This window comes from Podarcis melisellensis, assembly GCF_964234715.1.
Source record: "Podarcis melisellensis genome assembly, chromosome: 15".
Taxonomy (NCBI): Eukaryota; Metazoa; Chordata; class Lepidosauria; order Squamata; family Lacertidae; genus Podarcis; species Podarcis melisellensis.
In genome coordinates, this window is record NC_138532.1 from 44,727,865 (window position 1) to 44,866,017 (window position 138,153).

The window sequence follows — 138,153 nt, forward strand, 5'->3', positions numbered from 1 at the left end:
AGATGTCAAAGAGGGGAAAAACTACCAGACTTTAAGAAGACATCTGAAGGCAGCCCTGTTTAGGGAAGCTTTTAATGTTTGATGCATTACTGTATTTTAATATTTTGTTGGAAGCCGCCCAGAGTGGCTGGGGAAACCCAGCCAGATGGGCAGGGTATAAATAATAAATTTATTACTGTTGTTGTTGGATGCAGCCCTTGCTTGGCATGCAGAAGGTGTCTGGTTCAATCCTTGGCCTCCCTACTGGAAAAAGCACCAGTTGCGGGTGATTTGGGGGTGGGGACCCCAACCTTTCATTGGCAGTGTGGTGTGGTGGTTAGAGTGTCAGCCATGACCTAGCAGAGAGCAGGATTCAAATCCCCACCAGTCAAGCCTTGAAGCTCTCACCGAGTGTCCTTGGGCCTCTCAGCCTATCCTACCTGGCAGGGTTGTGCTGTGGGAATTAGATGAGTATTAGGCCCTGGGAGAGACCAGGGTCCCTCTCCCCCCACTCGGCCGCCAGCTCACCGGGCGTGTCCTTGGGCCAGGCACTGCCTCTGAACGTGGCCTACCTCACAGGGCTGTTGTGAAGTTTAAATGAAGGGGAGAATCAGGCATACCAAGGCAGATTAGAAAAGCCACAAATAGGTTGGACAAGCAGCCAGCACCTTTGGACTATAACTCCCATCAGCCGCACATGGGAGATGTAGTCCCGATGCGCTCCCATGTGCGGCTGAGAGGACACGACACTCCCGTCCACCCAAATGATCTTCACACTTGGAGACAGACCGATCCTTGCAAAAGACACACACACACATTTATTTAAATACACACATGCGGCCGGATCAGGCCGGCAAAGAGCCCCTTTCTCCGTCCTATTCTCCCCAGCCCTCGGCCGGCTTCATCTGAGGAGGTCGAGAATTAAGCGCACTTCTGAGATGTGGGAAGCTTCAGCGGGAAGCGAAGACATCACCTGGAGGTTGGAGGAAAAAGAGGCATTGGGGAACGGAGGGGGCTGGCAGTGGCTTCCTCGCCTTTTGAGATGGGGAGGGGGTCTTTCCCAGCCCAAGCCGCAGATCAAGAGGACTAGCCCCTTAGGTCTAAGAAAGGGTGCTGCTTGTGGAAACCATTCTGTCTCCCACCAGGGGTGGACCAGCCTCATGCCACAAACCACCCTAGCAGAGCCCTTTTTAAGCTCGAAGCCTCAATACGCTTCAGCCTTTTTATTCAGTTTCTGCTGTGGTGGCAGTGCATGCGCGGTGCAGGATAAATACAGTGGTGCCTCGGGTTAAGTACTTAATTCGTTCTGGAGGTCCGTTCTTAACCTGAAACGGTTCTTAACCTGAAGCACCACTTTAGCTAATGGGGCCTCCTGCTGCAGCCGGAGCACGATTTCTGTTCTCATCCTGAAGCAAAGTTCTTAATCCGAGGTAATATTTCAGAGTTAGCGGAGTCTGTAGCCTGAAGCGTATGTAACCTGAAGCATCTGTAACCCAAGGTACCACTGTATTACACAGGTCAGTTGAGCAGCGGGTCGTGTTTCCCTCCTGCGCTGGAGGAGGGCTAGGAAGTTATGACTTTTATGGAAAGAAAATCCTAAAGAGCTACTTTTGGGGGAAAGGAAGGGCCAGAGACGGAGAAAATCTTTCATCTGCACCCTCTTGCATGGGTAGGCAAACTAAGGCCCGGGGACCAGATCCGGCCCAATCGCCTTCTAAATCTGGCCCGCGTACGGTCCAGGAATCAGTGTGTGTTTACATGAGTAGAATGTGTGCTTTTATTTAAAATGCATCTCTGGGTTATTTGTGGGGCATAGGAATTCGTTTATTCCCCCCCCCCAAAGAAATATATATAGTCTGGCCCCCCACAAGGTCTGAGGGACAGTGGACCGGCCCCCTGCTGAAAAAGTTTGCTGGCCCCTGCTCTAATGCAACCAAATTGGGGGTGGGTGTAGATATCTGTGGCCCTCCAGATTTTCCTGGACTACAAGTCCCATCATCCTCCCTGGCCAAGATGGAGTACGGAGTCCCTTGGCTTTTTAAAAAAGGGGGGAGGGGAGAAATCCCGAGGGAGGTGGGCAAAGGAAATCGAAGGTGCCCCAGACCCTCGGGGGATCGGGTCTTGCTTCTCAAGACCCCCGAGATCTGACCTTCCAAGCTCCCCAGATACGGTCTCACATCCCAAGACACCCCCCATTAACTGGGTCTCACCTCCTTTATCTTTGCCTCTGTCCTCTTGAGTGCCTTCACCTCCCGTTGAGCGTGGAGAAGATGCTCCTCCAGATGCCTCACCTGGAAGCCAGGAGCAGAAAGAACGAGTTAGGGGGTGAAAAGAGCGAGGAGTTAGGGGGCTGATCCATGCAAGGGCGGCCATTTCCCAGCCCTCCCCGGAGGGCTCCTTTTCTGCATCCCTCACCCCAGGTCCTCACCCGGCCTTGGTATCTCATCACGAGGTCCATGTTCTCGCTGTCCTTGCCAGCCAGAAGTTCCCTCAGCCTGGCAACCTAAGGAGACAAGTGGGATCCGTCTTGAACCACAAGGTGGTGGTTTGGGGTCACCGTGGGATTGGGGGAGGGAGGAAGAGTTGAAACCCTTTACTGTTTCTGCGGGATCTGTTCCAAGAGACCCCACAAAAGACCCAAATGATTTAATTTTTTTCTCAGTGCAAATAAAACCACCTGAAAATTCACTGAGTGCAAATAAATCTTTGGCCACGCAGGGATAGCCTGAGGGCCGCAGTCCACGCAGGGATAACCTTGAGGATGGATCCTGACCCCAGTGACGCCACCCAGCCCCATACCTGCCGCTGCAGACACATCTTCTCCTGGACCCAATCCGCACTGGACGGCTTCTGCTCCCTGATCTCTTCCCACAGGGCTGACCTCTCCATCTCGCAGCTGCGGAGGTCAGATTTCAGCTGATCCAACTCCAGTTTTAGGATCTGGGGAAGGGAGAGAGAGATGGGGGGGGGGCGTTTAGCAGCCACTCGGGGTTCAGCAACCCACCCCTTTGCAGGAGGCCGGAGGGTGAAGGCAGCACAGAACATCATGGCTGCTGCCCATGTTCCCACTTAAACCAGCCCCTTATTTCAGGCAATGAGGACTAGAATCTTTATGTTTCAGAGAAGCGTCTGCAGCTAAGTGGCAGAGCACCTGCTTGGCATGCAGAAGGCGCCAGGTTCAATTCCCCGGTGGCCTGGGGGAGACCTTCTTCCTGAAACCCCAGAGAGCGCTTGCTGCCCCCCAGGGCAGGCGGTATTGCAGTCTATGGACCATGCACATATCAAGGCAGCTTTTCCTGTGAGCTCCAGGACGTTCTCCTTCCCGAGGCACACAGATCTCTGAGAATGCCAGGGGGTAGGCAGCCCTTGGACCTACCCGGATGTCCGCACTCTGGTCATCCAGCTGCTGAAGCTTCCTGTCCTGCTGCCGGATAACTTCCTGAAGCTCCTTTTCATCCTGTGTGTGAGAGAGAGAGCATAAGAGGGAGCGTAAGAGGAGAGAGAGCGTAAGAGGGCAGGGAGGGAGAAAGGCTTGACAGTGGTTTCGCCAAAGCCTGGCTAAGTTTCTAGTCCCTTGGACCCTGGGGGTGGGAAACAGGGCGGCAGATGCTGCCCAGGGAGAGGAAAGAGTTCGGACAACCCGTCCCACCTTCCGTGCTCCAAGCGTTCCTTATTTTCTTTCTTTTCTTCGACAAATATTTTTACATTGCAAATTTAAATTCACGCATTAAACACCAACATCATCATTTAGGATTTCCCTGAATCCTTCAACTCTCCTCTGCCTTTCCATGGTTACCATGATCATTCTTTTTTTCAATTGCTTCCCTTAATTTTCTCTGTTTTTTAAAATAAAAAATAATAATCCATTTTTACCCTAGTTTTTCGTACATTACAAGCATTACTCAAATCCTGCCAAAGTTTTGGTTGTTTTCAGTGTTCTCTTAAATGCATTGTAAATTTTCCCCATTCCTTCTTAAAGTTCTTCTCTTCTTGGTTTCTGATTAAAATAAAAGGTAAAGGTAAAGGGACCCCTGACCATTAGGTCCAGTCGTGGCCGACTCTGGGGTTGCGGCGCTCATCTCGCTCTATAGGCCGAGGGACCCGGCGTTTGTCGACAGACAGCTTCCGGGTCATGTCGCCAGCATGACTGAGCCGCTTCTGGCGAAACAGAACAGCACACGGAAACGCTGTTTACCTTCCCGCCAGAGCGGTACCTATTTATCTACTTGCACTTTGACGTGCTTTCAAACTGCTAGGTGGGCAGGAGCAGGGACCGAGAAACGGGAGCTCACCCCGTCATGGGGATTCGAACCGCCAACCTTCTAATTAGCAAGCCCTAGGCTCAGTGGTTTAACCCACAGTGCCACCCGCATCCCTTCTGATTATAATATGTGCTCCTTATTTTCAGGTTATGTCCCTTATCCTGGAATCTATTTTGTGAAGGAGTCAAACAAGAAGAAAGGGGATTCCTTTCTAAAGCTTAGGAAGAACTTTCTGACAGTAAGAGCTGTTTGACGGTCAGTCCCTGGGAAGGTGGTGGAATTTCCTGTCTTGTAAAGAGAGCTTGGGTGGCCACCTGCCAAAGATTCTGCAGCTGTGATTCCTGCATTGAAGGGGGCTGGACTGGATAACATTTGGGGGTCCCTTCCAACTCTACAATCTTCTTTTTTTTTATTCCACAGCACATAGAAAATGGGAGATATGTAGCCACTCCAGCAACATATCACTATTTCCTCACATCCAGAAACGCAAGAAGGGCTTTTGCTCTTGCTAGAAGCTCAGCCTTGCCCTCACCGGTTCTGGAAGGCTCCTATAGAAGAGTCCCGTACACACAGAGACTTTGCGCCTGCCCATTAGGGGAAACAGGAAGCCCCGAACATATATATTTTTAGATGTCCTTTTTACGCTGAGATTCGTAGAGACACCATTGATCCTTTGCTGAAGAGGCTCGCCGATCTTTCAGACAAGTCTAAACTTAATTCTCTCCTCTTAGGCAAAGATCACAAGATGACCTGGCTGGTAGCCAGATTCTGCATCCAGATTTGTAGGCACAGATCACCCTCTAGAATAAATTAGCTTACCATGGAAATGCTGAAGTCGCCCTTTGGGGCGCCTCAGGGTCAATTTTTTATGGTAGGCCAAATTTCAGCTGTACGGGTGTATGCATATATCTCAGTTTTAACTCATGAGCTATTGCTGCAATCTGCTCTGATTGTATATTTTATCTTTATGAACACTGTTTTTATTGTATTATGTTATGTTATGTTATGTGAGCTGGTCTTTGACTGTAATAAATTATCTACCTATCTATTCCACAGCGGCTTCAGAGACATGCAGGCTGATTGAGATGGAGGCTGGCTCCCTGGTTGCTGCAATGCCCTAGAAGCGGATCCCCGGCCGATCCGTGACCCAGATCCTCCGAGCCCTGCGGCTCCATCCTGACCCAGACCCCCCTCCTCCTGGCAACCTCACCTGCTTCCTGTCGCGGAGAGCCTTGCTCAGCTGGGCGATGCTGGCGTCGCGGGAATCAACCTCAGCCTCCAGCTCCCTCCCCAGGCCCTGGAGCCGCAAACTGCAGGGGGGGGGGAGAGAAGGGAGAGAGGGCCCTAAATTCAACTCTGCATTACCCAGTCAGGGGGAATAATCTCAATTGATCCCGCATGGCAAGGGGTTGGACTAGATGACCCCGGGGTGCCTTTCAACTCAACAGTTCTACGATTCTAGGACTGTCCATCTTGAAAATGTATCTCATAATCTAACAGCATCTAAACAGCAGAGCGAAAAGGACCTTTTAATAATATATACAACGCATGGTTTTATTTCTTGTACAAATATTGCGGCAGGTCACCCAGCACCTTCCGTATACGCAAAAGCCTGGCCCATTTAAGACTAGGCAAAATGTTTCTTCTCAATAGTGATGGAATGCACAGGTGGGGAATGCTCATTTTTTTGTGAGTCTCATATTACCTGTAAAGGGAACCTTTTCACAGATTAATATATTATTATCCTGTTGGAGCTGCGCTGTGTCTTTTCTCCTCCCAGGCTGTGACGCTTAATGGTCTGCTTTTTTTATTCTTTTTCACTTGGTGGAACGCTCTGTCCCAAGAGACCAGGGCCCTGCGGGACTTGACATCTTTCCGCAGGGCCTGCAAGACAGAGCTGTTCCACCAGGCCTTTGGTTTGGACTCAGTCTGACCCTTATGTTTCCCTCCCCTTATGGTCTTGATCTATGGGCTACATTTAAAATGAGGCTGCATTTTAAATTGCATTTTAACCTGTATTTTAAATTGGGGTTTTTTCTTCTTCTTTTCTTCCTATTATGTTTTTACTGTCATTTTACTGGTGTTAGCCGGGGAGGGTGGGGTATAAATAAAATGTATTATTATTATTATTATTAGGCAAGGAAGAAGCTAAGGGCACATTTCCAAAACACTTGTAGAGAGGGCAAAGCAAGGGGCGTGGTTCGGGGAGAGTCCCAGGGGCCAGGCGGAGAGGTCTGGGGGGCCACATTCAGCCCACAGAGCCTGAGGTCCCCCTCCCCAATGCTTCAAGTGGGAATCCTGACTGCACCTTGAAAATATTCAAAGAATCGCTTTGACCTCTCTATGAGAGAAAGAGATTGGGGCCTGCATGGATTGTGGCCCCCGGAAGAGAAGGCAGCTGGAAACAAGTTCCTGCTCCTCTGCTGTACCCATTTCCCTTTATTTAAACCGGATGTGCTGTTTCTTTTTAAAAATAAAATAACTTGATTTGTTAATGAAAAAGGTAAAAGAATAAAAAAATCGGACCATTAGGTGTCACAGCCTAGGAGGAGAAAAGACACAGCGCAGCTTCAACAGGATAATACTGTAATATATTAATCCATGTAAAGGTTCCCTTTACAGGTAATATAAGACTCACAAAAAAGTAAGCATTCCCCACCTGTGCATTCCATCACCATTGAGAAGTTGGAAGGGTCCTGTAGCCCAAGCTCCGTCAATGCAGGAACCTCAGGTAGAGCATCTTCATCTCTGGGTTTCCCCAGTGCAAAGCAAGCCCCCAGACCCACTTACATTTCCGCCTGCAGGGTTTCCCTCTCCTCCTGGGCGGCCCTCTGCTGCTGCGAAGCCAGGAGGCGGAGCTGTTCTGAAACGGACAGCAAGTCTTGGACGTGGGTGGAGAGTTGATCCTGGAGCTCTGCGGACGGGACAGACCGTGAGACGGCTTCGTTTTGTTCATTTATTGCTTTCCTGTCACACCTTTTCCCTCCCAGGAATTCAAGGGGGGGACATGGCTTTCCTTCCCCTCCCCACCTACCGTATTTTTTGCCCCATAGGGCGCACCGGCCCATAGGACGCACCTAGGTTTTTTTTTGGGGGGGGAAATAAAGGCGCAGGGCTGGGGCGGGGGAAGCCCAAGCTGGACCTCAGTGGACCCAGAACAGGCTGCTATCCGCAAGCCATGGGAGAGCTGCGCAAAGTCGCGCAGCTCTCCCACGGCTTGTGGATAGCTTCCTGAACCTGGAGAGCGAGAGGGGTCGGTGCGCACTGACCCCTCTCTCTCTCCAGGCTTCAGCGAAAGCCTGCATTCGCCCCATAGGACGCATACACATTTCCCCTTCATTTTTGGAGGCGGAAAAGTGCGTCCTATAGGGGAAAAATATGGTAATCCCCAACAACAACCCTGCAAGGTAGGCGTGGCTGAGAGACGCAGGGGCTGCCCACCCCCAGGGCACACCCAGTGGGGAGCTTTGTGGCCAAACAGGGAATTCGAACCTTGGTCCCCTCTCAGGTCCGAATCCTAGTTACCTGCCGGCTTGGGTGGACCTTCATGAACGGCTTTCATGAAAGCAGTGCTCTCGCTCCAAATCCCGGGAGTTTCCACGTCTGAAAAACAGGAGGCACAAAATTTGGGGGGCGGTGTGAAAACCTGCAATGCCCCGTTGAGTCAGAATTAAGAGGGAGGCTGCAATTGAGTGGCCTGGCTTGGACTACTGCAACGCACTCTACGTGGGGCTACCTTTGAAGGCAACCCGGAAAGTGCAACTAATCCAGAATGTGGCAGCTAGACTGGTGACTGGGAGTGGCCGCCGAGACCACATAACACCGGTCTTGAAATACTGGATCCCAGTACATTTCCAAGCACAGTTCAAAGTACTGGTGCTGACCTTTAAAGCCCTAAACGGCCTCAGTCCAGAATACCTGAAGGAGTGTCTCCACCCCCATCGTTTTGCCCGGACACTGAGGTCCAGCGCCGAGGGCCTTCTCGGTGGTGGCACCCGCCCTGTGGAACGCCCTCCCATCAGATGTCAAAGAGAACAACTACCAGACGTTTAGAAGACATCTGAAGGCAGCCCTGTTTAGGGAAGCTTTTAATGTTTAATAGGTTATTGTATTTTAGTGTTCTGTTGGAAGCCACCCAGAGTGGCTGGGGAAACCCAGCCAGATGGGCAGGGTATTATTATTATTATTATTACCCCTTTCCCCCATGAGGGCTGGCAACATGACAAGTGGGGGGGGGGCTTTCCGCTCCGGGTTTGTGTTTCGGGCCCCTTCCCCCCCCCGAGATAGTGAACAGAAACCCCCACCTCTCTCCGCCACTGCCTGCAAGATGCTGTCCACGAAGGAGGTCCCAAAGCGGTGGGGGGTGAGTCGCCTGGGGGTGCAGGGCCGCCTCCTGGGGGCTGTGTCGACCACCTGCAAAAGAGCAGAGCATTGGGAGTGCTGCCATGATACGACTCTGAAGGGGTTCTTCCGCGGCAATTCCTGCATTGCAGCGGGTTGGGCTGGATGACCTTTGGGGGTCCCTTGCCAACTCTACCATTCTGTGATTACAAGACCCTTTCCCAGCAGGGGAGAGAGATGGCAGGGACCCCACTGCACACAGCTGCCTCACCTCTCCCTGCAGCACCCGTTCGAGGAAACTGGCAATTTCCAGGAGCTGCGTCTGAGCGCCATCCATCTCCTGCAAGGAGCAGGCGCAGGCCTCCATGCTGGATCGGGTCCTCTCCATTTCCGCCTTTGCGCTCGCCAGCTCCTCGCCGACAGCCTCTCGCTCCTGCCTTTTGGGGTGGGGTGGGGGACAGGAGAAAGTCAGGACGATGCTGTTCCCTACGCCACAAAAGAAGGGAGACCCCCACCCCACCCCAGACACTCTTTTGTGTGGGGTCTCAGAGAGGAACAGGCACTTACTGAAGGGCGCTGTGGGCACCCTTGAGGTCCTCCAGCTGGGCGCTGCGCTCCCACAGAGTCACGAGGGTGGCCTTCAGCTCCAACTCCGTCTCTGAGAGCTGGCGGCGGGCAATTTGGTTTTCCAGATCTATAAACTGTTAACATTTCAGCAGTTTGGTTAGGTTGGCTTATTTGCATTATTTTACACCGATTTGTATTATTTTACACCAACATTTTTAAAAATCCGTTTGTTGATGATGTTATTTCTGATTGTTTCCGAGATAGAATAGTTATACTATTCTGAGTCACCTTATACTGCAAAAAACACCCCTGTTTAGAGAAGTCTACCCAGGCGCCTAAAAGGTTGAGATACTTTCAGTCTGTTTTAGCATTTTACCTTCTGTACCTTCTGTCAATCTCACTTGATTTTGCTGAATTTTGTAAACTACTTTGAGGGGTTTCTCCCCCCCTCCATCAAACGGTGTAAGATTTTACAAACTAGATAAAATGTTCTGAAGAAAGATGCGATTTCAAGAGGGATACAGGAAGCTGGTTTATGCAGAGTCAGACCATTGGGGCCAACTCTCTGGTGGGAAGATTCAAGGGCCATCAAAGAAACATTCATCCGTGTTCTTATGCAGCTGCATTTTCCACTTTCCTGATGCCCCACAATCGTATCACAAAGTAGTTGTGTTCGGGGTAAGCTGTTCTTTCTTTTTGATTTCCAATGTCAGAGTGGCTGGGGACACCCAGCCAGGTGGGTGGGGTATAAATAAAATAATAATAATAATAATAATAATAATAATAATATCTTATCAATAAAAAAATTCAGCGTGGCAAATTTTTATTCTGAAAGTGTGGCCTGGAGAAAGAAGTTTTCAAACCACTGGCCTACACTGAGAGGCAGGCAGCCTCCTCTTCCAGCCCTACAAAGAGTTGGTATTCAAAGCAGGTCCTCCTCTGCTGAGAAGAAAGATACCAGTCCTCATGAAAGGCTACTTTCAGCAGGAAGCTGCCTTACCCCCAGGAGATGCCCTTAATATTAATAATAATAATAATTTTTTATTTATATCCCGCCCTCCCCAGCCAAAGCCGGGCTCAGAGCGGCTAACAACAGTAAAAATAACAGTTTACATAAAATCACAATCATTTAATTGAAAACAGCTCTGTCTCGCAGGCCCTGCGGAAAAATGTCAAGTCCCGCAGGGCCCTAGTCTCTTGTGACAGAGCGTTCCACCAGTTCGGGCCCAGAGCTGAAAAGGCCCTGGCCCTGGTTGAGGCCAGCCTAACCTCCCTGTGGTCCAGGACCTCCAAGATGTTTTTATTTGAAGACCGTAAGGTCCTCTGTGGGACGTACCAGGAGAGGTGGTCCTGTAGGTACGAGGGTCCTAGGCTGTATAGAACTTTAAAGGTTAAAAGGTAAAGGTAAAAGGACCCCTGACCATTAGGTCCAGTCGCAGACGGCTCTGGGGTTGCGGCGTCCATCTCGCTTTATTGGCCGAGGGAGCCTGGGTACAGCTTCTGGGTCATGCGGCCAGCATGAGCAAGCCACTTCTGGCAAACCAGAGCAGCGCACGGAAATGCTGTTTACCTTCCCGCTGGAGCGGTACCTATTTATCTACTTGCACTTTTGATGTGCTTTCGAACTGCTAGGTGGGCAGGAGAGGGACCGAACAACGGGAGCTCACCCCGGTGCGGGGATTCGAACTGCCGACCTTCTGATCGGTAAGCCCTAGGCTCTGTGTTTAACCTGCAGCAGCACCCGCGTCCATTAAAGGTTAAAACCAGCACCTTAAACCTGACCCTGTACTCCACCGGGAGCCGGTGCAGCTGGTATAGCACCGGATGAATGTGATCTCGCAGCGAAGACCCCATAAGGAGTCTCGCCACGGCATTCTGCACCCGCTGGAGTTTATGGATCAGCTTCAAGGGCAGCCCCACGTAGAGTGAGTTACAATAGTCCAGTCTGGGAAGATCTGGAATCAGCGTGATGAACTGTTTCAAAAGGACTGGAGCAAATTTATATTCTATATGAAAGAAAATGGTAAACAGTTGAAAACGTTTGTAGGTTTGAGTTCAAATGTTTGGTAATGTGAAAACAAGGAGAAGAAGAAGAAGAAGAGTTTGGATTTGATATCCCGCCTTTCACTCCCCTTCAGGAGTCTCAAAGCGGCTAACATTCTCCTTTCCCTTCCTCCCCCACAACAAACACTCTGTGAGGTGAGTGGGGCTGAGAGACTTCAGAGAAGTGTGACTAGCCCAAGGTCACCCAGCAGCTGCATGTGGAGGAGCGGAGACGCGAACCCGGTTCCCCAGATTACAAGACTACCGCTCTTAACCACTACACCATACTGGTGAATGTTAAAAGACAGATATAGGGTAAAAAAGTGGTAACAGAAATGTGAAGAATTTGGTAAAGTTGTGTGGAAGTCAGTTAGAGGGAGGGAAGGAGGTCGATGCTTTATGTAATGTCTTCAGTTATGGGTTTATGATATGAAAATGTAATGAAACATAGAAAACTTAATAAAAATCATGTTAGAAAAAAATACAATAATCAAGTCTGGAGGTGACCGTTGCGTGGATCAGTGGCTAGGTCAGGGGAGCAAACCTGGGGCATTCTGCACGCTGAGCAGGCACCCTGCCGCCAAGCTGCGGCTCTCGCACCCGGGCCCCCGCTCCCCTTCCCCACCCGCCCCAGACCTGCGCCCCTCGCTGCTCCAGGAGCCGCCCCTCTCCGTACCTCCCGGCACTCGGCCGTCTCGCGAGCTTCCCGCTGGGCTTCGTCGCGCTCCTGCTCTGCCCTCACCTTCTCCACGGACAGCCTGCGTCACACGGAACAGGGTTAGCGGTAGCCTGGGAACTGTCACTTGCTGAGGGTGCTGAGCGCCACTAGGAGGCTCCCACCTCCCAGAGCTACAATCTCCAGAGAGGCTTAACCATTGGTCCCTCTCTGGAGACCGTAGCTCTGGAAGGGGGGCGCTCAGCACCTTTAAACTAGTTCCCAGGATTCAGGGGCGACAGCATGACTGCGTAAAGTGAAGTCATAGTGCTTCAGGCGTCTGGTGTGAATGTGGCTCTGGGGGGTCAGGGTGCTGGACCAGCAGTGGGGAGACCCGGGTTCAAATCTGCACCCCACTATTACATTCGCTGACATTTCAGCATCTTCAAGCTTGAGCTCGGCTAAATAATAATAATAATAACTTATTATTTATACCCCGCCCATCTGACGAAGGCCATGCCAGAACTATATACAGTGGTGCCCCGCAAGACGAACGCCTCGCGAGACGGAAAACCCGCTAGGCGAAAGGGTTTTCCGTTTTGGAGGCACTTCGCAAAACGAATTTCCCTATGGGCTTCCTTCGCAAGACGAAAGCCCATGGGGAAATCTCCGGGACAGCAGGGAAGCGCAGCGCGTCTTCCCCACTGTCCTCGGACCTCCTCCGAAGGCTGGCGGTGGGGCGGAGAGACTGCTCCGAAGGCTGGCGGCGGCGGGAGGTCTCTCCGCCCCGCTGCCAGCCTTCGGAAGGATGCTGTCCTGAAGACTTGCGGTGGGAGGAGGGTTTTCCTTCCCACCGCCAACATTCAGAATGCTGTTCTGAATGTTGGCGGTGGGGAGGAAAAACCCTCCTCCCACTGCAAGCCCCGGGAACAGAGAAGCACAATGCGCCTTCCCCTCTGTTCCCGTACCTGTCCTGAAGGCTTGCGGTGGGGAGAAAAGCCCTTCTCCGCACCGCCAGCCTGGCAAGCGGTTTTCATAGGAACGCATTAATTGATTTTCAATGCATTCCTATGGGAAACCGTGCTTCGCAAGACGAAAAACTTGCAAGAAGAAAAAACTTGCGAAACGAATTAATTTCGTCTTGCGAGGCACCACTGTATTGGATATATCTTTTTAAAAATTTCTATTCACTAAATTTATACATTGCCTGTGGTGGTCACATGGGATTACTATGGGGAATTATGAAAATATGCAGCAAGCCATTGTGTCCGCAATGAAAGCATTGCGCTGACTGGGCTTGAGTCATTGACAATAATTCCTGATCAAATCCCACAAGCCTCTGCGTCTCTGCCCCATTTTCTCTACTGCCCATTTCTCTACACCCGACCATTACGCATCAGCATTCTAAAACACAGACCAGTTGCTTCAACAGGCATCCTGCGCCATAAGATAGTAGGTAACTTTGATGTAGTTTGTTAATCTTAGGGCCAAGTTTCACATGGAAGTGATAAAGATGCCTTTCCTTCCTTTCCTGTTTACTGCCTGTTTATGACCTCCGGGGTTTGCTAAATGCATTCCTCCTGGATTCCTGTATATTTTACCTGGACACGTATGCATGCTCAAAGTAGTCTTTGAAGTTAAAAGGATTTCTCTGACCTAACATTGTCCCCACATGGGTTTTTTTGAAATGCTCAGAGGAAATATGATTGGTTCTTACGAACACTGTGTTAAAAGTTCTTTTGTGAATAAAACGACCTGGGCCGAGGGGGTTTAGAGTTTTCGCACTTCCTCCCAGAGTCTTGCCTCGTGTTTTGTTTTAATCAGGGTCCAGTCCTTTCCTTCAGAACGCAACAATTGCCCTTAATCCAAAGTTCACAGGGCAGTTAACAACACTGAATAATCATTATATTATTGCCATTGTTTTAATACTTATACCCCACCCTTTTACAAAACTGGGACTGCAGGCAGCTCACTGATAAAGGTTGCAAACATTAAAACCCGTATCATAGGACTTTAAGCAGTCCTGGCTCCCCACAAAGAATTCTGGGAGTTGTAGGTTTGCTAAGGGTGGCGAGAGTTGTTAGGAGACCCCTTTATCCCCCTCCCAGAACTACAATTCCCAGAGCAGCTTAATAATCAAACATTCTTTCTCAGGGAACTTTTGGAGTTTCACACCATGCCTTTAAAGTACTGTACTGTGATACCACTTTAACCAGTCATTGACTTCCCCCGGAGGATTCTGGGAAGTGTAGTCTGTTCAGGGCACTGACAGTCATAGGGCGCTCTCCCTATTCCTCTCCCAGAACTACATTTCCCAGAGTTCCCTGGGAAGGAGCCTCGATTCTGAGCATCAAGACTCACCGCGCTGCTTCCTCTTCCAGCTTCAGGATCATCTCCTGCTTCTCTGACAGCTGACGGGAGAGGATCTCCTTCTCCTCCTGCAGCCGATCACGCTGGCTCTCGGCTGCGGTCCCCTTCTGCCTCGCAGCCTCCAGCTCTGCGGAAAGAGCGCGGGGTCAAGACTGGGTTAGAAACTCAGATACAGGGAAGTTTTTAATATGTGACATTTTAATGTATTTTTAATCTTTGTTGGAAGCCACCCAGAGTGGCTGGGGAAACCCAGTCAGATGGGCAGGGTACAGTTAATAAATTATTATTATTATTACAGTGGTACCTCTGGATGAGAACGGGATCCGTTCCAGAGCCCCGTTTTCATCCAGAAGCGAACACAACCCGTGTCTGCGCAAAACGCGATTTGCCACTTCTGCGCATGGCGGCAAAACTCGAAAGTAACATGCTCTGTTACTTCTGGGTCACTGCAGCGCGCAGCCCGAAAATACTTATCCCAAAGCTACTTCAACTCGAGGTATGACTGTATTATTATTATTATTATTATTATTATTATACAGTGGTACCTCGGTTTTCGAACAACTCAGTACCCAAACGCTGCAAACCCGGAAGTAGGTGTTCTGGTTTTTGAACTTTGCCCCAGAAGCCGAATGTGCTCCTGAGCTTCCGTTTTTACTGTTGCGCAGCTAATTTGAGTTCCCAGCATCGTAATGAAAGCCTTCCATTTCTGATTGCAGTGTTCCGAGGTGATATTTGGTGCTTTTCTTTTTTGCTATTTTTGGCGTTTTTGTGTGGCTTTTTCAGTTTTGTGACTGTGGCTTGTTTTTCGTTTTATGATTGACGGACCAATTGTGTGACTGCGGAAATGGGTAAGCAAGTCCTGTTAGATAGTAAAATTCATGTTAAATTGCCGTTTTAGGAGTTTTTTAAAGTCTGGAACGGATTAATCTGTTTTGCATTACTCTCTATAGAAAACACACCTTGGTTTTGGAACGCTTTGGTTTTGGAATAGACTTCTGGAATGGATTAAGTTTGAGAACCAAGGTACCACTGTATATAATAAGCTCATTGCCAAATGGCGCCTTAAGCCTAGGTTGCGGTTGCCACAACGGACTGTCAAGGCGCCTTTTTTTTTTGCCAGTGAAAAGTATTATTATTCATTTCATTTCTATACCCCTTTATTTATTTATTTTTACATATCAAAGCAGTTTAAAGCAATCCAGAAGAAAATAAATTCAAGCTTCAGGGAAAATATTTCAGATCCTTCTCTAAGGGACATTCTGCTCTCCCCAAATTTATTTACCTACTTCATTTATAGAGCTGCCCCATAGCAGAAGTATTCTAGGAAGGCAGGATGGCGTAGTGGTTAGAGTGTTGGACAAGATCAGGGTTCAAATCCCCACAGCCGCAGCCTCCTAACCTACCTCACAGGGTCGTTGGAGGGATTAACCGAGGAGGGGGGTGAACCAAGAATTCATTGGAGAAAGAGGCTAGAAATTCAGTGAAGAAGCTCTTCTGCTTGCCTGCTTAAGAAAGCTGGAGGGCCCAGCCCTCCCCTGGGGGATGCCGTCGGGAATTGAACCCAGGGCCTTCTGCATGCAAAGAAAGTGCTCTGCCACTCAACTATAGCCCAGAGTCCAGCCACTGGGTCCACCTGGCTCAGTACTGCCTACACGGACCGGCAGCCATGTCTCGGCCAACTTCAGAGTCACAAATATTTCCGTTCCTCTTTCCTTGGCTTTGGAGAATTTTTCAGGTGTTTTATGCAACATATGGAAATTTAAAATTTAAAACTTTTCTTTTACCCCACGGCTAAAGGATCTTGAAAGTTTTAGGACAAAACCAGAGGAAGATTAACGAGTCTCCAAAAGTCCTGGACTCAAAAGACGATGCTTCCCACCCATCCCAGGCGAGAGCTACATGGTCGATTCACCTGTCTGCAGGTGAATCTTGGCTGCAGTCAGCTCATTTCCCCGTCCCAAGGCTTCGACCAGCTCCTGTGTTGCGTTCTCCAGCTTCCTACACACCTGCAGGCAGCAAAGGGTTAAGAAGGGTTAAGTCTGAAATAAATAAATTAATCTCATATATATATATATATATATATATATATATATATATATATATATATATGAGATTAATTTATAAACATTATAAATAATGTTCATAAACACGTACATAAATATATAAACCACATGTCTGAAGAAGCACAGGAAAGCAGTCCTGGAGCCATTTTGGCTCCCAGACTGACCAAATGTTTTCTCTGCGAGGTCAAAGGAAAATGGAAAAGCCTCCCCATTGTCTCTTCATTCTTAAGGGTATATCTGTATATGAATAGGGTAAGCCTGTGACCTGGCTCAGGAACTAAATATTTATCATTACAAAAGACTGGCCAGGCTCCCCAGGGTATCCAACCAAGTGACCATTAACAGGTAACCTGCCAGACAGAAGATAAACAATGACAGGAGGTAAACAATGTACTCAGATTTCTCTTGAGCTACACCCCTTTCTGTGATGTATGTACAGTGGTGCCTCGCAAGACGAAATTAATTCGTTCCGCAAGTCTCTTCGTCTTGCGAGTTTTTCGTCTTGCGATGCACGGTTTTCCATAGGAATGCATTGAAAATCAATTAATGCGTTCCTATGGAAACCGCCTTCCCCCGACCTCTTCTGGCGGGGGAGGCTTTCTCGCCCCGCTGCCCGGCATCGGGACAAGCCCCGAAGCCGGGCGGCGGGGGGAGACATTCCTGCCCCGCCGCCTGGCTTCGGGACATCGTTCCGATGCCGGGCGGCGGGGGGAGGCTTTCCCGCCCCGCCGCCCGGCTTCAGGACATCGTTCCGATGCCAGGCGGCGGGGGGAGGCTTTCTCGCCCCGCTGCCCGGCATCGGGACGATGCCCCGAAGCCGGGCGGCGGGGGGAGGCGTTCCTGCCCCGCCGCCCGGCATCGGGACGATGCCCCGAAGCCGGGCGGCGGGGGGAGACATTCCTGCCCCGCCGCCTGGCTTCGGGACATCGTTCCGATGCCGGGCGGCGGGGGGAGGCTTTCCCGCCCCGCCGCCCGGCTTCGGGACATCGTTCCGATGCCAGGCGGCGGGGGGAGGCTTTCTCGCCCCGCTGCCCGGCATCGGGACGATGCCCCGAAGCCGGGCGGCGGGGGGAGGCTTTCCCGCCCCGCCGCCGGGCATCGGGGCATCCTTCCGAAGCCCGGCGGCGGGAGGAGGTGTCCCCGCCCCGCCGCCAGGCTTCGGAGGAGGTCCGAGGACAGCGGGGAAGACGCGCTGCGCTTCCCCACTGTCCCGGAGATTTCCCTATGGGCTTTCGTCTTGCGAAGCAAGCCCATAGGGAAATTCGTCTTGCGAAGCGCCTCCAAAACGGAAAACCCTTTCGTCTAGCGGGTTTTTCGTCTTGCGAGGCGTTCGTCTTGCGGGGCACCACTGTATGATGTTTCTGGGGGTGGTCTTGGACTCCAAGGCGGGCAATTAAAAAGGACTATATAAGGGCAGGCACACTTTTGTTCTGGGTCTTCCTCCTTTCCTGCGGGTGAGGGGAGCACCCTGTTGCAACAGATCAATAAAGATCAGGCTTCCTAGCTGCTTTGCTTCTCAATATTTTCTGGTTGGCCTCTGTTATTTTCTCTGACAGATGGAGAACCTACAAAGGACTCTATAAGGGCTCTTGTGTCCCCCATAAGGGAATAAGGGCAGATTTTCGTTTATTGCAACAGCAACAAGGCAGAACATGTTCGCAAACACCAACATAGAAATATTGTCAGAAGGACTGGTCTTATCTCAAACAGCCGTTGGGGTTGAGGGGAGAACAGCCCCAAAACCTCATACCACTCGCCCCGGAATGGAGCTATAGTGGGGAAAACGGCACAATGAGTTATTATGGAGATATGGTGGAACCTCCCAGTTCAGAGGCAGTCTACCCTAGAACACCGGGAACCAGGGAAATGGAGGGAGAGAGCAAGAGTCTTTGGTGCAAAGGGAGAATCAGGACTGGATTTAGACACCCCCCCTCCTCCCTGGTTCAGTGCCACCCCCAAGAGAAGACTTGCCTCGTGGTGCTGGGCGACCTCCTGCTGGGCTGCCCTCACCCTCTGGACCATCTGCCCCATTGTGACTTGGAATCGGCCCGCCAGGGTCCTCATGGCCTCATACTGGGGAGAGAGAGAGAGAGATTTAGTCCCCCCGTTGGACAAGTCTGGCAAAGGCCTCGGTCCTGTATACCTGAAGGAGCGTATCCACCCCCATCGTTCTGCCCGGACACTGAGGTCCAGCTCCGAGGGCCTTCTGGCGGTTCCCTCATTGCGAGAAGTGAGGTTACAGGGAACGAGACAGAGGGCCTTCTCGGTGGTGGCGCCCACCCTGTGGAACACCCTTCCTACAGATGTTAAGGAAATAAGCAGCTATCCTATCTTTAAAAGACATCTGAAGGCAGCCCTGTTTGGGGAAGTTTTAAATATTTAATGCTGTATTGTTTTTAACACTCGATTGGGAGCCACCCAGAGTGGCTGAGGAAACTCAGTCAGATGGGCAGGGTATAAATAATAAATTATTATTATTAATTATTATTATTATTATTATTATTATTATTATTATTGGAGCTGGGGAGGCGAGGAGTGAATCAGGACTCACGTCGCGACGCATCTTCGCCCAGTTGCTCTGCAAGGCTGTCGCTAGGCAGGCCTCTTCTGCCAGGTGTTTGGCGTACCCGCCCGAGAGATCAGACTGCAGAAATGAAAAACGGAAAAAATGTGCGGATGAAAGAGAGGAGCTTCCTTCAGGGGCTCGCGGCAGAGCCGGAAAGGGGTCCGAAAAGGGCAGCTGGAAGGAGCGGCACGGAGAAAGGGGCTTTTGCGTTTCAAGGAGAGTAGAAGACAACACGATTGAAGTTTATTACAATTCAGTGGCAAGAGAAATGGTTGAAATATGCAGAACTGGCTAAATTGCCATACAAACTGAGAGATCAGGACATCTGTGACTTTAAAGAAGAATGGGAACTTTTCACATATTACTTAAAAAGACAACAAAACGAAATGGACTTCTTGGCAGGTTTTGAATAAGCATCCACAAATTTATTGATTGTTAACATAGTAGATAGATAATATAAAGATTCAGACAATTTTACAGTATGCAGAGAACAATATGAGTTGAGAAATCAGAGAGAGGAGCTGAGGGAAGTCTTGGGGTTTTGATGGGGAAATTGGGGGGGGGGGGAATGATGAATATGAGATGTTTTGATATTTTGTTATGTTGAAATTGTTAGGTTTTTTTAAATAAAAAAAGTAGTTTATTACAATTATGCACAGCATGGAAAGAGAGGACGAGGGAAAGTTTTTGTCCCTCTTTCGTAACCCTGGGAGTCACGGGCATCCAGTGAGGCTGAACACTGGACAGATTTTAAAAAGTTCTTCATCACACAGCGGAGCGTTAAACTAGGGAACTCCTTGCCACAAGAGGCAGGGATGGATGCTCTTTTTGAGCTGTGTCCTATACGTCCGTCCCTGTCAAAACCAGCAGAAGGCCGCACGTTCAAACATGCAGACTCCGCAAAAGGCGCAGCACCTTAAACATTAAAACCAGCTTGCAGGCGATTGGAAAGATCTGAGACCCTGGATCCCAGACGTTGGGGCCAGGCCCCCAGTGCCTCCTTCCCCGCTCACCTGGAGTGCGTTGGCCTCCGCCAGCAGGGTGCGGAGATGCCGCCAGGACCCGCAGTCCTTCTCCAGCTGCCCGATGCGTTGGGTGGCGTGATTCCGGAACAACTCCAGAACGTGATCTGCCTGCAAGGAGCGAACGGAGGCGGAAGAGAGATCACACAGAGAGCTTTTCAGTCAGAGGATTCGCACACCCAACCCGTCCCCCTCCGCATACTGACCTCGATGCACTGATGGTCTGAACTATAATCAGGGAATTATAGTGCCCCATGTTTCCCCCACAAACAGAACAGAAAAGCTGGCAGGGGTCACCCGCCCACCTGCATCTTCCTCTGTGCTCAAGAGACCTGTGACATCAAAAAGCTTGCCTCTTTTCTTTTTTTTAACCTACCCTGAGCTAAACTGTCTTTATAGAAAAGAGTAACACCTCTTTAAAAAAAAACAAGGTATTTTGCTTCTCTTACAGGCATAGGCAAACTCAGCCCTCCACATGTTTTGGGACTACAACTCCCATCATCCCTAGCTAGCGAGACCAGTGGACAAGGATGATGGGAGTTGTAGTCCCAAAACATGTGGAGGGCTGAGTTTGCCTATGCCTGGTCTATTACTCTGCAAGCCTATGTTCCTGTTTCAGTTTGACAGTGGAAGGGACTCTCCTCACCTGGGGGCTTTTAAGCAGAATTTGGATGGCCATCTGTCATGGCCATATTGAGATTTCTGCATTGCAGGGGGCTGGACAAGAAGACCTTCAGGCATCCCGGCCACCTCTGCAATTCTAGGATCACCATACCTGCCTTGCCCCACCTTGTAGTCTCTGCTTTTCAATTTGTATTGTATTATTTTATATACTGTGGGCTTGCCATTGTTTTATTGATTGTAGTTTAGAAATTATTTATTGTAACTGTTGAGTGGATTTCTGTTTAACTTTTATATGTTATTATTATTTAATACTATTCTAATGATTGTCGAATGTTACTTTTTTGATGTAGGTTGCCTATTTTAAAGTTTTATTATCACATTTTTTGTATTGCATTAGATTGTCATAAGTTGTACATTTTTCGTTTCTTCAGCTTGTAAACCGCCTTGAGTATTGTGAGATAGAAAGGCAGCATAGAAATTAAAAAATTTAATTAAAAAAATGATGATGATACCCACCCAAGTATTTTTCCCCAGAAAGAACCTGCTAATGGGGTAACTTGAAGGAGTTTTTAATGGTTTGGATTTTCACTTATGCAAACATTGCTGTTGTTATTTTAACCTACAACTCTGTACAGTGGGACCTCGGGTTAAGTACTTAATTCGTTCTGGAGGTCTGTTCTTAACCTGAAACTGTTCTTAACCTGAAGCACCACTTTAGCTAATGGGGCCTCCTGCTGCTGCTGCGCCGCCGGAGCATGATTTCTGTTCTCATCCTGAAGCAAAGTTCTTAACCCGAGGTACTATTTCTGGGTTAGGGGACTCTGTAACCTGAAGTGCATGTAACCCGAGGCACCACTGTATTGCTTCATTACCCGGTTTTCTGGTGCCTACATGTTCTTGTATAATAAAATAAACAAACGAAGGTTGGACAGGCCCCCTGTCAGGGACCACCCAGCCGAGACTCCTGCATTGTAAGGGGTCAGAATAGATGACCCCTGGGGTTCTCGTTCCAACTCTATGGTTCTGCGATTCTACGCACCGCCTCCTTGTCTCTCAGGGTCTTCTTCCTTTCGTCCTCAATCCGGCTCCACCTCTCCCGGATGCGAGAGATCAGGTTGCCCAACTGCTTTTGCTGCAAGAGAGAGAGAGAAATAATAATAAATAACAACAACAATAATAAATTTTTATTTATACCCCGCCCTTCCTGGTTCAAAAACTGGGCTCAGGGCGGCTAACAACAAATTTAAAGCACTTAATTGTAAAAGCAGCATAAAATACAGTATAAAAACATAACAATAAAATTTGAAGGTCAGGGACCATCCTGCCGGGGTGTGGGAGGGAGAAACAGACTCTGTGCCCCCCTCCTCCCCACCCAGCCCATCGCTTGGGCCTCACCTGCTGGCTAAGGGAGCGACGGTCGTCCTGAAGGCGTTGGAAGGAGGCTTCGGCCGTCTCTCGGAGAAACGTGGAATCCAAAAGGCATCCTCTCTGCAGGCAGAACGGGAGCCAGATCAACACACACGGCACCAAAGGCTCTTTATAAGCTATCTCAGCTTACAAGGAACAGCGTGGTGCAGTGGTTAGAGCATTGGACTGGAACCCGGGAGAGAGCAGGGTTCGAATCCCTCACACTGCTTCTGGCGGTTCCCTCGCTGCAAAAAGCCAAGTTACAGGGAACCAGGCAGGGGCCTTCTCGGTAGTGGCACCAGTCTTGTGGAACGCCCTCCCACCAGATGTCAAACAACAACTACCAAACCTTTAGAAAACATCTGAAGGCAGCCCTGTTTAGGGAAGCTTTTAATGCTTAAAAGACTATTGTATTTTATTATTCTGTTGGAAGCCGCCCAGAGTGGCTGGGGAAACCCAGCCAGATGGGCGGGGTATAAATAATAAATTATTGTTATTATTACTATTATTATTATTACTACTCGGCCTTGCAGCTCTCCCTGGGTGTCCTTGGGCCAGTCCTCCTTGCCTCTTCCCGGCCTCAACTACCTCACAGGGTCATTGTGGGGATAAAATGAGCAGGGCGAGGAGAACCACGCCTGCCCCCTTGAGGAAAAGGTGGGATTTAAATGCAACATATTAAATAAATCAGCAGTCAAACCCCTGGAGCGGAAGAGACGCACGGCAGAAGCCCAGGTGGCCGCTGTAACCCTCTGGACACCACCGGACTCTGTCTCCACTCACCCTCCCCTCACACCTATTTGCATGCACAGCAACCAACCAACCAACCCACCATCTCGTCTTGGGCTGTGGCCAGCCTCTCAACCAGAGCACGCTGGTTCTTCAGAGTCTTTTGAAGGGGGTCGTATCTCTTCCAGAGGGCCTCGTACATCTCGCGGTACAGCTGCACCTCCTGGGAAATGCAACAATTATTACTAATAATAGCAGCAGCAGCAGCACACAAACTGCTTCCAAGAGACATAGAAACATAGAATCATAGAGCTGGCAGGGACCCCCAAAGGTCATCCAGACCAACCCCCTGCTGCCACGCAGGAACCACAACTAACACATCCCCGACAGATGGCCACCCAACCTCTACTTAAAAACCTCCCAGGAAGGAGAGCCCACCACCTTCAGAGGGAGACTGTTCCACTGTCGAACGGCGCTTACTGCCAGAAAGTTCTTCCTGATGTCTAGTTTTTTAAGCAAGGCAGTAGATGGCCAGTTGTCAAGAGATTCTTCAGCTGCAATTCCTGCATTGCAGCGGGGTCAGACTAGATGTCTCTGGGTGTCCCTCCCAAGCATACTATTCTATGTGCAGTGGAACCTCGGCAGCCGAACAGAATCCATTCCAGAAGACCATTTGACTTCCGAAACGTTCGACAGCCGAGGCTCGATGGACAGCCCCGCAAATTCCATTGAGAAAATGGAGAAGCTGTTTGACTTCCGAGGCGCATTCGAGAAACAGTTTCTATCAAAATGCGATTTCAGTTTTAAACACAGTGTAGGTAGTCTCTATGTGTACAGTATATTGTATTCAATTATGGGGTATCAGAGTTTTTAGGGGCTAACCAGGCTGGGATAGTTGGGATAGCAGGCTTGTTGGGTTGTCAATGTCTGATGTAGATTTTTCAGTTGTTGTTCTGTATGGGACAATGACAATAAAGATGATCGTATCGTATCGAAAGTGGAAGCAATTACAGTGGTACCTTGGGTTACATACGCTTCAGGTTACAGACTCCGCTAACCCAGAAATAGTGCTTCAGGTTAAGAACTTTGCTACAGGATGAGAACAGAAATCGTACTCTGGCGGCGCGGCAGCAGCGGGAAGCCCCATTAGCTAATGTGGTGCTTCAGGATAAGAACAGCTTCAGGTTAAGAACGGACCTCCGGAATGAATTAAGTACTTAACCTGAGGTACCACTGTACTTCTGGGCTTTTGGCGTTCAAAAACCAAAACGTTCGGCTTCTGAGACGCTCAAAAACCACAGTTTGGCTGTACGGTACAAATTTTAGGAATTCTAAAAGAGAGTGCAGCTCTTCAGACCTCAAAGTCCACTCTCCCAGCATGGATTTCCCTTTCCCTCGCTCGCCAGATCCCCCAAACACAGGCGCTACACACAAATAATTCACAAACACCGCGTCCCCGGCAGAGAGACAAAGCCGGGGTCAGCCCCTGCTGTCCATGTGCAGCCGTGCAAGGCTTAATGCCCACTGGCACGCTGCAGGAATCCGCTGCTGAGAGAGAACGTGGCTTGGCCACGTGAGGAACCCAGTGGTGCGAGGATGGCCAGGCCAGCCAGCTGGTTTCAGCCCTGAATGGCTGGACCATCTTTGTGCAATGCTGGAAGCAGCGTGGTGCAGTGGTTAGAGTGCTGGACTAGGACCTGAGAGAGACCAGGGTTCAAATCCTCCCACTCGGCCACAAAGCTATATTAAAATAAAGAAAATTCTCAGGGATGATTCACACCCTGGCTGGCACTTTCTTGATCTCCTGCCCTCGGGCAGAAGATATAGAAGCCTGATTAGTCGCACCAACAGGGTGAAGAACAGCTTCTATCCACGGGCTGTTAGGCTGCTGAATGAAAAGATGAAAACAACAGGGCAACTGACTTTCAGGTTTGGTGGGTGTGCGTCAGAAAACGAGGAGAATTAAGACTAAGAGAGCTGAGTGGGGGGTGCTCGTGTAATCTCACTGTATGCAAGTTGTACAAGTGACAATGCAAGTTGTACAAGTGACAGCAAAGTCTTTCAATTTATAAATAATTATTTATTATTTATAAATATATTATTTATATCCCGCCCATCTGGCTGGGTTTCCCCAGCCACTCTGGGCGGCTCACAGTATATATAAAAACATAATCAAACATCAAACATTAAAAAACAGAATCTTATACAGATGATAGATAAACCACTAAATTAAGGTTACCAGACGTCCCCATTTCCTGGGGACAGTCCCTGGATTTACAAACCAGTCCCCATAACAAAATCCATTGAAGTTGAAAAGTGTCCTTGGATTCATTGAAAAAAATCTGGCAAGTTTACAATAAATCAACAGAAAATAATAAATAAATAAATAAATAATACTCAAACTAGTCTCTGCCTCTCAACCTAATCTACCTTGCAGGGTTGTTGTGGTGATTACATGGAGGGGGACCACGTACCCCCCCTTGCGCTCCTTGGAGAAAAAAGGTGGACTATAAATCTGCTCTGCACTGACCCAGCAGAAGCCTCCCTCATTTCAGTTAATAATAATAATAATAATTTATTTATACCCCGCCCTCCCCAGCCAAGACCAGTTGTGTGGCCTCCCTTGCCGGGTGCTGGCGAGATCTCACAAAACGTGTGCAGATATCCGTGGCTGGATGAGGCCTCCTCCTTCTCTACCTGGGTCTCTTCTCTGCCAGTGTTAGACACTGGGACAGAAAAACTAGGAGCAAATGGCTCCTGGAACCTGGATTGTGGGTGCCAAAACAGAACGTCTAGTCGCCATTTTGGGGGGGGGGAGGGAGTCAGCAACATTTTTTATTTATCATTTTGATAAGCATGAGTTAATATGCAATTCACGTAAGTGACACATTGTTAATATCACATTTCTAGCAGAAATTGTTAATACAGTGGTACCTTGGGATGTGAACGGGATCCGTTCTGGAGCCCCGTTTGCATCCTGAATAAAACGCAAGATGCGACAGCGCGTCTGCGCAGGTCGCGTTTTGCTGCTTCTGCGCATGCGCGTGATGTCATTTTGAGCATCTGTGCATGCACGAGCGGCGAAACCTGGAAGTAACGTACTCTGTTACTTCCGGGTTGCCGCGGAGCGCAACCCGAAGCTCAACCTGAAGCACATTCAACCCGAGGTATGACTGTACATGTTTAATTTGGTGTTGGCAATAAAAATATTGGTACATACTTTTCAAAACACTCTACTCTTTCTTGATTCAGGTGGGTAGGCGTCTTGGTCTGATGCAGTCAAAGTATATTAAAAAATTGTCCAGTAGCACCTGAGAGACCAACTAAGTTTGTTCTTGGTATAAGCTTTCGTGTGCACACTGGGCAATTTTTTAATTTTTTATCTACTCTTTCTTGTTAAATTCCTTGGCCTATTGTCTGTCCTTAACTTCGAGGCTTCAAAGCACCTACATTTCAGGAATCCTGGAGTGTCAGCCAGGCGCAAAAAATGGAGGCACTCGCAAATGGAGAATCTTTAGGCACCAAATGCGTCTGGTGCCCTGCTAATTTCGAACCCTGTTCCCTGCTTACCTGGCTGGGCTCAGAGATGGGGGTCTGGGTGGCCGCGTCCCTCTGATCCGCTGGTCCCACGTAGGCAGGCAACCTCTGGGAATTCAGGCAGTCCCGGATCTCCCGGGAAAGGGCTTCCACAACAATCTGGGAGCTGGCCAGGTGCTCCTCTAGCTCTTCCCGAGACAGGCTGCGCAGCTGGTCCTGAGACAAGCTAGGAGGAAACAGCAAAGAGGCCACCTGTGGTTTGCTGCATTGCAGGGGGCTGGACTAGAGGACCCTCAAGGGCCCTTCCAACTCTAGGATTTGGAGTCCCTGCTTTGCATGCAGGTCCTGGGTTCAAATCCCGACATTGCCAGGGCTAGCTGGGGGAACAGTCCAAGTTGGGGTGGCTTGGGGGGAATAAAAACCACAACAGCCTCATGTGTGCTGGAGAAGAGGTGCAGCCAGGTGGCTGAACACCTGCTTGGCATGCAGAATGGCCCCGGGTTTGGTCCTCCCGCTTGGAAGGTGTCTGAGATCCTGGGGAGCTGCTGCCAGTCAGAGGAGGCCATGCTGAGCTCGGCGGACTAACACAGCCTGGCATTTATGGCAGCTTCCAACATATGCCACATAATCCCCCTTCCGCATTTATACAGACCTGACAGTTTAGTGCAGCAGCACCTCCCTGCCTACTGATATTAAGCAGGTGACTTCACCGTACTGTTCAATGCCTCTTAAGGCATTTGTGGTAAGACAAGCCTGGCTAAACACTGAGAAAAGTCAAGGTGAACTTTAACCTGTTTTAGGATTTTTTTAGTTTTGCTGATTTCCCCCAATAATTTTATTGTTTCATCTTTTCGTAAACTGCTTTGAGGGTGGTAGTTGTTGTTTTTATATTCAAGCAGTGGGGAAAAAAAAATATTTCATACATTTTTTAAAGACTTCTGTCTTTACCCTGTCCTGCTTTTAAGAAAAAAATACATGTGTCCCTATCTCTGCCCTCAGAGGCAGAAGTGACGACTCTGTGGACCTCTTCCATCCCCTTTGAGGCCCAATCCCAATCCCAGGGCAGCTATTTATCAGCTCCATCTGGAACGCAGGCTGAGACCCTCCCTGCCTGCAGACTGTCTCGCCAGAGTGGTACATGCTCTGGTTATCTCCCGCTTGGACTACTGCAATGCGCTCTACGTGGGGCTACCTTTGAAGGTGAATCGGAAACTACAACTAATCCAGAATGCAGCAGCTAGACTGGTGACTGGGAGCGGCTGCTGAGACCATATATCACCGGTCTTGAAAGACCTACATTGGCTCCCAGTACATTTCCGAGCACAATTCAAAGTGTTGGTGCTGACCTTTAAAGCCCTAAATGGCCTTGGCCCAGTAGACCAAGCGTCTCCACCTCCATCGTTCTGCCCAGACACTGAGGTCCAGCTCCGAGGGCCTTCTGGCGGTTCCCTCACTGTGAGAGGCCAAGTTACAGGGAACCAGGCAGAGGGCCTTCTCGGTAGTGGCGCCCACCCTGTGGAATGCCCTCCTAGCAGATGTCAAAGAGAAAAATAACGAACAAAATTTTAGAAGACATCTGAAGGCAGCCCTTTTTAGGGAAGCTTTTAACGTTTAATAGGTTATTGCATTTTAGTGTTTTGTTGAAAGCTGCCGAGAGTGGATGGGGAAATCCAGCCAGATGGGTGGGGTATAAATAATAATAAATAATAATAATAATAATTAATAATAATAATAATTAGTGCCTAGCCTCTCTCTTTGCAAAGAGGAGGGGCTGAGGGGTCCCCTTCACAGGTGCTCTTTCTGCCCCCCCCCCAAGCCAGACCTTCGAGACCTGGACGCAGCGGCTGGATGGAGCAGACAGACACCAACGGAGGGTCTCAGTCCCCAGAGAAGGCCTGGGTCTTAGGCGCTCTACTTACTGCCACAGCAGGGAGTCTGTTTCTGCTGTGCTGTCCTTGGTCAAAGTCCTCTCCTCCAGGGAGGTGTTGACACCCGTCTCCAGGAGGCTCAGAGGCGACATCCAGGTTGCCGCCGAAACCAGAGAAACAGCCGCCTTCCTCTGCTGCCACAGGACAGAAGCCGTCTTCATCGGGGATGTGCTGAGTCCTGACGCCAGGATGTTCAGAGGGAGGATCTGGGAAGCTGCAGGCGACACAAAGGCCGAAACGATGCCATTATCCCTCTCTTGTTCCTGGTCCTCCGAGGATACATTTGGTCCGGCCTCCAGGAGCCTCAAAGGAGAGACTGAAGTGAGTCCGTTGTCCTCCTCCTGTTCTTGGACAGAAGCCTTGTCCTGCAAAGATGCATTTGGTCCAGCCTCCGGGGGACTCAGCTGGGGGACTGAAATAAGACCATTGTCCTTCTCAGGATGCAGGGTGGAACCCTTGTCCTCTGAGCATGCATTTGGGCCGGCCTCTAGGAGCCTCGAGGGCAACATCCAAGTCATTTCAGGAACCACAGAGACTGAAGTGAGTCCGTTGTCCTTCTCCTGTTCATGGACAGAAGTCTTGTCCTCTGAGCATGCATTTGGTCTGACCTCCAGGAGACTCAAGCGAGAGACTGAAGTGAGGCTGTTGTCCTTCTGCTGTTGCTGGACAGAAGCCTTGTCCTGCAAAGATGCATTTGGTCCAGCCTCTGGGAGCCTCAACTGGGGGACTGAAATAAGACCATTGTCCTTCTCAGGATGCAGGTCAGAACCCTCATCCTGTGAGAATGCATTTGGGCCGGCCTCCAGGAGCCTCGAGGGGGATGTCCAGGTCACTTCAGGAACCACAGAAACTGAAGTGAAGCTGTTGTCCTTTTCCTCTTGCTGGACAGAAGCCTTGTTCTGCAAAGATGCATTTGGTCCAGCCTCCAGGAGACTCAGTTGGGGGACTGAAATAAGACCACTGTCCTTCTCGGGATGCAGGATGGAACCCTTGTCCTCTGAGCATGCATTTGGGCCGGCCTCTAGGAGCCAAGAGGGGGACGTCCAAGTCATTTCAGGAACCACAGAAACTGGAGTGAGGCTGTTGTCCTCCTCCTGTTCTTGTGCAGAAGCTTTGTCCTGCAAAGATGCATTTGGTCTGACCTCCAGGAGACTCAAGGGAGAGACTGAAATGAGGCCGTTGTTCTTTTCCTCTTGCTGGACAGAAGCCTTGTCCTGCAAAGATGCATTTGGTCCAGCCTCCGGGAGCCTCAACTGGGGGACTGAAATAAGACCATTGTCCTTCTCAGGATGCAGGTCAGAACCCTCATCCTCTGAGCGTGCATTTGGGCCGGCCTCTAGGAGCCTCAAGGGCGACGTCCAAGTCATTTCAGGAACCACAGAGATTGAAGTGATGCCATTGTCCTTCTCCTGTTTGTGGACAGAAATCTTGCCCTCTGAGCATGCATTTGGGCCGGCCTCCGGGAGCCTCAAGGGGGACGTCCAGGTCACTTCAGGCATCACAGAAACTGAAGTGAGTCCATTGTCTTTCTCTTTTTCCTGGACAGAAGCCTTATCCTCCCAGGATGCATTTGGACTGGCCTCCAGGAGACTCAAGGGAGAGACTGAAATGAAGCCATTGTCCTTTTCCTCTTGCTGTACAGAAGCCTTGTCCTGCAAAGATGCATTTGGTCCAGCCTCCGGGAGCCTCAACTGGGGGACTGAAATAAGACCATTGTCCTTCTCAGGATGCAGGTCAGAACCCTCATCCTCTGAGCATGCATTTGGGCCGGCCTCCGGAAGCCTCAAGGGGGACGTCCGGGTCACTTCAGGCATCACAGAAACTGAAATTAGTCCATTGTCTTTCTCCTTTTCCTGGACAGAAGCCTTATCCTCCCAGGATGCATTTGGTCCAGCCTCTAGGAGACTCAGTTGGGGATGCAGGTCAGAACCCTTGTCCTGCAAAGATGCATTTGGTCTGGCATCCAGGAGCCTTGAGGGGGACGCCCAAGTCATTTCAGGAACCACAGAGACTGAAGTGATGCCATTGTCCTTCTCCTGTTCGTGGACAGAAGTCTTGTCCTCTGAGCATGCATTTGGTCTGACCTCCAGGACACTCAATGGGGAGACTGGAGTGAGGCCATTGTCCTTCTCCTCTTGCTGGATGGAAGCCTTGTCCTCCGAGGATGCATTTGGGTCGGCCTCTAGGAGGCTCTGAGGGAACCTCCCAGTTGCTGTGGAGCCTGGGGCGACGCTCTTCCCATCTTGCAAGGCAGGGAAGGGGAGACTTTCTCTTTTGGGGGTTTCCAAAGCCAGGTTTGGCTCGGCCATCTCCTGTGGGTGGCTGTCTCGGAGTGAGTCGCCAGGCAGCCGTTCCTGGCTGGGCTGCAGAAGCAAAAACAACAACACAGGCTCATAGGATGTTGCAGAAAAGTGAGAGCTGGGTTCAAATCCTGACTCAGCCAGGATGTTCACAGCAGAGGGGAAACGGAGGCAACTGCTCTCTCTCAGCCTTGCCTACCACACAGGGTTGTGTGAAGCTGAAATAGTTTGCGGGGGGGGGGGGGTCGAAATGCAATAAAAATAAATAAAACAGGTCCTTTTCGGTTGGGGCACCACCACAATGCCATTCCAGAAGGAGGTGATAAAATGCTAAACTTCTTGGACTGATTTTTATGATTCTGTGTCTCACTATTGAGAAAACAGTCCTCAGAGAGCAGCCTTGATTTCACTCGTTTTTAGTGACTTTATTTCGTTAGGGCTGCCATTTTCCCAGACACTACTGGGATTTCAAAGGTGGAATTGACGTCCAGGGGTTTTCCTTTCAAAAAGCTCAATAATATTGGGGTCTTCCTTAAAAAACAACTTTTGTGGTGTCATGGTTTTTACTTTTTGAAACATGGCAACCCTAATTCCGTTTATTCATTACATTTGCATTGCGTCTTTTCCTTCCAGGAGCTCAAGGTGGCGTCCCTGGTTCTCCCCCTCCTCATTTAATCCCCACAACAACCCTGCAATGCAGGTTAGGCTGAGAGGCAGCCACTGGCCCAAGGCCACACCCAGTGAACACCCTGGTCTCCCCTATGCTCAAGCCCCTACCCCCCCCCCACTGGTCCTCTTGGTTAGCTGCCTTGGCCAGGAGGGCTTGTAAAGTCGATTTGTTTCAACTTACTATTACAGTATGTCTGTGCTGTGGGGGAGCTTCTGGGAAGGCTGATTTAGAGGAAGCCAAGAGGACATGCCTATGGCTGGATGACCTTTGGGAGTCCTTTTCAACTCTACGACTTCTTCCGAGGTGCCCTCCATCCATAGCTGTCAACTTTTCCCTTTTCTTGTGAGGTATCCTATTCAGAATAAGGGAATTTTCCCTTTAAAAAATTGAAAAGTTGACAGCTATGCCTCCATCCATTACTAGCCGCTTGGCTGCTCAATATTCTCTGGTTGGCCTCTGTTATTTTCTCCTACAGATAGAAAACCTACATAAGGACCCCTTACTGGCTCTTGGATAAGGATAAAGGAGCAGTTGTTTCTTATAACACCAGGAAACCCAGTAACTTGTAAATATCCGTACTGTATCCCTCGATGGGTGTACAGTGGTGGGAAAGGGAGGTTGGGGCAAACCTGGCGAGTCGGTTTCCGCCAGAAAATCCCACCCTGTTTGTGACACATGTATGATGATGGACGCATGATGCTTCACCAAAGGTGTTTATGGGGAAAAGGGGAAAGTTATATAAAAGTAAGAGAATCCTTTTGTTCGGGGCTTCTTCCTGCTTCTTCTATGGGGTGGGTGGAAGTCCTGTTGCTGAAGTCTTGGAAGTGATTCTTTTAATAATAATAAATAATATATTTTATTTATACCCCACCCTCCCCGACCAGAGCCGGACTCAGGGCGGCTAACACCAATAAAACCACAGTAAAAACATAAATGGGGGCGGGGGGGGGGAAACCAATTTAAAATACAGGTTAAAATGCAGCTTCATTTTAAAAGTAGCCAATAGATCAAGAACAGAAGGGTCAGTCTGAGTCCAAACCAAAGGCCAGGCGGAATAGCTCTGTCTTGCAGGCCCTGCGGAAAGATGTCAAGTCCTGCAGGCGGGGGACGGAGCAGGGGAGGAGAGTGCGGCGCAGTGGTTAGAGTCCTGGACGGGACCTGGGTTCAAATCCCCACCCGGCCCCCCACGAAGCTCCCTCGGAGCCGCCCCCTCTCCCCGCCCCCCACCCAAGGAAGTTGAAGGTCTGGCCTCAAGCCCCCTTCCCGGGCGCTGGCGTAGCTGGAGGAAGGCGGGGGGGCGCAACCCCCCCAATAAAACCCGGGACTCACCGGCTCCATGGCGCCCCGAGGTCCGGCCAAGAGCGCGCCCCGCGGGGGAAACCCAGCGCCCTCGCTTTTTTTGAATGAAACCGCCGAGTGACGCCACCGGAGGAGGCGGGGCCAATGAGGGGAGAGTGAGTGGGAGGGGCCCGACTCCGACCCCGCCCTCGAAGGCGAGCCTTTCCGCGCGCAGGAGCTGCTGCAAAACGTTTCAAGCTCCGCTGCTGCCGGCGGAAGATATTCTGCAGGGCGCGATTCCCAGCCAAGCCGATTCGGCTCTTGCTCAAATGCAAAGCGATTTGCATGAAAGATTAATAGTACTTTCATTTTCGGACTGTATAGAAAACAGACAGAACAATTCCCTCCCTGGGGAATGCCCTCCCACTAGATGTCAAATAGAAAAACAACTACCAAACTTTCAGAAGACATCTGAAGGCAGCCCTGTATCTGGAAGTTATTGATGTTTGACCAGGGGTAGGCAAAGATCCGGCCCAATCGCCTTCTAAAGCCGGCTCCTGGACGGTCCAGGAATCAGTGTGTTTTTACATGAGATAAATGTGTCCTTTTATTTAAAATCCTTTGCTGGGTTACTTGTGGGGCATAAGAATTCATTCATTCCCTCCAAAATATAGTCCAGCCCCCCACAAGGTCTGAGGGACGGTGGACCAGCCCCCTGCTGAAAACGTTTGCTGACCCATGTGTTTGACTTTTATGTTTTTACATGTGTTGGAAGTCACCCAGAGTGGCTGGGGAAACCCAGCCAAGAGGTGCGGGGTATAATCAATCAATTAATGGGTGGGGTATAACCAATTAATATAGGGTTACTGTATTTCAGAAAGTGAAAATCCAGACAGAAAAGGTGTTGAGCTTTTCTAGGCAAAGGTGTTTTTCTTTCTTTTTTGATGTGTGTGTGTGTGAAGAAAAGCTGTTCAGCTTTTCTGTCAAAAAAACTGTGTGTGGGGGGGCTTTTTTGGGTTCCCAGACATCCAAACATTAATAGGATTCCAGCCCAGACAAAGTTCCTGGAAATTCCGGACGTGCGCCAACCCTAATTGTGCATCAGCTGCTCTGGGTGCCTTTTTTTTGGGGGGGGGTACAAACACTCCAAATACGTGAATGTGCTTTTTCTTGCTTGTGTTTTTCCCCTTTGGGCTCCTTTGGGAGGTAAGGGGCCGAGCAGCAACTCTGGAGAGATTGGTGGGGTGGAATAAAAAGGACACAGCCTTCCCGGAATTGAGATTTATTCCCCTCCGTTGCTAACCTTCCAGCCCCAGGTGTGCCGCAATGCAGCCTGCACAAAAGACGAGAACTCGCCATCCAACCGCAGAGACCCATAAAAGACAGATTTATTGCTTGTTTAAGAAAAAGCACAGAGACGGGGCGGAGGAGGCGAGGAGAGGAAGGAGGGTGAAGGAGAAGGTTCCGGTTCTTCTTGAACAGAGGGGAACTAGGCCACAATCCATTCTCACAGGGGGAAAGGGGTTGGCACATCTGAAGAGGAAGGGGCAGCAAGCCCATCACAGCCCGTCTGCCTCTTGCATAGCGAAGGAATATCTCTCTCTACGGTTATTAGTCTGTCCTGTTAGATTAGCTGAGCTCAGGGTCAGGGTTGGTGGGGAAAAGAGGCAAGCTTCCGGATTCCACAGGACTCTTGCACACACAGGAAGTTGCAGGCAGCCAGCTGACAAGCCATCTTTGCCATTCTGTGCAATGCTGGCCTTACATGGGAAGGAAAATTCGCTGCGCTTGTCATCCCCGATCTCTGGGTGGCAGACTTGCATAGTGGGAGAACTCAGTAGCCAGGGGGGTGGCAGGCAAAGTAGGGGTCCAGCCTCCCTGCCGGAGAGGGGCCGGCGCTTTTTCGGCCGGGCTTCCTGAGATCGCTGGCGGCTTCGTTCGCCCAAAGAGCTGCCTTGAAGAAGCATTTCCTGAGAAGGTCTCACAGTGATTCCCGGGGGTCTCCCGAGGGCGGATTTGGGCCTCCTGAGAAGAACTGCTGCCCCCCAGGAGGACGGGGGCCACTCAGCCCGGCCACGGCTGGCTCGAGGGCGCCACGAGGTCGCAGTCGAAATCTGAAAAGGCGGCCGAGTCCAGGGGGGTTTCCCGGGGGCTCCGCAGGCCCAGCACAACATCCACTGGCCGCTTCCGAAGCATCTCTGCGTCGAAGGTCATCCCGCGGAAAAAGAGGTGGCCGCGGAAGTGGTGGAGGTAGCGCAGGCGCCGCTGGGGGTCCTGGCACAGGAGCTGAACGGAGAGAGCAGGCGGCGGTCAGAGGAGACGGCAGAAGCTGCCTGGCACAAACGGTTTGCCCACCAAATCCAGAACCGCCCTGGATCCTGTGCCCCTTCTCTATGTGTCCCCTCCCCAAAAGGTTGGGAGAGTGGCAAGGGCCTTCTCGGTGGTGGCTCCCTGTCTGTGGGCTGCTCCCTCCCAAGAGAGGCTCAACTTGTACCATCATCATCCTGAGGAAATGGGCAAAAACATTCCTCTTTACCCAAGCCTTTGGCCATTAGAAAGTCTATGGCCTGTTAAAGGTGGTGGGGGACAGATATTATGATTAATATACGGCCGAGGACCCTCATACCTACGGGACCACCTCTCCTGGTATGTCCCACAGGGGACCTTACGGTCTTCCAACCAAAACATCTTGGAGGTCCCAGACCACAGGGAGGTTAGGCTGGCCTCAACCAGAGCCAGGGCTTTTTCAGCCATGGCCTCGATCTGGTGGAACGCTCTGTCCCAAGAGACTAGGGCCCTGCGGGACTTGACATCTTTCCGCAGGGCCTGCAAGACAGAGCTGTTCCACCAGGCCTTTGGCCAGGGCACAGCCTGACCCCCTCCTTTGGCAATCCTCGTAGAACTCTAGCCCAATGGCTGCCATTAATTTGATTTTGACTTGATTTTAGAATGAATTGATTTTAGAATGCTGTGTTACTTTTATTGTTGTTAGCTGCTCTGAGCCTGGCTTTGGCTGGGGAGGGCGGGATATAAATAAAAATTTATTATTAATAATAATAATGTTTACACTGGCCAGCAGCAACTTTCTGGGACAGGGAACCAGCCCTTCCTGGGAAGAACAGGACTGAGCCTCAAGGCCTTCTGCATCCAGAGCAGGGCTCTACCACCGAGCAGAAGAGAAGGGTGGCTGCTAGCCCTGGTGGCTGTGTTCTGCCCACTGCTGTCAGTCACTGGGAATCTGATGGGCTTCCCTTGGGGGGCGTCTGGCTGGCCACTGTGAGAGCAGGAGGCTGGACTAGGTGGGGCCTACACTGCCCGATCTCCCAGCCAGGCTCTGCTTATGGAGCCTCCAGCTGCAGAGGCAGTCTATCTCACTTCCCATGTTCTTAGGGGCACATGGCCACTGTGAGAACAGGATGCTGGAACAGACACGGCCCCTTTTTTGTCTGATCCAGACGATGGGCTCTGTTTATATTCTTGTGCCCAGAGTTTGGCCTCTGTTTATATTCTTGTGCCCAGAGTTTGGCCTCATTTAGGGGCAGTACTTCAATATGAGTAGGAAAACATTTTTAATAGAAAAAAGCACTGCTTATGCCCATAAGATCCTAGTCCTTATGATCTCAAATGAAGGACTGGTTTTAAAAAGTGCCTTGCACCGATTCGGGTCCGCCCAGCTCAGTATCATCTGCACCAATCGGCTGTGGGCTGATGGGAATTGTGGCCCAAAACAACTGGGTTGGCGAAGGCCGGCTCAGATACACGTTAAAGGTTTCTGAAGTGGGACTTGCAGAATCTAGCCCAACCCCCTGAAATGCAGGAATTAGACCGGAGTCAGTAAGTGACTGAACCCTTTGACCATGTGCAACACTTGCACCGTCAAGTTTATGGTCTGTGCAATATCACATTTTAGATTTGCCCAAAATTTTAAGTATTAAGAAAAAACCGCAGCTCACCTCGCTGAGGAGAAGGCGGAGGCCCAGGCTGAGGGTGCCTGGGATGGCGTAGCTGCAGCGTTTGACGCTCTCCAGCATGCTGACGTGGTCTTTCTCAGGGGCCACCGGGAACTGAAAAGAACGTGAGAGAGCTGGATTCCTCCCTGCCTCCTCGCACATTCATGCAGGAACACAGAGTTGCCCTAGGATCCCTGCCCAGCAATTACTCTCTCATGTGAGTCACCCTCCTTTGCTACCCACAAAGATAATTTCACTGCTAGAACACAGCTGATCCATGGAACTCACTGCTGCAGGAGGCTGTGAGGGCCACAGAGTCGACTGGAGGAGGAGGACGGGAGGAATTCCTGGAGGAGATGGCTTCTAGCAAAAACGCTTCTCAATCCCAGTTGCCGGAAACCGCAGGCGGGGAGAATGCTTTTCTGCTCGGATCCTGCTCGCAAGCTTCCCATTGGGGCATGTTTTGGCCCCTGTGAGAACAAGGATGCTGGGCTAGGTAGGATCCAGCAACGGGCTGCTCTGAGAGAACCTCCATGTCCAGAAGCAGTCTATTGAGATTCCTAGTCTCTCAGGGGCATTTGGGCCCTGCAAGAACGGGACGCTGGCCTGATTCCACCTCAGGCTCGCCTTATACGATAATCTTTATTGTCCTTGTCCCATACAGAACAATGAAATTGAAAAATCTACATAAAACATTCAAAACCCAACAAGCCTGCCATCCCAGCCTCTAGAAATGCTGTGACCTCTGCTGTGCTCTCTTCATCAGGTCTTTGCTTCTTAATGGAACCTCCATCTCCGGAGGTAGTCTACCTTCACAGGAGACAGAGAACTGGGGAACATGCAATGGGGTCTTTCTCACCAAGCTGCTTCACAGTCTTACCTTGCCAGTGGCTAAGCCATACAGCAGCACCCCCATGGACCACCAATCTGCCGCATGGGCGTACGGCCCGCCACTCAAGACCTCCGGGGCTGCAAAGAAAGAAGAGGCGAGGAGATATTGAGCCTTGCAAATACGGCCCCCATCCCAGTTAGCCACTGTCCCCTTTGCCTCCTTAACTGCCCGTACCCATGTACTGGAGGGTCCCACAAATGGTGTAGGCCCTTTCGCCCCAGGGCAGGTGACGGGAGAGGCCAAAGTCAGTCAGCTTCAGGTGGCCTGCAGTGGGAGAGAGAAAAAATAAATAAATTAGGGCATTAGAGCCTGGAGAGAGATGCACACAAATTGAAAATGATTTTTATTTGATTTTATAAGCATAGAGTTAGAACAATAAAAAGGTCAAGGATGCCTGACAGTTAAGTCCAATCGCGAACGGCTCTGGGGTTGCATCGTGCATCTCGATTTACTGGCCAAGGGAGCTGACGTTTGTCCGCAGTTTTTCCGGGTCATGTGGCCAGCATGACTAAGCCGCTTCTGGCAAAACCAGAGCAGCGCACGGAAACGCCGTTTACCTTCCTGCCACAGTTGTACCTATTTATCTACGTGCACTGGCATGCTTTCGAACTGCTAGGTTGGCAGGAGCTGGGACCAAGCAACGGGAGCTCACCCCGGCGTCCGCCGACCTTCCGATCCGCAAGCCCAAGAGGCTCAGGGGTTTAGACTGCAGCGCCACCAAGTAAATATTTGGAGATTTCTCTCAATCTCCAGACTTTCCACCATCTCCTCCATGGGTCTTACTGTGAACCATTTCAACTGCATATTGTTTCATAATCCATATTTTGCATGTGTCCATATTGTCCATAGTGATTGTTACATTCCAAGTGTTATTAAAACCCTGCTAATGCTTTCATCTTACAGTGGTCTCCCAAATAAATTATCAATTTTCCCCATTCTTTCTTAAAGTTTTTGTCTTCTTGGTTCCTGAGCTTTCCTTTACTTCCATCATCACGGTGTCATGCACCAGAAGTTCCCAGGGGGTGCAGAGATATCAAAAGTAGGGGGTCTGTGGCTTGACTTTTGAAAAACAGGAGCTCTGCAGCACCCCACTAATTAGGAACCTCTGGCATACACGGTTATTCCCCTACAGCAACCCTGTGAGGTAGGCCAGGCTAAGAGACACCCAGACATGGCTGAGTTGGGATTTAAACCCTGATCTCCCAAGTCTAAGTCCCACACTCTAACCACTGAGCCACTCAAGAGGCTCATGGGAGGGTCTGCGGATTTTGGGGGGTTTGAAGACAGGATATTATTGAGCACCCACCGCACTAGACATGCATGTTGACTTTTAATTGCATTTTCACTACTTCTTTTATTTCTCACATTGTCCTTTATGGCGTTAACCGTTTTAAATTATACAGGGTGCACTAAATTAGAACAACAAAAAAGAGAAGCAATCAAAATGAAATTTACAGACCAAACAACATCTAGTACCCTGCATTACAATGGTTGCAATAGGCAGGGAAGTCGTTTGAGTGGTTGCATCGCGGGCATTCATTTGTGTCTGGCACAGAATTTGGGGTGCCTATTATTATTATTATTATTATTATTATTATTATTATTATTATCATTATCATTATCATTATCATTATCATCATCATCATCCGCCTTTGCTTCCTGCCCCTCCCCCCCCACTGGAACTCAGGGCATCTTCCACAAATAAAAAACATGTGAAAGATAACCACTAAAAAGCATTTAAGTTCTGGTAGAATTAAAGCAACATAAAAAGGCAAATTTATTAAGGTAAGAATAATATGTTGTTTCTCCGCAGGACATTGAGGAACTCCCTCCCCTGCCAGCCTGAGCGGGACGCACCTTGTTCATCCAGAAGGATATTTTCCATCTGTAAAGAGAAGAGAGCAGCCCAGTGAGGGTGTGAAGGTGCCCTCCCCTCTGGCGCCACTCGAATTCGGACCAAGGATTCACCAAGTGCAAGAGGCAGAGATCTCTGGGAAAGGTCCAGGCTGAAGTTATGCCAGGAGTTCGGGCTGGTGGGCCAAATCCCCTGGGAAGGGCCAATCCCAGGGTTGGGGGTTGGAGTGGGGGTGGGAGGCCCTTGCCCATAGCGAAAAGGCCCCCCCTAAAGGCATCTCTCAGCAGGGCTGGGAGAGAGACCCCTGGAGAACGACTGCTGCCAGTCAGTGGAGACAATACTGGGCTAGATCATGGAGCCAGGATCTGACTGGGGATAAGGCAGCTTCCCATTTCCCTGCCCCACAATGAAAGTCCCACTTTTTTGGGGAGGGGAGGAGGTGTCTCTTGTACCTTGACATCGCGGTGGACGATGCCCAGATTGTGGAGGTAACCTGGGAGAAAGAAGAGAAGGAAGCGTCATTCCAATTTTATTTTCCATCCATGGTAAAAAATATTATTATTATTAAGGGCTGTGATTGCTCCAAAGTATGTGAAGAACTCTCTAGGGCTTGCCCCATTGGCGTGGGGCAAAGAGGTCAGTGGTGGCCTGGGTGAAGTTTCTCCTGTTCCACGCCCCACCCCAATCTCCCAGAGGAGAGACGAAAGATTTCCTTGGAATGGGGGACAGTGGAGATAATGGGGCTTCGAGCCCCCATGGTCTTATTTGTGCGTACAGTGGTACCTTGGTTCTCAAACGCCTTGGTTCCCAAACACCAAAAACCCAGAAGTAAGTGTTCCGGTTTTGGAATGTTTTTTGGAATTCGTCTGATGCAGCTGTTGGCTATTTTTTCCAGGGCACCTGCACCAATCAGAAGCCGCGCCTTGGTTTTTGAACATTTTGGAAGTCAAACGGACTTCCGAATGGATTAAGTTTGGTGCTTTTTTTTTTGCTATTTATTTTGTGTTTTTATTTTTGAGGCTTTTTTGGTTCATTTGTTTTTGTGACTGTATGGAACCCTGTTCAGCTACTGCTCATCATCCAAACAATGGCTATCATCAGGTATGAAAAATGTTTAATTTTAATTTTTATTGTGTACAATACTGTCTTATTTATTTTATAGTACTGTACAGTACATTGATTATTGGGACACGGGTGGCGCTGTGGGTTAAACCACAGAGCCTAGGACTTGCCGATCAGAAGGTTGGCGGTTTGAATCCCCAAGACGGGGTGAGCTCCCGTCACTCGGTCCCTGCTCCTGCCAACCTAGCAATTCGAAAGCACATCATAAGTGCAAATAGATAAATAGGTACCACTCCGGCGGGAAGGTAAACGGCATTTCCGTGCGCTGCTCTGGTTCGCCAGAGGCAGTTTAGTCATGCTGGCTACATGCTGTACGCCGGCTCCCTTGGCCAGTAAAGTGAGATGAGTGCCGCAACCCCAGAGTCGGCCACAACTGGACCTAATGGTCAGGGGTCCCTTTACCTTTACCTTTTACATTGATTATTGCTTTCATTTTATGGATCAATGGTTTCGTTAGATAGTAAAATTCATGTTAACCTGCTGTTTTGGGGTTGTTTTTAAAAGCCTGGAATGGATTAATCCATTTTGCATGACTTTCAATGGGCAACTGCGCCTTGGTTTTGGAACGCTTTGCTTTTGGAACGGACTTCCGGAATGGATAAAGTTTGAGAACCAAGGGACCACTGTATATGCAACCTGAGCAAGAGGCTCACAGCAGGAGCACCCCAAGAAGATATTGCTTCTCCATCGGTCGCTGGTTTGGATCCAGCACAGAGCAAGCAGATCTCTTTGTCTCCTGCTGCCAATTGAGCTTACACACTCCAAAAAAACATAGGCTCAGAGGAAGGGCCCACCCATTAGCCCGGGGGAACCCCCTCACTTAGTGGGGGCTCTTGCAATCTGGATCGTCCTTTCGGGCGCTGATGAGGGCACTCAAGAGGCCAGCTCCAGCCATTGCCTTACAAAGAGACTTGTCCGGCCAGCAATGGAGTCATCTGCTAAGAGTTCAACCCTCACTCTGGACACAACCCCCCAAATTAGAAGGGACTCAGGGCATCATCTAGACTGACCTCCGTCCCCGTCCCCAAACCCACAGCACTTCCTTACCAAGCACCAGGACCAGCTCCGTAGCAAAGAGGCGGATTACGGCTTCGGCAAAACGCCCCACCGACTTCCAAAGGGTGTACAAATCCCCAGTACTGCAATATGTGCACACTGGTGGGCAGGGAGAGATAAGAGGGGGTGGGGAAAAGAGGGGGGGTGTTACTTATAGAGTCTGAACAGAGCCTCCTGACCCCACTTTGCGCCTTTTGTACATGCAGTGCATGTCCTTTTCCTCCGGCGCATATGCCCCGTATATCAAAAGCACATTTAAAGCACGCACCCCCTTCCAAAATATCCTGGGGACTTAACCAACCACAGTTCCCAGGATGGTTTGGGGAAAGCCATGCACTTTAAATGTGGCTTCCTCCAAAAGCAGCCCAGGAACTATCGTTTGTTCAGGGAATCGTAGCACCGCGAGGGGTAAACTAAAGTTCCCAGGATACTTTGGAGCGAGGGAAGAGGTGCTGGGTGCTGTGCACAAAGCCTTGAAAGCAGCCACCTGCTGCCCAGGGGTAAAGGCAGAAGGAAATTCAGGGTCCAGGTGGGGTTCAAGGAGGGACAGAGGAGAGGGGGACCCGAGGCCAGCAAGAGAGACAGAGAGAGCCAGTGGTGGTGCACTTCACAGGGTTGTTGTGTATGGCATTATTTTACCGTATTTACTCAAATGTAATGTGCACTTTTTTGCCAAATTATGCTGTGAAAATTAGGGTGCACATTAACATTCCCCAGCAGATCGGTTTTTTTGCTTCGAGGTTTTGAAAACCAAGGTGCGCATTAATTTAATGGTGCATTAGATTCACATAAATATGGTATTCCTTATATAAATATTGAGGCACGTGGTCATTCAGTGCCATCAGTATATACAAATGTCTGGCTCATTTAAGGGTACCCAAAACCATTTTTTCGCAATAACAACGGGACTTACAGGTGGAGAATACTTTTGTTTTTACAAAGATACCAGGTAGCTCAACTATTTTAGTATTACTAAAATAGAAAGATCCCCTTTGCAAACAACACCATGTAAAAGTATTAACTTGGGCAAACAGTCCCTTTGTAGATCATATTATTTGAAATAGCAATGCCTTTAACTGCAAATAATATTAAGGGAATCTTTGCATGAGTCAATACTTTATTATCCCTGTATCTTTGCACTTTTGCTCTCCCAGGCTGTGACACTTAACGGTCTGGGTTTTTTAGTCTTTCCCCTTTTTTTGCACTCTCTTTTTTGTGTTAACAAATGAATTATTTTTTTTTAACGGTGTGTTGGCAAGAAGCGGGGAAGGAGAGAGAGGAGAAGCCATTGATCCCTGCACAGGCCGTGAGAGCCAGCCGATTCCTATGGCAGGGGAGAAGCAGAACGAGCTCCGGGAAGAGTAAACAAGGAGTCACATGTGTGGGCAAAGGCTCAGTGGCACATGGCTGGACACGCACGAGGGTGGGGGGCACAGGGTGGGGAGAGAAGGACAGGGGGGGCAGATCTCTACTCTAGCCGAGCCCCGCAGGGCAGATGGTCACTCACTAATAAAGAGATGGCGGCGGCCTTGCCAGCTGTCTCCCAGGCAATGCACAAAAGGGTGCCTGACCTGCTTCTGGAGAACAAGAGAAAAGGGGAGCGGTGAGTGAAGGAGGGAGCCCAGCAGGGGAGGGCTTTTTGGGGGCGGGTGGCAGAAGGGCCTCTTGGATTTGGAAGACATATCAACCTCTTTGCGGAGGAAAGGGGTAAATGGTGCAGCTGGAGATCGCAAACGACCGAACTCTATTCAGGACAAATAAACATCATTCCATCGTCACAACAATATACACACACAAATTTGGTGGAAATAAGTGCCCTCTTGAAAGGTTCGGCCTTTCGTCTCTATTCAAAATGCCACCCAAAGGCCCATCTATCGTTCAGTAAAAATGAAATACAGTGGTACCTCGGGTTACATACGCTTCAGGTTAACAGACTCTGCTAACCCAGAAACAGTACCTTGCTTCAGGATGAAAACAGAAATTGTGCGGCGGCAAGAGGCCCCATTAACTAAAGTGATACCTCAGGTTAAGAACAAACCTCTAGAAAGAATTAAGTACATAACCAGAGGTACCACTGTACATGCATATAGATAACAGATACACACACACACACACACACACACACACACACACACACAGAGATTTGGTCTTCGGAGTGTGGTCTTGGAATGTTCTCTCTGGATTTTGATTCAAAATGATGCTCAGTGGTGCATCTCTCCACCATCAGAATATATATATTATAGCATCCAACATTTCTCTGATGAAAACAGAGATGTCCTATTGCATAATAATTATAACAATATTATTTCTACCCCAGCCGCTCTGGGTGGCTTCCAACATATAAGAAACATAATAGATCATTAAACATTTTAAAAAAACTTCCCTATACAGGGCTGCCCTCAGATGTTTTCTAAAGGTTGGGGGTCATGTAACTCCCTATCCTCCAATATTTCTCTGATGAAAATAGGAAAAGTGGGACATTCCGGGATCAAATCAGAAACTGGGACATCTTCTGTAAATCCAGGGCTGTCCCTGGAAAATAGGGACACTTGGAAGGCCTGATATATATATATATATAGTCACAAACACATAAATTTGGTGAAAATCAGAGCAGTCTGGAAAGGCTCAGTCTTCCAACTTGATTCAAAACGGCGTCCAATGGTACCTGAACATTAAACACCCAACATTTAACACAGCTAAATTCGCAGCGAAGGCTGGTCAACTTAGACAAGGTCACGTGGACTCCCTTGCAATTTAAGATTCTGGGATTTTTAATGTATGTTTTATTTACTGTTTCATGTTTTTATTTATAATTCTTATGCATACACTGTGTTTGTATGTAACTGTTTAGTGGCCACCTGTGTTTGGCTGTCTCATTAATAAAAATGAACTTGGTGCTCATTTGTTCTCTTTTTCCATATCAGGAGAAATGAATGTTTGGTGTACAGTGTATTGGTTTGGGCTGAATATTGCTATATGCCGACTAATGGTTTTACTGGTGATTTGTTTATTGCATTGTTTGGTTTATACTGCATTTGTGATGGCCCGTTATGTTATTGTTTGCAAGCAGCATAGAAATACAATAAATTGAATAAATGAACAAAGCCTTGAATCTCAAGTCCTGCAGGGCATCCCCAGGAGTTCAGGAAACACCCCCCCTCCAAAAAAAACCCCTGTCCCCATGAGACTAGATATTGCTCCCACAGAGCTCAGGACACACCTGAATGCTGACCTCCTCCTTGCACTGCCTGAGGGTGTCTCGGCGGAGAACTTCCACTTTGGGGAGCACCTGAAAGGAAACGAGACTTTGAGGAAGAAAGAGAGGCAGAGGGCTGGGGGTCTTGGGGGTCAGGCAGGGCACTCACCTTGACCGCAAAGACCTTCTCTTGCCCGCAGTCTAAGACCTTCAAGACTGTCCCAAAGGACCCCTTGGCCACAAAGCCCAGGATCTGCAAGGATGAAGAGGGACAGGGGTTCAGTGGCAGAGCACCAACCGTGCATGCAGATCCCAGGTTCCAGCCCCAGTAGCTCCAGCTTCTCTGCCTGTAGCCCTGGAAGCCATTGCTGCCAGTCAGTGCAGACAATACTGATCTGACCTCGTAATAAGGTGCTTTCCTATGTTCCTAAATAAAATAATAATAATAATAATAATAATAATAATAATAATAATAATAATGTTGTTAGAGGCTCTGAGCCCGGCTTCGGCTGGGGAGGGCAGGATATAAAAAATTCTTCTTCTTCTTCTTCTTCTTCTTCTTCTTCTTCTTCTTCTTCTTCTTCTTCTTCTTCTTCTTCTTCTTCTTCTTCTTCATATCTATACCCCACCCATCTGGCTGGGTTTCCCCAGCCTCTCTGGGCGGCTTCCAACGGAATATTAAAAACACAATGAAACATCAAACATTAAAAACTTCCCTAAACAGGGCTGCCTTCATACGTCTTCTAAAAGTCAAATAGTTGTTTATTTCCTTGACATCTGATGGGTGTTCCACAGGGCAGGCGCAACCACTGAGAAGGCCCTCTGTCTGGTTCCCTGTAACTTGGCTTCTTGCAAGGAGGGAACCGCCAGAAAGCCTTTGGAGCTGGACCTCAGTGTCTGGACAGAACGATGAAGGCGGAGACGCTCCTCCAGGTATAAATGGGTCTTGGGGGAGCTAGATGGGTCAATCGTCTGCCTAAAGCAGTTTCCACCATTCCTATTTAAACCAGACGTCCATTCAGAACCTTGAGGACTAGAAATTTGCTGTGTTTTTAAGGGAAGGGCCACTGCTCAGAGGTAGAGCAAGTCCTTTTCAGGCAGAAGGACTCCGGCTCTTTTGACAACAGCGTCTCAGGGCGGTCTGGGGCAAAGCCTCCATCCATGAGACCCTGGAGAATGGCTGCCAGTCAGACTGACAGCGCTGGGCTGGGTGGGCCAATGGGTAGAGCCAGGCTATGGCAGCCTCCGATGCTCCAAGGGGGAAGGCGCCACCTCTGCTGTCCCCGGTGTGGGTGCCAGTGAGAGGCAGGGTGGTGAAGTGGTTAGAATGCTGGACCAGGGCCTGGGAGAGACCAGGGTTCGAATCCTCCCACTCGGCCATGAAGCTCACTCATGTGAGCCAGTTGCTGCCTCTCAGCCTCGCCTACCTCGCAGGGTTGTGGTGGGGATTAAATGAGGAGTAGGGAGGGGACCACATACAGCACCTTGAGCATCTTCGAGGGGAAAAGGTGGGGTAAAAATGCAAAATAATAATTTCCCCCAAATCTGCTTCCTGAGACTCGCTTTAATTCCCCCCACTTGGGAGGGCACTGACCTTCAGCTGGCGCTGCCCCATTGGAGGCTGGACTGGGAATTCAGGCAAGAAGAGGGAGATGCACTGTGGCAGGGTCCTCTCAGCCCCCTCCTTCGCCAGCTGGGGCAGCTTCTCCACCACAGACCCCGACTCTCGCTTCAGGGGGTTCCTGCCCGCAAAGGCTCTCTCCAGGCCCAGAAGTGTGCTGCCAAAGCTGGAGAGAAGGTTCTTCCAGCCCCGTGCCCAGGAGGCGTCAGACAGGAAACTGGCACCACGACCCTGCGGAGGAGGACAGGCATGGGTGAGGCCCCAAGGAAAGCAGGAGCAGACAAAAGGGACAGGTTTCAGTAACAGCAATAGCGGGGAACTTATTGGAGCGGAATGTCAGAAGATTCATGGCAAGTAAAAGAAAGCCCTTCTCCACACAGTGCCTAGTTTTTGTTTTTTTTAAGATAGTAAGAAATGTATTTTGGCTATACACATTGTTTTATTTATTTTGAAGTCATAATGATACTTGGTAATTTGGGAGAATTTGCATTTATTAGAAAATAAAGAAATTATTTACATGGTGGAACAGAACCATTTGAGCACTTTTTGTGGAATGAAAACTTAATGATAACGCAGCAAGATGAACTGTTCAATCCACATATTTTCCAAGAATATCTCCATCTCTAAATATGAAATAGTCCTTCTTATCCAGTACAACTTTTGTTCCACCACACTCCGGGAGCAGAATCTTCTCACCAACTTTTACACTAACTGGAAGAGTGTCTCCCTCCTTGCTCTCAGAGCCTCTTCCGGCTGCCACAACAGTGGCTTGTAACACTTTTCCTTGTGATTTTTCTGGAATCATAATGCCTCCTTTAGTTACTGTCTCAGCTGCACACCTTTCCACCAATACACAGTCAAAGAGGGGAAGAATTTTTTTAATGCCTGTCCTGCCATGGCATGCTCTTTACAAGGGCTCCTGCTCCCGCTGCGAGGACTCCTTGCACCCCTGACCAACCCACAGAGCTAGCACACGCCCACACAGTGCCTTGTTAAACTCTGGAACTCCCCGCTGCAGGAGGCAGTGATGGCCACCAACTTGGATGGCTTTAAAAGAGGATTGGACAAATTCATGGAGGAGACGGCTATCAGTGAGAACAGGATGCTGGATTAGATGGGCCCTTTTTGGCCTGATCCAGCAGTCCCTTCTTATATTAAAAGCTGGGAATCCTGCACAGCAAGGGGTTGGACTAGATGGCCCTTGGGGTCCCTTCCACCTCCAGAGCTCTAGGAGTCTATGACAAAAACAACAACCCAAACAGCACAGATCATTCTGAGGGTTTCTTGGAGCCCCTCTGAGGTTTCTGTGTGCAATATGTAAAAAATAAAAATAAAAAAGATCAGCATTAAAGTATGAGCTTTATAGAAGGAATGCTTTTAAGGTACACCTAGGACAGGGGTAGGACACCTGCTATGCTTGCAGAAGGCCCCAGATTCAATCCTGGAAGGACGGGGAGAGACCCCCACCCCCTGGAACTGCAGAAGGTTGCTGCCAGTCAGTGTAGGTAATATTGGGCAGGATGGAGCAAAGGTCCTTGTGTTCCCTAAGCAGGCACCAAACGACTCTTCCGAAAAAACAGAAGTGGCCAGGTGCAAAGGCAATAACCACAATTTCTTTGAAGGGAAGGTGGGATATAAATGTACTGAACTGATTAATTAACACCAAGTGGGGCAGAGGGGCCTCCCAGCAATGTGGGGAAGAGTGTCTGAGACTACCCTGCCCCATAATCCCCATTTGCTGCTTCTAAGACAAAGAAGATATTCACAGGCAGGGAGGACTCCACCGGAGAAGGCAGCTCATAAAATACCTTGGGTTCCATTTCCCTTGAATGTGGTAACCAGTTTAAAAAACAAATCAAAACCTCTCAAGCAAACTGGAGTCCATTGCAGTTTGACTACGAATGGAGTCTCAAGGTCCCATTTTTGCGAGGGGGCTGCAGCTGTTTGTGCCAGCAGCTGTTTCCAAAACAGTCTTCCAAGGCAGCCCCACAGAGAATGAACTGCAGCAGTCCAGCCTGGGCAAACTGTGGCCAAGCCTGCCTTCTTCCAGAAGTGTTGCAGCTGGAGCAAAAGCTGAAACTACACACAAAATCCCTCTAAAAGGAGATAGATCCAGTTTAGGCCCCAAACTGGTAGAATTTTATTTAGATTTGGGGAGGGGAAGAACACCACCGCAACACCACCCTTAGAGCAGCAGCTCCCCAATTGAGTGGTAGCAAACACCTGGGGGGGGCGGTGACTTTATCTAGGGGGCGCTAAGAGGCAAGGGGGTGGCAGGCGGGCACTGGAGGTGCAAATAACTATCAGACTTTCAAAAGCTGGTCTCACTGGATCAAGTTCATCCATCTAATACATTTGGATTTTGAATAAATCTGCAGGAGCAGCAGACTGTTGCTGTTTGGCTGAACAAAAGCATTGTTCAGAATAGTGGGTTGCACGATGCTTTTTATAGGGTAGGGGGCACCCGGGTAAATTTATTGTGTGTCTCCCCCCACCCCACTTGGGGACCACTGCAGTAGTGCTACAAAGCCAGAGGCTGGTGGGTTCCAAATATTTCTTTTGGGGGGGATCCCTGTCTTGAGGAAGATGAAGGAATACAGAGCATCCTCTGGCTGTGCCCACGGCAGAATGAGGCGGTATTGTCCTGAGATAGCGGAGGGGCCTAGATCACATTTCAGGCAGCAAATAATAGGTGGGAGGGAAGGAGAAATGGGGCGGGGGGCTACAAGGGGTTGCCTCCCCCGTCCCGAACCCTCTGCGCCCCACGAGGCGCCGATCCCCCACTGGCAGGCTCCTTTATTACTGGGCAAGTTTGCTTTTCCCGAAGCTCCTGTCGCTGCCTCTCTCTGCCTGGCCTACCTTGCAGGGCTGTCGTGGGGATGGGGCGAGGAGGGGGAGCCGCGTCCTTGGAGAAAGAGGACAGATCCGGATGCCAGCGAGGCATCAGGGCGCTCTGTCCATGCAGCTCCCCTCGCAGGGCTGTCGGGAGGAGCAAACTCAGGGGCGTAGCTGTCAACCTTCCCTTTTTTTGCGGGAAATCCCCTTATTCCAGCTCCGTTTCCCGCTGCTATCCCGGATTGTTAGATATCCCGTAGACTGTCCCCGGGACAGGTGAGGCTGCCGATCCCTTATTTTCAAATCTGAAAGTTGACAGCTATGCTCAGGGGAGAGGCCCAGGACAATGGAAGGAGGGGCGGGGCGAGGCGCTCTGCACATGCCCAGAGGCAGGAGCCTTACCTTGAGCATCCCGGCGGGCGGCGCCTGCTCCGGCGCCCGGTCCTCCTCGGGACTGGAGCTGCTGCTCCCCGCGCCTCCCATGGCCCCGCTGGCGCCTTCGGCCCTTCAGCCCGCCCGCCCCATGGCCAGCCCCATCGCCCGCTCCGCGCTAAGCCGCCTTACGTAAGCAGCGCCGCTAAGCCGGATCGCGCAGAGAGACTCTCTGGCCCCGCCCATGCAAATCTCAGGACCGCGGGCCCCGCCCACTCGCGCAAAGCCGCGCCCCGTAGGCAAATACAAGGACCGCCCTCCTTAGGATAAAAAAACGCAGCCCCGCCCCTCATGCAAAACAGGTCCGCCCCAACCGTCCTATCATTATTCAAGCCACGCCCCTCATGCAAAACAAAGCCGCTCCAGCTGCCTTATTATTATAAAAGCCACACCCCTTATGCAAAACGCAAGACCCGCACTTCTCAGGATGCAAATTGCAGCCCCGCCCCCGCCACCCAAGCCCCGCCCCTCGAGCAGAACAGATTCTCCTCCCCACTTTATTATTATGCAAGCCACGCATGATAACATTCACCCCTATGTGTCTTTCCGGTTGCCCACTCTCAATTCCTTATCCCCCGCCCAGTATATATTTTATTCCGCCCCCCTCCCAGTACTATCTTTCTTATGCAGGCCACGCCCTTTATGCAAAATAGAGCCCCGCCTGAGATTCTTATTATGCACGTCGATGGGGTGGGCCCTTGACACGCTTTATGCTCCACCCAAACTGCCCCAGGGAAGGGATCTGATTGGTCCCAGTACGCCGAGCCCCACCCCCTCCTGCATAATGCATCAAGCACACCTGGGACTTCTCCCTCCCAGAAACTGGTACCCAGAGCATCTTTCTTCGATAGCAACTTGCCGTGGCATCTGTGTGGCAGGAAGGGGCAGTGTGCCCACTGGCAGATGAGCCCCTGTATTACCATGCATTTTTTGAGACTTACACCAGACACAGAGCCCTCCTTAATTTGTTTTTCCAGTGCCGCAAAAGAGGCCCTGGTATGAGACTCTTCATCTTTCTTAAGAGGGTCCCAGGTGGGAAGAGATATAGGTGGGGTGCAAGCCCAGAGTGGGCAGGAGTGGCTCAGGGTGCACCTTTTCTGCAGACCACATACTCCTTGCGTCTGAAGAGGGGGGCTGATTGGCCATGGGGGACTGGTCAGTTTTGCTCCTGGGTTCAGTCCCCAGAAAGGGATGGGCTTGTCCAGACAATACTGAGCTGGATGAATCAGCACTCAAACTTGGCCTGCTGGTTTGATGGCACCAGGTGATAGTTTTCTGGGGTGGGTGAGAGCCTGACACTCATCCACACCTTCCTGCAAGGAAACCACAGACGAGACACAGGTGTCTCTTTGGACTCTTGTGGGTGCAAATTGTATCAGGGTGCTCAGCTTCCCCAAAGGAAAAAAAGCACTCCTGAAATTTACCTACTATGTGCCCACTCAACTCTTTTTATCGGCAAAATTGGCTACAGGGGTCACATAATACCTATTCTGCGTTTGTAAGAACCTGGTCTTCTGGCATGGCAGCACCTTGACTTTGGAACTCCCTGCCTCTTGACATGAGGCAGGCACCTTCACTGTACTTTTTTTTGGCACCTGCTAAAAACACTTTTGGGGGACACAGGTGGCGCTGTGGGTTAAAGCCTCAGCACCTAGGACTTGCTGATCGAAAGGTCGGCGGTTCGAATCCCTGCTGCGGGGTGCGCTCCCGCTGCTCGGTCCCAGCGCCTGCCAACCTAGCAGTTCGAAAGCACCTCCGGGTGCAAGTAGATAAATAGGGACCGCTTACCAGCGGGAAGGTAAACGGCGTTTCCGTGTGCAGCTCTGGCTCGCCAGAGCAGCGATGTCACACTGGCCACGTGACCCGGAAGTGTCTTCGGACAGCGCTGGCCCCTGGCCTCTTAAGTGAGATGGGCGCACAACCCCGGAGTCTGTCAAGACTGGCCCGTACGGGCAGGGGTACCTTTACCCTTTACCTTAAAAACACTTTTATTTTCTTTTGTGCACCACTTTGAGGTTTTGTGTTTGTTTTTTTTAATATTCCAGTGGTGTATAATCTTAATGAAATAATGTACCAGAGCAAGTCAGAACCGTAGAGTTGGAGGGAACCCACAGGGCCATCTCGTCCAACCCCCCGCAATGCAAAGGGTGCTTCCATGGCTGTGGGTGGGTGATTCTTAAGATCAAGCTTTGCTCAGCAGAGAGGAACTTGCACGCATTTGGCTCTGGGTGCTGCCTGCCTGTCCGCCTCTGCTTTTAACATTCTGTGTTCCGATGATCCTTCGATGGATGCTTGTCTTCCCAAAAATGCTGCTGTGAGCAGGAGTGAAAGATTTTAAGAGGAGCTTTCCATATGAGTGCAACCCACTGGGCCTGAACCCAAATTAATTCCTCATCTTAGTTTCTGCCAGGCCTTTCTACTGAGTCCCCTGGAAGTCGCCCAAGGTTACCTGCTTTGTTGGCCTCATTCCACACCCTCCTCAAGTGTTTCTGCCTGCCTGGAATTTGTCCTTAAACTCCGGTAATGACTCCTGCCTGCCTGGGATGGAGGACAGATACTGTGTTTGTTTGTGTGCAAAGACTAGCCTGCTGTCTAAAGGTAAAACTTGCATTTGTTGCCTCACTGTCTCTGGCCTGTGACCCCGCCTACCACTAGGTTGCTGCCAGTCTGGCCCCAGAAAAGATTGCTCAGAAAAGATTATGGCCCTTAGGTTCGATAATAGGTTCCCCAGGACTAAGTTCAACTCTGATTAAGTTCAGTTCAGGTCCGCTGGATTTAACAGGCCAAAGTGAGCCATTGCTGTGAATTTCAATAGGTCTCCTCTCTGTAAGAGTTAAAACTGCATCCCATTCAAGCTGTGAGAGGGGGCAGATAGAGGCCAGTTTTGAAAAGATTCCCTGTGGCAAATGCCAGTGATATTTTAAGGGCCGCAGAGAGTAGGAGTGTAGAGCCCGCCTCATCTGGGATAAATGGTTTTGGTGAAAGCCCAAATTCGAGCCCTGCCAGCCGGAACAATTTGAGAGTAGAGTTGGAAGAGACCCTAAGGTTCATCTAGTCCAACGCCCTGCAATGCTCAGACGCAGCAGGGCCCTGCAAAAGGAAGGGGGCGCAGTGCAGCTGAGGAAGGGCCCCGATTCCCCTGCTGGCTGCCCAGAGAGAGTAAAGACACACACACACCCAGCTCCAAATGATAAACTCTCTTATTTAAACTCTGTTCCCCTCCCGTTTCCCAACAAACAATGCATAGAGCAGCAGGCGGACAGCAGGGCGCCCCCCACCCAGCAACCACGCCAAGGCCAGCGCAGACAGCCCCGGTCATCGTCCCATGGCGCCAGGCCCCCAGCTCCCGCGGGGTGACACTCCGGCCACAAGGCATCCGGCGGGGCTGGGTCCCTGGCTGTGGCCGGACTCTCTGGGCGCCTGCACATCCCATGTGCCGCAGGAAATTTGGTCCCTGGTGGCGGAGACGTCCTCCCTGCCACCTCCTCTCTTCTCCCCGGCCAGCGGGGCAGCGAAGCAGAGGCCTCACTTGCGCCTGCTGAAAATGGACTTCTTCCCGGGGACCTTTTCTCCGACGCTCAGGCCAATGAGGAGCCGGGCCTTCTCGTCCTCCTCCTGCTGCTGAACGTGGCCCTCCAGCTTGCCCTCCTGCTTGCCCCGGGAATCGTTGCCACCCGTGGCCGGCTTGAGCCGGAGCTTCTCCTTGATGACCTGCAAAAAAAGGGCACGAGAGGGAAAGGGGGTGCTTGTCTGCTCTGCTCCTTAAAAGAGGGCGTGGGGTGAACTTTCGGGTCTGTCCCCCATGCTGCTGCCGGCTGGCCAAGTTTGATTCCTGATTATTGCATTGGGTTGGACTAAATGACCCTTGGGGTCCCTCCCCGCCCTACAATCCTGGGATCCTTTAGCTGCACTTCCTGCATTGCAGGAGGTCAGGCTACATGACTCTTGGGGTTCCTTCCAAGTCTACAATCCGATGATTCTAGGCGGGTGGGACAGTGCGCCTGCCAATCACCTGGCATAATGGTGTCGGGGGGTGTGGCAGGTGGGTTGTCCAGCCCACCTGCTGACGCTTTGAGACTGCTGATAAAATATAGCTGAAGGGCTCTTTGGATGCTTTTATGGAGCCTCCACCTCCAGAGACAGTCTATCTGGGTTCCTAGGTTCTATGGGGTGTTTGGCCACTGTGAGGACATGATGCTGGACTAGATCAGCCTGATCCAGCAACCAGGCTGTTCTTATGCTCTTATAAACCCTAAGAGAGCTACTGCCGGACAGTGTAGGCAATACTGGTGGCTAGAGGGACTCAGCAGACGGCCGAGTCCTCTGTTCCTTGAAGGCCACCGAAGGCTACTAGCTGCGATGGCTGTATGCCACCCTCAGAGGACCCTGTTGTAAGGCTCCTTCCTAAGCCCTGGCAATCTTTCGAGCAGAGGCCTGGCAGGCAGAGGGTGAACCAGAAACTCCCCCCTTGCAGTCTTTGGCCCATCCCATGCCCCTTCCCCACACACCTCGCCAGTACCCACTCTTACCTGGGCCACCAAGGCCTTGCGGCTGTCCCGCTTCACCGCCATGGCAAAGTCCAGCCACGTCCAGGTGTTGTTGTGGTATTCCAGGCAGGGCAGCACCAGGTTGAGTTCACCCCAGTCCACACTGTTCTTCTCCCCCTGGAGAAGAAGGTGGAGAAGAAGCAGGTCAGGCCATGTCCCAGGGGGATAGGGGGATAGGGACACCCTTCTCCTCCTCCCCGCCATGCTCCCCGCATCCTAGCCCCAGGAAACGGGAGCGCCCACATATCTGAAGGTGCTGGATGGGGTTAAGGCAGCAGCAGACGCAAGCAGGATCCAACAAGAAGTTGTGTGGGCATCGCCCAGGATGCCACAGCATCCCATTTGGGGACAGAGAGAAGGGAGTTCTTCACCCATGGCTAACTTATGGAACTCTCTGCCACATGATGTGATAGTGACCACGGCGGTAAGGAAAAGCCATGCTGCATTCATGGTCCATCCCCAAACCCCAAACCCAGGACGACTGGCTGACCTTGTAGCTCACGCAGAGCGGCACTTGTGGGATCTTGATGTAGATGAACGAGTTATTCATCGCTGCCCTTTCCTTCATCTTGTCAATGTCGTCTACTGGGTACTAGAACCACAGAATCATGGAACTGAAGGGTTGGAATCACAGATAGACTCCCAGGCAGGCGGCCACCCAACCTCTGCTTAAAAACCGCCAAGGAAAGAGAGTCCACCACCTTTATTTTTTAATTTATTAAACTTGTATACTGCCCTTCATCCGTAGATCTCATAAAAATAAGAGAATAAAGCACAGAATACATAATAAAACCAAGAAAAAACCATACAAAACAATACCTTCCCCACAACATGTTTAAAAGGGTATTGGATGTAATCAGCCAAATCGGCCTGGCTGAAGAGGAACATTTTTGCCTGGCGCCTAAAGGTGTGTAATGAAGGTGCAAAGTGAGCCTCTCTGGGGAGAGCAGTCTACCTTCCAAAGGAGTCCATTCCGCTATAGGGAGGGAGGAAGGAGCCTGTGTTGGGAGAAAGCACCAAGGGGCCCCATCCTGCCAGCCAGGTGGGCGGCATATGCATATACGTAACATAACATAATGACCCTCCTCCACACCCAGCTCAACAATTATTATTATTTTTAATAATAAAATTCACTGTGCATGGCTGTCAGGTTGCAACCAGCACACTGGGGCAACGCCAACGCCCCCTGCCCCCACACCCCACAAGAGGGGCAAGTTACCTCTGGCGTTTTGCGGAAGGAGCGCCTGACCCCTGACGTCCGGTTGAGGCCCTGAGCCATGCCCTTCCCCGTCCCCAGGGAATCTTCGGAGACCATGAGCTGTCGGGGCTTCACCACTGGCATGCCTGCACAGGGCAGAAAGAGGTGCAGGGGTGGGGTTCTGCTCCCAGCAGCTCCCCACAGCACACTCACACATAAAGCCCCATCCCTCCCCAGTGAAGGCGGAGTAGAGGGAGAACAGGGAATCGCTCAGGGGTGTGGCAGGCAGCCTCCTCTGTGGGGACAAGAGCTGGTCACAAATTTATTTCTGCCCGGCGCAGTGTTTGGGCAAGTGCCAGGTCATGGCAAAAGCGCACTGATGGGGTGAAACCAGATGGGTAACAGCAGCAAGAATATTATTGGCCCAAAAATGGAAGCAAGAAGAGTTACTGACGATTGAAGAATGGAGGATGAAGTTAATGGACTATGCAGAATTAGATAAACTAACAGGAAGGATTTGAAACCGGCGAGACCAGAAATTCATGGAAGACTGGAGTAAATTTACGGACTATTTGAAAAGTATTTGTGAAGAACAGACGACGTTTGTAGGGTTGCAAGAAGTTTTGTGAGGAGTATTATTAGAAGTATTGTAAAAATGGACAAGGGGGAGGATGATTTGTTAAGAGATGTAAAGGAAATATAAAGTTAAGAAATGCATAAGAAGTGGTTAAAACGGTGGATCATCAGAAGGGCTGATGGAAGTCTAAAAAGATTGTATAAGTGATAAGTTTTGTGGTACATTTTATAATTTATATGTTTAAATTCATAAAATATATTATATATAAAAAAGCGCACTGATGGGAGGCCAGCGGAGGCCAGGAGGAGCTCACCTGTCGTCACCAGCTTGGACTTGTCCTCTTCGTCGCCCACCTCTTCCTCCTCCACGTTGCGTCCCGGGAAGAAGAAGCCCATCATGCGGTGGAAAAACTGGTGCGTCAGCTGGATGGTGAGGGGCACCACGTTCACCTGGCCGGGGCGGGAGGGGCGGTGAGGATCCCCAACATGTGGAGCCTTGCCACCCTCTCCCTCCCACCCCATTCTCCCTCACATGATTCCATAGACTGCCTGGACACAGAAGAATGGTGGGGGGAACCAGCAGGAGAAGAAGGCCAGGAGATCTGGGGTGGGACAACGATGAGTGGTCAGAGGGAGAAGAGGGGGCAGACTGGGAAGAGGAGGTGTGAGAAGCTGAAGAGGTGACAGGGTTTGGTGAGCAGGAAGAGGCTGGAGCAGAGAGCAGTGCAGAATCAGAGACTGGAGAGGAAGGGGGCCAGGAGACAGGAGGCAGGCAGGGGAGGAAGCCCTCTTGCTGCAACCAGCTCCCTTCCCCTCTGTTCTCCCAGAACCAGACGAGGGATGAAAAGGGAGGAGCAAAGAGAGACAAGACAGCAGAGCCTTAGGCTGCTGGGGAAGGAACTGGGAAAGGAGACGTAAAGATCAGTGGAAGGCAGGGACCTTCAGTCCTTGGGGCAAGACCTATAGGGAAGTGATCCTTGGAGATTTTTAAGCAGAGGTTGAATGACCATCTGTCCTGGATACTTTAGCTGAAATTCCTGTATGGCAGGTTGGACTGGATGACCCTCAGGGGCCCTTCCAACTCTGCAATTCTATGATCTCTAGACCTGCACTGGTTTCTTTGACTAAAGAGTTAACTTCAATGACACCGGTGAAGCTAACCGACTTCAGCTCCTGCCATATGCATCCCATCACCTCTCTCTCTCCCATGCGCGCGCACTGCCATCTCACCTCGAAATGCTCTTTGATAGAGATGCCACCCACTGGCGGCCGGACTTTGCTGAAAATCCTCAGGGCCAGCTGGCGGCCGGACTGGCAGGTGCTCTGAGGGCGGAGGACCACCTGCAGGCAGGAGCAGACAGGGCAAGGTGGCCATGGTCAGAAATGTTACACCCCACCCACTCAAAGGAAGAGGCTCCATCATAGGGCTTGGCAGGCTGAGGAGCAGTGGGGAAAACACTCTGCGTATGCCCAGAGCATTCATTGGCAGAGCCCACGCAATGGCCCCAAGCCTCTCCACCTTCCAGGCTGGGCAGTGGGGAGTCCAAGGGGCAGGGAGGGGACTGCTGGCTCTGCCACTGACCTTGTAGACGGCGTTGGGGAGGAGGTTGTTCATGGTGACCCATCCCAGCTCCAGGAGGTGTTCGGCCGTGTCGTCTGACTTATTCACCTGAGAGAGGGAGAGAGAGAAAGGGAGGAGGCAGCACGGTGAACCCTGACTATGGCAGCATCTGCTGTGACCCCCACTCTCCTCCTTGGATTTTTACATTGCAGGGCGTTGGATAGATAATAATAATAACAATAATTCATTATTTATACCCGGCCCATCTGGCTGGGTTTCCCCAGCTACTCTGGGCGGCTTCCAACAGAATATTAAAATACAATAGTCTATTAAACATTAAAAGCGTCCCTAAAGAGGGCTGCCTTCCAATGAAGCTGCCATCCGACGAAGAGGTGGCTTTCAGGGCAGAAGTTAAACAGACACTACAAGCTCAGTTTAATTCATTAATAAAATATTTCTCATTCTCCTGGTCTCATAGCTGCAAAGATGACCCCTGGGGATCCCCTCCCCACTCTTCCACCCCACCTTGCTGTACAGGAAGCGCTGCAGCTCCAGCTCAGCAATGCCCAGCTGCCCGTCCTCCTCGGTTAGGCGCCACCGGGCCTGGGCAAAGTAGAACTCTGTCCGGCGGGCCACCCCCACGTCCTCCGGCTGCTTCCGCAGCTCCATCTTGTTGGCCCGCTGCAGCTGGAAGTCCTTGAAGCACCTGGAGGGAGGGAGGGCAAGGTGAGGAGATGGGGGGAGGAATAGGGGCACAGGGAGAGACTTGGGGGCAAGGAGGGCCCGCAGCTGTGCAAGTAGCACCTCCATTTTCCCTTTCTTTAACTATGTTAATGACCAAAACCAAGACCTCCTTATGCCAAGAGCTTAGTCTTCTCATTGGAAAGGTTGCGTTAAGTTATGTTTGAACGTTGAATGTGTAGGATTATGTCTGAAGTCCATGGAAAGAACAGACACCATTCAATGAACTGCTAGGTAAGTGTTTAATGGTTCTGCCATTGGTATTGGTTTAAAAAATTTATGTTCTGTACTGCCCTGAGATCCAGGGTTATAGGGAGATATACAAATTTAATAAATGAAGAAATAAATAAAATAAAAGCCAAAAAGTATTTGTTTTTTTCCTAAAAACAACAACAACATGGGGCTCCCAGGTTTCGAGGCAGTCTACCTGCTCAGGATAACCGCTGTGACTGGGCGCCTCCAGAGGGAGCTTGCCCCTCCTACCTGATGAGGATATTTAGCTCTTCGCTTTCCTGCTGCAGTTCAGCTTTCTCCCGGCTCAGCTGCTCCTGCAGCTTCTGGTTGTGGTCCAGGAGAGACTCGTTCCGGCCGTCGTCCTGCAGCGACTGGAGGAAGGAAGGAAGGAAGCAAGCCGTCACGGTGCGCATGGGGACGTGGGATCTTGGGGCTCCCGCCGACCTGCTGCCCCCACTGCCTGCCCATCCCGCCTTGGAGAGGCACGCACGGCAGGACGGCCTAGCATATGGAGGGTTGAGGGGAGCGAGAGTCACCTTCATGACTGAGTACATCTGCTTCTCCAGGTGGCGGATCTGGGCCACGTGCTGGCGGACGGCCTCCTGCAAATGCAGGATGCTGCTGCGCTGCTCCTCGGGGTTGCTGGAGATCTCCAGCTGGAAGCGGACGCGCTGCTTTTTCTCGCTGTGCTCCTGCGAAAATTGAAATACCTCAAGACCTGGGCAGGGGCAACATGGAAAGTACAGGGGTCTCGATCCAGCGGGGTGGGTGAATGATGAGAAGGACCCTGCTTTGCCTGAGACCCTGGAAAACTATGGTTTCTTGTCCTTGGCTTACAAGACTACAGCTTGCTGAACCCAAAAGCTTAGTTTAGGTTAGCTGTGGTTTGTTCAGCTACCCCACCTGAGATGCAAAACAAGCCAGGGTTTTATTTAGGGGGGGGAGTTGCTTGGCTGTGGGGTGGCTTGCAGGGTAATCAGACAAAGCATGGTTAGAATAAACTGTGGTTCAATGGTAAGTGCAAACTATGGGCATCAAATGGAGATGGATGCTGGACGATTCAGGACAGATAAAAGGAAATACTTGTTCACGCAGTGCATGAACTTTGGAACTCTCTGCCACAGGAGGCAGTGATGGCCACCAGATTGGAAGGCCTTAAAAGAGTAGACAAATTCCTGGAAGAGGAAGCAGCTATCAGTGGCTACTAGCTGCCATGGCTATCCTCTGCCTCCACTGTCAGAGGCAGGTGCGCTTCTGAATACATTTGCTGGAAACCCCAGGGTGGGAAATGGCTCTTGTGCTCGAATCCTCCTTGTGAGTTTCCCTTGGGGGCATCTGATCAGCCTCTGTGAGAGGAGGCGGCTGGATTTTTGGAACCTCCCGCTCCAGAGGAAGTCTACCTAGATTCCTAGGGGTATCTGGGCTCTGGGAGGACAGGAGGCTGGCCTAGATGGGGCCCCATGGCCTGATCCAGCAGCCTTTTCTTACATTTTTACAGACAAACCACAGTTTAGCACTCTGGAGAAACACAGGCAATGTAACCATTACATACCCCAGCCTGCTAGGATTTCTGATGCTAACAACAACAAAAAGCTAGTCCCCAATATGTCATCCCACCTTGCGCTTGGGCTCCACGTGGAGCAGGAGGTTGTTGACAATGTCGAGGATCATGGCGTACTGTGCCGGGTTGGTGGAAATCTCCAGGTCGTGGTGGATGAGAGTGAAGGTGTCCGCGGCCCCTGGAAGGTGGGTGGGGGGTAAAAGAAGAGGGCAGAAAGATGCCCCCAAAGTCCTTCATTCAGAACCATGAGGACTGGAGCCTTGCTTTGTTTAATAATAATAATAATAATAATAATAATAATAATAATAATAATAATAATAATAATATATTATTATTTATACCCCGCCCATCTGGCTGGGCTTCCCCAACCACTCTGGGTGGCTTCCAACAAATTATTAAAATACAGTAATGCATCAAACATTAAAAGCTTCCTTAAACAGGGCTGCCTTCAGATGTCTTCTAAAAGTCTGGTAGTTGTTTTTTTCTTTGACATCTGGTGGGAGGGTGTTCCACAGGGCGGGTGCCACCACCGAGAAGGCCCTCTCCCTGGTTCCCTGTAACTTGGCTTCTCGCAGTGAGGGAACCGCCAGAAGGCCCTTGGTGCTTGACCTCAGTGTCTGGGTAGAATGATGGGGGTGGAGATGCTCCTTCAGATATACCGGACTGAGGCCATTTAGGGCTTTAAAGGTCAGCACCAACACTACCAGCCACCCCCTGCCAGTCCCTCTGCTTCTCCTGGCTCCTCCCCACACACCTTCCTGCTTCTTGAGGAGGTCCTCCTTTTCAGGGTGGGCCGGAGGCTCGGGCGGCTTGATCTCGGTGGCCAGCTCAGGGTTGATGTCATGGCTGTAGCTGATGTAGTACATGCGGCAGCTGCACCGTGAGATGATGCGCTGGACCTGCTGGGTGGGCTGCACCTCGTGCGGCTGGTTCCAGTCTGGTTGGGGGGGTGGGCGGAGGCAAAGAGTCGCAGGTCAGATATGGTACAAAAAGTGAATAAGGAGTGGGCTATCTTTAAGGAATACATCAAAATTTATGTGGGAAAAGTAGAATTTCCGACAGATATTGAGTGAATCCAGAAAATGATTAGAGTGAAAGGAGAGTAAAGAAGAAGAAGAGATTAAAGAAATAATGAAATGCATTTAAGCTAGTTGGAAAAATAAAGTAGCGTAACAAGAACAGCTGGAAGTCAAGTCACTTGGTGGGTGTCCGTGTGGGGTAGGTGTGTAGGTATGTTGATATGTACAGTATAGATAGGTATTATATAGAGTAATGTAAGTATGCTTTATGTTATAAAAATAAGGTAGTGTGCTATGTATGTGTATTGTGTAATTGGATAAATGTATACGTATGGGGGGGGACCCAAAGAGTCGCAGGTCAGATTCCCAGGCGGCTGAGAGAACATCACCCCCCACCCGCCCGCCCTTCCCAAACCCCTGCCACCCTCCCTGCTGAAGGAGGTGGGCACTCAGCTCTCTGGCCTGGCCTGCCTCCTCTTCTCTTGGCGCACTGACCTGTGGTGGTGCTGACCATGCCGCCCACCGCCTGCCCGCTCTCCATCAGCTCCTGCACGGAGTCCAGGCTTCGCTGGCGGTGCTCCTCAATGTTCTTGACCTGGGGGTGAGGGAGGCAGGGAGCAGGGGTGAGGGAGAGGGAGGAAGGGCAGCCTCCGGGGAGAAAGCAGTGTCGCCCAGAATTCGCCAGGCGCCAGGCACATTTTGCCCCTGGCTATCGGCCACCTGAGACCACTTGTTTTGGCAAGGTGTGTGTTGTGGGGAACAGCACTGCAGGAGTGCAAATATCCAGAGTGTGGGAGTCAGGTGGGATTACTATGAGGAATTATAAAATATGCACCAAGCCGTTGTGTCCATGATGAAAACATTGCGTTGACTGGGTTTGATTCATTGACAATAATTTCTGATCAAATCCCACAAGCCTCTGCATCTCTGGCCATTTTCTCTATTGTTCATTTTCTACGCCTGACAGGCAGGTATAAGCATTCTATACACAGGCCAGTTGCTTCATCAGGCATCCTCAGTACATAAAGATAGTAGGTTACTTTGATGTAGTTTAGTCTTTAGATAGAGCTTAAGGGCCAGGAAGAGAGTTCACAAGGAGATGGTAAATCCTGCCTCTCCTGTTTACTTGTTTATGACCTCCGGAGTTTCCTAAAAGCATTCCTCCAGTCCTGTTTTATTTACTCTCAGATATGTATGCATGCTCAGAGTAGTCTCTGTAGTTAAAATAATTTATTCTGACCTAACATTGTCCCCACATGGGTTTTTTTGAAATGCTCAGAGGAAATCTGATTGGTTCTTACGAACACTGTGTAAAAAGTTCTTTTGTGAATAAAACGACCTGGGCTGAGGGGTGGAGAGGGAGGATTCTTATTATTATTGGCACCCCTCCCAGGGTCTTGCTGGTCAAGCCTCGTGTGTATTCTATTAATCAGAGTCCAATCCTTCCTTGCTTTGGGAACGCTACACAGCACCCACCTCTAGCCAGAGCTGCACGTCTTCGTGCTCGGAGGGGCTGCTCTCGGTGGTGGCAAAGTACTGCATCCCGTCCAGCAGGCAGGTCCAGGAGGTCTTCTGCTTGAGGGTGTCCCCATACCAGGCTGGGTGGTGCTGGCACTGGAGCAGCTGAGCTTTGGCGGCCGAGACAATCACACAGCCCTCCGTCTCTGCCCCGCGGAGGACCATCTGGGGTGGGGGGAGGGAGGAGCAGGAGTTGGCAACAGGCAATGTTTCACTCCAAAGAGACAGGGTGGTGCAGTGGTTAGAATGCCGGGCTAGGGACCAGGGTTCAAACCCCCACTCAGACGTGAAGCTCTCACCTTGGGCCAGCAACAACCTCTCAGCTTAACTTCAAAGGGGTTGTTGTGGGGATTAAATGAGGAACAGGACCTGGGAGAGACTAGGGTTCAAATCCCCGCTTGGTCCATGACACTCACTGGGTGACCTTGGTGGGCCACTCATGGTCATTCTCAACCCAGCCGACCTGGCAAGGTCGTTGTGGGGATAAAATGGGAGGCCGCCTTGAGCTCCTTGGAGGAAAAGGTGACATATGAATGTAACGCCCTCCCATCAGATGTCAAAGGAATAAACAACTATCTGATGTTTAGAAGACACCTAAAGTTTTTTAATGACAGGTGTTTTAATGTATTTTTAATCTTCAGTGGAAGCCGCCCAGAGTGGCTGAGGAGATGCAGCCGGATATAAGTAATAAATAATTATTATTATTGCTATGATGAATAAATAAAGTCACTAAAAGACTGGAGTGACATCAAATATACAATCCAAAGGATGCCGTCTCAGCCACCAGCAGTTGAAGGTGGCAGATGCGCCTTCACGGGAGGTTTTCAAAACAGAGGCCATCCATGAGGGATTCTGTAACTATGATCCCTGCATTGCAGGAGGTTAGACTAGATGACCCTTCCAACTCTATGAATAGTACATAAAACCATACAGCAAAATCCATATAAGAGAAGTTTAAAACAGACACCATTTCACTATTGTGGAATGGTCCATTCTTAATTGCCTGCATGGGCTGGGCCGAATAGGAAAGTTTTCAGCAGGCATTTAAAAGTTGGAACAGAAAGCACCTGCTGAACCTCCAGTGGCAGGGAGTTCCACAGGGCTGTGCCATTGACACTAAGGACTAGTCACCTTGCTGTTGTCAAATGAGCCCCACTGACCTGGGGAATGGCCTATGATGTTCCTGCAAGTGAATCTCTTTTGATAAGATGCAGGCTAACCCCCTCAAAACAGTCAGCCTCCCCGTCAAAAGCTGCCCAACCAAGCAAAGAATCCCTGCAACCCCGGTTGATCACTCCGCTGGGTGAGAGGTGGCAGCAGCCCCCGTTCCCCACCCAGCAAGAAGGTGGCAGGTGGCGGCGGCAGCAAATACCTGGCAGTTGACCAGCTCGATAAGGCAGTTTCGGTTGAAGATGTCGTCCGTCTGGCAGGCAGCAATCCCACACAGCTGCTCGCTCACCCCGGAATCCTCCTCTGTGAACACCACAAAGCGGTCCGTCTCCTCGATCAGCTTCTTGAGCATGTAGGCTCCTGGGGGGAAATCACAGATTTGAAAGTTGGGGGAACCCCAAGGGCCAACTAGCGCACCCCTGAGAAAGACGAAAGGCTGGGGTGAGAGGTGGGTGTAGGAAGAGCTCTAGGGTCTGGGTGTGAGAGGGAAAGTACACAGAGCTGGACAGGGAAAGTTTGTCCACAGTAGTTCATGCGCTGGGGACTTCAGGGCTGGACTACCGCAGTGCGCTCTGTGTGGGGCTTCCCTTGCATGTGATTCAGAAGCTGCAGTTGGCGCAGGATGCTGCAGCCTGATTGCTGACAGGAGAAAGGCCTTGTCAGCATTGAGCTCCTGTGCTCAGATATACGCACTGGTTGCCAATTTGTTACTGCGCAAATTTCAAGATGTTATAGTATATAAAGCCCTTAATAACTTGGGACCAATTTGCCTACAATATCACCTGACCCCACACGCACCTGCTTGACTACTTTGATCGGCAGAACTTGCCCTGTTACAAGCGCCACGTTGTATCAGTTCCACATTTGTAAGAAAACAATATTTTAGTCTGGCGGTGCCTACACTTGGGAACACCCTGCCTATTGATATCAGGCAGGCACCTTTGCTGCACTCTTTTCAGCTAAAGATGTTCTTGTTTAGACAAGCCAGTCCAGATGTTCAGAAAGTGGATGCGAGTTTCAATCCATTTTCAGCCTATTGTTGTGTTAACTTTTAGAAAGCCTCAAATTATTGCTAATTCTTCTCAGGGATTATTTTATTGCTTTATCTTTCTCGTCGAATATTCAGAGATTTCTTTACAATCGAGTGGTGTATAATTTTTATGTAACAAGCAAAATAAAAAAAAACGAGGAAGCTGAAAAAAGTGATGTTCTTTCCCACTTCCTCTCTCTGCTCTCTGGTGTGTATCAAGGCTCCGGTCCATTCTTTGAGTTCCGACTCAGATATGTACATGCATCTTCCCCTCTTTTTCTGTCGGGGGGAATGGGGCACTGATCCAGCAATGATTGGCGTGTGTGCCTATGACACTTGCTCCATAATTCAAAACCCCCACATGCGAAAGGAGAGGCCCTTGACTTCCCCGCCCCCGCCACTTTACAGCCAACCCCTTTCCCCCTCCCTCACCTCCGGAGGGGCTGCGCTCCGTCCGGGTGCTGCTGGGTGGGGCGATGACCCTCAGCGGAGGCTGATAGCTGGGGGGAGGCCCCCTCTTGGGCTTCTTGGCCGGCAGCTGGGGGTCGATCCTGAGCCCCTTCAGGGCCTCAGTGGAGAGGTTGCGCTTGAGGACTGCCGCTTTCTTGTAGCCGTCATAGAGGCCAAAGGCGATGTCCCGGTTTGTTGTGGTCCAGGAAGCCCGCAAGTCCACCAGGTGCAGCTGGTGCGTGTGGAAGACGTCGTCCCCGTCGCGAAGAGGCAGCTCCTGGCGGAGAAGGGAGGCTGTCAGGCACCGCATGTGCCCAAGGGGAGGAGGCTGCGCAAGGGAATGATGGTGCCAGGAGCAGCGTGTAACAACTGCTTGTCACACAGGTAGGGCTGGGAATGCACACACACAAACCGACACACAAAAGCCTGGAGAGCTTCTAACAGTCAGTGTGGCTAATGTGGAGCTACTGGTTCCACAGATCTTCCAGATCATGGGGACTAGAAACTTAGTTTGCCTTTCAAGGGAAGAGCCGAATCTCTGGGACAGAGCACCTGCTGGGCTTGCAGAATGCTTGCACCTCCAGTTGGGGGTTGAGGGAAAAACCCCTGCCTGAAACCTGGGGGAAGGCATGCTCCCTGCTGAAGGAAGGGGGGCTCCTGCGCTGCTGCCCACCTCCTCGGCGGTGCGGACGCTGTGGCGCTGGTAGGCGAGGGATGAGAGGCTGAGAAGGTGGGTCTTCTTGACCAGGGAGTCCAGGCGGTGGTCGGCATTCTCGTCGCAGGTGGAGGCCATCAGGTGCACTGTGACAAGGCTCAGGTCGCTCATCATCTGCGTGATGCTCCACTCGGAGATGAGGCGCCGCATCACCGTCCCGGCTGCAGGGTGAGAACGGTGGTGTGAGGAAGAGAGAGGGAAGGGAGAAGCCTCCCCCACCTCCCAACGTCAGATCCCCTCCCAGTTCCCACCCCCCTTGTGCCCACTCACCCTGGGGGATGAGCCTCTGGGTGCCTCGCGTGAAAATGTGCCCCTGCCCACACTCCAGCTGGATGCCACGCTGCTGAGCGAAGGAGGCCCAGTAATGCACCTGGGGGGAAGCAGGAGAAACAGGGTTTGCTTTCATCTCGGCCTTCGGTGAAGTTCGCTCAAACAAGGCGCACAGGATTGGGGGGGGCAGAGGTTTTTCACTCTCCCTCTTCTGCAGTGCAGCACATTACTCTCCCCAGAGCCCGCTGGTCTAGCGCTGCCGCCACTCTTTCCAGAAACCATGCAAATTGAGTAATGCGAAGACCCGGTCATCTGTCGAGCGACAGCAGCCAGGCTGCAACTGGCCCAACAATGGAGATCTCCTTCCCACATCATTCTAACCTGGTTTTCCCAAACTCAGGTCTCCAGCTATTTTTGGACTACAGTCCCCATCATTCCTGACCAATGGTCCTGCCAGTTAAGGACGATGGGAGTTGCAGTCCAAAAACAGCTGGAGACCTCCTGGGGTTTCCAAAAACGGATTTTGCTGTGTCCAACTGTGGAAGCCGAGCCCCTGTGGCTAGGAGCCATTGATAGCCCATGCATTTGCCTAATCCTGTTTATTAATTATTTTTTGGCAAATCATTTTTATTGGTTTTTCCTAATTTTTACCAAATCAGCCACAACAAATTTTGCAAACATTGGTTTCCCGCACTCTGTTCTTGCTGCGCCTAAAGTTTCTTCTTGTTGCTGCGGTATTTCCCTAGTTACTTCTAATTCACATTCCATTCCTTACAATTAACTTTATATTACAATAGTTTGTTGTTGTTTTAAAACTTGGTGCCCTTAACCATCAGCTATCCACTTGCCAATGTTTGCATGTACAATATTTTAATGCTTACAATATCTACAAGTAAGGTTAGTCAAATAATTATCAGTCCAGAATAAATGATAATTATTATTTCTAAAAGTTATTTTAATTTATTGTCTAGTCCTGTTTAAAAGCCATCCAAATTGGTGGTCACAGATGCCTCCTATGTGTAGTGTGAATAAATTCTTACCTTTTCCTGCAACATGCAACTTCCTTGGGTGTCCCCAAGTCCTAGTGTTATAAATCTGAGGGTTGCCCCTTACACCCCTCCCCACTCGAGCAGATGGGCTTCCCACCCAAGTGAAAATCCGAAGCCACATGAGACCCCACCCTGACTTCCGGGAGCCTGGCCTGCATCTCACCTGGAGCTTTGGGAAGAGGGCTGTGAAGGAGAGCTGCCGGTAGTGCTGGCCCAGCTTCTTCCTGATGGGCTTCAGGTTCCCAAAAAGCTTCCCCCGGCAGATGGGGCGCGTGACGCTGGTCCACGTGGCCCAGAAGTTCTGCATCCAGCGCAGGGTGCTGCTGTAGAGCAGGATCCGGGGCTGGGAGGGCTCTGCGGAGGGTGGGGTGGAACAGAACAGTTGTCAAGATCAGATCATCACTTTATTTTATTTTTAAAATAATTTTTATTAATAATTCCAATATAACAAATTATCATAACATATCATCTACCTCACCCCCCCATTTCCCCCCTCCTCCAAAAAGAACCCTCCTTCCCTCCCTCCCCAAGACTTCCCTCGGTTCCTCTCTCTGACTTTTCAGCACATGTTGTTTTCTGCATACTGTAAAATTGTAAAGATCCTTAAATTGTCTATTATATTAACAGTCAATAAATTTGTGTATGTTTATTCAAAGCCTGCCAAGGAGTCCAATTCATTTTGGGTTTTTTTAAAATAGTTTGTAAAAAGTTTCCATTCTTCTTTAAAGTCACAGTTGTCTTTGTCTAGCAGTTTGTATGTCAATTTTTCCAGTTCTGCATAATCCATCAATTTCTCTTGCCACTGTTCTTTCATCGGGGTTTCCTCATTCTTCCGTCCTTGTGCTATTAAGACTCTTGCTGCCGTTGTCGCATAACCACTTTAAATGGGATACTTGCTTTTTAATTGCACTTTATTCATAGTGCAATAAGGATGCCCTCAGAAGGTGGGCTCTCTTTTGTTTAGGTTTTTAATAATAATAATAATTTTTATTTATTTATTTATACCTTGCCCATCTGGCTGGGTTGCCCTAGCCACCCTGAAATAATGGGATCATCTAGTTGGAAGGGACCCCAGGAGTCATCTAGTCCAACCCCCTGCTGCAATGCAGGAATCTCAACCAAAGAATCCCTGGCAGGTGGCCACCCAACCTCTGCTTAAAAACCTCCAGGGAAGGAGAGTTCATCACCTCCCGAGGGAGACTGTTCCACTGTCAAACAGTTCTTGCACTCAGAAAGCTCTTCCTGATACTTAGTTGGAAATCATTTTTTAAATAACATTTTTATTGGTTTTACACAGTTTTATAAATTTTAACTAGAACCATTTCAAACATAGATAGGTAGCCGTGTTGGTCTGCCATAGTCAAAACAAAAAAAATTCCTTCCAGTAGCACCTTAAAGACCAACTAAGTTAGTTCTTGGTATGAGCTTTCGTGTGCATACCAAGAACTAACTTAGTTGGTCTTTAAGGTGCTACTGGAAGGATTTTTTTTTCATTTCAAACATTTAAGCAAAAGATTCTTCTGATCCTCCAGACCTCCTTCCCTCACTCCCTCCCTCGGTTCCATATTTAAAATTAGATCTTCTGCATCTTTTACCATTATCCATCTGTTATATATCCATAGTTACCATAGATAAGTCCACTTTACAAGTGTCATTACATCCCTGCCAATGACTTTAACTGTTTACAGTGGTCTTTTAAATGAATTAAGAATTTGCTCCAGTCTTTTAAAAATACTTGATCTTCCTGATATTTAGTTGGAAATTAAAATATTTCCTCCTGAGGGAATCAGACTCAACCTGGCTCCTGTACCCTACCCTACCCTATAAAAAAAGTGGGGGAAACACACGACCCTATCTTCTGTCATGGATGCTTTAGCTGAGATTCCAGCATTGCAGGGGGTTGGACTAGATGAGCCTTGGGGTTCCTTGCGACCTCTACGATTCCACACTCACCCCCGCTGGGCCGCGTCAGGTCCATGCAGATACAGAGGTTGAGGTTCTCGGAGCGGAAGGCACGGTAGGAGTCATAGTCCTGGCCCACGGGCACCTCGGGAAGGAACTCTGGGGAGCGCAGCACCACCCCATGGTGGTCGTGGGGGTTCCCGTGGCACAGCCATGTCAGGTCCAGCGTCATGCACAGCTGCGGCAGGTGCAGGAAGCAGCAGTCATCGTACCTGCCCCGGAGGAGGAGGGTCAGACAGGTATTACACCCCACGGCAGGAGGGGAGCACCCTGACCCTGCCCAGCAACTAAGGGGAATCTCGGCCTGATATTAATGTAATTTATAAAGGCATAATATTGTGCTTTGATGTTGTAACCTAGGAGTCAAAGGCAGGTGATTCATAAATAATAGCAGTGCTTTTTCCTGGGGGAGACACAGGGGTACGCATACCTCTAAACATTTTGTGAATCTTTATACTTTTGTCTATTTACTGTACAGTGGTACCTCGGGTTAAGAACTTAATTCGTTCCGGAGGTCCGTTCTTAACCTGAAACTGTTCTTAACCTGAAGCACCACTTTAGTTAATGAGGCCTCCTGCTGCCGCCGCGCCGCCAGAGCACAATTTCTGTTCCCATCCTGAAGCAAAGTTCTTAACCCGAGGTAATATTTCTGGGTTAGCGGAGTCTGTAACCTGAAGCATATGTAACCCGAGGTACCACTGTATTTATTTTTCACGATTTGAACTATAAAATGGTGTACCCCTAAACATTTTTTTTTAGAAAAAAAGCACTGAATAATATTAATAATAAGGCAACTTATATGCTAATTTTTCTTTATGCAAGGACAATGCTTATCCTGTTTCTTTCTTTCTTTCAGTGGCTTGTTAGACTCACTTACTTAGCCCACATAAAACCCTCTGTATTCTGCATGCCTGGTTCATGCTTTCGTTTCTCATCTTTCCATTTCCATCTGCTGTTATTACTGCTCTCTCTGGCTCCCTTCCCACACTACATTCCTAGGATTCTCTGGTTATTGAAGAAACGCCAACAGAGGCAAGCTTCACTACCAAACGCCTGGGCAAACGTAATAGTGCCCTCCCCTAAAGAACCACCTCTCTCTCTCACACGCTCTCGCCCTCGAAGCCCTGCTTCCCCCTGCCAATATGGCCACTTACTTGGAGGCTGTCCGGACGTTGACGTCCAGGTCCCCTTTGAAGACGAACTGCCCCGGGCGCCAGTGGAAGGAGAGGTGGCTCCACTCCCAGTGCATGTTCTCCGTGGTGTTGTAGGGGTCCTGCGGCAGAAGGCAAGGTTGGAGCAGAAACCTGGCTGCCCCCCTTGTTGGTGGCCGCCCAAGCCCACGACCCGCCGGGCTTCCTCCATGCCCCGCCCCGCCCCGTCGGGCCTCACCTCCGTGGCCACCTGGTGCAGGTTGGCCTGCTCAATGTCCATGTGCCAGTCGCCGTGGAGAAGCAGGCGGCTCTTGTCCCACCAGGGCAGGGGGGCGCTGGGGTCCTCGGAGGGCTTGGTCAGCAGGTCAATGGCCTGCCCAATCAGCGTCCAGGCCGGGTCCCAGCACGGGCCCCACACGATGGTGTACTGGAAGACCTCGGCTGTGAAGGACAGGGGGCCCAGGTGTGGAAAAGCACATTCCTCCGTTCAGAACCATGAAGACCAGAAATTTGTGTCGTTTTTACCGGGTGAGCTGTAGCTCATGGGCAGAGCCACCGCTTTGCCTGCAGAAGGTCTCTGTCTCCATGCGCTGCAGCATGTCCAGGTAGGGTTAAGGCCCCCCTGCCTGAACCCCTGGAGAGATGCTGCCAGCCAGTGTAGGCTCAATGGGCTTAGGATAAAACAGCTTCCTGTTTAAGTCAGCTGTTTATTCCACCCTATGAAGACTGGAACCTTACTTAACTTTCAAGGGAAGTGATCAAAGCTCAATGGGAGTGCCCCTGCTTTGCAAGCAGAAGGTCTCTGGTAGGAAACAATAACAGCAACAACTTTTGTTTTATATATAGCTGCTGTAAACCTGCTAATTTTTTTAATGAACAATGGCATATAAATATTTTAATAAACACAATGCTGTAAAACACTATTATTCTGAACTCTAGTTTCAGCCCCCAGGGGCATCTGGCGTGGCTGGGAAAGATTTCCTGCCTGAAGTCCTGAGGAGTTGCTGCCAGTCCGTGCTGGCAGTACTGAGTTAAATAGACTTAGAATAAGGCAGCTTCCAGCATTCCTTTATCATTGCCCTTTTCACTCCACCTTCCCTCTCTGGCAACTTAGGCCAGCGATTGTGAGTCTCACCAACCTAGTGCCCTGTTTTATCCTCCCAGCAACCTTACAAGGCGGGCTGGGCCATGAGACAAAGAGACTGGCCCAAGGTCACCCAGCGGGCGACCTTAAAACCAGCCTTCTTTGCCTTTGGGTGCCTGAATGTTGCGTGACTACAACTCCATCATTCCTGGCTGCTAGATTGGCTGTGGATGATGGGAGTTGAAATCGACAGCATCTGGGGGTCTAAGACAGAATCACTCTGCATGGAAGAACCATGCCACGGGTTCAATTCCTGGAAGCATCTCCAGTTTAAAAACAACAGACATTCTTTCTTTCTCTTTCCCTCCCCCCCCCATTTTTTATTCCCCCCCCTTCTCTCTCTTTCTGTTCTGTGTTTCTATTCACATTAGCTTTTTAGTCTTGAAAAAGAAATTAATCTTTTCATTTTCCAAATTTCAATAAAATCCATTCTTTAAATAGGACCAGGTGGCAGAAGTGGGATTGGGGCAAGGACCCTTCTCTCTGGCCTGAGATCTTGGGGGACGTTAAGGCTGCCTCCTGCTCCTTCCTCCTAGCCTGGAAACCCTCGCGGGGACTCACAGTGGAAGTCGTGGTAGAACTTCAAGGGGGGCATGTTCCTCTCCACCGAGACGTCCCCCCAGGGCGGCCCCAGCTTCAGCACCTGCCGCCGGCGGGAGCAAGGCTGGCCCCGCTGCTCTGCCCCGGCCAGACGCCCCGAGAGCCGCCAGTCCCGGATCTCAAACAGGTAGCGGGGGTAATCGCGGATCCGCACTGCAAAGTCAAGAGGTGAAGGGTCAGGAAAGGGCAGGTGAAGTGACCCAGGGGATGTAGGAGCAACAGCCCACGGAGGGAGGCTGCAGCATTTGCGGCTTTTTGGAGAAAATGCGAGGAAGAGGCAGAATGGCAGAAATTTATAAAATGATGCATAGCCCAGAGAAATTGGAGAGGGAAAAGTTTTCCTCCCTTCTCTTATAACACCGGGACAAGTTAAAAAGATCTGGGACAAGTTTTTTTAAAAAAAGACTTGTACAGGGTTAAACTGTGGAACTTCCTCCCACAGGAGGCCACCAAGCTAGGTAAAGGTAAAGGTACCCCTGACCATTAGGTCCAGTCGTGGGTGTCTCTGGGGTTGTGGCGCTCATCTCGCTTTACTGGCCGAGGGAGCCTGCATACAGCTTCCAGGTCATGTGGCCAGCATGACTAAGCCGCTTCTAGCGAACCAGAGCAGCACATAGAAATGCCGTTTACCTTCCCGCCGGACTGGTACCCAATCTACTCGCACTTTGACGTGCTTTCAAACTGCTAGGTGGGCAGGAGCAGGGGCCGAGCAACGGGAGCTCACCCCGTCGCGGGGATTTGAACCACAGACCTTCTGATCGGCAAGCCCTAGGCTAGATGGCTTTAAAAGAGGATTAGGTGCATTCATGGAAGGGGTGGGTGGCTATCAAGGTCTACCAGCCATGGTGGCTCTGCTCTACCTTCACAGCTGGAGATAGGTAGCCGTGTTGGTCTGCCATAGTCAAAACAAAAAAAATTCCTTCCAGTAGCACCTTAAAGACCAACTAAGTCAGTTCTTGGTATGAGCTTTCGTGTGCATGCACACTTCTTCAGATACCAAAACAAAAAAAAAATCCTTCCAGTAGCACCTTAAAGACCAACTAAGTTAGTTCTTGGTATGAGCTTTCGTGTGCATGCACACTTCTTCAGATGGTATCTGAAGAAGTGTGCATGCACACGAAAGCTCATACCAAGAACTGACTTAGTTGGTCTTTAAGGTGCTACTGGAAGGAATTTGTTTTGTTTTCACAGCTGGAGGCAGCAATGATTCAGAATACCAGTTGCTGGAAACAAGGGGAGGGGGAAATTGCTCTTGTGAATCCTGCTTCCTTGCTTCCCATTGCGGCATCTGGCTGGCCTCTGTGAGAGGAGGATGCCGGACTAGACTGGCCATTGACATGAGGCAGCAGAGCTCTTCTTACGTTCCTAATAGTGTCTCTGAGCATGTACAGAAGGCACCCCCCCAACAAGTACCTACACAACCCATCCCGCATTCTCAAGACAAATGGAGAGGAGGAGTGCAGTGCACACACCCTGAGCTTCGTGGGGAAGAAAGGTGGGGTGTAAATGGAATGATAATAAAGTTTAGAGCGTCGGGTGGTTTATCAGTAATGCTCAACTTATTTATTTGCTTATTGGATTAATGTCCCACAATTTTTCCCCTGAGGAGCTCATGGGTTCCCCCCTCCTTGTTTAATCCCTATGAGGCAGTTGAAGCTGAGAGTCAGTGGCTGGCGCCCCCAAGGTCACCCAGAGCACTTCAGTGGGTTTTCAAACCCTGTTCCTCCAGGGAGAGCCACACTTTGGCTCTCCCTCAAGATTTATGAGGCTTGATAACAAACCATTAATTAGCTGCAGCTGCCCCCCAAACCCTGCAGTCACCTGAGGACAGTGCAGAGACCTTTCCGCTAGAGACCCCCTGGGCTCTAGGGCTGGGCAACATTTGGTTATCAACATTGCGATATATCACCAGCTAAACATCGTGAAATACGGATATTTCACAATAAGGATGGAACGATGTAGAGGCATTGGGGGGTTTCCCCACATTGTGATTTTTGCATAGCAAGCACATACAGACATTATGATTCACAATATATCACCAGGTCAAAATTTTCAAAGCCATTATCGTGATATGGACTCAAAACTGGTTTGGGACAATATATTGCCCAGCTCTAATGTGATTCGTGATACACTGCTAGGTCAAAAACTATGAACCCAATATCATGATATGGACTTCAAACCAGTTTTGGACAATCGTACCTTGGAATCTGTTCTGGAAATCTGTTCGACTTCCAAAATGTTTGGAAACCAAAGCGCAGATTCCGATTGGTTGCAGGAAGCTCCTGCAGCCAATCGGAAGCCGCGGAAGCGGTGTTGTACATTCGGGTACCAAAGAACGTTTGCATACAGGAAGACTCACTTCCGGGTTTGCGGCATTCGGGAGCCAAAACGTCTGAGTACCAAGACATTCAGGATCCAAGGTATGACTGTATATCAACATATTGCCCAGCCCTACTGGGCTCCCTCCCTTTGCAGACCCTCAAATATCCTCCCCACATGCCCTGGGATGAGGACAGCAAAGCCCCCACGTGCTGGGAACGCCAGGACCTCACCGAAGAAACTGTTGATGCTCCCCTTGACCATGCGGCACCAGTGGGTGATGAGGTCCAGCCCGTCAGCGGGGAAGGGGCTGGTGGCGTCCAGCTCGCGGATCTGCCGCAGGACCCTCTCGGCACCGTGGAAGGACTCGTCGGCCAGCGCCACCAGCTCTAGGCCGGCCACGGTCCAAGTGAGGAGGGCTCGGCGCATGGGCGTGTTGCCATAAAGGCGCTGTGAGCGCTGGATGTAGATCTCGATGTTCTTCTTCTCCAGTGAGGCGTACAGTTCCTCGATCTTGCGGGCCGGCAGCAGCTCCCCGTGCTGCTTGCGCAGGGCGGCCACCTTGGCATCGAGAAGGTGCAGCCGCTTGGCGCTCTCCTTGCTCTCGTCCTTCATCAGTTCGTAGTTGTCGCGCAGCTTCACCTCAAAGACGTCATCCAGGAAGACCCAGGAGAACTGCTGGACTTTCAGCAGCAGGTCTGGAGGGAGCCGGGAGCCGGGGATTTCTCCGGCGCCGCTTCTGCCATGGAGGCCCTTGAGCCACTTCTGGATGCCCAGGGCTTCATCCAGGGTGGCTGAGAAGTCGTACTGGTAGGGGAACTCCACCGCCACGCTGGCGCATGACAGGGCCCAGACGCGGTTGCGCAGCGTGCTCAGGGAGGGGAACGGCCCTCGGTGCAGGATCATCTCCTCCAGCTCAGGGACGGCTTGCAGCTCAACCTCCTTCAAGACAAAGATGCTGTTGCCGTCAAAGCCGGCCGCCAGCCCTGGGCAGTAGGCATGGAGAGACGTGCCATGGCGGTTGAGCAGGAGGCGCTCGGCCGCCAGGCTCAGGTAGTGCATCTCTGAGACGAAGGCCGTGGCCTTGAGGGAGCTGAGCTCCAGTGTCAGGGTCAGCAGGCGCCGAGGAGGGGAGCTGGCCTCAGGGGAACTCCCCTCAACGGTGGTGGGGTGGCCGTCAGCGGGCAGGGCAGCCCTCGGCGTGGACAGCAGGTCCCGCAGGGTCTCGTAAGAGTGCAAGGTGGACAGGAGGTGCTGGAAGAGGTACATGTGGTTGGCGGGGCTCCAGAGGATGGTCAGGCTCTCGCCGCACTGGACCTGGCGGTGGAGAAGGGCAGAAGGGTCAGGCAGGAAAGAGGAGAGAGAGAAGGCAACCCTGTCCCCCAAAACGCGGGGGAAGAAGTGGCTGAACAGTGGAAGATTCGGGACAGAGAAGAGAAAGGACTTCTTCATGCAGTGTGGAGTTAAACTGTGGAACTCACTGCTGCTGCAGGAGGCGGTGATGGACCAGCAACTGGTATGGCTTGATTTAAAGAGGATTGGGCAAATTCATGGAGGAGGAAGAGGACTTAGCCTCTGGAAGCTGTGGTGGGGAGAGGGCTCTTGTTGGTTTCCCACGGGGGCATCTGATTGGGCACTGTGGGAAGAGGATGCTGCGCCAGGTAGGCCATGGGCCTGATCCAGCAGGCTCTCCTGAGGTTCTTTTGTGCTCTTGATAGTATCAGGGTGTGATGGCTGGGACTGGGGCTCAGACTCGGAGCCAGACGAGTCTCAGCCCGCACCGGATCCTCTGCCTCAGGCAGCATCCAAACCTAGTCTGGGGCCTGAATCTGAAGAGCCCCAGTCTGCACAGGTTCCCCTGCAACTAGCACCAGCCGGGCTGAGTCAGGGGCCTGAGCCTGCCCTGGCTCCAGATGCGGGGATTACCTCATTGCCCTCTGCTGGGCAATCACGTACAGCTGCTCCACAACCAGTTGGGTCAAGAGAGGCTGAGGCGGCCCCTGGGTCTAGTAACCCACCGACATCTCTCGAGCTGCAGAGACTGAGGTCTGAGAGAAGGAGAGACCTGAGTACTTGCAGGAGGAGTGCTCGCCTTTGGGCGAGACAGGGAGGTGAGTCACCGGGGGATCAGGACCTGCCGTTACCCTGTCAGAGATAAAAGGCTGCTGGACCCCACCCCAGGTTGCAGAAGCAACATTGCTGCTTGCTGGAACCTGCCTGAGACCCTGTGCCTGACCTAGCCCAGTTTCCTGCTTTGGCCCTTTTGGACTGACTCTTCATTGAATCCTTGGATTTGGGACCGGACCTGGACCGTGTGGCTCAGATTAATCCCCGGGCCCAGCACACAGGGAAACCACAGAAGGGGAGAGTTAATCCCTGCTGCAGGGGGAAGTGATGGCCCCCAACTTGGATGGCTTTAAAAGAGGATTGGACAACTCCATAGAGGAGGAGCAAACTATTAATGCTTCCTAGCCAGGATGGCTCTGCTCTGCCTGAACAGAGGCAGCCATGCGTCTGAATCCCAGTTGCTGGAAACAGCAGGAGGGGAGAGGGCTCCTGCGCTCAGGTCCTGCTTGGGAGCTTCGCATGGGGGCATATGGCTGGCCATTGTGAGAACAGGAGGCTGGGCTAGATGGGCCCCTGGCCTGATCCAGCAGGCTCTGCTGACGTTTCTATGAAACCTCCAGGTCCAGAAGCAGTCTATCTCGATTGCCAAGTTCTGAGGGGGCATTTGACCACAGCGCAAGGTAGGCCCCCTTTGGCTCAATCCAGGAGGGCTCCTCTTATGTCCTTATGTGCATCAATAGTAATTATAACAACAAAATAAAAATTGTATACCACCCTTCATCCAAAAATCTCAGGGCAGGCCACAAAATAAAAATACAGCTGTACCTTGGTTTTCGAACATTTTGGCTCCCAAACGTCACAAACCCAGAAGTGAGTGTTCCGGTTTGCAAACTATTTTTGGAAGCTGAACATCCTATGGGGCTTCCGATTGGCTGCAGAAGCCTCCTGCAGCCAATCAGAAGCCGTGCTTTGGTTTTCAAATGTTTTGGAAGTCGGACGGACCTCTGGAACGGATTCCGTTCGAGTTCCAGGGTACGACTGTACAGGTAAAAGCACAAATAAATAGTTAAATCAGAATAACCGCCCCCCCCATGTTGATGCCCCTTCTCCCAAGGTCCCAGGTGAGCAGGGAATTGCTGCCCGCCTCCCCCTCCCCGCTTGACAAAGGTGGGCGGTGGTACCTCCAGGGAGCGGATGCTGCTCCGATAGGTGAGGGAGAGGCTGGAGAGGTCGGCCAGGGGGCTGGGGATGGCGGGGGCTTTGCAGCAGGGCTGCATCTTCTCCGTGATGCTCTTCACCAAGGCCAGCGCCACCCCCTGGACACTGATGGTACAGCTTTCAGCACTGCCCAGCATGGTCAGGGTGTCCAGCCTGGCCTCTGTGGCCCCTGGTGGGGGGGGGGGAGAGAGAAAAAGAGGGAGGGAGGGAGAATGGATGGCACGCCGGTCAAGCTCCATTTATTTATTCATGATATGATTACCTTATTGTATTATTAGGATTAATATCTTTAATAACAACCTGTCCTTCAACCCGTCCAAGCAATGTTAAAAACAGTTGCCAACCACTCACAATCAGTTTTTTTGTTTTTTGTTTTGTTTTGTTTTGTTTCATGTTCTGGGAACAGCAGTTTGCTCTTGGTGCTGGGAATTGTAGCTCCATGAAGGGCATACTACAGTTCCCAGGATTCTTTTTTTGGGGAGCGGGTGCTTTAAATTTATCTTATTTATTTCATAATTTACAGACCTCTTGATTGTAAAACACACACCAAACAAACCTCAAAGCAGTTTACAAAAAGAATAATAATAAAAAATCATTCAAAATCAGTATCAAGAAATGATTAAAATCAGCTAAAAAGCAGATTAAAAGACAGGTCACTTTCTATATAGCCAGGAGAGGCTTTGCAAAGGTGCCTTCCTGGTGTCAAGAGGCAGGGAGTTCCAAAGGAAGGGGGTGCTGCAGCTCTAAATGACTGAAAATGATTTCTCCCTCTCTTGTAACACTAGAACTCAGAGATCCATTGAAGATGAATGTTGGGGACAAACAGGACAGATGAAAGGAAGTCCTTCTTCATGCTGCACTGAGTTCAAATTTGGAACTTACTCACTCGTGTTCCTAAGGAACGGTGCCCCAATGGCTCACTGAGACCCATCTCCAGCTTCCCCCGGTCCTGTCTGACTTTGGGGGCAGAAACAGCCTCCGCTGCACCCCAAGGCTCTTGTCCCACCCCCACCCCCAGCACTCACCGGCCAGGCTGGACAGAGTGAAGAGGTTGACGTCCTCCACCTTCAGGTCAACCTTCCAGAGGACCCCCAGCTCCTCCCCAATGGAAAGAGCTGCCTCCTCCTCCTCTGGGCATCCCAGGGTCTCCTCCATCCTCTGGGGGCGCCAGAGAGACAGCACCCTGGAGAGGCACTCGGAGCAGGTGTCCGAAGACTCCACCTGCAGCCCACGGAGGGTGCAGTCCAGGAAGAGGGTGTCAGCGTGGGTGCTGGAGGTGCCCAGAGGCTGGTTGTAGCTGCCCTGCGGAAGAGGCCAGAAATGAGTCATTGGGACATTGTGATCCCAGGCAGCGGCCATGAGGACTAGCATCTCGGTTTCGTTTTTTGGGGGTAGATACCACTTTAGAATCGTGAGGTCCAGAATCTTATTTTCTCTTCAGGAAAGGGCGACAGCTCAGGGCAGAGCGCTTAGTCTGCATGCAGAAGGGTCCTGGGTTCAATTCCCCGAATGCCATCTCCAGGTAGGGCTGGGAGAATCCCCCACCTGCAGCCTTGGAGAGCTGCTGCCAGTCCGTGTAGACAATACTGAGCTAGACAGGCTCAGGCTCAGAGCAGGTCTTAGGCTCAATCCCCAGAATTTCTAGGGATGGATGAGCCCCCAAGACGCCAGAGAGCTACTGCCAGTCAGTGTAGACAACACTGAACTGGCCTGACTCCTGCATTCCCTCCTACAGCTTTTGCTTCGCAGGGGGAAATCAAAGCTATGCTCTCCCTGAATATTCACGGAGGTGGCAACTTGAATTAGCACCTTCGCTTTTCTCTCTCTCACTTGCTTCTCTCCCCCACCCCCCAAAAACCCATCTGTTCTCAGCTCTTTTGCCCCCCACAAAAATGGGACAGGAGATGCAAGATTGTCTGTGCCCTGGGATGCAGCAGGGATGACAAGGCCTGCAGAAAAATGGGGTGGGACAGCCCCGGGATGCAAGGGTGGGGAGGCCCTGAGCTGCACGGTGGGGGCTTGGCACCCAAGCCGGACCCTGCCAGAAACCTCCCAGAATCTGTGCCAAGCCCCTTCCCCCCACCCCACCCTGCTCTCTCTGCCCAAGCCCTGTCCCCTCATTCACTTGCAGATTGAAGGAGTCGAGGATGAGGGCCTCTCCCCAGACGTGCATGTTGGGCGGGTGGGGGGCGCGCTGGATGTGGGAGTCAGCCCCCACGCGCCAGCAGAGGTGGTCGACTGCCAGGACGGCTCGCTGGTGGACGCTCTGCGGACGCAGGTGCTGGTAATCTAGAAGGCAGAGGGAGGAAGGGAGAGGGAGAGGGAGAGAGGGAGAGAGGGAGAGAGGGGGAGAGAGAGAGAGAGAGAGAGAGAGAGAGAGAGAGAGAGAGAGAGAGAGAAGGAGGAAGGGAGGGAAATTGTCCACAAACTGCTGGGAAAATTCCCCAACTTTTTCTCCCCAAAGCTACAGGAGATTGCTGGTCTTTGCGGACCCCTTAAACAACAGCTCCCAAAGTGGGCGGTATCATGGGTTTACTTGGGGGTTATGCGAAGAGGCAAGGGGGGGGCAGGGGGGCAGGCTGCAGGTGTCAATGACCACCCAACTTTGAAAGCTGGCATCACTCGATCAGGTTTCTGATCTATTTGTTGCATTTATATCCCACCTTTTTTCTCCAAGGAGTTCAAGGTGGTGCGCATGGTCCCCCCCCATTTAATCCCTCACAACAACCCCACGAGAAAGGACAGGCCAAAAGTGAATGACTCTCCCAAGGTCACACCCCGGGAAAGCTTCATGGCCAAGTGGGAGGATCCGAACCCTGGTCTCTCGCAGGTCCTAGACCGATGCTCCAAAAACTGCTCCACCCTGGCTCCCCATTAAAATAAATGGTTTTAATTTGTTTTGGAATCAATGCACAATTAATTGTGGCTGTTCTGAATTTCATTGCATTATCATCTCAGGCTCCAGAGCAGCCGACAGATTTGTTGTTTTGAACGAAAAAGAAGCAAGTCCTTTCACGCAGATCAAAACCCTTAAAAGAATTGCCATTAAAAACGTCTGAGATTGGTTACAGTCACAGATGCATTGCAAAAGCAATAAATTAGAAACAGTCAAAACTTTTGAACAACTGTTTTAAAGTTTTATATCTAGGCATGCCAGTTTGCTAAATTTATAGTATTATTTTTGAAAATAATATCTATCCATCGTTGCAAAGGGATGATCCCAGTTTTGTTTTGTTTTTAAAAAGAGGCCAGTCCCCAGTGAATTGCAGGGGTTAGGCTACGATTCTGAGTAATTGTTGTTTATTACATTTACATAACACCCTATACACGCAGGTCTCAGGGTGGTTTGCAGGATTAAATCACAAAATACACAATCCTTACCTAGGGAGACGGAGTTCAGGACCAAGGCAAATGGTGGGGTGTCCCCCAGCTGCACAGAGACACTGACATTGGAGACAGAGGCACTGAGGATAATGGTGGCCAGGATCTGCGGCATCCTAAATGGGGGAGAAATGGGTGTCGCTCTGCACTGGATCTGCAACCTCACCAGAGATGCCATATTTGAAGAAGGGTGGTGTGATGGACCCAAGGCTCCTTTGGCGGCTCTGCTGCAGCAGGCCAGCTCCATCAGGCCTCCTCCTCTCCCCCCAACTGTCGCCTGGGGGCCCCCATCCCACCAGGCTGCCTCGGTGAGAAAGGCAGGAAGCACTCCATCAGCTCTGCTGAAATAGCAGGGGGTTGGACTAGATGACCCTTGGGTCTCCCTTCCAACTCTGCAATTCTGCAATTCTATGAAAGCCCAGCTCCTTCAAGCACCCCCTGCCCCTGAACTGTGCCACCTTGTCATTATAAAAAAACCTGGTGCCTGAGCTTGCTTCTTTCCTCTACCCTCCTCGGCCCTTTTCCTTCGTTTGTCATGTATTTTATATCATAAGCCTGCAGGCAAGGAGTGCCTTGCTTTATGTGACTGAATGCAAACCACTCAGGGAGACTTTTCGGCTGAAGAGGGGGTGCAAATATCCAGAGTGCTGCCATGTGGATGGTGGAGCAAGCTTGTTTTCTGCTGCTCCGGAGGGGAGGACCGATGGATTAAAATGAGAAGAAAGGAGATTCCAACTACATCTTTGGAAGAACAGACGGTGAGAGCTGTTCGCCCGTGGAACGGACTCCCTCGGAAAGTGGTGGGCTCTCCTTCACTTTAAACAGAGGCCATCTGGCCATCTGTCAGGGATTATTGGGCCACAATTCCTGCGTGGCAGCAGCTTGGGCTAGGTGACCCCCTGGTGCCCCTTCCAACACCACAAATCTATGCTCCAAATAAATAAATAAATCTGATTTTGTGAACTGCCCTGAGGCCTGCGGGTTTAGGGTGGCATACACATTTCATAAATAATAATAATTGCAATAATAAATAAGTAGCAGGGCTTCGGGCGCGGAGGGAGGGGGGGAAGAAACCCTGACCTCCTGTTGCTGTTCCTGGTGGGGGCCGGGGGCCCCTCCTCTTTCCGCGCCAGAGCCAGCATGCTCAGCCAGTGGGAGAACTCCTGGTGGCGGTAGTGGACAATGCAGGTGTTGAGCACCACGGCGACCGAGATGTCGATGGCCATGACCTACAGATGGGTGAGAGAGGAGGAGTGCCATTGGCAGCGCGCCGTTGCAGGGGGTTGGGCTAGATGACCTTTGGGGGTCCCATCCAACTACAGCAAGAGAAGCACTTGCCTGCAAGGTGGCTTTCAGCAGGCTGAGGCAGACGATCCGCTGGCGGCTCTGAGAGAGCAGGAGCCCATCTGCGGGGAGAGAAAAGAAAAGAAGAGGGGCTTTGTCAGGGTTGTGGGTGGCCGAGTCTCCCGTGCCCTCCTGTGATCGGATTTACGTTCCTTGTGAAAGAGCCCTCCTAGGCGGGGGGCGCATTCCACTCGGGGGGGGGGCGGTGCAAAGGGGGGCAGGGCAAGGGATGACACATTTCACCCCTTCTTGAGGCTGGCTGGTCTCCTCCCTTGAGGAAACTCCAAAGTAGGGAGTACAAATGGCAGTGCAGACATTCAGTATATAAAAATAATGAATGAAAGCAAGCAAGGGCCAAGCTGGATCGAGACACATCAAAGAAGTGTTTCAGCTAAACGCGTTGCAAACATTGTATGAGAAATCAGGTGAGCAAAAACAAAACTCCACAGCGCCATCTGCTGTCACAGTGTTAGAATACTTAAACAACGCACATACAGTCGTACAGTCATACCTCATGTTGCGTCTGCTTCAGGTTGCGTTTTTGCGGGTTGCGGACTGCCAAAACCCGGAAGTACCAGAACGGGTTACTTCTGGGTTTTGTCAGTTGCACGTGCGCAGAAGCGCTAAATTGTGCTTTGCGCATGCACAGAAGCGCCGAATCACAACCCACACGTGTGGGTTGTGAACGCTGCGGGTTGCAAACGTGTTCGCAACCTGAGCGTCCACTGTACCTCCATTTATGTAACCCTCTAGTTACGTAAACCTCGGGCTGCACACGCAGCAAACCCAGAAGTTTTACCAGGGTTCGCCGTGTGCACATGCGCAGAAGTGGTCCTCAGGTTACCGAAACATCAGGATCTGACCGGACCTCCGGAATGGATCCCGTCCGCAACCGGAGATACCACTGTACTGTAAAGCACTTTTTCTTTGCCAATGTAGCTGAGTAGCCAGTGGGCAGAGTGGCCTACAGAGAGAGGGTGTGGCTAAAGAGGAGGCGTGTCCTGAAGAGAGGGTGTGGCTAAGGAGAGGTGTGACCTAGGGGAGAGGGTGTGGCTTGGGAAGAGGGTGTGGCTGAGGAGGAGGCATAGCCTAGGACAGTGTTTCCCAAACGTTTTTGGGCAACGGCACACCTGTTTACTGAAAAAAAATCTCGCGGCACACCACCATTAAAGCCCCGCCCCGTGACGTCAGCGCGCAGCGTCACGCCGGGAGGGACGCACAAAAGTGAAAGTTTTTTCCCTCCCCCTTGCTGGGGAACCTCCAAGCTTTGGGGGTGGGAGGAGGCAGCAGAGCGAGGGACTGAGGGACGGCGGCAACTGAGGCGGCGGCGGCTGAGGCAGAGCTGGGAAGGGGGTTTCCAGGGGACACGGCAGCTCCTCGAAAGGCTTCTCTCAGCTGCGCTCAATCCGCCTCGGAGAGGATTTCCCCTCCGGTCCCATGCGTTCGTTTGGGGCATCGCTCCGGCTGCTCCCTCTCCCGCCGCGCAGGAGCGATGCCTCTCTCTGGCTCTCCCTCCGCGCAGGCTGAGGGAGGGAGGGAGGGGCGCGTGTGACCCGTCTCTGCTGGGAGACCAAACCCAGCGAGGCAGAGTCGCGCGGAGGCGCCCAGGCAGCGCTGCCGGCTGCGAGGAGGAGCGCCAGGCAGCAGCAGGAGGCGCGGCCTCTCCTCGCCGCCGCCGCCCCGCCTCTCGCCGCCCGACTCGCCCGCCTCCCTCCAGGCATCTCGCGGCACACGAGGCAACGTCTCACGGCACACTCGTGTGCCGCGGAACACCGGTTGGGAAACACTGGCCTAGGAAGTGTCATGAGGGCTCTAAGTGCACACCATGTGCCCTACTGTTCCTCTGTCCTCCTCTTACTACTTTCCTCCAAGCACTTGCCTTCCAGCGTGAGTTCGAGGCTCATCTGGGGCAGGTCGCAGGTGGGCGTGAAGCTGCGGAGAGGGATCTGCTCCCCGTCACACTGGTACGCAAACTGCAGCAGCTTCAGGGTCCAGGTGAGATGCCTGCAATGGAGACGACAATGGAATGGAAGCTCCCTTCAATATACCAAGTGGGAATCTTTGCCCATCTAGCTCAGTGGTGCCTACTCTGACCGGCAGCAGTTCTGCCATGACTCCAGGAAGGGGGTCTCTCTCCCAGCCCCAAATGCAGAAGCCAGGATTGAGCCTAGGACCTTCTGAGCTAAGTTGAAATCAAGATTCCCCTCTTCATGGCTTTGAATTAAAGGTTTTGCATCCAGGAACAGGGGCTCCCTGAACCCCCCCACTCCTCGTTACCTCTTCTGGCTGTTCATGGAGAGCACCAGGCTGGTGTTCTGCAGCTCCACCTTCACCCGGCAGGGCACGTACTTCAGGCTAGCCAGGCTCAGCATCGAGGGGCGCAGCTCAACGGCCGTGGCGGGGTCTGGAAGGAGGGGAAAGAGCCATGCATGAGAGGCTCATGGGCCTCTCGAACCCAAGACACTCGCTCGAGGGCACCCCACCTGAGGAATGGAGGAGAGACGGACCCCTCTCCCAGCTCTCTCCCTCCCTCTCTTGTGCACTTGCCAGTTTCAGGGTAGAGAACTACAGACCCTTGCACCCCGTGCCAAACCGCCTCCCACCGCAGCTGGTTCCTTCAATCATAACACCAACCACTCATTTGGAAGCGACCCGCTGAAAACGGAAGCAGCAAACCAAGGGTTTGGGGTCAGGACACCAGGCGCCCTTTCCAATGGCAGGGCAAGAAAGTATACTTCGCTCAACTAGGAGGAGCGGGGTGTTCACCCCAGGTGAGCAGGTGAGTTGCAAATTGTGCCTGAGCTCTGGGAAGCCAAAGAACAGGAGGAGGAGGAAGGAGCCCACCCTCAGCCCTTTGAGGTCCCCCTCAAACACCCCTGGGAGCCCAGAGTTCTCGACCTGCCGTATCTCCGCCTCCGACGCGCCGCAGCAGCTCGCTGTGGAAGAGTCCCTCATGCAGCTCGGCGTGGAAGCTCCAGACGCCCACCTCCAGGCCGCAGAGCTGCCACTTCCTCAGGCGCAAGTCCAGGGAGACGGTGAGGGCCAGTGACAGCTCAGCCAGGCAGGCATCGGCCTGCAGGGGAGAGGGAGAAGGAGGAATCCGCCATGGGGGAGATGCATTTCTGCCTGTTAGGGCTGGACGATAGATCAATGTATTGACCAAAGCCGATTTGAAATCCGTAGCATGGTATCGGTTTCATAATTTTGGACCTGGCAATATATTGCAACTCATGATGTGTGTTGTTTAGACAAGTCAGCCTGGAAACTTGGAAAGCTGGTGTAAATTGCAGTCATACCTCGGGTTACAGACGCTTCAGCGTTTTTTCGGGTTACAGACCGCCGAAACCCGGAAGTACTGGAACAGGTTACTTCCAGGTTTCGGCGGTCACACATGCACAGAAGCGCTAACTCACGCTTTGTGCATGCGCAGAAGCGCCGAATCGCAACCTGCGTGTGCGCAGATGCGCCCTGCGGCTTGCGGGCGCTGCGGGTTGCAAACATGCATCCCGCACGGATCATGTTCTCAACCCGAGCGTCCACTATAATCTGTTTTTATTCGACTGCTATTTTAACTTTTGGAAAGTCTTAGGTTGTTGTTTTTCTTTTACTTATTGACTTTTTTTTTGCAAACCGTTTTGAGGCTGGTGACTGTTTTAACACCCAAGTGCTGTATATGAATCAATAAAGCATGCAGGCCTGAGAAAGGCAGGAGCCCTTGGGGAGAGGGAAGGTTGCAGCTGTTAGTGATTGGTCAGAAGTTGGGCATTCAGCATCCTTGATCCTAGGCTGCGGGACATGCATCCAGCAGAGATGCAACAGGCACCCTCTCACTTTCAACTTATGGGCATCTCTAGAAGACCCAGACCTATGCAGTTACTTCTAATTATGCTTTTAAAGAAAATCGCTTTCTTTTATATCTTGGTGCTGGACACTGCTGTGTCTTATCCTACAGACTGGCAGTCCGGAAACACTTTTACAAATAAAGTGACAGAAGCAAGCACCCAACCACCAGGTGTTTCGCTCACCTTCCCCCCCTCTGCCTTACCTGCCGGCTGCTTTTCAGGACTTTGCTGTTCACCTGGGAGAAGGTCACCTCGCAGGCCATGCTGGGGGAGGCAAAAGGGTGGGGGACAAGAGCAATCCAACTCTGAGTGATCAAAGAACAAAGAAAAACCCTGCAGTGACCCCCACCCACAACTGAGAGATTTATTTTTTAAGAAATAGTACTGCCTTAAGAAGAGGCTGGCTGCTGGAGCAGGCCAGTGGCCTGTCTAGTCCTGTCCCCTCTTCTCACAATGGCTAGGAATCTAGATAGACTGCCTCTGGACCTGTAGGTTCCATAAGAACCAAAGAAGAGCCTTCTGGATTAGGCCAGTGGCCCATGAGGTCCAGCTTCCTGTTCTCACTGGGGACAACCAGGTGCCCTTAATCCAAAACCCACAAGCAGGATCTGAGCACAACAGTGCTCTCCAGTTGTTCCCCACTGCTTGGTTTTTGGAGGTAGTCTGTCCCTGGGCATGGAGGTTCTGCTGTACCAACAGACCTCAGTAAGACGAGCTGGATCTGGAGACCCCAGGAAATGAACCCAGAACCTCTTGCATGTTAAGTCAGGTGCTCTGTCCTGAGCTGCGGACCCTTCCCGCAAGGCAGGGCTACAGGTAGCCAAACCACCCCCATAGACTCACCGTCTCCCGTCGCCATCCAGCAGGATTTGTGTCCTGGTCACCTGCACGTGCCACAGGGACTCGGAGGCCGCTGCATGCAGGACCATGACGTTGACCGCCTCCACGTGGACGGAGCAGAGCTGGGGAGGGCGCAGAGGGGGGGTGTCTGTGAGGAGGCAGAGGTCCAGACCCACCCACCCAGGCTCCCTGCCCAGACCTGAGCACCTCTCACCTGGCTGAGGAGCCGCAGCAGTGAGGGTCCGAGGGAGAGCACCTTGCCTTGCTCAACGCCACTATCTGCTGGGGCCTCCGGGGATGGCAGTCTGGGCGCCTTCTGCAGGTCCACGCGGATGCGCACTTCTCCGAAGCAGAGAGCCAGGTAGCGCCTGCAGATGGAAGGGGTGTGTGAAAATGGGGTCAGGAGCGGGGGGGGGGGAAGGTGCAACTGGAGGTGCACTCACCTTCCCCCTGCCAACCCTCCTAACGAGAGACAGGATTTCAATGCAAGCAGAGCTAGCCCAGTTCAGTGTCAAGACTTAAAGAGGAATTTTTAAGGTGTTTAAAAAGCAGTTTGGGGATTCGTAGGAAACTGACTTCTCTGACATTTGGGTCTGTTTAGCTCAGCACTGTCCGCACTGACTGGCAGCAATGGCTCTCCAAAGGGTCCTGCCCTGTCCCTCTTGGAGATGCCATCAGGGATTCAGCCTGCGGCCTTCTCCCAGCAAGCTGCAGCTCCTCCTCTAAGACTGAAAACAAGATTCTAGTCCTCGTGGTTCTCAAGAAAGGGCGGCTTTAAGCAGGGGCACAGGATGCTGCCTTACACTGAATCAGGCCATTGGTCCGTCTAGCTCTGTATTGTCTACACTGACTGGCAGAAGCAGCCAGTAGGAAAAACAGCCAATGGACAGGGCATTGGGAGTTGTAGTTCAGCAGCATCTGGAGGCCCACAGCCTCCTTTCTGATGTAGGATGGTGGTACAACCATCACCACCAAGCCCTGTTTCCCAGCCCTAACTGGAAATGCTATGAGTCAGCAGAGGTTATTCTAATTTTTTTTATTTATATATTGCCTTTAAGCAGAAGATCCCACGGCAATGTGCAACATAAATAACATAATTCATGTTATGAATGTGTTCTGGGGCCAAGCAGAGGTTGTAACGCTGAGAGGATTCCCTGAAGGATTGACCTGTGGGGAAACTACAAGAGGCAGTGTGGTGTAGTGGTTGGAGTGTTGGACTAGGACCTGGGAGACCCGGATTCAAATCTCTCACTTGATTCAAGGACTAGGACCCAGGAGAGACCAGGGTTCAAATCCTCACTGAGCCATCAAGCCCACTGGTTGACCTTAAGCCCAGTTGCTTCCTCTCAGCCTAACCTACCTCACAGGGTTGTTGTGAGGGTGAAATGGGAAGGGCGAAGACAACGTGCGCCACCTTGATATCGTTCGGGCAAAGGCGGAATATGAATGCATTCAATAAATACTCACGGGACATCATTGTTCAGGAGCTTGCTGGAGATCCAGACGCTGTCAATTTCCTAAAACGGCACAGCCAAGAGACACCCATGATGGCTGCATGTACCTCCCAGGTACGTGCCCTCTGCCCCACAGATTCAATGTGGAACACCCACGGCTATCCCCCCCCAGGACAAGGTTCAAGGGGCAGCACCAGCTTCGTAGGGCTGAAGCAGGGGAAGAATTGCACAAAACTGCCTCTTGTGTGTGGTTTGACTAATAATAATAATAATAATAATAATAATAATAATAATAATAATAATTTAAAAAATTGTATTTGTATCCCGCCCTCCCTGGCCAAGGCCGGGCTCAGAGCAGCTAACATCATAAAATCAACACAATCAGCATAAAAACAGACATCAATTAATTAAAATACATCTTAAAATTAATTCAGACAAGTTAAAATCTGGGCAGGTGGCAATGATCAGGGTGGAATTGAGAGTGGTTAATACTTGCCAGGATCAACTGTTTCCACTGATCATACAAGGACCTGTGAGTGGGTTGGGGGCCTCCTTCGGACTTGTTTTATACAAAGGAAAGTAAGTCAAATGGGCAAGACTCGCCACAGGTGAGCAGGAAAGTTTGCAAGCCTCGCCGGACCAGAGTTGATGTAAAGGACACAAACCCACCCCGGTACCTACCACTGTCTGTTGCTCCTCCTGGAACTTCAGGCTGAGGTTCTGAATCCAAAAGAACCCAAAAGAGCCCACCTTCAGCTCTGCCTGCAGCCGCCGGCGACACCAGTTGGTGACCAGGATGTACAGGAGCCACCTAAGGGAACGGCAGGATTCGAATCAGTGGCCGCCCACACATGCAAAATGCAGTCTTCCCTACGGCACCTGTTTTCTGCGGTATAGCTCAGCGGTGGGGAAACTCTACCAGGGGAATCAAACGTGTGCCTGTAAGGACATAAGCAGGAGGAAATCTCCCCTCCTGGGGTTTCCAGGAACTAGTATTCAGAAGCATCGCCGCCTCCAACTTTGGAGGCAGAGCAGAGCCCTCTTCTCTTCCATGGATTTGTCTAATCCTCTTCCGAAGCCATCCAAGTTGGCAGCCCTCACTGGCTCCTGTGGCAGGGAGTTCCACAGTTTAACTCTGCCCTGAACAAAGAAGGGCTTTCTTTTATCTGCACTGAACCTCCCAACAATCAGCAGAGGAAGGCAGCCAAGATGTCTGGAAGCCAAGATGTAGCAGATTCAGCCCTCCGACCACCAAATAATAAAGTCATGGATCCCACCACTGACTACCCCCCCCCATTAAATATTGCACCTCACAGTACGCTATTGACACAAATGTCTTCCATTTACCACAGGCTATGTGTGTCTTGCGTGAGGGAATAACAACAACAACAACAACAACAACAACAATAATAATAATAATAATAAATTATTTATACCCACCCTTCCCAGTTTAAAAACCAGGCTCAGGGCAGCTAACAGCAAATAATAAAACATTGATTAAAATGCGACTTAAAAACAGCATAAAACACAACATAAAATGCAGCATCAATATCAATTAAATTCAAAAATTCAGGGGTCATTTTGGGGAAAAACAAACCAACCCTCTGGGACTTGAAGTCTCAGGTGGGAGCTGACCCAACAAGAAAAGTTCCATTTGCAAAAATAAGAAGTTGGGTCAGGAGAGGCGTCTTTCAGACAGAAGTTAACTTATGGCTTATGCTTCAGGCTGAAACACAACAGGCGCAGCTTCTCTTGAAGTTCAGTGACTCAAAATCAGTTGTTACACTTCACTTGGAAGAAGAGGTGGCAAGATGCAGGGCCGGATTTAGGTTTGATGAGGCCCTAAGCTACTGAAGGTAATGGGGCCCTTTATATGTCCAGCTGTCCTTTGACTGCGGAAATGAATAAAAGCCCCCAATCGAAACAATGACAGTGCAGGTAAGAATTTTTTTAAATTTTCATTTTTATCATCTACAATACTGCTTAGTTTACTTTATAGTACAGTACATTGATTATTGCTTTCATTTTATGGATCAATGGTCTCGTTAGATAGTAAAATTCACGTTAAAATTGCTGTTTTAGGGGTTGTTTTTAAAAGTCTGGAACGGATTAATCCGTTTTGCATTATTTTCTAAAGGAAAGCGCGCCCTGGTTTTGGAATGCTTTGGTTTTGGAACAGACTTCCGGAACGGATGAACTTTGAGAACCAAGGGACCACTGGATATATAGAAATGAGCAAACCAGTGATATTTTAGGGACAGGCTAGCAGGTAAGGCCCATTCCTTACATCATAGGAGCCTACACAACACAAAACACTGTTGCTGGATGTTGGTTTTATTTTATTTGTTTTTTATCTTCTATTTTGGAAATGTACAACCAGGTTTTTTTTTAATTTACATTTTTGGGGGCCCCCAAGAGAGTGGGGCCCTAAGCTATAGCTTGTTTAGCTTATACGTAAATCCGGCCCCGAGGAGATGTTCCTCTGAGCTTCTGCATACTCTCATTCCTTTACTTAGTTGTGACAGGTGTCAGTTACAGCGAAATATTTTGGACGCAGCTAAATCTGCCTTCGCCGCTTCATACTTTGGCTCCTGAGCGAGGAGCCCTTTTCCTCAGATGCCCTCTCTCTTAGCAATGCCCCTCCTGAGGCGTTTTATTTGGGATACCGGATCCCAGGGAATCCCCTCGGCCCCTGTGACTGGCTTGGGAGCCTCCTCTATCCAGAAGATCTCTCCCAAGAGGAAGAGTGGCCTTTTTTAAATTTAAATTTTAATATAATTTTAATCTTTTGTTGGAAGCCGCCCAGAGTAGCTGGGGTAACCCAGCCAGATGGGCGTGGTATGAAATAATAATAATAATAATAATAATAATAATAATAATATTCCCGCAGTGTGTGCCTCTCCTGCCACAGCCCTCCATTTTCCTCCCCAGACCCTCAACCAACTCTCAGAGCCAGTTCTCCCTCAGTCCAAGCCCTGACTGACTTTCTCCCTCAGAAAAAGCGCCTTTTATTCTCCCGCCAAAATGGTTGGCTCCTCCCCCTCCTCTCAGCAGCCAATCGGAGAGAGGCTCCAGCCCTCTGGTTGAATCCTGAGGGACTGCAGCGCCAGACTCGGGCTCTGCTGTCCGTCACATGCGCCTGGTGAGGAACAGTCGAAGGAGCTGCGGATGTCGAGCCTGGAAGAGGAGACTGAGAGGAGGCAGGAGATCCAACTTCAAATATCTCAAAGCTTGTCAAATGGAAGAGCGAAGAAGCTCGTTTTCCCCCTGTTCCAGAGGGCAGGACGTGAAATGATGGCTTCAAATTGCAGGAAAGGAGATTGCTTGCTTGGATGGAAACGGATGAGCAGAGCCTACCGTCCAAAATGGGAAACGTGCCTTGGTTGCTCCACCCAATTTTGCCTTTTTTGCAAGTGATTCCTGGAAGGTTGCATAGAACTGGATTTGGTTGCTTTCAGGGGACAGGCTGAACAGGTTTTTTTAAAAAAGAAAGAAGAAATCTGCAAATGTGTGCCTTCAAACACTATTGACCTTACTTCACACAGTTCCTCACCCTGATCTTCTGAACACTTTCCAGTAGCATACATGGCTGAAGAGGATCTTAGGAGTGCTACGCTATATTATTTTTTCCTATAACAAATCCACCTCAATTCTCACCAAATGCCATCATTCACTGGCTTTCCACTCTAGCCTAAGATAGCTCGTTTGGTTTTAATGAACTGCATCTTTTTTTAGATGCGTAAGACTGGTGAGATATATTTTTACAAACAACAGAAGGAAGGAAACAGCAAACAAAAAAAATTGCGAGGATTCCAATCCAAAATTCCACACGGCAGGTAGAATTCTGCAAGCTGAATTAAACTCCAGCATTTAAACCTATTGGTTTATTTTGCACAGAATTTGATTCCGTTTCCTTTCACGGTAGGGAGGTTTCTCCTCCTTCTTCCCCACTCCCATCTCAATCCCATCTCTCAGTAGCCAATAAGGACTAGAAACTTTAATTCTGTGCCCAACGGTTTTAAGTTCTGCACTGGTGCAGCGTCACTATCGGAGCAAAATATCTATGCTGCAACAGCTAAGCCCCTTGCCATTCCCCTCACCTCCCCATCGTGTCTGTTCCATGTAGGGGGTTGGACTAGATGACCCTCGGGGTCCCTTCCACCACTACAATTCCATGAAATCTAGAGTGCTCATTTTTTTCAGTATGTCGAAACCAGACTATTGATCCACCCAGTTCAGTATTCCTTACACTGACTGGCAGCAGCTCTCCAAAGTTTCAGGCAGGGGATATTCCCAGCTCTGCTTGAAGATGCCACTGGGGATTGAGCCTGGGACCTTCTGCATGCAAAGCAGATGTCCCCCCTACCACCTCTTCCCTAAAAATGAATTAAAAAGCTAGTCCTCATGAGGTTAATAATTAGCTGGCTTAAATAGGAACATGGGAAGGTACCTTGCACAGAGTAAGACCACTGCTCTGTCTAGCTCAGTGTTCTGAACACTGACCGGCAGTGTCTTCCAGGGTTTCAGGCAGAGGAAACCTGCAACCCTATCTGAAGAAATCGGGGACTGGACCTAGGACCTTCTGCCTGCAAAGTAGGGGCTCTGCCACTGAGCTACACCTAGAGAAAGTAAAGCAAGGCTGCAGTCCTCATGGCTATTCAATTCAGGACCAGGGACACAGGTCCCTGCTTTATATCACGGCCTTTGCTGTCCCCACAATCATCCAAAATGCTCACAGCCAAACACAAAGTGACTCGCGACGGAACAGGAAGATTTTGCTCTGCTGAAATTCAATTCTTTCCCCCCTTGAAAAGGATTGCACGTGACCAACCTGTCTCCTTTCGAAACTGATTGTATCGCTCCATAGCAATCGCTGAGGATGCGCCATAAATAACCCTGATCCGCCACCATGGCTGAAAGCAAGACTCGCACCCGGGACCCAGACAAGGCCTACGGGATCGGAAGTGCGAGGAGCCCAAAGGGGCACCCGCAGTCCTTTAAGAGTGCTATAGTTCCCAAACTGAACCCCGACAAAAGGGGTCTCCCCACCCTTTGCAACCAACATCTCCTAGTGAACACTCGAGACACCGTTATTTACGTTCTAAGTCAGCCTTTGGATACCTGGAGCCTGGCAGATGTTTTCGACTACAACTCACATCAGCCCCCAGCCGGCACGACCCAGGGGGCAAGGCTCTTCCTATCTGTGACCAGGCCCCAAAGGGTGCAGGCAGATACAAACGTGAGCTGCTGTTGCTTACTGGCAAAGGAAAAGCACCCTGCACGAGCTCAGGGGCACTCCTGTCATCAGGAGTATTATTAATTGCAATCAGTATTAATGCATTTCTGTCCCGACCTTTCCCCTTTCAAGGTGGCATGCATGCCCCCGCCCTCATTTAATCCCCACAACAGCCCTGTGAGGTTCATTAAGCTGTGAGGCACTCTAACCACTACACCACACTGCCTCTCGCGAGCACCTTGTAACGTCGTCTCACACTCCCCCCCCCCCGGGCTGTGTGGGGCAAAATGAGCGAAAGCGGTGGGGTGGTATATTTGGATGATGTGGTGTAGTGGTTAGAGCAGGCAGCCCCAAACTCGGCCCTCCAGATGTTTTGGCACTACAACTCCCACCATCCCTAGCTAACAGGACCTGTAGGGATGATGGGAACTGTAGTATTTAAGCGATAAGGCAGAAAGTGGTGGGAAGTAGGGGGGAGGAGAGGTGGGGAAATATTGATAAAAAGGTGTAGTTATAGGTATATCAGTACTCAAATCTGAATTGTTAAATTGTGTTATTAGTGTTATGGTGGTTTTTGTTGTATGTGTTTTTTGTGGTTGCGGTTTGTATGGAAAAAATGATTAACTAATTTTTTAAAAAAACAAAAAACTGTAGTCCCAAAACATCTGGAAGGCCGAGTTTGGGGGTGCCTGGGTTTGAGTCTCAGACTAGGACCTGGGAGAGGCTAGGGTTCAAATCCCCCCCTTCGGCCATGAAGCTTGCTGGGTATGACCCTGGGGGCCGGGCCTACCTCGCAGGGTTGTGCTGGAAATTAAGCGAGGAGAACCATGCGCAGGATCTTGAGTTCGAAAGAAGGTGGGACAGAAATGCAGCAAGTGATCATCAGACCCTGGAATCGGGGGATAGAACAAACCCCCAAAAGAGGCGCAAAGCTTTGCAGTGTTGTGGGCACCAGTTGGGAGCAATGCCAGCAAGGGGGCAAAAAAGGAAGGGCAGTGTCAGCAGTGGGCATCTGGGTGGGCAGCCGTCCAGGGACAGGAGACCCCAGGGGCTCAGATTTGGGGGAGTGAAGGGGTTGAAGACTGGGCTGGTGGTGTCATAAGACGGCAAAGTGGGACAGGCAATGCCAGGCAAGGGGTGAATGAGAGGCTGGCACAGATGCAGACAAAACAAACAGCACAGCCACTGGCAGCTTTGCCAACCGTGATGCCCCGCAGAGCGGGTGTAAGGCAGCCCCGACTTGTGGAGGTCTCACACCTCACAGGGCTGTTGGGGGGCCTGTGGGTGGTATTTTGGGTGAGGGGGAAGAACAGGCGCTTTGAACCCTGGCCTCTTCTCTCCAACGCTACACCACGGAAGCCCGACGTGCCACCCCACTGCAGAAGGACTTCCCCAATTCCATCCCTCGCCCTTGGAGAGCTAGTGTGGTGTAGTGGTTAGAGCAAGTCCAGAACTTAGAGAATGGGCTTTCAGAGGCCGGAGCTGGCGACGCTACCTGGAATCTGAGCAGTGCCAGGCTGACGAAAGGTGGCAATCTGTGCCATGGCAGATAAAAGTGGCAACGTTTACCAAGGGTGGGGGACCGGTTGGCATGAGGGAGGGAGGCAGGGAGGGTGGGCGGCACACAGAATTATTTGGGAGAGGGAGAGGGCTAATGAAACTGGCAGTGCCCCCTGGCATCCAGAGTGGGCAGAGTGGCTGGGGGGGCGGAGGACTAGGCCAGGGTGGCAGTGCCCGCCCAACTGCAGAGAGGTGAACAGCAGGGGTGCCCAGTTTTCGGGGCTGGGGGGAGCAGGGAAGGGAGGTTGGCAGTGCCACCTGGTCATGGCAAACTGTGGGTGGCAGAGGAGGGTCTCGGGCCTTAATGGGGACGGGGAAGGCGCCCCCTAAACCGATGCCCCCCTGGAAAAAAAGAGTGCTGCAATCTCCCTTACCTCCCCAGGCAGAAGCCGCCCAGTAGCACCAGCAGGACCAGTAGCAAGGCGCCCAGCACCGGGCCCGCCATCGGGGGCGCCTGGGCTGCTCCTTCCAACCGCCCGTCGCCGGCAGCGCCTGGGGAAGGGCCGGCGGGAGCGCGCGGGCAGGGAGGGCGGGGGAGGCGGAGGCGCGCGCGCGGCCCCGTGCGCTGCAGCCATAGGCCGGGGGCCGGGGGAGGGGCGGGACTAAGGCCTCTCCGGGGAAGCCCCGCCCCTGCCTGCCTGCCGGCGTGCCAGCCTCCGGGTGCGCACAGAGCGCTTCGGCACAGGGCGGCTGCCGGCGCCGGAGGGAGCTGCTGGGCAGGGCGGAGGCCGGGTTCAAAAAAGGGGGGCCCTGAAGAAGGCACCCAGGAGGGTTGCTGAGCGAGCCCCCTCCTCTGCCTTCCCAGCCCGGCTCTCCCTCTCCGAGGGAATGGAGAAAGGCTCTGTTGCGCCCAGCAAGGCGCAGCACTTGGCAGATGCAACAGCGGGTTAGTGGCCCTCGCGTCTGTCTCCAGCTCCTCCTGGAGCATCCTGGGAAATGTAGTTCCTGGCCTCGGCCTGTCCAACTGAAAACTATTATTATTATTTCCTATTATTATTATTATTATTATTATTATTATTATTATTATTATTATTATTATTATTATTTATTATTTAATATTTACACCCCGCTCATCTGGCTGAGTTTCCCCAGCCACTCTGGGCGGCTCCCAATCAAATGTTAAAAACAGTACAGCCTTAAATATTAAAAACTTCCCTAAACAGGGCGGAAAAAGCCCTTTGCAATCGAGGAATGAGCAGAGGCTTTGTATTGAAGCGCCTGTTCAGCCAACAGCATTCCAGGGTTTGTTTCGTTCTGTAAGAATGCCGCGCTCTCTGCAGGATGTCTTTGCCCTGCCGTGTTCACCCAACTGTATCCAGCCATGCAATTGTCAGCTGTCACCAATAAGCCTGTGGGTTGGGGCTGCTGGGAGTTGTAGTCCCAAACATCTGGAGGGTGGCCAGTGGGCGAAAAGTGGCTTATGTAAATAGAGACAGCGCATTTAGTTTTTGCACCACTGTGTGTACTGTATTTTATTTCGCTCCTGGATTGAGGGGGTCCCTTCTAACTTTCAGTTCTATTATAATATGCTCCTTTTTAGATGGATCAAATGTGGAACTTAAAAATAAATTCAAGGTGCTTGAAAATATTTAACTGTTGAAATATGAAAAGTTTTAGCCCTACACTGGAAAACAAGCATGTTATTGCAATGAGTAAAACAAAGTATGTAAGAGATGCAGTGTGCCATTGTCTGCTCTACAACATACACTCCCCCCCCCCCAATGCATTGCAATCTCCTTAAGGATCACTTTTAGGGAGGGCTAGGAGTGGAGAAGGCAGGATTTCTCCTCCCTGTATCCCCACCTCCAAGACCAGCACACCCATTCCACATGTGGGAACTCAGCCTTTTAGTGCGGAATCACCTGCCCTTCGGAACTCCCTGCCTCTTGATATTAGGCAGGTGCCTTCACTGCAAACTTTTTGCTGCCTGCTAAAAACATGTTTAGAAAGTTGATGTGAGTTTCAGTCTGTTTTTAGTCTATTGTTGTTTTAACTTTGCAAAAGTCCTCTATTGTTAATTTGGGTTTTTTATATTTTTATTGCTTTATCATTTCTGTAAACCGCTTTTTTTTTTAACAATCAAGCAGTATATAAATTTTATGAAACAAATGAACATCAAATATGTATGCCACTGTAGGACAAGTTCCAACCATTCTCTTTATAGGCAGGGGAAGAAAAGGCCCTGTTGGTGTAGGGCAATGTGTGGCGAGCATGCAGCCCTCCAGATCTTGCCAAGCCCATCATCTCTATTGGCCACACTTGCTGTGGCTGAAGGGAGCTGTATTTCAGCAATATCTGGAGGGCCAAAGTTACAGATAGGTAGCCGTGTTGGTCTGCCATAGTCAAAACAAAAAAAATTCCTTCCAGTAGCACCTTAAAGACCAACTAAGTTAGTTCTAGGTATGAGCTTTCGTGTGCATGCACACTTCTTCAGATACACAGTGTATCTGAAGAAGTGTGCATGCACACGAAAGCTCATACCTAGAACTAACTTAGTTGGTCTTTAAGGTGCTACTGGAAGGAATTTTTTTTGTTTTGGAGGGCCAAAGGTTCCCCACAGCTGGTCTTGGAGGAAAGCTGCCTCCAGAAGCCACCTCAACTGAGTTCTGAAGTCACACGAGAATGGAGCAGATACTTGCAAGGGAGGGAGAGATTCTATTTATTGGTTCAAACACAGGACGTCACAAAGCATGGACTGGATGGAATGTATTCATAAAAATCAAACATTAACCCGGTTTCCCCAAGCAGGTGACCTCTGGAAGTTTCTGACTGCAATTCCCATTCACTCCAGCCACCACTGGCATAGCCAGAGATCACTACGTGTCAGAAAAAAATGACAAGGAAGAGTTTTATTTCACAAGTCAAGATTTCTCACCAGGGAATGAGGAAGGGCCTTGGGCAAGCACAAGTGTGTCAGCTAAGCACACAGAAGGTCCCAGGTTCAAACCCAGGCAGCGTCTCCAGGCAGCAGTGGTTTAATCAGTTTATGCCCAACCCATGTCAGTTTATCCTATATGCAAAAAAGGGCTCCATGCCATCCTATTTTAAGGTGCTGCTTTTGACCCTTAAAGCCCTATGCGGCCTAGGACCCACGTACTTACGGGACCGTCTCTCCTGGTATGCCCCGCGGAGGACCTTAAGGTCCACAAATGACAACATTTTGGAGGTCCCATGTTGCAAGATGGTTAGATTGGTTTCAACTAGGGCCAGGGCCTTTTCAGTACTGGCCCAGACTAGGTGGAACGCTCTGTCCCAAGAGACTAGGGCCCTGCGGGACTTGACATCTTTCTGCAGGGCCTGCAAGACAGAGCTGTTCTGCCTGGCCTTTGGTTTGGCCTCAGTCTGACCCTTATGTTGCTCTCCCCTTATGGTCTTGATCTATCAGCTACTTCAAAAAGAGGCTGCATTTAAAATTGCATTTTAACCTGTATTTTAAATTTGTTTCCCCCCTTATGTTTTTACTGTGATTTAATTGGTGTTAGCCACCCTGAGCCCAGCTCTGGCTGGGGAGGGCGGGGTATAAATAAAATTCATTATTATTTACATGCATGTGTTTTTTGTACCAAAAAAACCCCTTTAAAAATCTACCTCTGTGTGTTTTAGCTTGTGAATCTTTTGATGAAGGGCAGTATATAAATCTAATAATAAAAAAAAAATGAGCACATGCATTCTCTTGCAGACCGTGCTGCTCCCAGCCCTGTAAACAAACCCACAAGTTACTAGCCTGAAAACACTTTTTTCCAAGGTTGATGGAAGCAAATTGGTAATCCTCCTCCAGAAAACCCGCTTGCTCCCCTGGATGCAATTCCTCCTTTGCCTATGGCTACATGGAAGAGCTGTGGGCATACAGAACTTGATGGTCAGCTGAAGCAGTGCACCAAAATTAGGAGGGAGGGGAGGAGTAGAGTAGAGGGGAAAAGCCAGCTCTTACATGGTAACATGCATTTGGCCTCTTCCTCTCAGTGCAGAGAAATACAGAAGAGACCTTTAGTGTGTGCATGCGATATTGGCTACCATTGACCAGCCAAGAGCTGCGAGCTCAGCATAGGTGAGCTTGCACCCGATAACTTTTTTTAGAAACATTAAGCTGTCCTGGGGAACTGCCATGTAGCTGAACACCAATGGCTTTCTTTTCTGAACTTTCAATGCCTTTCTTTGAGAACTAATGAGAGAAACAGAAGATACTATTAATTGTGAGATGGTAGAAGGGAACACCCATTAACAGACATTTTAGAAATCTCACTGCTGACTCACAGTAAGATTTCTGTCCTTACTGTGAGCATAAGATAGGGAAGGGAGAAAAACCACAAAGTAGTCATTGCACGTGCTTGAATAACCTGCATTTATTTATGGCTGACTCCCAGGCACACGGGTGCTTGAATATCAGCAATAGGTGTGCAGGGAAGGAGGGATGGGGGAACACTGTTGTGCGGTTGCAGATGGTGGCCCACGGAGTGGCAGAGAACCTTTGTCCTGGTATTCCCACAACAGGACAGCGTCTTAGCACCACCGCAACACCTGCAGCCTCAACCGCCTAAGGATCAACCTGGGGCTTGCTAGCCCTGAACACCAGACCGTTGGCAGAGGAGGAGGGAGAAACCTCGATGCTGTCATAGCTCAGAGTGGTAGATTTCTGCCTTCAGGAACTCGGACGGCTTCATGAAAATCCCTTCCATCGCCTTCCAGTAGCTGTCCTGGCTGGAGTAGGACATGCCGTGGACCTCTCTCTGGCCATGAATAGGCCGCCCGTACTGTTCGCCAGTCACGGAGAGCAGCACGTCTGTGGAGGAGTGCTTGAAGCGCACCTCACTGTCCCGGTCCCAGTAGCTGCCCCCGCACAGGACAGTCCAGTCATCCAAGAAGTCCCCCTCGCCATCCTCCCCAAAGGCGCTGACCTCCTGGAACAGACAAGGCAGAGAACAAGGCCATGTTAACAGATGCACACACTCTTCAAAGGAGAACAGCCTCCCTTTGGAAGGTGGTGGACTCTCCTTCCTTGGAGGTTTTTAAGCGAAGGTTGGATGGTCACCGGTCAGGGAGTCCTTAGTTGCAATTCCTGCACTGCCAGGGGCTGGACTAGATCAGGGATCAGCAAACTTTTTCAGCAGGGGGCGGTCCACTGTCCCTCAGACCTTGTAGGGGGCCGGACTATATATTTTTTTTGGGGGGGGGGGGAATGAACAAATTCCTGTGCTCCACAAATAACCCAGAGTTGCGTTTTAAATAAAAGGACACATTCTACTCATGTAAAAACATGCTGATTCCTGGACTATCCACAGGCTGGATTTAGAAGGCAATTGGGCCGGTTCCGGCTCCTGGGCCTTAGTTTGCCTACCCATGGACTAGATGACTGTCTAGATGACTGTTTTTGGTTCCCTTCCACCTCTACTGTTCTATGAAACACTCATCAATGGCAAGAGCTACTGTAAGGCGAGTGACAGAGAACCTTTGCCACTAGCTAGAGCAGCTGGTGCCAAGGTGGTGCCCTCCAAAACACATGGTGGGGGTGGGATACCAGGGTGGCAAAGAGCGGGCTAGAATTTGTAGCGCTCTAGCGCCGCAACCCCAGAGTCGGCCACAACTGGACCTAATGGTCAGGGGGGCCTTTACCTTTACCATAAAGGGTGCCGGCCAAGACTTTCCAATGACTCTGTTGTCATGTGAGAGAAGAAGCAAGTGGTTACGCCGTCCAGCACAGGGCTGGCAGCACAATGTGAAAGGGGTGTGGAGACCGCCCCATTGTAGGTGTGCAATGGCCAAAACTCTCATTTCTGTTTCTGATATCAAGCATTCAAATTTCTTGGGGGCGGGGCATGAAAAACAAAAACAAAATAGAAACCTGGGGTTGAAAAGAGCTGGAGATCACTGGAAGAGCCCCTGTTTTGCATGCAGAAGGTCCCTGGTTCAATGCCCAATGGCATCTCCTGGTAAGACTGGGAGATACTTCCTGTTCACAGTTGAGTTAACTCTTTATTACCAAAAAAATGACCTTCACACTCAGCACAGCAGCTCCTCCTCAGTAGGTCTTACTCCATGAACCAGTTGCCGAGACTGAAAGTTGTACCCCCAACACAACAGCCCACTGCACCTGGGTGAAGCCTGTCACCGCTTTGCCCTGTTCATGCTGCTTCTGGTTCTGGGAGACAGCTGGGAGAGGAGCTTCTCGCAGCAGGAGGAAGAGACCCCTGGGCTTCTTCACCAGCTAGATTCATCTCTGCCTCTTGACCTCTCTCCTCCTTCTACTCACCAGCTTCCGCTTCTGATACTGGACTCCTCTCTGTCACAGACTCTCCCAGCTCACTAAGGCCTGTTACTTCTTCAGCTTCTGGAACCTCCCCCCCCCCCCAGTCCGCTCCCTCTGATCACTCATCATTGTCCCAGCACCTGTCCCTGGGGTCTCGGAGTCTTCTTCCCTTGTTCCCCAGCTCCCACTGTTCCTCTGTGTCCATGACACCACCCTCCACCTGGCAGTACAGGTGGCAAGTTGAGCCTTCCTCCTGCGCCACCTCCAGTCCACCAGCCTCACCTGGTTGCCCGAGAGGGGGGATGTGAAGTGGTGGCTGTGCAGGTTGCGTCCGGTGTTGATGTGGGTCAGCCTGATGGACTGCCCGCACTGCACAGGGGTGCCCCTTTCACACACCGTGTCTGTCTTGCCCCGGACCCGCCAGTAGCTGTTGCTGTCGTCAACCGTTGTGACCCCCGTCACCGACTGCTGCCCGCTGCCTGTGGGGAGAAAGGAACCCACAAGTTAGCATTACCCTCCCCTTCTTCCAGGCATGATGCCTGCAAGTTTATCTGAAATGTTCTTTGTCCGTGTCCTTCTATGACATATAGGGAGGGGTCTATAGTTCTGCATAGATATTGAAAAAAGAGCAAGGCCTCTTCCTTTTTTCTTAATTCACTGTCACAGGAAATATAATGAAAAGAAACATAATTTCAACGGGTCTACCCTAAATATGACCTGGTTGAAATGATTCTTAAATTAATTTGTATTATTATCATTATTAGATTTTATACACTGCCCTTTGTTTAAAAAAACCACAGTGGTACCTCGGGTTACATACACTTCAGGTTACAGATGGTTCAGGTTACAGAAATAGTACCTTGGGTTAAGAACTTTGCTTGACTTTCTTTTCTCGGTGGTGGCGCCCGCCCTGTGGAATGCCCTCCCACCGGATGTCAAGGCGATGGACAACTACCTGACATTCAGAAGACATCTGAAGGCAGCCCTGTTCAGGGAAGTTTTTAATATGTGACATTTTAGTGTATTTTTCATTCCTGTTGGAAGCCGCCCAGAGTGGCTGGGGAAACCCAGCCAGATGGGCGGGGTACAAATAATAAATTATTATTATTATTATTATTATTGAAAAGATGGTATCATTGAATCAAGTTCATCCATTTTGTTGAATTAAACTGAATAGTTCCTATATACAGTGGTACCTCGGGTTAAGTACTTAATTCGTTCCGGAGGTCTGTTCTTAACCTGAAGCGCCACTTTAGCTAATGGGGCCTCTTGCCGCTGCGCGATTTCTGTTCTCATCCTGAAGCATCAAGTTCTTAACCTGAAGCACTATTTCTAGGTTAGCAGTCTGTAACCTGAAGCGTATGCAACCTGAGGTACCACTGTATACCATTATATATCAACTTCCTGTGTATTTTCTGTGTTTGTTTTGGTTTTGCAAGCTCCTTGAGACCCAGTTCGGAGAGGGGGGAGAAATGTGGGATATAAATAAACCTAACAGTTTCTGTTGTTATTTGTTCACTTGTTTTGTATACCAGGTCACTAGAAATATTTTGCCCAACCCAGAACTCGAACCCACGACCTGAGATTAAGAGCATGGACAGAGTGCCGCCCTCCTCGCCCCTGCTCCCATGGGGGCGGGGCTTCAGGCAGCCAATCGGCAAGCGCCCCCCCCCCCGCGAACTTGAAGGGTCTCGAAGGCGGCGGCCTCACCGGAGCCGTATCGGACGTCGTGCGAGTGGAGGCGGACTCCGTGCCGGGGGTTGAGCAGCTTCACCACGGAGCCGCACGTCACCAGCCCCGAAGGGGAACCGTCGCCGCCGCCCTCCGCTGCCGCCGCCACGACGCCCAAAAGCAGCGCCGCCCACAAGCGGCCCCGCGCAGCCCTCATCGCCCGCCGCCTTCCTCGTCCCTGAGGTAAACCGGAAGCTCCTCTCAGAGGCTCCGCCATCCGAGAGGGACGGAGGGAGCGGCGCCAGGTGCTACCTCCGGTTCCGACGTGGGCGAGGTGGGAGGAGGACTCTCCCTGGAACCATAGAGACAGGCAGCTGGGCGGAAGTTCCAGGAAAGAGGGGCGCATGGCTGACCATAGATTAAGGCTTGTACAGTAAAATGAAGGGAAAGAGGAGCGAGATAGAGCGCCTCTGATCTCCCTGGTTCAAGGGCTGGGGGGAGGGGAACTTCCAGGTGTTTGAATAAGAATAAGAATAATAAATTTATTATTTATACCCCACCCATCTGGCTGAGTTTCCCCAGCCACACTGGGCGGCTCTCAATCAAATGTTAAAAACAGTACAGCGTTAAATATAAAAAAAGTTAAAATTTCTCCCGATCGCGTTTCTTACCAGCATGGCCAAACTTGACCCTCCAGCTGTTTTGGGACTACAACACCCATGATCCCTAGCTAACAGGACCAGTGGTCAGGGATGATGGGAATTGTAGCCCCAAAGTAACTGGAGGGCCAAGTTTAGCCAAGGGGAACTCAAAAGCGAGTTGCGATCAATATTTAAAGATACACGTGTTTGTAAAATAGGAGGAAAACACAGGAAGATTTTCTAAAAGGCAGCCCCAATCCCCCTCAGGGCCGAAGCATCCCGCCCACCTCAAGCAGGCCCCGGGTGTAAATAAGAGCCGAAGGCCTGGCGGAAATCATCGGGAAGCCACTCAGAGTAATGGGCGGGATATAAATAACAATTACTGTTGTGTCGTCATCATCCTCACCATCCGCATACGGGTATTTGGAAGGATGTCGGAAATGGGCCCGGAGAACCGGAAGTTCCGCCTGAGGCCGCTCTGCCCCGACGCCTCCTCTGCTCCCTCCCTCCCCGCCCCCAGACTCGCCGCTGCGGCTGACGGAGCGAGGCCTCCATTTTGCCTGCGAGAGGCCGGCGCCGTCGCTCGGCTGGGTGGGCGGCCCCCGACCGAGGAGGTGAGGCTGCCTGGCGGGAGGGCGGCGGGGACGAGGCGGTCTGAGGCCTTGCGGTGCCCAGGAGGCCGGGCTCCCCCCCCCCCCCGGGGGAGCCGGCGGAAGGGGGTGTCGGGCTTCGCCTCCGAGGCCTCGCGGCGCCTTCAGGACTCCTCCGGGCCCAGGCGGGGAAGGGGGAAAGCGGGTGCAGGCAGGTTGGGGAGGGCGCCTGGTCTCATGCCGTCCAATTTGGGGAGGGGGGAATTAGGCAGGGACCGAGGAAGGGGGTGGCGGGGGAAGGGAAAGGAAGGGAGGAAAAGGACGGGGGGGGGAGAGGGTCTTAATTGTTAGGGAGGCTCGTGGGGGTAATAATAATAATAATTTATTACTTATATCCCGCCCATTTGGCTGGGCTTCCAACCACTTCAACAAAATATTAAAATACCAAGGGATAATAATATTTTTTTGTTATTTATACCCCCCTCCCATCTGGCTGAGTTTCCCCAGCCACTCTGGTCGGCTTCCAATCAAGTGTTAAAAACAATGCAGCATCAGACATTAAAAACTTCCCTAAACAGGGCTGCCTTCAGATGTCTTTTAAAGAGAAGATAGCTGCTTTTTCCCTTCACATCTGAAGGGAGGGCCTTTCTCGCAATGAGGGAACCGCCAGAAGGCCCTCGGAGCTGGATCTCAGTGTCCGGGCAGAACGATGGGGGTGGAGACGCTCCTTCAGGTATACAGGACCGAGGTTGCAGTTTCCTTGCTGCTGCTGTCTGTAATCGTGATTGGAGGGGAGGGGTGGGATTCGCTTGTAACTGGTGTTCCTCCTATTAATCATGGTGATGGGGGGGGGGGCGCGGGATGGACTTACCTTTCTGCTCCCATTACTGATCATGATGGTGTTTGGGGTGCGCTCGAGGGCTTGGACTCCGCTTAGTATTGTCAGCGTGGAGCCGGCGGGGGCGGGTGGAAGTGCTGCTTGTAATATTTCTGCCCACCTCTCCAAACCTGCTGGCTACCGGGAGTTTGAGTGCAAGAACATCTGGAGGACCACAGGTGTTTTCACTCCCTTGTTTACCGAAACCATTGTAATGAAATCCGCGTTTACGTTGTGGTTTTTAATGGCTTTTGATCTTTCCGTAAGTCACTTAGAGACATTTTTGGTGTTCTGTTGCTGATACTGGATAAATAACATTTGGTGTGGGGTTTGTTACAAGAGAAATAAACTGCTCCCTTTCCCTTATGGGGTATTCTGGAGCCCGTATGCAGTCCTTGAGGGTTCCCTATCAGTAGGGGGAAATAACAGAGGCCAACCAGAGTGTACTGTATTTGAGAAGCAAAGCGGCTAGTAAGCCTGGTCTTTATTCAAGGAACTGTTGCAACAGGGTCCCCACAAGCAGGAGGGAGGAGAGCCTTGAACAAAGGTGTTCAAGCCCTTATATAGACTTTTCAGATTGCCCACCCTATAGCCAAAAGACCACCACCCCAAAAGATCATAAATACATCACAGAAGGAGGCGGTCTATAGCAGAAATCCTGTCTGCCAGGATACATGATAATGGTCACTGATTGCATTACCTGGGCAGTCTGGCCATTCTTTTGTTATGGTTAATACTTTATCATTCCCAAATCCAGGTCACAGGCTCACCCTATTCGTACCCAAATGCATCCTTAAGACAAGATTTGCATGCAAAAAATACAATAGGAAGACTTTCCCCATTTGCTTCCCTTAACTGCAGAGGAATATTTGAGGTCATACTATTTCAGACACGTGATTTATATACTTACGTATGTGTTTGCCTTATAAGTTTATGAACATTTTATATTTGAGACTTTAGAATTATAACAGTTTGAAAATTGCTTTTTTTTAAAAGCATTTATCCTCCTTCTTAGTGGCTTAAAAAAACAACCAGGCACCCAACCAAGAATCTTGTGCTATCTGAAAGGCTAGCACATTCATTGCTTATGCCCCCCCCTTGTTATAGACTGCAGCATACCCTCCAGTCCATGAAAATATCCTGATGTAATAAGTGCACTTGTTTTTTAAGCTGACACAGATTCTTCTGCTCAGGGATCCCCCTGAAGAATCCTCCCGCATTACTGTCTCAGGCACTTGCTCCTTGTTTTCCTTGCCTTCTCCCCACCTCCCAAATTGCTCTCTGTAGCCAGGGTGGAATTCCCCCTTCTGTTCAGAAGCATCAGCCATTAAGGAAAAAGAGGCTCTTTGGTGCCTGCTCTGGGGGATGGGGAGGGCAGCAGGTAGGATCATGGTTCACCATATTTGTATTACGCCACATCTAAGCCACTGTGCTCCTTGAAGCTGCTTATATTATCATTTTTAACCCCCTGTTCCTAGGGCCAGTCCTGTTGTTTTTGGAGGAAAAGTCTAAAAGGTCGGTGCTATTGACAATGGGTGCTTTTGTGCAGGAATCCTGCTTGGCTATTAATGGCTATAAACGGAAGCCACAGGAGGGGAGAGTGCTGCACTCAGGTCTTGCCTGCGGACATCTGGCTAGCCACTGTGAGAACAGGAGGCTGGACTGGCCACTGCTCTTCTTATGCTCTAGTCCAGTGATGGCCAAACTCACCCCTTTAGCTGTTTGGGGACTACAATTCCCATCATCCCTGACCACTGGTCCTGTTATCTAGGGATGATGGGAGTTGTAGTCCAAAAACAGCTGGAGGGCTGAGTTTGGCTATCACTGCCCTAGTCTTATGGAGCTCCTGGTTCTGTCTCCATCAAAGGTAGCAAACCAGTGACTCCTTAAATCAGGCTTTGCCAACCTTGTGCCCTCCTCAGCCATCACAGCCGTCTGATGGCTGTCCTAGTTGGGTCGGATGGGTGTCATAACCCAAAACATTTGGGGGGGGGCACCAGAAGAAGGCTGTGGCTTACATCCTCCACTCTGCATCCTCATCTTTCCCTCTGAGATGCAAAAACTATCTATGCTAACTTGAGGAAGGTGGTTGTTCATTTCCTCCTATTTATTTATGTATTATTATTATTATTATTATTATTATTATTATTATTATTATTATATCGCATGGATGGTGCTTTGCTGGCTGTTTTATGTCTCCAAGATCTTTTGTGATGGATCTGGGAAGTTGGATGGATGTAGGAAGCTACCTTATACAGAATCAAGCCCTAGGTCCACCTAGCTTGGTTTTGACTGGCAGCAATGCCTACCCATGATGTCAGGTTGAGAGTCTTTCTGAGTCCTACCTGGAGATTGAACCTGGGATCATCTTCATGCAAAACATGTGCTCTCCCCTGGAGCTATGCCACTTCACATCCTCTGCAGCAGCCTTCCCCAGCCTGGTGCTTTCCAGATGTTTTTCGACTACAGCGCCCGTCAACCCCAGTTAGCATGATATAATGCAGGGGTGATGGGAGTTGTAGTTCAGCAACATCTGGACCCAAATGTCCCCCACGCCTGATCTGCATGAAAAGCTAAGAGGCACCGTAGCATCATGGCAGAGACTTGAGTTGTGAACTGGGAAGCACCCATTTCAAATACCCCTTTGTCCACAAATTAGCTGACTCTCTCGCTCTGCCTTGGCTCCCCAGCTGCAACGTGGCAGAAATGGTTCTGGCATAAAGGTTGTTGCAAATATTACCGAGAAGCTGTGTGAGGTGCATGGAGTGCTCTAAAGTGTTCTCCTGTAAGTGCTGTGTGCTATTAATGCGGGAAACTGAGAAGATGGATGTTTTCTCAGTGCCAAATGCTGGAGGAGCCAAGAACAATAAGAAGAGCCTGCTGGATCAGGCCCAAAGGGGCCCATTTAGTCCAGCATCCTGTACTCATAGTAGCCAGACTGATGCTTCAGTGGGAAACCACAAATAGAACCTGAGCCCAAGAATCTTTGCCTCCCCTCCTGTGGTTTCCAGCAACTGGTATTTAGAAGTATTACTGTTTCTGACCATGGATGCAAAGCATAGCCTTTCTCCATCCATCCCTCAGCCATTACAACATAGGAAGCTGCCTTCTCCTGACCCAGACCATTGGTCCATTTAGCACAGGCATCCCCAACCTTCGGCCTTCCAGGTTTTTTGACTACAATTCCCATCATCCCTGACCACTGGTCCTGTTAGCTAGGGATCATGGGAGTTGTAGGCCAAAACATCTGGAGGGCCGCAAGTTGGGGATGCTCATTGTCTGCACTGAGTGGCAGCTACGATTCAACATTTCAGGCAGGAGGAACATTCCCAGCCCTATGTGGGAGATACCAGTTGTTGAAACTGGGACCTTCTGCTATGAAGCAGGTACTCTACCAATGAGTTATGATGCTCCCTGTTAAATGAGGTGACCAAAAGCTGTGAGCTTCGGGAGTCTGCAATGATTAACCCAGAGCCACATCCAATTCAAACCAATGGCCTGTGTATGAAAGGCCACAAGTGACACCCCCCACCCGCTAGGGGACAGTATCCAGCAGTAAAGATCTTTCCAGGAGTAGAAGGACGATGAAAACCAGAGGGCAGCACTTCTGGATTGAAAGTAGACCCAAAGGAAGTGGGCATGGTCCTTGGTGCCACCAACTCCTGGACGGTTAAGTCCAGTCAAAGGCGACTATGGGGTGCAACGTTCATCTCGCTTCAGGCTGAAGTTTTCTGGGTCATGTGGCCAGCATGACCAAGCCTCTACTAGTGCAAAGGGACACCATGATGGAAACCAGAGCGCATGGAAACGCCGTTTACCTTCCCCCTGCAGCGGTACCTATTTATCTACTTGCACTGGGATGCTTTCAAACTGCTATGTTGGCAGAAGCTGGGGCAGAGTAGATGGGTGTTTTGTGGCCAGTGCTTTCAGTCTGCCAGCCTCTGGGTGCAACCCAGCCCCCTCCTTATGCACCCTGCCATTTTAAACCCCCAATCCCTCTGTGGGCCAGTGGGTCTGACATCTCTGCTGGCAGGAGTGTAGAGCATGCTGCGATGGGGAGAGAGCCTGGAGGCTGTGGTAGTGCTGGAAAAACAGGAGGGAGCACTTGTCTGATGAAAGGCAAAGGGAGAAAAGAGAGAGGTGCTTTATAATTAGAAACCTGCCTATGAAGTAGGAACACCCTTGCAAAGTATAGTTTGGGCAATGAGGATGCAGTTTTGGAAAGGAGGATGGCTAAATATTGTGTGTGTGATCTAACAATGCGATTGCCCATGGAGGCCTTGTTCCAGTCGCAGTCATTGCATTTGAGCCAGGATTAAGAATTGCCAGGGTGGGTCTGTTTCACCCAGGGAGGCGGAAAGCCTGCATAGAGCCTGGTACCCGAGCAAGGATCGCAGGGTTGGTTAGGATCTGGGCTTGTGTTGTGGCTGGAGCGGGGCATGAGCTGCTGCCCCCTTGCATCCAGCGTTGGTGGTTCTTACCTCTCAGTTCTCTCCCCCTCTGTCAGTAAACAAAATGCTGGCAAGAGGCCATTGATCTGTGTGTTGCCTGTAGAATGTGCAATCTGAACCCTTGGCCTGCCCCTGCCTCAAACCAACAGACAGAAGAATGTCCCTGAGGATATCCTAGTACCCACCTCTGCCACCCAAGCTGCAACACGGAGCCCACTTTCATGTTTTCACTGTGGATTTATGCTTAATAGTGCTAACAATGCATGCTGTTATTCCTGAGAGCAACGTATATCGTGTTACCTCATCATAACTGCATTAGTAAATGAAAATTACTCCTGCTGTGTGGCAGCAGAAAGGCATGAGTATGGTTTTCGCCAGAAATGTGTATCTTATTTTTTAAAAAATGACTCATGCCTTTCTCCTGCCATGCTCCTGCAGCACTCGTGGAATCTGATAAAACGAACAACTCATCAGGAGAGTGTCTTAGTCCAGACCCACGAGGAGTGCTCCTTGGGTCCACTCAGCCCAAGATGGAATCCAACATGGTGGCAACAGCTGTGTTGTGACCCACCTAGTGTGGCCTCACAACTCAGTGGGTGAAGGCCTACATCCCAGCAGATCACAGCTGCAGCCAAATGTGGGTTTGGAACAGCTGGATATTTGACTGTGGCCTGAAGAAACCTCTGTGTTTACATGTCAGAGTCAGTGGGTCCAAAGCTTTGGGTCCAAAGCATGGGTGGTGTGGGGACCCTCCGTAGGTCCTCCAGGTCAGGGATTGGGGCTTCAGGCCCCCGCGTGGCTCTGGTCCTCTGCTCTTGCCATCATTTTGCCTGCCAGCAGTCTCTATCTACCATTGACTGCTCCAGTATTTGTCAAAGAGACCCCTTCAAAGATTCTTGGAATCTTGACTACGGCTTGTTGGAAGTTAAATGAGAGCATCTGCTATACAGTGGTACCTCTGGTTACATACGCTTCAGGTTACATATGCTTCAGGTTACAGACTCTGCTAACCCAGAAATTGTACCTCGGGTTAAGAACTTTGCTTCAGGATGAGAACAGAAATCGTGCTCCGGTGGTGCGGCAGCAGCGGGAGGCCCCATTAGCTAAAGTGGTGCTTCAGGTTAAGAACAGTTTCAGGTTAAGTACGGACCTCCGGAACGAATTAAGTACTTAACCCAAAGTACCACTGTATATTTTGGAAAGTGGTTTGTCTGTCTGTTCTCTATAGGTTCCACCCCCTACCTGGATATCATTGGCACAAGGGTTTCTAAGGTGGGGGCAGGGAGTCGTTGCCAAATTTGGGCCACTGGCTGCCATTTTGAATCAAGATAGCACACTGGAGCATTCCCAGGAAGAAACATGCCAGGAAGAACCTGGCAGTGTGAATCAGCTCTTAGTTGGATAGAGAAGGATAACGGTGCACATGTCAAGCACAGTTGCTAAGAACAGCCCGCACTGCCCCAACATTAGATTTGTGCACAGTGGTAGAACTTGCAGCAGTCGAAAACAGTAAACCTGAGTGATTAAGAGGCTTAACCATTCCCTCTTCCAAAGTCCTGTCCGTATCAGAGATCATAACTATTTTATCAAGCTTTAGAAATTTTGTAAGAATGTTTGAGGAAGGGACATAGCTCAGTAGTAGAGCACATCCTTTACATGTGCAAATGGTCCTAGGTCACATTTCCAGGGTGGATATGCAAAGGCTCCCTGGAAAACTGCTGCCATTGTGTACAGTAGTGAGCAAAAGGCGCCAGTGGCCGGACTGTGATGGAAGGAAGTTTTCTAAGTTCTTAAGAAGTAAGCAGAGCCAGAGTGCAGGGGGGCCAAACCAGAGGAACAGACTCTTGCAGTGGGGTTTTGTTTCGGGGGTTCTGTTGGGAGAGGGGTTGTTGCTGATATTAATTTTTTGTATCTTTTTAGAGTTATGTGGAAAATGTTCAATTTGGTTGTTTACTTTTTGATGAGTTTTATTTATTGTTCATGACTACTTTTGTTATGTTTGTAATTATGCACATTTTTTCATGTTGTAAGCCACCTTGAGCATGGTTTTAACTATGGAAAGGTGGCATACAAATAAAATAATTAATTACTTTGCTTGATCTTTGACATGGTGGGTCCAAATTCACAAATTATCCAGTTGGGTTTTCTTTTATCCCAAAAATTTATGGGCCACACCGGGCCTTTGCAGTGAGATCCGCTTCCCTCCAGCAGCCAGACCTGCCCTGCCTTGCCTTTGTCCCTTCTTTGTGTGTGACGGCCTTATCCTTAGTCTCCTTCCCTCCTTGTTTCTTCACAGGTGCTGTAACACAGCAAGGGAGGGCCACTTCCTTCGCTGACTTCGGCCCCTTCCTCCTCCTCCTCTCCCCCCCTCAGCCCCATCTATAACAGCAACCATGTCAGACTTTGTGGAGAGCGAGGCTGAGGAGTCCGAGGAGGAGTACGACGAAGATGGGGAAGTCGTCACCAGGCCACCCAAGAAGTTCGTCGAGGATGAAGACGGTGAGCTTGCTTCGCTTTCCCCCTCGGGTTTCTGAGTTGTGCCAACAGTCTGTCCATGTGAGTCTCTGCCAGAAAGCTTCCAAACAGCAGAGGGAGCGTCTGTGCTGGTCCATGGCAGCAAAAACAACCAAGCTACTTTGACTTGTTTCGGCTGGTGGTTTTGGGGGGCTTTAGCCAACAAAGGCTTCTGACTTGGTTGGGTGCATTGCCCGGAAGCTGCGCCCTGGCAGGCCAGCTGCATTCAGGGTTTGTTCACTTGGGAACAGGCTGCATCTATATGCCTTAAGTGGCTGGAGGAATGTAATTGCATTTGGGGGCAAGAGGAATGAACGGATAAAAATTGTACTTTGGAAAGGGAACGGTTGTGTGTGAGCTTCAGGCCTTCGTGGAAGTTTGGTGCTGGCAAACAAACCCTCAGTTAAATGAGAGCATAAGAGCCTAAACCTAGCTCTGCTAGATCAAGCCAGTAGCCCATCTAGTCTGGCATCCTGTTCTCGCAGTGGCCGACCAGATGCCCCAAAGGGCATCCTGTGAGCAGGATGTAAGTGCAAGAGCGCTCTCCTCTCCAGTGGTATTCAGAACCATAGCTGCCTCCAGCTGTGGAGACAGAGCCTAGCCATCCTGGCTTGCATCCATTATTGATAGCCTGCTCCTCCGTGAATTCGTGAAATCCCCTTTTATATTTTTGTGTTTCTGCATTTTTATGTTGCGAACCACCCTGTGAAGGACAGCATGCAGATTCAATAAGTAAATGGATAGATTTTAAAGCCGTCTAGGTTGGTGGCCATCACTGCCTCCTGTGGCAGGGAGTTCCATAGTTCAGCTAATCCTCTGCCTCTGGGAATTTGCTTTTTCTGCACCCGGTGCCTGACTTCTGTATATTTATTGTATTGACTTTCTCCTTCTATCAGAGGAGGAGGAGGAAAACCTTGATGACCAGGACGAGCAGGGGAACTTGAAAGGCTTCATCAATGATGATGACGATGAGGAAGAGGAGGAGGAAGAAGAAGCCAGTGATTCTGGAGACTCTGAGGACGATGTTGGTCGTAAAAAGAGGAAGCGCAGTAAGTTTGGGGGCTGGTCAGCAACAAGCAGGTCCCTGTCGGTCTCCATTCTCTGTGCCAGTCCTCTTCAACCTGGGCCTCTCTGGATGTTGTGAACTGCAACTCCCATCAGCCCCAACTAGGAGTTGTAGTTGTCATTTGTCCTCATTGAATTCCACCTGCTCATAGCCCCATCTTCTGCCTGACCTGGGTGACTCACCTTTTCCCCCCTGCCCTCCTCCTTCCCACCAATCTTTTCCAGCTCCCTTTTCTACTTGTTTGGGGTCCTGACTTTCCATCTCTCCCCCTCTAGATTTTGATGACCGTCTTGAGGACGACGACTTTGACCTCATTGAAGAAAACTTGGGTGTCAAAGTTAAACGGGTGAGTAGCACGTCGCACTCTGGCAATCTTTTGAGTGAGCAAGGTGCTCTTATCTTAGCTATCCTAATCTACTACTATTTCAATTTGGTGGATCTTTTTCTTTAAAAGGAAGGGCTTCCTCAGTCACCTCTCCTTCAGGCAAAGTCTCATGCCACCATGCAGTCTGAGAAGGCTGTGCTGGAGAGACTTAAATCAGCCTTACTTCCCCCTCTGCCCCCTATGTTGTTGACTGGGACTGATGGGAGTTTTTGTCCAAAATATCTGAAGGGTACCTGGTTGGGGAAGCCTGACCTCAAAGTAGATTGGGTCCCACTGTTACTGGCTCTTACCCCTATCACATGTCTTTTGTTTGGCTGAGGTGTGGTTGTTAATAACAACAACAACAACAACTATTTATACCTTGCCCATCTGGCTGGGTTTTCCCAGACACTCTGGGTGGCTTTCAATAGAATAATAATAATAGTAATAATAATAATAGTAAAGTGATAAAATGTCAAACATTAAAAATTTTCCAATGCAGGGCTGCCTTCAGATGTCTTCTAAAAATCAGATAGTTGTTTGTTTCCTTGACATCTGATGGGAGGGCCTTCCACAGGGTGGGCGCCACCACTGAGAAGGCCCTCTGCCTGGTTCCCTGTAACCTCACTTCTCACAGCGAGGGAGGGAACTGCCAGAAGGCTCTCGGCGCTGGACCTCAGTGTCCGGGGAAACGATGGGGTTGGAGACGCTCCTTCAGGTATACTGGGCCGAGGCTATGTGGGGCTGTAAAGGTCAGCACCAACACTTTGAATTGTGCTCAGAAACTTACTGGGAGCCAATGTAGGTCTTTCAGGACCAGTGCTAAATGGTCTTGGCGGCCGCTCCCAGTCACCAGTGTAGCAGCCGCATTTTGGATTAACTGTAGTTTCCAGCTCACCTTCAAAGGTAGTCCCACGTAGAGCGCATGGCAGTAGTCCAAGTGGGAGATAACCAGAGTATGCACCACTCCAGTGAGAAAGTCTGTGGGTAGGTAGGGTCTCAACCTGTGTACCAGATGGAGCCCTGGACAGCAGTGACCCAGCCTTCTGCTACATCTTGAATGATCTCCAGGCAGGGTGGAGGCCTCTGTTTACAGGCAACAGTGTTAGGAAGGACTGTGTCCCTGAGAGGTTGTGTTGGGTGTGGAGATGAGGGGCTGCCTGTTGAGTCCCAGGCAGGTGTGGGGAGTCCCTGTCTCAAGGGCCCACAGACTGATCAAACAACATGCATTCCCCTCTGCAGCAAAAATTCAGGCGGGTGAGGAAGATGTCAGATGACGAGGATGACGAAGAAGAGGATTATGGGAAGGAGGAGCACGAGAAGGAAGCCATTGCTGAAGAGATCTTCCAGGATGGGGAGGGCGAGGACGGGGGAGAGGGCGGCGAAGGCCCTGTTGCCGCAGCCGAGGAAGAAGAGGAAGAGGAGGAAGATGAATCTGGTAGGTATTGACGCTCACTCCTCTGGGGTACTGGATGAAATGATAGGAAGGGCTGTGAGTTGAAGGAAGGTGTTCAAAGGAGCCAGTGGCAGCTAGTGGCCTTTGGAAAGATTCAGAAGCCAGCCTTGGGGAGCTCTTACCTAACATGGGAGCAACATATTTCTTATTTCATTAGATTATTTTGCTCAGGCTGGAGCCCCCATGGCAAAGTAGTGGTATATTCCAGACTGGTGTGAGGGGGAGACCTGCCTCCCAGCTGAATGAGGGGCCCCTGGCAGAGATGCACCAGCAACTGGGCATAGATCAATAATAGGTCGAGACAAAGGTGGGGTGAGGGAAGGGCCCAGTTCCAGCCACCTATGTGAGCGGCCGCCATTGCTATTTCTTCCAGACATCGATGACTTCATTGTGGATGACGATGGGCAGCCTCTGAAGAAGCCCAAGTGGAGGAAGAAGCTCCCCGGATACACAGACGCGTAAGTTGGTCGAAAGCTGCTGCCCATCTTTCAAGTTCTGACTGCGGGGAGGGAACCACCGCCAAAGGGAAATGTTAGGCGTGAACGGTAGCATGACAGCCATCTGCAACCCCCAAAGGGCTGTCGCGTGGAAGATGGAGCAAGCCCGTTTTCTGCTGCTCCAGAGGGCAGGACCCAAGCCAAGGGTTCAAATTGCAAGAAAGGAGATTCCAGCTAAAGTGTAGGGAAAGAGATTCCTGAGAGTAAGAATCATTTGACTGTGCAACGAAGTGCCACAGAGGATGGTGGCTTCTCGTTCCTTGGAGGTCTTTAAGCAGAGGTTGGATGGCCATCTGCCAGACGTGCTTTAGCTGTGATTCCTGCATTGCAGGGGGTTGGAATAGATAACCCTTGGGGGTCCCGTCCACCTCTACAATTCTGCAAAATGCTTTTCCTTGCAGTGGCCCCTGGAGCTGCCCAGCTCCCTTTCAACGTGGAAATGGGCCTGCTTTGGCTTTAGGTGTTCAGAGGCCCCCTGTTCTCATAAGGCTCTTTGTGGGCAAGTCAGCTGCTGCCCTCTGTCCTTCCCCCACCCATGACATTGAGGGTCTTCAGTGGTCAAATACCAGTGTTCCTGTCCTCTCCCAGTGCTTTGCAAGAGGCTCAGGAGATATTTGGAGTGGACTTTGACTATGACGAGTTCGAGAAATACAACGAGTACGACGAGGAGATGGAAGACGAGTACGACTACGAGCCTGAAGAGACGGAAGGGGAGATCCGTGTCCGGCCCAAGAAGACAGCTAAGAAGCGCATCAGCCGCCGCAGCATTTTCGAGATGTATGAGCCCAGCGAACTGGAGAGCAGCCACCTGACTGACCAGGACAATGAGATCCGGGTGACTGACATGCCCGAGAGGTTCCAGGTGAGGAGACCTGCCTGTCCGGTCCTTGCTTCTCCCTTTTCACTACCTGCTGCATTTACAGCAAGGGTGGGGGGACACCTGTGGCTGCCCCCCAGATGTTGCTGGGGATCTGGAGTCCAGCAACATCTGGGGGCAAAGATGTTCCCTAGCCTTAGGTCACAAAACGCAGCCTTGACCCGCTTAGGCCTCTTGCACCATCTTCACCCCTTTGCACTCTGTTTTCCTCCTCCCTCCCAGCTGCGCTCCATCCCTGTGAAGAATGCCGAAGATGACGAGCTGGAAGAGGAAGCCGACTGGATCTACCGGAATGCTTTTGCCATGCCCACCATCTCCCTGCAGGTGAGGATCTGCTCGGAGTCACAGCTGTTCTTGGAAGGCTGTAGGAGATGTCTCTATGTTGTTGTTGTTTGTTTTATTATTACTCCTCCCCTCTTAAGGTCCCAGGGCAAGTTGCAGCCTATAAAGCAATATTGAAAACAATGCAAAGCAACTAAACAGCCATAAAATTGAGATGGGTTTTGTCAAAAGACGTGCATCTTCAGCATCCTTTGGAAGTTGTATAATGTAGGTGCCAGAGACACATCTCTGGGGAGGGAGTTCTACAACTGAGGGGCCACCACAGAGAAGACCCTCTTTTGGACTGCCACCCCTTAAACCTCTGAGGGCAGAGGGCGTACCAAAAGGGCCCCCTCTGCTGATCTCAGCACCCAAGGGGACTGGAGGGAAGGAGGGGGTCTTTCAGGTATTTGGTGCCTGGGTCATTTAGAGCTTTAAATGCTAACATGTGCACCTTCAATGCGCACCTTCAATTGGGTCTCGAAGCGAGCTAGCAATCATTGCAACTGTTTCGAAAATAGTTTGTATGAGAATTAAATGCAATCCCAGGTGGTAGGTAATCTTGCTGCTGCATTTTGCACTAACTCTAAGCATGCAGAGCCTGCAATATTGAAGAGAATTAATTGCACTGCCCCCCCCCCCCCCTTTCCAGAGTTCTCCTTCACAGCCTTCTCTTCGGAGTTGTGTTTTTTGCCAGCTGGGTGTCAACAGGGTTGAGGTTCGGCTGTCTCTGGCGCACAGGTGTGGTAGTCTGTGAGGTGGGGGCTTTGGGCAGGGGCACTGTTAAGGACAGTGGAACAGGAGGAGATATTTGACATTAAAAATATAATTAGTGTAAACAGTTGGCTTAAAACAGATATCTTAAAACACGTCAAATTTAGAATCGTAGAACTGCAGAGTTGGAAGGGACAGAGTTGCATGTGGCCCATGTGGGGATTGAACCCATGACATTGGCGTTGTCAGCAGCACGCTGTAACCAACTGAGCTAACTCTCAGCCTACTTGTCACACTAGGTTTTCCCGTCCAAAAAAAAAAGTGTTTCTGTTTAAAATTTAAAATATGATTAAATCAGCAGCTGAAAATGCATGTCAAACCCAGATGTCTTGCTAGGCTTTCCAGAAAAAAAAATTTGTTAGCAGGTGCTTGAAATGATTCGGTGACGGTGTCTGTCTGATGTCAATAGGCAGGGAGTTCCAAAGGGGTGGGTGTTGCCACGCTCAAAGATAGTATTTGCTCTATGGCTGTAAGAAATGTCAGTGTCAGCCGACCCCCCTGCCTTCTCCTTGCTCCCCAGGAGAGTGCCGACTACCTGGACCGCGGCCAGGCCAGCAGCAGCTTCAGCCGCAAGGGCCCCAGCACCATCCAGAAGATCAAAGAGGCCCTGAACTTCATGAGGAACCAACACTTTGAGGTGAGCTGGGATGGGGAGGCTGAGCTGCTGGATTTCTTTGATTGGCGGAAGCTGGAGTCCAAAAGCACAGCCACGCTGACAGGGGCCGATGGCAGCTGGAATCCCTAATCCCTGGCAGGTGGCCGGGCACCGAAGCCTGCCATGAACAAGAGGGCTCCTGTCCGTGAGCCCAGCCTCTTTGGGTTTAATGGGGTTTCCCCACTTTTCCCCCCTTAGGTTCCGTTCATCGCCTTCTACAGGAAGGAGTACGTAGAGCCAGAACTGCACATCAATGACCTGTGGCGAGTCTGGCAGTGGGACGAGAAGGTGAGGCTCCCAGCCCAGCCGCCTCACCTGAGACGGTGATTCTGCTCTAAGATAGTTGCTGTTATCACTGAAATGGGAAAGGTGGTGCGGACATAATGGACTCCACTTTTTAAAAACAGTAATAGGGAAGTGCAGGGACGCGGGTGGTGCTGTGGGTTAAACCACAGAGCCTAGGACTTGCTGATCAGAAGGTCGGCGGTTCGAATCCCCGTGACGGGGTGAGCTCCCGTTGCTCGGTCCCTGCTCCTGCCAACCTAGCAGCTCGAAAGCACATCAGAGTGCAAGTAGATAAATGGGTACCACTCCGGCGGGAAGGTAAACAGCGTTTCCGTGCGCTGGTCTGGTTCACCAGAAGCGGCTTAGTCATGCTGGCCACATGACCCGGAAGCTGTACGCCAGCTCCCTCGGCCAATAAAGCAAGATGAGCGCCGCAACCCTACAGTCGGTCACGACCGGACCTAATGGTTAGGGGTCCCTTTACCTTTTTAATAGGGAAGTGCACTTGTCTGTTCTTGCTCCGTAGCCACTCGTTGGTGGGAACTTTAACTGAGAAGATCCTCCTTGGCCACCATAGAAAGGGCCGTCATTTCTTTTAACAAATAACAATATATATCTTCCTGCGATTTCACTGAGCAAAATCTCTGTGTGAGGGGGAAATGGGCCCTGTTCTCCTGTCCAAAAAGGTCTGCGCCTCCTAGCTCTCTCCCTCTGCAAACTTGAATGACCACGACCAGATTATTTGTGTTGTGGGGTGTTGGTGTTCTTAAGGACACAAGAAGATGGATCAGGCCAAAGGGGGCCCATCTAGTCCAGCACCCTGTTCTCACAGGGGCCATTCAGATACCCGTGGGAAAACTGCAAGCAGGATGTGAACACAAGAGCCCTCTCCCCTCCTGTGGTTTCGAACGATTGCTGTTCAGAAGCATGGCTGCCTCCAACTGCAGGAAGAGCAGAGCCATCCTGGCTAACTAGCCAACGAGAGCCCCTCTCATACATGACTCCCTCTATGGAGCCAGCTAGCTAAGCCCTGTGACTTCAGTTCCAGCATGACCCTGGCCAGGAGTCTCTCATTCCTTTCCCTCTCTCAGTTCACTGATCTTTGCAAGTGGGGGCCCAAACCCCCCTCCACCGTTGGAAGGAAGCCCCCACCCCCTGCATCTACCATGTTCAGACCCATCACCATATTCTTCTGCTCACCAGCCAAAGGGACCTCTCTGGCTCTGCTCTGACTCTTGCTGCTTTCCTTACTCAAGGAAGTTCAGTTGGAAGCGAGAAGTCGGTGGGGTGGTTCTGGGAAGGCAGTCAGGTGACTCAAAGCCAACTTCCCTCTCTCTCTCCCTTGCCCCAGTGGACCCAGCTTAAGATCCGTAAGCAGAACCTGACCAGGCTCTTTGAGAAGATGCAAGCGTACCAGTACGAGCAGATCTCTGCGGATCCAGACAAGCCTCTGGCAGACGGCATCAGAGCCCTGGACACCACCGACATGGAGAGGTACCGTCTCTCCTCAGAGCTGCTAGGCCAAAACTTCAAGGCAGGCCGGTGCCTTGTCTCAATGGGAACACATGGTTCCCCCCGGTCAGCCTGTCTGTCTCTTCCCGAGAGCCTCGGGGAAAACTTTCTGTATCTTTTCTTGACTAGGGCTGCCCTTTTGCCATTTCTTGGCATTGTCGTGATTTTGAACAAAAGGGACACTGCAAGTATTTTAAGGAGAGTCTCCTTACATACAATCGTACCTTGGTTGTCAAATGGAATCCATTCTGGAACTCCACTCAAATTCCGAAAACATTCGACAACCATGGCGCGGCTTCTGATTGGCTGCAGGAGCTTCCTGCACATACCGTATTTTTCGGCCCTTAGGGCACACCGGCACACAGGACGCACCTAGTTTTTTGGGGGGAAATAAAGAATGTTTTTTAATCCCCCCCCAGGCGTGAAGCCTGAAGCCTGTGAGGCGCTGAGCTCAGCGCGCCCCCAGGCTTCGGGGTGCAGGCAGCTCTCCAAAGCGTGCGGATAGCTTCCTGAAGCCTGGAGAGCGAGAGGGGTCGGTGCGCACCAACCCCTCTCGCTCTCCAGGCTTCAGCGAAAGCCTGCATTCACCTCATAGGATACACACACATTTCCCCTGCATTTTTGGAGGGGAAAAAGTGCGTCCTATAGGGCGAAAAATATGGTAGTCGAAAGCAGAACACTCACTTCTGGGTTTGCGGTGTTCAGGAGTCAAAACGTTTAACTCCCAAGGCATTCGGGATCCAAACTGTACTTAAGAACTGAAGAAGAGTCTTGTCTACCCATGTCCAAAGTCTGTTTTGGGGGCCTTATCCGGCCCGCAGGTTGGTTTAATGCGGCCCCTGTGGCAGTTTATTTCCTGGGGTAAAACCTCAACAACTTCAATCCTAAAAAAAAGCTCAGCAGCTTCAATCTTTAAAAAAGTTAGTAAAGAAATGAAATCTGTTTCTTGTGGCTCCCGCCAAATATATATATATTTTAAAATTCCTTCCCATGCTTCTGTTTTGGCAGGCTGAAGGACGTGCAGTCCATGGATGAGCTGCGGGATGTGTACAACCACTTCCTGCTCTACTATGGCCGAGATATCCCCAAGATGCAGAACGCCGCCAAGGCAAGCCGCAAGAAGCACAAGAGGGTCCGGGAGGACGGCGAGGAGGAGGAAGGTATGTGGGTTGCAGGAAGGGGCTGCCTGGTTTCTAAGGTGATCGTCTCCATACTCCCATCCCACCATCTCCCCGCTCTGGTGCCTTCGCTACAGGGCTGTCTCTCTCCCCCACCCTCTGAGCCTGGCTATCTGCACATGGTGGTGGGGCCTGGCTCCATACCATTGTTTATTTATTTAGAAAATCTAGATGTACCACTCAACACGTTTGGCAAAAAAAACCCAACAACCCAAAAGCCCTAAGCGATAACAATAACAACAACAATAATAAATTATTATTTATACCCCGCCCATCTGGCTAGGCTTCCCCAGCAACTCTGGGCGGCTTCCAAAAAAATATTAAAATACCGTAATACATAAAACATTAAAAGCTTCGCTAAACAGGGCTGCCTTCAGATGTCTTCTAAACGTCTGGTAGCTGTTGTTCTCTTTGACATCTGATGGGAGGGCGTTCCATAGGGCGCTGGACCTCAGTGTCTGGGCAGAATGATGGGGGTGGAGAGGATCCTTCAGATATACTGGACCGAGGCCGTTTAGGTGAAATCATCAAGTCGGAAACAATGTATTACAAATGAAGATCCTTTTGTAGTTAATAATAAAAGTATTACTTTGCTCAAGGGCAAAAAAGACTTGTGCAGGTTAGATGGATAAAAGCCACTTAAATGTGCATTAAAATGTAAGCATCTGTAATTGAAATATGGGCTGAAACAAACAGCACAAAGGGAGCCAGTCTGGGTGAGCTTCCTCCGCATCCCCTCCGTTTTTCTTCCCTTCCTTTTGCATCAGAGGTCTCTGCATCTCTGTGTTAGTTCAGCCTCCCCCTCTCAGGGTTTCCTCTGGGCATTGTTGCCCTGTGAGGCATCTTCGCAGCCACACTGCCTGTCGGACTGATGGGTGTTGTAGTCCCAGGCCATCAGGAGGAGCACCAAGCTAGGAGTGGCTGCGCTAGAGAGACGAGATGCTCATGGTGAATCTCCCCCCTTGCTGGATGGGGGAAGAAGGCGGCCTCTCTCACTTTGTCTGGGGGGCTCCCCTTTCCTTTCCTTGAGATTTCTTGTTCGTTTATTTATTGGATTTGTATTCCACTTTTCCTTCAAGGCACTCTTAAGTGGTGTACATGATTCTTCTCCCCATTTAATGCCCACAACAACCTTGTGGGGTAGGTTAGGCTGAGAGGCAGTGATTGGCTTCCAAGATCACCCATGGCTGAGTTGGGGAATTTGAACCCTGGTCTCTCCTGGGTCCTAGTCCAACACTCTTAACCACTGTGCCGCAGTGCCTCTCTGCTGATGCTCCCAGTGTGTCTGCCCTCTCCTGGTCGTTCCTGGTGGTTGGGCATTTCCCCAAGGGCCTCTCTCTCTCTTTCCTTCTCCAGGCGAAGGGGAGGACGTGGAGGACGAAGAGCAGAAGGGGCCAGAGCTGAAGCAGGCGTCTCGCCGGGACATGTATACCATCTGCCAAGCAGCTGGCCTAGGTAGGTACCAGCTCCTGTGCTCCCTTGGCCTTTGCAGTGAGTCAGTTCTCTGCCTCCGCAGTTGGAGGCAGCCGTACTTCTGAATCCCTGTTGCTGGAAACCTCAGGAGGGGAGAGGGCTGCTCTTGTGTTCGAATCCTGCTTGGGGACTTCTGGTCGGCCCCTATGAGAACAGGAGGCTGGGCTAGGTGGTGGTGATAATAATAATAATAATAATAATAATAATAATAATAATAATAAAATATTATTTATACCCTCCCGCCTGGCTGGGTTTCCCTGGCCACTCTGGGTGTCTTCCGACAAAGGATTACAAATACATTAAAACATCAGTCATTAAAAACTTCCATAAACAGGGCTGCCTTCAGATGTCTTCTAAACATCAGATAGTTTGTTATTTCTTTGAAATCTGATGGGAGGGCATTCCACAGGGCGGGTGCCACTACTGAGAAGGCCCTCTGCCTGGTTCCCGGTAACTTGGCTTCTCGCAGTGAGGGAACCACCAGAAGGCCCTCAGCGTCCGGGTTAAATGCTTGGGGTGGATGGCTGACGGTAAAGCCCAGCAGGGCTATCCTTATATTCTCATGACTGACGGTTGCTGTTATCCCCCTAGATGGCCTAGCCAAGAAGTTTGGGCTGACCCCTGAGCAGTTTGGGGAGAACTTGCGCGACAGTTACCAGCGCCACGAGACAGAGCAGTTCCCAGCTGAGCCCTTGGAGCTGGCCAAGGATTACGTCTGCAGGTAGGAGCCCTGGCTCCGGTGTGGCCCCCTCCTGGCTGGGGAGGGGGGGCCCTTTGACCTGTCCTGCCTCAGTTTCTTCCTTTGGAAGGGAACTCAAAATGTCTTGGTGTTGGGCATGCTCGTTACCTGTTTTCCCAGCTCTTAAACTCTTCTCAGCTAGTTCAGTTGTGACTTGTGTGTCCGGGTTGTGCTTTTTGGTTGACAAACATCGCTTTTGACAAGGTTTGCGCCTACAGGCATCTGCTTTGTGGGTCTCTTTTGCATTGGCATTTAATTTATTTAAATATTCATTCATTCATTCATTCAAATTTATACAACACTTGATTGTAAAAAAACACACACAAAGCAGACAGGCTTCAAAGCAGTGTACAGAGAAAAATATAAAGCCTTAAAATTATTGATAATAACAATTAACAGCAATAATATTAAGGCTTTTGGAAAATTAAAATAGCAATAGTCTAAAAGCAGATTAAAACTCGCAGCAACTTACCTAAACCTCTGGGTAGGCTTGCCTAAACCAGAATGTTTTCAGTAGATGCCAAAAAGTGTACAGCAAAGGCACCTGCCTGTTTGCAATAGGCAGGGAGTTCCAACGTGCTGCCACGCTAAAATATTTTTACAAATGCAGAACCTGTAACAGTGCCAGTTCCATCAGTTGAAGTGGTCGAGTGGGCATAAACCACACTTTGGTTATAAGCCCAGAACACATTGCAATTAGTTTTAGAATATCAGACACATCAGTACAGAAGCTGGTTGGCAAAGCCTCTTGGGTTTGACTGGGCTGCCTGAATAATGCATGTTTTTAGAAGGCTTCCTGTGGGTGGGCTGTGATGAAGGCGGAGACGGGAGGAAATGAGTGGGTGGGAGTTGTGAATAACAGCTGGAGGCTGGGAGTGAGGAAGGGGGTGATCCTGCGCCCCACCCTGACCCAGCCATGCCCTTGCCTTGGCGCTCTCCACAGCCAGTTCCCCACCCCGGAGGCCGTGCTGGAAGGAGCCTGCTACATGGTGGCCCTGCAGATTGCCCGCGAGCCCTTGGTCCGGCAGGTCCTGCGCCAGACCTTCCAGGAAAGGGCAAAGATTAACGTCGCTCCTACCAAGAAAGGGAAGAAGGTAAAGCGCACCTGCCTGGGTGGTTCTTCCTGGCGAACGGGGGGAATCTGGTGCCAAGGCTCTCTCTGCTGTAGTGGTGGTGGAGCTGTTTGGCTTGCGCTCTGGACAGACCCGGGTTCAAATCCCTCTTCGCGTGGCTGTCCCCAAGGCCCAGCCAGTAACTCTTCAAACCCGTTTGCGGCACGCTTGAGAATTCACAGTTCAGCAAGCAAAGGCTTACATTTAAAAACTGAGCAAGCAGAAGCTGTGAAAGAAAATGTGGAAGACCATGGCAATATGTCTCTCAGCCTGGTCCTACCTCACAGGGTTACTGTGAGGGTGGCAGGAGCAAGAACCTTGAGTTTCCTTGAGTTGGAGGGAAAGCATTAAAACATGCACAATTGGCAGGGGGAAAGAGAGGCAAGCCCTGGTGGTCGATGGGAATAGCTGAATTCCAAAAACATTGGCATGGAATTGGGGGCTGCGAGGGTGTCCTGGGAGGGCCTGCTTGGAGTGTTCCTCTCTCCCCCCCCAAAGTCACTGCCTTCTCTCTCCCCTCCCCTTCTCAAAACGGCAGGATGTGGACGAGGCCCATTACGCCTACTCCTTCAAGTACCTGAAGAATAAGCCTGTGAAGGAACTGCGGGATGACCAGTTTCTGAAGATCTGCCTGGCCAAGGACGAGGGGCTCCTGACCATTGACATCTGCATCGACATGAAGGGCGTTGAGGGGTGAGTCTGCGCCTGAAGACACCCCCCCCCTTTTCCCTGCTGGGTGAATCTCAATGTCATTGGGTGGGTAGTAAGTTGCTCCATGGCAGATCATCTGCTTTGCTTGCATGCAGAAGGTCCCAGGTCCAATCCTGGCATCTGTCTCCAAGTAGGGCTGCAAAGGACCTGAGTCCAGCTGCAGCCGCTGTCCCTGTAGCGTTCCCCAAACAAGGAAGGATTGGACTCTGATTAATAAAATACATACGAGGCTTGATCAGCAAGACTCTGGGAGGAGTGCATATAATAATCCTCCCTCTCCACCCCTCGGCCCAGGTCGTTTTATTCACAAAAGAACTTTTTACACAGTGTTTGTAATAACCAATCAGATTTCCCCTGAGCATTTTTTAAAAAATAACCCCACGGTGGACAAAGTCAGATCAGAAGTAATCCTGTTAACTACAAAAACTACTTTGAACATGCCTACGTATCTGAGAGTAAATAAAGCAGGACTAGAGCAGTGTTTCCCAACCTTGTGCCTCCAGCTGTTTTTGAACTACAACTCCCATCATCCCTGACTAGCAAGACCAGCGGCAAGGGATGATGGGAATTGTAGTCCAAAAACAGCTGGAGGCACAAGGTTGGGAAACACTGGACTAGAGGAATACATTCAGCAAACCCAGAGGTCATAAACAAGCAGTAAAGGAAGGAAGGATGGGGTAGTATTTACCATCTCTTTATGAACTCTCTTCCTGGCCCTAAGATCTATCTAAAGATTAACAAACTCAAGGAAAGGTACATCAAAGAAGCTACCTGTCAAATTGATACGTGGATGCTTGCGAAGATAACAGCCCAGGACTCTAGCCTGTCTTTTACAGGATTTATTGAGTTCAAAAACCTATGTACAGAGCAGAGGTTTTCAAAGCATGTCTGCCTCAATCGCTAGCAGTTTCTGGAAGTCTTTGAGCTTCTCTCTCTCTCATCTTCCATGTCTCCTGAAAGTCTCTTCTCCCCCAACGCTGACAAAGTATAGCTGCTCATCAGAGGAGGTTCTCTGTACATTCCTGTCTCTCCCCGCTTCTCTGCGAACCGATCCCTGACACAACCTCCTATCTTTATGACTCAGGATGCCCGGTGAAGCACCTGGCCTGTGTTTTTAGAATGCTGATATGTGTCTGTCAGGCAGAGAAATAGGACATGGATGCAGAGGCATGGATTGATCAGAAATCATATCAAAATGGCTCAAACCCAGTCAACGCATTGCTGACACAAATGGCTTGCTCCATGTTTTTTTATAATTCCTCATAGCAATCCCACCTGATCACTACAGTCCCCTCTTGTGTTGCCCAGCCAACTGGCATCCAGGGGCCTTTACTGCCTCCTAGTGGTGGGAGGAGTGACGAAGCCATGATGCCTAGGAGCCACTGACCGCCTCCTTCTCCTCCTCTCTTTCCAGCTACGGCAACGACCAGTCCTACTTTGAGGAGATCAAGCAGTTCTACTACCGTGACGAGTTCAGCCACCAGGTGCAGGAGTGGAACCGGCAGCGCACCTTGGCCATTGAGCGGGCGCTCAACCAGTTCCTCTACGTCCAGATGGCCATGGAGCTGAAGAACAAGCTGCTGGTGGAAGCCAAGGAGTTCGTCATCAAGGTGGGTGTCCAATGCTGCCCACCCCAACCCCCCTTGGCTTAGGCCCCGTGTGCTTGGGGAGCAGCTGGCAGGCAGCTCCTGCCTCTGGGAGAGCAGGCCTAGCCTAGATGGTTGCTCAAGGAGGAATCCTATAACTGTAGAGTTGGAAGGGACCTCTTGGGTCATCTAGTCCAGCAGGTGTCAGAGCTGAAAAATCCCTGACACCTGAGTAGGTGAGCAGGCTTTCTTACTGCAGGCTGGGGGTGGGGTTGCATTTGGCATCTGAAAAAAGATCCATGTTTTAATTTCCCCCTCTTTGTTAAGCAAAACTTTTGGTGAAATCTCAGACCTGGGCCAGGGGAGTTGGGAGGAGATCTCCTTTTGCCACCCCTCTGTGTCATCCAGCTTTCCACTTCCCAGTGCCAAAAAAAAGTCTTTGGGAAACATGCATCATGAATGCAGAATAAATGCCTGCAAAGCAGATGCGCATGATTCTGTCCGATTTTGTGTAGTTTAGTTCCAGGAAATAAGAGCCAGGTGTGCCAGCTGTGGTGATGGCAGATACTCTGGTCCTTTTCTCAATGTGCTACCGCCCTTCCTCTCCAGAGAGGCTGCCTTGCTTTGCACGGAAGAAAGAAACGAGCATTCCTTTTTGAATATTTAATATATGGGTGAGCCAGGTGTTTGCCTCTGCAGGTGACAGTGGGCAACTTTGTGTTTCAAGTATTTGCACCCGAGATAAAATCACATTATAGAAGTGGCTCCCAAGCTTGGGGGGGCACAGCCCCCTCAGATCCATAAAGTCATCCCCCTACCCTATGAAAAGCATCATTCAGAACAGCTGTTTGCACAACCCACTAATAACACAGTGAAATTCAAAACAGTAACAATTAATTGCACATTTATTCATAATCCAGTTAAAACTATTTAATTTAATTCAAAAAACCAGGAGAACTTTATTCGGTGAGACCAGCTTTTCAAAGCTTTGCCACCTCCAGTTCCCCTTGCCTCTTAGTGCCACCTAGAGAATTCCACCGCCCTCTTTGGGGACCACTCTCATGCAGCCCAAAAATGGTTCTTTGAGCTCTGCCCTTAGATACTTTCTGAGGCTCCGTCAAACCCTCCAAATGGTCCAGGTGGAAGTTTCTTCCAGGGTCTGCCCATGAGTCGCCTTCCTTTTCTAGGCTTGCAGCCGGAAGCTGCACAACTGGCTGAAGGCGGCTCCTTACCGGCCAGACCAGCAGGTGGAGGAAGACGACGACTTCATGGATGAGAACCAGGGGAAGGGCATCCGGGTGCTGGGCATCGCCTTCTCCTCGGCCAGGTATGGAGGCTCCTTGGCAGAGATGCGTCCCCAACGCCCTGGTGGGGTTTCCTCCCCACTTTTCTAACGGCGCACCGTTCCTTTTTCTTACAGAGACCACCCTGTCTTTTGCGCCCTGGTGAATGGGGAAGGGGAGGTGACGGATTTCCTGCGCCTGCCACATTTCACCAAGCGAAGGAACGCCTGGCGGGAGGAGGAGAGAGAGAAGAAGGTGAGGGGAGAAGCTGAAGACTTTGCTAGGAAGCCACCAGATAGTGTGGGAGCTTCTGGTGCAAGGAGTCGGTCTGTGGTTTTCCTCCCACCGCCAGTCTGGAAGTGCAGGGCTGCTGGTGTGTCTCTGGTCTCAGGCCTAGAACATTCTCCCCGCAGTCTGCTGCAACCCTCATCTGAAATACAATACAATACGATAATCTTTATTGTCATTCTCCCATACAGAACAGCGAAATTGAACAAGCCAGCTATCCCAGCCTAGTTAGCCCCCTAAAAACTCTGATACTCCATGATTAAATAGGATATACTCCCATAGAGACTACCTTGCACTGTGTTTAAAACCAAAATCGCATTTGGATAGAAACTGTTTCTCAGGCGGCTAGTCCTAGTCTTTATAACCCTGTACCTTCTTCCAGAAGGCAGAAGCTGAAAGAGATCATTTCCGGATTGCGCACTATCTGCAGCTTTCTTGTTTCTGGTATAGTGGTAGAGTCCTGGGCTCTAAGACCTGGGAGAGACCAGGGTTCAAATCCCCTTCTTCTTTCCCGCCCCCAACTCCCTGGTGGAAATTTGAGCCCATCACAAGCCCTGCCTCCATACTGGCTGAGAGGGCTTTCTTCCCATCGCCAAATCACCTGCTTTAGGAGCCTTTGTGTGTAAAGTTGCTGTGTTCTGTCCGGTGTCCTTTCTGCCTCCCTCACTCTCTACCCCTTTCTCTGCCATCAGGCTCAGGATATTGAGACCCTGAAGAAATTCCTGCTCAGCAAGAAGCCCCACGTGGTCACCATTGCAGGAGAGAACAGGTGAGCCACCTGAACAGCAAAAGAGCCTGACTGCTGGATCGTGCTCAGGACTCCTCTGATCCGCCATCCTGCTCTCACAGCAGCCTGCCAGATGCCTCCTTCTCAGCACATTCAGCCCTCATCTCATTTTTAAAAAAATATTTCTCTCCTACTTTTCTGTTTTAAACACAAAACAATCATGACTCCAAGCAGCTTTCATCATACTTTAAAACAGCCAGCTGGAGTGAGGGTGTGTACAGGGCCTGCGGTATATAATCTACTCCTGGTTTATATTTGGTGTTTTTGTTTTTTGTTTGTTTTCGGATTGGCTGTTTTAAATACTTGATGCAAGCTGCCTTGATTACTTCTGCTGCAACAGGAAAGGAGGATATGAATGGTTTAAGAACAACAGAAGTTTGCTCAGGAATGAGCAGGTAGCAGCTCAGTGCCGAGGGACGGGGGACCTTTTTCACCCTGAAGGCCACATTCCCTTCTGTTTTTTTAATTTTAAAATATTTTTTATTACAAATTTGCAACAAATTGTAACGTAATTAAAAATTCTAATTACATTTACATTTCAAAATCCCCCCACAACTTCCCTTCCTGGTTTATCACATACTTGTTTCTTCTGCTTATAATACACACCTTATACACTAAAATTAAAGTTATACATTCTTAATCTATTTTCTTTATTCAAACTTTTAACCTTTAATATTTTCTATTTATTAATTGTAAGTGCCGGCCACGTTCCCTTCTGGATCATAGCTGTCAACGTTTCCCCTTTTTTAAGGGAAATTAACTTGTTCTAAATAGGATTCCTTGCAAGAAAAGGGGAAAAGTTGACAGCTATGTTCTGGATGCAGCCTGCCAGGGGCCCGCATGCCGGGATGGGCAGGGCCAGAGGCAAAAGTGGGAGGAGCAACAAATGTAAACTGCCTTTGCATGGTAGAGTAGTTTCTCCATTCAGAAATCCCTTTGCATCCTTCATCCAGAAAAACGAGAGCCATCATCAGGGTCCAGCCAGGCAAAAACACTCAAGGGAAGGTCCAGCACTGGGCCGGTGACGGGGTGTGTCCTGAGGGCCAGATAGAGAGGTGGGGAGGGGTCATCCTTTATGTAGAGCAAAGACTACGCCCAGACAGGGACAGGATGCCTTCTGCTGCACAGCTCCCTCTTTGGGTCAAGAGATGCCGCTCAGTTTACAACTGTGGTTCGCTCTCTCTCATGGCCAAGCTCTCAGCTGTTTCCTGCTTCCTCCTCTCCCTTTGCCAGGGATGCCCAGATGCTGATAGAGGACGTGAAGCGCATTGCCCACGAGCTGGACCAAGGGCAGCAGCTCTCCTCCATTGGGGTGGAGCTGGTGGACAATGAGCTGGCCACTCTCTACATGAACAGCAAGAAGTCCGAGGTGAGCCTGGAGACCCTCCCCCCATTGCCCAAACTCGGGACACTTGCTGCCCCCTGCCTGAAGCCCTGGAGAGCCACTGCCAGCCAGGGTAGGCACTGCTGAGCTAGACGGACCAAGGGTCTTTAAATGAGGTACTGTAGTTTTCCGTGTATAAGACAAATTGGGTGTCGTCTTATACATGGAGGGGACAGACAATAGGTGGATTATGCGATATGTGTGATTGGCAGCATTGGTCAATCTATGGGCAATCCTCCAAAAAAGCTCAACAACTCTGGGCAATCTCCCCCCATTTTCCTAATTTTGAGTCCCCCAAAATAGGAGGCGTCTTAAACACGGAAAAATACAGTAGTTTCTTGCGTAGTGTCTAGCTTTTAAAAAGTGTTTTATTTTATTTGTGGTTACAGTCCAGGAGCCATCAGGAACACAGCAAATTTGAAAACTACACACTTATTAGGAAAACTTTTTCCAGGTCTTGATATCGGCTTTTATTTCAGTTGTTTTAATCGTTGATGTTGCTGATTTCCCCCCACCCCTTTCTCGTGATGCTATATCTTATTGCCGTTCATATTACAGTGGTACCTCGGGTTAAGTACTTGATTTGTTCCGGAGGTCCGTACTTAACCTGAAACTGTTCTTAACCTGAAGCACCACTTTAGCTAATGAGGCCTCCTGCTGCTGCAGCGCCACAGAGCACAATTTCTGTTTTCATCCTGAAGCAAAGTTCTTAACCCGAGGTACTATTTCTGGGTTAGCGGAGTCTGTAACCTGAAGCGTATGTAACCCGAGGTACCACTGTATTTGGATGTCATGGGAAGCTGCCTCACGTGTGGTTATGAGAGGAGGGCTATATGAACCCCTTTCTGGTGTGATTCTCTTGCAGACCGAATTCCGGGATTACCCCCCTGTCCTGCGCCAGGCTGTCTCCCTTGCCCGCCGCATCCAGGACCCCCTGATTGAGTTCGCTCAGGTCTGCAGCTCCGACGAGGACATCCTCTGCCTCAAGCTGCACCCTCTGCAGGTAACACCACCAGGAGTGTGTGAAGGCTTTCAGTTGTCTGTTGAAATCCCGGAGGCCGGCTGTGAAAAGGGCTTGTGTCTAGGGTTGGGGGGGCTGCGGGGTGGGGTGGGGCAGGCAGTCATTTTCCATTGCAAGCTGAAGCAGAATAAATCATGTTGAGTCCCTGCCTCTTTATCCCCTTGCCCTTTGATATATTTTAAGATCCACCTTACTCCCACTATGTTGTAATCTGCTTTAACTGGTTTTTTAATATTGTGTTCTTAAATTCTTGTAACCTGCCCCGGGACCTCATGGAGGGGGGAAGGCAGGTAAAATAAATAAATGCATGAATTACATGACATTACATTTGTATCCCACCCTTCATCTGCAGATCTCAAGGCAGTTCACAGCATAAAATTACAATAGAAAACATAATAAAAATAAGAATAAAAGCAGACCAATAACTCTCCCTCCCACAACACATTTAAAAGGGTATGTCAATCAGTTAAAGGCCCGGTTGAAGAGCGACGTTTTCACCGGGTGCCTAAAAGTGTATAATGAAGGTGCCCGTTGACAGGGCTGCCCTGTGTCCTACAGTCTGCCACCCTGGAGCTGAGCCTTATGGCTCCGGTGTGTGAGAATAGAATAGAATAGAATAGAATAGAATAGAATTTTATTATTACGGTCACAGACCAGTTCCGGGTCACTTACAATATTAGGAAAATCATAAAACACAACAGGAATACATTGAATTGCAATTGGGTATAACAGAGACAATTCAGCTATAGCAGCAGTTAAAAAATAGATTAAATATTGATCACTAAAATATAACCTAAAATTATCATTTAAAACTTTAATCATTTTGGTAGTACAGCTTGTTCCCTGAGTTTTACGGCAGTCACACAGAATTTGGCCACCCTTAGTGTGAGTTTTAGACATTGAAGTTCAGACCTATTTGGAGATTTTTGTATAACAGGAGTGATAAACACCAAGCGTATATTCCTGTAGAAATGGCACCGTAACAAGACATGAGAGACAATTTCTACCTCCATCAAGCTGCAGGGGCAGACTCATTCCACACATGGTTTACCCTCGAATCTGCCCTGCAATAAGGCAGATGGCAGCCCGTTGATGTGGGTGTGTTTTTTCTCCCCCAGGAGCACGTGGTGAAGGAGGAGCTGCTGAACTCCCTGCACTGCGAGTTCATCAACCGTGTGAACGAGGTCGGGGTGGACGTCAACCGGGCCATAGCTCACCCGCACAGCCAGGCCCTCCTGCAGTACGTCTGTGGCCTGGGGCCCCGCAAGGGCACTCACCTGCTGAAGGTAAGCAGAAGGCCCTAACAAGTCAAAGACGGCACTTGCGCAAGTCTCCCCCTTGAGGCCAGGGTGGCCTCACTCTGCCTCCTGGTAGTAGGGGCCTGTCCTGCTCCAGCTCTGGGTTGGTTCAGTCTCCAGGCAGGCAATGATCCTTGCCTGAAATGCTGCAGAGCTGCTGGCCGTCTGTGCAGGCGGCACTGAGCTATATGGAACCAACAGTCATAGCTTTGTAGAAGACAGTTTCCTGTGTTTCTATTTAAAAATCTCTTCATTTAGAATCATGAGGACTAGGGTTTTCCTTTTGAAGGGAAGTAGCTTTAGGTTGGTGGTAGAGCACCTGCTTTGTATGGGAATGACTGAATGTCTGAAGCCCTGTGGACAACACTGAGCTACGTGGAACTGTAGGGGAAACACTAGTTTCCCTTACTGGAGGTCAGTAATAAATCAGTCGGTGTTTATTTTGCGCATGCAAGGCGGCAGCTCTAATGCAGAAGTCATTGCGAAGAATTCAAATGCAGTACAAGCATAGGTGTAGCAACAAAAAACCATCCACCCCACCTCTTCATTCCGTTCGCTCAACACCCTCGTGAAGCATCGTTTCAGCAACACTAACCAACCAGCAGTTTGCCCCTTTTGACACAAACGGTCCCTTTCGTTGGTACTCTATTTTACACCACCGGCTATGCAGAAGTGCTTGATCTGCAGTTCTCTTTGCAGCTTCTGCGGCATTTGTTGCATTCTGCGTCTCCTGATGTCTCCAAATGTTCTCTTTTCTGTAACAAGGCTCACTGGCTCCTTTTCAGCCACGTCAACTGTGGCCTTGTCTGTTCCCCTCCTAACAGTTTCTTTTCAGGGCACCATAACGATTTATCTGTTTTGGCCTCTTGGTATAGAGCAGCCTCCTACACTCGTATATTACGGAAGAGGCCCAGCTCAGCAGGAGAGCCGCTTGCCTCGCAAGCAGAAGTTCCCAGGTTCAGTCGGCTGAAAAAGGGACAGGCAGGAGGTGACAGGACAGGACTTTCTCTGCCCTGGGACCTTGCAGAGCCCCTGCCAGTCAGAGGAGGCTACAGGGGGCTTAGAGGGACAAACATCCTGTCCAAGCGTAAGGCAAGAGGACATGGCTTTGAGGCCCTTGCCCAGGCCACCCAACCTCCTTAAATAAGGCAGCTCCTTTCTGCCAGGACGAAATGCCTCTCTCCGGGCAGAACTGTGCCACATAATTCCTGCTCTGCATTTGTAAAAACTCAAATCTTTTAGTGTGGCGGCACCTACTCTTTGGAACTCCCTGCCGTTTTACCCCAGGCAGGCCCTTTCGCTGTGTTCCTTAAAGCACCTGCCAAAAACATTTTTTAATTTAGATGAAGCCTACTCAGATGTCTAGATTGCTGGCTTGTTTTTAGTTTTAATTTTTGGAATGTTTTAATTGTTTCTTACTAGCAGCCCTGTTGTTTTCTTATTTGAGGTTTTTTACAATCAAACAGCGCATGAATTTTTATGAAATGAAATAAAGGAATGCTCTGTGCCCCTCTTAGATCCTGAAGCAGAACAACACCCGACTGGAGAACCGGACCCAGCTGGTCACCATGTGCCACATGGGGCCTAAAGTCTTCATCAACTGTGCCGGCTTCATCAAGATCGACACAGCATCGCTGGGCGACAGGTGAGCAAGCGGGGTGGCAGCAGGGGTGGGGTGGTGAAATGTTCAAGGAGGCCGGAGGTTTCCCTCCCTGTCCTTCAGGTCTCAGGTTGGTTCACAGGATAAACCAAGGATCAGCAAACCTTTTCAGCAGGGGGGTGGTCTACTGTCCCTCAGACCTTGTGGGGGGCTGGACTATATTTTGAGGGGGGGGGGGGAATCAACAAATTCCTATGCCCCACAAATAACCCAGAAATGCATTTTAAATAAAAGGACACATTCTACTCATGTAAAAACACGCTGACTCCCGGACCGTCTGTGGGCCGCATTGAGAAGGCGATTGGGCCGGATCTGGCCCCTGGGCCTTATTTTGCCTATCCATGGGATAAACTCACAATGTTTTGATTACTATTATTTTTTATAAATGGTTCTATAGATTTTTTTAAATAAACAAATAAATAAATAAAATTAAATTGAGAGAGTCTGGCTGCTGGATCAGGCTAGAGGCTCTGCATTGTGTCCTCACCATGGGCAGTCAGATGCCTGTAGGAAGCCCCCAGGTGGGATCCAAAAACGAGAGCCCTCTCCCCTCTGCAGTAGAGGTGCAGAACAGCCATTGTGGCTGGTCACCACTGGTAGCCTTCTGTTCCTCCGTGAATTTGTCTCATCCTCTTTTATAGCCATCCCTGCATCAGGACTTCCTTCCAGGGGGTCTCGGTCGCCTTTGCAAGACCAGGGTACTCCAGTTTTTCACACCTTCTGCTCAGTCCTCCTTTTCCTTCTCTTTTTGTAGCACGGACTCCTACATCGAGGTCTTGGATGGGTCCAGGGTCCACCCAGAGACCTACGAGTGGGCCCGGAAGATGGCCGTTGACGCCCTGGAGTACGACGAGTCAGCTGAGGATGCCAACCCGGCCGGAGCTCTGGAGGAGATCCTGGAAAACCCAGAGCGCCTGAAGGACCTGGATCTGGATGCCTTTGCCGAAGAGCTGGAGAGACAGGTTGGTGGTGGGAAGAGCCCTGAGGGGCTTAGATGGGGGGGGGGAGAATCTGACCCTCTGGTTTTCACTTCTCCTTTTTCTGTCTGTCTCCCTCTCTCTCAGGGCTACGGTGACAAGCACATCACCCTGTATGACATCCGAGCCGAGCTGAGCTGCCGCTACAAGGACCTGAGGAGCCCCTACCGCTCCCCCAACTCGGAGGAGGTCTTCAACATGCTGACGAAGGAGACACCCGAGACGTTCTATATAGGTAGGAGATGTTCTATATATGTCTGCCTCTCCCCCCGGGGCAAGGCCTACCGAGGAGGAGGAGGGCAGTTGCTGTTCTGGTGCTTAGGGCCAGAGAAGTGGTGGCATTGATGGAGACTGGTGGGGGGGTGTCACCGGCACAGCCCCTGGGGGTGCTGCCAGCCTTCTTTATTTATTTGGGTTTTGGGGATAAAGATTAGATTTCATTTTATAGCAAGTATAAAACAGAGAGAACGGCTGCAACAGCATATGAAAATCAAAAGCAAAAGGGGTTGCGAAACACCTCTTGTGCCCCCATAAACTCCACCCTTCCTATCCCACCTGTGCCAACTTTTAAACATCTCCAGAAAATTTTTTGATTCTTCTAGGCCTATGCAGGCAATTAAGACTGCTTCCTTCCCCAAAGGTCTGCTTATGACTTTCTAAATATGGTTTATATGGTTTTTATTACATGGCTTTATGTATTCTCACTGTAAACTGCTTTGAGAGAGAGAGAGAGAGAGAGATGTATACAAATATTTTTACAATTAATCAACCTCCATCCCCAGGTAAACTCATAATCTGCAACGTGACGGGGATAGCCCACCGGCGGCCCCAGGGGGAGAGCTACGACCAGGCGATCCGGAACGACGAGACGGGCCTGTGGCAATGCCCCTTCTGCCAGCAGGACAACTTCCCCGAGCTCAGCGAGGTAACAGAGCCACACCAGTGTGGGGCAGTGCTTAGAGAGGGTCAGACTAGGACCTGGAAAACTAGGGTTCAAGTCTCCATTCAGCCACGGAGCTTGCCAGGTAGCCATCATTGTGTCTCAGCATAGTCTGCATTGCAGGGTTGTTGCAGGGATAAAATGAGGAGGTGGAGAACCGTATAGAGCCCTTTGAGCTCCTTGGAATAAAAGGTGGAATATAAATGCAAAAAATGAATAGATCTGCGCCATCAGCAAGTCTCGTTCAGCAGCAAGTCTGGCAACTGCTGCGATGCTTGCTAGGCAGGGGCGCCTCACCTGCCCAGGCTTTTGGAGAGATCCTGGCTGAGGGCACACATGGCCAGCCAAGCAGCCACTTGAGTGTGTGTGTGTTTGCCTGGGTCCTGGTTAGGCAGAGCTCCACCCTCCGCCCTCCTTTTGCCGTGACTTTGCTTCCTCTGCTCCGTTCCAGGTCTGGAACCACTTTGACAGCGGCTCTTGCCCCGGCCAGGCCATCGGGGTGAAGACACGGCTGGACAACGGTGTCACGGGCTTCATCCCGACTAAGTTCCTCAGCGACAAGGTGGTCAAGCGGCCAGAGGAGAGGGTCAAGGTAGGCCATTTCCCTGCCTCCAACCCCCTGCAATTTAAGTATCACAGCTAAAGAATCCTTGACAGGGGGCCACCCAACCTCTGTCTAAAAACCACTCGTGAACAGAAGTCCCTTCCACCACTGAACAGCTCAGACTGTCAGAAAGTTCTTCCTGATGTTGAGTCGGAATCTCGAGTTCGAGTCTTACCCTCCAGAGCAGGAGAAAACAATCTTTATATATATATATTTTTATTAATTTTATTATAACATATCATTTTCAACAATTATAAAACATACTTTTATATCTTATATGGGCTTTTTTTACTTCTGCCAATCGCATCTGAAAATTTTCCAGTCTTTTCCACTTAATTTGCATTTTTTTCTTTCTTTATTACATATAAGTATCATAACTAATGTCTTTCTTCTTTATTTTCTTTGCAATATTTCATATATTCCTCCTTACAAAACTTCTTGTAGTCCTCCTAGTGTAATTTGTTGATTACAGTTGCTCTTCAAATAGTTTGTATATTTCTTCCAGTATTCTGTGGATATCTGGTCCCGCAGGTTTCGAATCCTTCCTGTCATCTTGTCCAATTCTTTGTAGTCTGCCATTTTTCTTTCATCAGTATTTCTTCTTGCTTCCTTTTCTGGGCCAACAGGAGAAAACCATCTTGTTCCCTCTTCCCTGAGACAGCCCTGGAGATAGTTGAAGATGGCTCTCCTATCTCCTCTCAGTCTCCTCTTTTCCAGGCTAAACATACCCAGCTCCTTCAACCATTCCTCATCAGGCTCGGTTTCCTTGCTCCTCTCGGTCGCCCTCCTCTGCGCACCTCTTTCTCCTCCCGCTGACAGTCTGCCTCTGTCTTGCCCAGGTGGGGATGACCGTCCACTGCAGGATCATGAAGATCGACATTGAGAAGTTCAGCGCCGACCTGACCTGCCGGACGTCGGACTTGATGGACAAGAGCAACGAGTGGAAGCTTCCCAAGGACACCTACTACGACTTTGATGCTGAGGCCAGTGACCACAAGCAGGAGGAGGAGTACAAGAAAAGGCAGCAACGCACGAGTGAGTCCCTGGCACTCAGACGGCGGTCTTGGGGGCAGCCAAGAGGGTGGGCTGTGGTCCCAGTCAGTGGGGAAGTGAGCAATAGAAAGAGCCTGTTGGATCAGCCCAGTGGCCCATCTGGTCCATAATCCTGTTCTTCCAGTGGCCAACCAGATGCCCCTTATGGGAATCCCGCAAGCACCAGAACGTTCTCCCCTCTTGTGGCTTCCAGAAGCAACTGTGGAG

At 50.4% G+C, this 138,153-nt stretch overlaps 5 protein-coding genes and 1 pseudogene across 6 annotated transcripts in view; 1 reads left to right on the top strand and 5 right to left on the bottom strand.

Moving 5' to 3' along the window:
* Positions 1-771: 771 nt before the first annotated feature.
* On the bottom strand, positions 772-32,503 carry SPAG5 (sperm associated antigen 5). The gene is made up of 23 exons (XM_081889525.1): positions 32,393-32,503; positions 28,085-30,456; positions 26,199-26,391; positions 22,732-22,851; positions 21,888-21,980; positions 21,532-21,624; positions 19,860-19,979; positions 18,832-18,924; positions 18,252-18,353; positions 16,130-16,232; positions 14,209-14,344; positions 11,869-11,950; positions 9,150-9,283; positions 8,854-9,019; positions 8,546-8,654; positions 7,767-7,844; positions 7,032-7,155; positions 5,452-5,551; positions 3,356-3,436; positions 2,779-2,919; positions 2,408-2,482; positions 2,190-2,270; positions 772-952 (listed from the first exon to the last, which is right to left on the bottom strand). Exons 1-23 carry the CDS (start codon positions 32,399-32,401, stop codon positions 881-883), a joined length of 4,677 nt encoding a protein of 1,558 aa, XP_081745651.1. The 5' UTR covers positions 32,402-32,503; the 3' UTR covers positions 772-880.
* Positions 32,504-33,711: 1,208 nt separating this feature from the next.
* Positions 33,712-49,391, bottom strand: RSKR (ribosomal protein S6 kinase related). The gene is made up of 12 exons (XM_081889572.1): positions 49,271-49,391; positions 46,007-46,264; positions 44,582-44,665; positions 44,437-44,505; positions 42,724-42,793; positions 41,208-41,315; positions 39,491-39,531; positions 39,041-39,068; positions 37,358-37,447; positions 37,172-37,260; positions 36,295-36,405; positions 33,712-34,627 (listed from the first exon to the last, which is right to left on the bottom strand). Exons 1-12 carry the CDS (start codon positions 49,349-49,351, stop codon positions 34,406-34,408), a joined length of 1,251 nt encoding a protein of 416 aa, XP_081745698.1. The 5' UTR covers positions 49,352-49,391; the 3' UTR covers positions 33,712-34,405.
* Positions 46,507-47,008, bottom strand: LOC309357432 (10 kDa heat shock protein, mitochondrial pseudogene; annotated as a pseudogene). Its single transcript has one exon. The product of its transcript is annotated as a 10 kDa heat shock protein, mitochondrial pseudogene (transcript).
* A 3,091-nt stretch (positions 49,392-52,482) lies between the features above and the next one.
* On the bottom strand, positions 52,483-95,561 carry BLTP2 (bridge-like lipid transfer protein family member 2). The gene is made up of 39 exons (XM_081889573.1): positions 95,432-95,561; positions 88,943-89,072; positions 88,275-88,324; positions 87,022-87,175; positions 86,811-86,929; positions 86,171-86,231; positions 85,024-85,198; positions 84,403-84,529; positions 84,005-84,129; positions 82,120-82,187; positions 81,862-82,010; positions 80,782-80,897; positions 79,526-79,689; positions 78,426-78,702; positions 77,364-77,569; positions 74,349-75,432; positions 71,758-71,949; positions 70,291-70,493; positions 70,056-70,174; positions 68,893-69,113; positions 67,103-67,293; positions 65,891-65,990; positions 65,579-65,781; positions 64,888-65,182; positions 63,628-63,785; positions 62,214-62,420; positions 61,233-61,332; positions 60,473-60,655; positions 59,775-59,896; positions 58,694-58,849; positions 58,407-58,528; positions 57,708-57,888; positions 57,204-57,290; positions 56,852-56,962; positions 55,936-56,071; positions 55,067-55,191; positions 54,338-54,439; positions 53,830-53,964; positions 52,483-53,011 (listed from the first exon to the last, which is right to left on the bottom strand). Exons 1-39 carry the CDS (start codon positions 95,500-95,502, stop codon positions 52,826-52,828), a joined length of 6,711 nt encoding a protein of 2,236 aa, XP_081745699.1. The 5' UTR covers positions 95,503-95,561; the 3' UTR covers positions 52,483-52,825.
* A 3,821-nt stretch (positions 95,562-99,382) lies between these two features.
* Positions 99,383-103,393, bottom strand: SDF2 (stromal cell derived factor 2). The gene is made up of 3 exons (XM_081889678.1): positions 103,012-103,393; positions 101,584-101,780; positions 99,383-99,955 (listed from the first exon to the last, which is right to left on the bottom strand). Exons 1-3 carry the CDS (start codon positions 103,376-103,378, stop codon positions 99,668-99,670), a joined length of 852 nt encoding a protein of 283 aa, XP_081745804.1. The 5' UTR covers positions 103,379-103,393; the 3' UTR covers positions 99,383-99,667.
* Positions 103,394-104,101: 708 nt separating this feature from the next.
* SUPT6H (SPT6 homolog, histone chaperone and transcription elongation factor) overlaps positions 104,102-138,153 on the top strand; it is a 41,976-nt gene continuing 7,924 nt past the window's right edge. The window contains exons 1-29 of the mRNA XM_081889576.1: positions 104,102-104,227; positions 111,828-112,030; positions 112,942-113,094; positions 113,387-113,457; positions 114,718-114,913; positions 115,305-115,389; positions 116,017-116,290; positions 116,528-116,629; positions 117,921-118,037; positions 118,254-118,343; positions 119,692-119,834; positions 120,861-121,012; positions 122,387-122,485; positions 123,095-123,224; positions 124,186-124,336; positions 124,893-125,047; positions 126,480-126,675; positions 127,839-127,978; positions 128,072-128,189; positions 128,915-128,991; positions 130,243-130,378; positions 131,259-131,396; positions 132,533-132,700; positions 134,230-134,357; positions 135,127-135,334; positions 135,437-135,584; positions 136,132-136,274; positions 136,741-136,881; positions 137,733-137,928. Of these exons, the coding sequence (XP_081745702.1) occupies positions 111,925-112,030; positions 112,942-113,094; positions 113,387-113,457; positions 114,718-114,913; positions 115,305-115,389; positions 116,017-116,290; positions 116,528-116,629; positions 117,921-118,037; positions 118,254-118,343; positions 119,692-119,834; positions 120,861-121,012; positions 122,387-122,485; positions 123,095-123,224; positions 124,186-124,336; positions 124,893-125,047; positions 126,480-126,675; positions 127,839-127,978; positions 128,072-128,189; positions 128,915-128,991; positions 130,243-130,378; positions 131,259-131,396; positions 132,533-132,700; positions 134,230-134,357; positions 135,127-135,334; positions 135,437-135,584; positions 136,132-136,274; positions 136,741-136,881; positions 137,733-137,928 (3,961 nt within the window). The 5' untranslated portion in view covers positions 104,102-104,227; positions 111,828-111,924. The remainder of the gene's footprint in view (positions 104,228-111,827; positions 112,031-112,941; positions 113,095-113,386; positions 113,458-114,717; positions 114,914-115,304; positions 115,390-116,016; positions 116,291-116,527; positions 116,630-117,920; positions 118,038-118,253; positions 118,344-119,691; positions 119,835-120,860; positions 121,013-122,386; positions 122,486-123,094; positions 123,225-124,185; positions 124,337-124,892; positions 125,048-126,479; positions 126,676-127,838; positions 127,979-128,071; positions 128,190-128,914; positions 128,992-130,242; positions 130,379-131,258; positions 131,397-132,532; positions 132,701-134,229; positions 134,358-135,126; positions 135,335-135,436; positions 135,585-136,131; positions 136,275-136,740; positions 136,882-137,732; positions 137,929-138,153) is intronic.

Coding starts and splice junctions, on each gene's coding strand:
- SPAG5 (XM_081889525.1), bottom strand. Junction 14,345..16,129: donor CAAGATTCACCTGCAGACAG/GTGAATCGACCA, acceptor CTCTTTCCGCAG/AGCTGGAGGCTGCGAGGCAG. Junction 2,920..3,355: donor ACCAGAGTGCGGACATCCGG/GTAGGTCCAAGG, acceptor TCCCTTCCCCAG/ATCCTAAAACTGGAGTTGGA.
- RSKR (XM_081889572.1), bottom strand. CDS start 49,351: ATGGGAGGCGCGGGGAGCAGCAGCTCCAGTCCCGAGGAGGACCGGGCG. Junction 42,794..44,436: donor AGGAGGAGGTCAGCATTCAG/GTGTGTCCTGAG, acceptor CTTGTTCTCCAG/AAGCAGGTCAGGCACCCTTT. Junction 37,448..39,040: donor TATCCTTCTGGATGAACAAG/GTGCGTCCCGCT, acceptor CTCCCACTGCAG/GCCACCTGAAGCTGACTGAC.
- BLTP2 (XM_081889573.1), bottom strand. CDS start 95,502: ATGGCGGGCCCGGTGCTGGGCGCCTTGCTACTGGTCCTGCTGGTGCTA. Junction 63,786..64,887: donor GGAGCGCAGCCCCTCCGGAG/GTGAGGGAGGGG, acceptor ATTTCCCCCCAG/GAGCCTACATGCTCAAGAAG. Junction 62,421..63,627: donor TCGAGCTGGTCAACTGCCAG/GTATTTGCTGCC, acceptor CCCCCACCCCAG/ATGGTCCTCCGCGGGGCAGA.
- SDF2 (XM_081889678.1), bottom strand. CDS start 103,378: ATGCGCCCCTCTTTCCTGGAACTTCCGCCCAGCTGCCTGTCTCTATGG. Junction 101,781..103,011: donor CGACGTCCGATACGGCTCCG/GTGAGGCCGCCG, acceptor TTCTCCCCACAG/GCAGCGGGCAGCAGTCGGTG. Junction 99,956..101,583: donor CCCCCCTCTCGGGCAACCAG/GTGAGGCTGGTG, acceptor TGTCTGTTCCAG/GAGGTCAGCGCCTTTGGGGA.